This window comes from Sander vitreus, chromosome 13, assembly GCF_031162955.1.
Source record: "Sander vitreus isolate 19-12246 chromosome 13, sanVit1, whole genome shotgun sequence".
NCBI classification, from domain to species: Eukaryota; Metazoa; Chordata; class Actinopteri; order Perciformes; family Percidae; genus Sander; species Sander vitreus.
This window is the reverse complement of record NC_135867.1, coordinates 5,532,854-5,677,032: the sequence shown is the minus strand read 5'-3', so window position 1 is coordinate 5,677,032 and position 144,179 is coordinate 5,532,854. Positions and strand designations below refer to the sequence as shown.

The 144,179-nt window shown below is 40.4% G+C and overlaps 6 protein-coding genes across 12 annotated transcripts in view; 1 reads left to right on the top strand and 5 right to left on the bottom strand.

Annotated features, from left to right (window-relative positions):
• The window catches only part of tlcd3a (TLC domain containing 3A), a 31,723-nt gene extending 21,631 nt beyond the window's left edge, over positions 1-10,092 (bottom strand). Inside the window, exons 1-2 of the mRNA XM_078265352.1 lie at positions 9,774-10,092; positions 150-236 (exon numbers count right to left, since the gene is read on the bottom strand). Coding sequence (XP_078121478.1) covers positions 150-236; positions 9,774-9,895 — 209 coding nt within the window. The 5' untranslated portion in view covers positions 9,896-10,092. The remainder of the gene's footprint in view (positions 1-149; positions 237-9,773) is intronic.
• Positions 10,093-27,159: 17,067 nt separating this feature from the next.
• LOC144527815 (ubiquitin carboxyl-terminal hydrolase 2-like) lies at positions 27,160-38,953 on the bottom strand. The gene is made up of 12 exons (XM_078266086.1): positions 38,561-38,953; positions 33,648-33,695; positions 33,412-33,538; positions 31,019-31,130; positions 30,796-30,906; positions 30,369-30,433; positions 30,138-30,241; positions 29,758-29,838; positions 29,570-29,648; positions 29,037-29,144; positions 28,778-28,898; positions 27,160-28,136 (listed from the first exon to the last, which is right to left on the bottom strand). The coding sequence occupies exons 1-12, from the start codon at positions 38,714-38,716 to the stop codon at positions 28,031-28,033; spliced, it is 1,218 nt and encodes a 405-aa protein (XP_078122212.1). The 5' UTR covers positions 38,717-38,953; the 3' UTR covers positions 27,160-28,030.
• Positions 38,954-48,594: 9,641 nt separating this feature from the next.
• On the bottom strand, positions 48,595-80,072 carry tecta (tectorin alpha). Its single transcript, XM_078266679.1, has 24 exons — positions 79,870-80,072; positions 75,913-75,977; positions 75,683-75,822; positions 75,260-75,547; positions 74,075-74,212; positions 73,796-73,961; positions 73,280-73,692; positions 72,330-72,900; positions 71,622-72,232; positions 70,960-71,530; positions 68,805-69,433; positions 67,428-68,079; positions 66,148-66,347; positions 65,175-65,555; positions 62,462-62,748; positions 61,784-62,064; positions 60,477-60,587; positions 57,240-57,442; positions 56,275-56,438; positions 55,590-55,838; positions 54,476-54,638; positions 54,308-54,392; positions 53,565-53,684; positions 48,595-51,284 (listed from the first exon to the last, which is right to left on the bottom strand). Exons 1-24 carry the CDS (start codon positions 80,070-80,072, stop codon positions 51,184-51,186), a joined length of 6,792 nt encoding a protein of 2,263 aa, XP_078122805.1. The 3' UTR covers positions 48,595-51,183.
• A 4,178-nt stretch (positions 80,073-84,250) lies between these two features.
• LOC144528051 (tubulin-specific chaperone cofactor E-like protein) lies at positions 84,251-101,462 on the bottom strand. Of its 7 annotated transcripts, XM_078266459.1 has the most exons (11): positions 101,366-101,461; positions 100,209-100,322; positions 99,137-99,184; positions 97,638-97,678; positions 96,493-96,635; positions 96,177-96,316; positions 94,612-94,793; positions 92,281-92,537; positions 92,037-92,163; positions 91,783-91,899; positions 86,783-88,306 (listed from the first exon to the last, which is right to left on the bottom strand). In XM_078266459.1, exons 5-11 carry the CDS (start codon positions 96,623-96,625, stop codon positions 87,961-87,963), a joined length of 1,302 nt encoding a protein of 433 aa, XP_078122585.1. In that variant the 5' UTR covers positions 96,626-96,635; positions 97,638-97,678; positions 99,137-99,184; positions 100,209-100,322; positions 101,366-101,461; the 3' UTR covers positions 86,783-87,960. The 7 variants fall into 7 exon arrangements, with proteins under 7 accessions (XP_078122591.1, XP_078122585.1, XP_078122584.1 ...); XM_078266465.1 differs by lacking the exon at positions 99,137-99,184 and having other exon boundaries at positions 84,251-86,877; positions 101,366-101,462; XM_078266458.1 differs by lacking the exon at positions 99,137-99,184.
• A 3,851-nt stretch (positions 101,463-105,313) lies between these two features.
• Positions 105,314-111,780, top strand: plekhb1 (pleckstrin homology domain containing B1). The gene is made up of 6 exons (XM_078265923.1): positions 105,314-105,350; positions 108,226-108,378; positions 109,668-109,770; positions 109,862-109,901; positions 109,986-110,076; positions 111,647-111,780. Exons 1-6 carry the CDS (start codon positions 105,314-105,316, stop codon positions 111,778-111,780), a joined length of 558 nt encoding a protein of 185 aa, XP_078122049.1.
• Positions 111,781-113,569: 1,789 nt separating this feature from the next.
• On the bottom strand, positions 113,570-119,980 carry LOC144527981 (lathosterol oxidase-like). The gene is made up of 5 exons (XM_078266358.1): positions 119,912-119,980; positions 118,587-118,804; positions 117,550-117,682; positions 116,859-116,959; positions 113,570-114,774 (listed from the first exon to the last, which is right to left on the bottom strand). The coding sequence occupies exons 2-5, from the start codon at positions 118,794-118,796 to the stop codon at positions 114,310-114,312; spliced, it is 909 nt and encodes a 302-aa protein (XP_078122484.1). The 5' UTR covers positions 118,797-118,804; positions 119,912-119,980; the 3' UTR covers positions 113,570-114,309.
• Between the last annotated feature and the right edge of the window lie 24,199 nt (positions 119,981-144,179).

Sequence of the window (144,179 nt, the reverse complement as noted above, 5' to 3'; positions counted from 1 at the left end):
AGCACAGCAAAGTAATTCATTTTCAGTCAGGTCCCGGACTCTTGTGAAAGCTTTATCACAGAAAATTGGTAAACCACTGACCGTGACAATCAACCTTACTACTAGTAACCATATATTTCATGAAGGAGACTCATGACATGAAGTCTAACCTGCCGTTAACGACGCTGTCCCGGCATGATGCCACAACGATGGCTCCTGCCGTGGTTGCCATGACGGCATGGATGGAGGACACCAGTCTAAGAAAGAGACAAATAAAAGGATTGAGAGAGAAAGGTTACATAAAGTGAGCTAATACATTGATGAACACTCATGAATCCCACTCTGGGCAGCTATAGCATCTAATTTAACATTAGGGTATTTAGGTCTTGTGTTTTTAGCCAAGGCAATGTGGGTCTGTTGGTCCAGTGTTAGCATGCTGCTAACACACTAAACTAAGATTGTGAACATTAGAGCTGCAAAGATTAATGGATTAGTTGTCAACTTTTAAATTAATCGCCGACTATTTTGATAATCAATTAGTCGGTTTGAGTAATTTTTTAAGACAAAATAAAAATTCTTTGATTCCAACTTCTTAAATGTGAATATTTTCTAGTTTCTTCTCTCCTCAGTTGTGGACAAAACAAGATATTTGAGGACGTCGTCTTGGGCTAAGCAAAGTTTCATGTTGTGTCGAGCCTTCTTAGTGTTTTAAAAATAGCTATTTTGAGGCTAGCATAAAAGTGCCCCTATCACTCCCATTCTAAAGGCCATTTGACCGAAAAACTAAAATACGGTAAATCTTAAAAGTGGCGCTTCCGTCCTAAATGTGCTTTTAAACGAAAGTTTGACTCGGGTACATTCACAAAAAGACCCTAGGTTGCATTTTGGCGAGAGTTACGCTTTAACATGCCTGCTAAACATCAACATGTTAGCATTGTCTTTTTGAGCATGTTAGCATGCTGACATTAGCATGTAGCTCAAAGCACCGCTGTGCCTAAGTACAGCCTCACAAAACCAATGTCCAATGACGTCAAATCTGATTTGTTAGCCTATTGATAGCGCTACGGCCTGGGTAAAACCTGATAAATCTAGGTCAAGTTTGGAAAAAAAGTCTCCCTTCAGGTGAACAACTCAAGCAGTCAGACCTACAAGTTCAGTGTACCATCACGGGATTAGCAATGCTTGGCCTCGACTTTCGTTGTCTATAAACAGACCTGTGACATAGGAGAACTTGGTACATCTCCATTTGAAGTGTCACTGTGCGAGATGGCATAAGGCACACACAACATTCACTGGCATATATATATTATTACTAGTAGTAAAATATCCTAAGAGTACACTCACAAGTCATGAACCTATGAGATTTGTTAAATATTAACTTGTACATTAAAAACCTTTGTGACTGTGTTGTTCTGTGGCTGTATTGAAAACAAAACTTGATGAAAGTTCAGTTTACAGTCAGAAAAATGCTGTCCCTACCCCCCCGTAACGGTTCAACAGAGTTCATTTCTGTTCATTTTAAACAGGACGTTGGATTATATCACCAATTTGTTCAAACTATGAATGGCCGCTTTTGCTCAGACAAGCTCTCTCCCTGGCTCTTCTCCAACTTGGCAGCACTGACAGTAAGCTGCTTTAAAATCAGAAAACATGCAATTTATTCCCCAACGCTCACTGCAGCCATAATAGACAGTCACCCCTTTAACAAACTACTGTGTTGAAATGTTTCAGCTTTTCACTGCACCGTGTGGGTCTGCCACATCACCACCTTCAATGGAGACAAACGCAGGTTACCTTGTGAAATTGCATCTAGCGCGACAATTACTGTACTTAGCCCTCGATCGTTATAGATGAGAGGCTTTAGTGGGCCACAAAGAAAAATCATTTTGAATTTAAACATGTTCTTATGGTTTGTAGGCCTTGTTTAGGATTAATACTATATTACGACATTGCTAAACAGATTTGAGCTAAGGACAATCAATTTACTTTACCACCAGATATGAATTATATTAGCATAAATATTTCTACAGGACTGTACTCCTGGAGCTACATAATTAGAAAAAGGATTATGGAAGGAATCATGGAGTTTAAAGGTCTATATTGAGTCAAAAATATAATCATTTACTAAGATCCTGCCTGCTAGCAAGTGGATGTCAGCAAGCTGCTTTGGTTATCCAGCTTGTTGATTAGATATCACAAAAAAAAAAAAAGTTAGATATTAACTGTCCTCAGTGGATTGTCTAATATGACCGCTGACCTTTCTCTACATTCATCATCAGGTCATAATGTGCCCTGTCCCTGGCATGGTATCTCAAAAACAAATGACTGAATTTCCTAGAATTTTGACAGAATTTCCGTACACGAGAAGTATGTCCAGAATGGCCAGTTTATCAGAATCAGTATTTAAGCTTTAATGGCCAAGTAAGTGTGTACGTCTGTGTGCTTCTTGTTGGGCTCAAAGTACATACACGTTATCCCCATGTATGCTCCCCAGAGGATGAATAAAGTAACAAACAGATTGTGCTCATTGACTAAGCACAATCATGTTCAAAGGGATAAACCCTTTTGGACTTTACTGGCCACATGGTCTTACTTATAAGGGCCGCCCTAAGGACAAATGTTACATTTCTAGCTCCTCTACTATACGGATGTGAAAATGTTGGTCCAAAGCAGACATAGCATGAATTATTTTTCAAAAATAAAATATACCTGATCCAAAAGGGGCCGTAAGGGAGTCAGACACTATCTGAATAGACCCAGATAATTAGACCTGATCCAAAATACCCAAACAGACTAGGTAGACAGAACACCAACACCGGCAGCAGCACATGTCGTTTTCCCTGCATATCACAGTATAAACCATGTGATCAGAGCTGGTAGTAAAACCCCATGGATCCACTCGGGTATTGGATATATTGTCACAAAGCCAATTACCCAAGCCAATACAACTGGGACCCTACCCACATCTGATTAGAGTGAATATTGTGAATTTTAGCGCTAGAAAAGCTTTAGACCTTTAGTCCTGCTGTAAATAATTACCAGTTTTACAAGGCCAATAAAGGCGGCTTTCTTTCTCTTTTTTAACGAGTAAATCGTGTGTTGCAAATGGCAAGATTGAAAAACAAAGAGTGTATTTGTGTGTGTTCCTGCTGGAACCTGCTGTCACCTCGTACCAATCTCCATGGGAATGTGGCCATGACACCGGCAAGGCAACGAAGGCCACGTGACCAGCAATTACAAAACTACAGGCCTGAGCTGGAAAAGACTAACTGGCCTCTCTCTCTCTCTCTCTCTCTCTCTCCATCCCCTACGAACTCTACCCCCAGAAAAACACCCCCTCCTCCACGCCTCGCTGACTTCTAGAGCTGTATGGTCGCATACTCTATCACAAGACCCAGATTTTACACAGCCCATTCATTGTGTGACCGCCAATAACCCTCTCTCTCTCTGCTGATGAAAGGTTGAGGTTAGTGGGGTGAGTAGCGTGCGGAGGGGAAAAAGGAAAGAATGCTTTGCTGCCTTGTTCGGCAATGTTGGCTTTTCTTTCCTGCTGTGTCAGGTCGGTGAACAACCTTGGGTACCCTTTCACTGCAACCAAGTCTTCCTACTGACTGTTCCGTTATATACATGGACGACTTGCGCTTTCATGTTCTGTCACACGCACAGTGTCTGACAGTCAGGAGTGGTGTTTTTTTTTTTTTGCTCCTCCAGTAAATGGGCTACTTAATCTGTAGTTGCATTGCCACTAAAGCAGAGCGAAAGAAAAAGTGACAGCAGAGGCAAAAAAAAAAAAAAAAAAACGTAAAACGGGGTTAAGTGCATTTCACGGCAAGAAGGAATTCTCTCTCCCTGCCCTATCACGACCACACAAATCGTACAAATGGATGCAGCTACATCACTAACTGCATTGTTCCTTAACCACTTTGGTAGTAGTGAATAAACACTTAACCAATAAGACAAATCAACAGAAAATGATCTTGAAACGTTTGCTTTGTTTAAACTGACAAGCTATTTGGGCTCTAGGCATTCCCATTGGTCACCATTTACTGTACTTTTAGGGACTACAATTAATTAGTTGCAGGCCTAAATGTGGGTGAACTATGGCCTGTAGTCAGTGGTATATATACTGTATATTGGTATATTGGTTTAAAGTAAAGATTTTCAGAGCTTTTGATTCAACTGTGTTGTCATTTTAAGGATTTTAAGATTCTGGTGTCATTGTACTGGACTCCACCATATTGTCCAGTGTACCTAATACTTTATCTACTGCATTTTTTTATTCATGGGCTTCACATATATTTATTTAAAGAGATGACATCTAAATTCCTGAGATCACCTGTCAAACAAGTAATATGGTCAGTAGCATAACATCTTTTTGTCAGTTCAGACACGATGGTTTTCATTGCTGACACTCATTACCCACTTCTCTCTTTTCCAAACACACTGGCCACATATAGGGAAGTTCTCTCTGTGTGGCAGACATACAAAATACATCTTAGGTAATGATAGTCTGAAATGTCCGAAGATGGTCACGAGATGATTAGGGCTAAAACTATTAAGTCAATTACTCAAAAATTTTGATATTGGATTAATCATTTCATTTAATATCAATTGTAATGTCAAGTGTTACCGCGTTACACTTTTTAGCAATATAAAACCAGTTACAAATAAGGAGAAGAGGGTTTTTTTTTTTGCTGCCTCTCAACAACTGTTTGTGCGTAGATTAGCTTTTTTTGTGGCGACCGAGGATTATTCTTACTTCTTATTTAACAGTCTCTCGTTTTGAACTAATGGTTATACTGCAAAGCCTTTTCTCTCATTTAAAAGTTACAGCACTGGCACAGCCCACTATGACACTGCATATCAGCACAATCTTAGTCATCTTGAGGAATAGAATGACAAATAAGGTTTAAGTCAGCCATAGAAAACACCTATCACTTCACCGACACATCATGACTGTAAAAAGTAAATGCAGCCCCTTCTCTGGTAATTGCCTAAACCACACCCCATCTTCAATCCATATGTGCCTGCCTCCACCCTTAACTTCACTTCCTTTTAATACTGCTGGAAAGTGGAAACCCACATCCACTAATGGCTTTTAGTGAACGTGAAACCTGAGGAATGGCTCAGGTTTCCAAGCTTGGGACCTGTGTGGCAGACTAGGCACAGCAGACTTTAGAGACTGGTTAAGTTGTGAAAAAGCAGTGCGATATCCCCTGAGGCGTGGCTGCTTGTAGGAACATTTTCCGTTAGATGAACATTAGTAAATGAGTTGAAGCGTTATTCAGGAGTAGGGTTCAGTGTTTTCCAGTGCATAGCTAACTCAGCAGTCGACCCTGACCAGGGCTCAGAGGAGGATTAGCAAGAGTGACAGCGTACAAATGAGCGATGAACTGAGCTGTGCACATGTGAGCAAGTCATACTGACCCGCACACGCATACACAAACTATATCAATTATTACTACTTTGCAATACCCATGAGACGGTAAAGTTACTGAAGAGGCTGCAGATGTAATGACTTTGTTTGTTGACAGAATGTCTAATAATAGATGCATCAAGCTCAGGTTTGTTCACAAGTAACAAAAACGTCACTTCCTATGTGGAGTAGTTACAAGGCCTCTGGTAGATACAAGGTTTAATGATGTCCCAGACTACCTATTGCTATGTAAACCATCATGAAAACATGCATGTTAGTAGAACCATTGAATACTCATAGGTAACGTTACATGTTTTTCTAATGCCAGGATCAGAACACTGTTTTTCACAACAGTCACTATGTCAGACTAGACAGATTGTGCCATACATTCTTGCTGTGTTTTGGATGGAAGAGTGGCAACACTACAAGCATCACACCGACCAGCCCCCAGACCAATTATCGCGTGCTGTTGTCAAGATCACGGGCAAGTTCGTAGGTCGACGCTTTGGAGGAGCGGCAGCTTCTGAAAAACCACGAAAATATTTTAAACTGGCCGTTGTCGATCTGAAATAAAGACAGATTCAGCAACCGCATAGCTTATTTCTCGCATGAAATGTTTTCAGAAACATTTCGGTGAACTATTTTCGTAAAATAGACTGTTTTCCAAACAAGCCAGAAGCCCCACGTGAAACGTTCGTCCAATCAGGTGCAGCCATCGTGGTTGTAGGAGGGTGAAGCCTGTTTTCTTTGCTAGTCAGTGGCCGGAGAAGAGAAACTGATAACTTCTAGAGGCGAGCCCACTAGCGTACAATGCTGGGAAAAAGAGGGCCGATAGCTGTCGTGAAAGAAGCCTATATGGGCACTGTGTGTATCTTTCCTGTGTCTCGGAGCTCCAACCGGACAGCAGCAGCCGCGTCGCTCCTTCTTTTTGCCATGTTTACATACGGTATGTGCGCCAGAGAGCACTCTCTCTTTCTATTGGTCAACGAACACGTCATAGCATATATCGCACTAGGCGGAAAAAGACTGACATGCTAGACTTTCTGCGTCGTGGCCGTCAAGCGTCCCAGACATTAGATCGCTGATCTTCGATTATCTCATACTACAAGAGGTAAAGACGCACATTCGTCGATCCAGACCCTCATAATCGGGCACGACTCTGAACGTTTGTCTGCGAAATGTCTGTCGGGTCAACATCGGGCTGAATTTGTGTAGTCTGACCCTGGTGTAATACACAGACTAATTGTATACACGCACATATGAAATGTCTAATAGCATTTATATCAAGGCTCAGTGTGCACTTGTGCTTTAGGTATCTTTCAGTGTTCTATGGTATGACTAATGTTACAGTTATGGAGAGATACAGGCAAAAACTTTCAATTTTGAGGTCTTGTGCTTTGTTGCTTCCATAAAATGTCTTCTTTCAGATTAGGGGGGGGAACATCCAAAATATACATTTAGGTATTTATTTTTACCACACTTTGTCTATTTGTGCCTATAGATTTTCCCTAAATTCACCAAAAGTTAGCATTAGAGCATGCCTCATTTGCATATTTAAACAATATTTTTTCAGAAAACTTGTAATACAACAAATATTGTCAGGGTGCGAACTACGGGGGAGCGTGGCTCCCCTTAATAAGACATGGGCTCCCCTGAAAACGTGATTTGTAAAAAAATAAAAAATAACAATAACAATATAAATATAAAAAATATTAACAGTGTGTCATTTTGACTTGCAATTTCAGTTTCGTGTAATGTGATCTTCGTGGATTATTATGCGTAAAATTGCAAAAATATTCATTCATTCATGCATGATGGCGATTTAAGCCTAATTCACTTCAATTTTGAGCAAAGTCACACTTGGCCATTGGCTGCATCCTTTGGTGTTCTTGTTGGTTATTTTCAGGCTGGTGTCAATTCCAGGTGCAACTCCCAATACGCTTTTGTTTGCACAGTAAAGTTGAAGCTCAAACAGAACATGTTTGAGACTGTTTCCCCTGCAGGGAGACCACAAACTAAAACTTAAACGTTGCTCCTCCAAAAGGCCTCAGGCAATAATGTAACTACAGTCTGCACACACTGGACACACAGCACTTTGTTCAAATGCCAACACGCTGCTGGCAAAACGGATGGAAGCTTGGGGTGCGTCGCTTAGGCCTAATTGAACGGAGGAATTATGGTATTCTTCGGTAGCCTGAGTAACTTCAACCATGTTGTTGTTCATGTGAAATCTCAAAGACCAGGGCTCCAGACTGCGACCAAATGGTCGCATTTTGCGACCAAAATTTGAGAGTGCGCGGGTGAATTTTACATCCAGTCGTGCATGTGCGACCAGTAACTTTGCCCCCCTTTTTTCTTTTTTTTTCTTCTTTTTTACACGTTAAACGTCGAAATTTCAGTACCTGGGAGCGCGTAAGCTCAAGCTGATCTGTCCTCTCTGAAAATTGACAGAGAGCGGAGCTCTGACACAAACACACTCGCATAGCTGCGGTCGGCTCTGCCGTTTTGTTGAAGTCACAGTGAGTCACGGAAATGCTGATAAAGTGGTTTCAAGTGTGGTTACAGTTTTTCAAAAAATCACGTAGACAGCGTTTGCTGCGATATGATATTAATGGAGAGCCGAAAGCAGTCATGATGAAAATAAAACAGGCTAAAAAAAGAATATACAAATACAAGAATAAAAGTTACAGTGAGTAAGAAATGAATAATTATTCAATGCAATAGGTTGTAGGGATGGGTTTGGGAGGAGAGAGGGAGGGGTTTTATTTGTATTTTTGTTTAATTTCATATTCTAATAAAATAACATAATGTTCTAAGTACATAGGATAAATAGGTTTGCCAATCATTTTTACAACTGAAATAATTGTTTTGTAATGAGAAAGTACCAAAAAAAAGGTATCGTTGGGTAACAGAACCGAATTTCAGGTATCGGTACCGATATTGGTTCAGTAGTAGCCTAAACAGTCAGTTAACCTATGTCGCATCTTCAAAAGGGACACTGAATTTGAAACAGCACATTGTAATTTCTGCATCTACTATCAAAGTATTTATTAGTAATACAGTGGAAATTAGAAGAAATGTGAATATTTGGTTAGCATGTTGATATACGGTGTGTGCCCCTAAATTTTCTGGTTGCGCCCCTAAAATTTTCAGTTGGGGGCCACTGTGCTCCTAGTGAAAAAAAGTTAGTCTGGAGCCCTGTAGACAGCCTGATGCTTCGTTTATAGACAATTTGTGGGTGGCTGTTTGACCTATCAATTCCTGTCGATAAAGTATAATAGGGTAAATCCTGTATGGTGCCCCCCCCAGGTGGATAAAAAAAAGTGGGCTCCCCCAAAAGGCCACGGTATAGTTCTAACACTGAACATTGTGTTAATGTAGCCTAAGTAATCAAATGGGATTTCATGGTGATATCTGGTTGTTATGTTTTACCCTTTACACCTGTAGTGTCTTGCAAAATGTATGGAATTGAACAATACATACATTTAAAAGCCTTCTCATACTCTGAGCAAGAAATCTCCACTTCAGTAGCCCTTACATACACCATACGTTTCATTCCTATCTATATTCTGAAGGTTTTTACATAGGGGTTTGTTCACCATTCATTGCCTGATTCATGTTAGATCTTATACCTAAAACGTGGCAAAAATGGATTTTGTTATGGCTGTTGACAGTATTTTCTGATTTATGTAGCTAGTGATAAAAAGATATCCGAAATCCCCTCTGTAAAACCGTTGACTAATATTTCATCAAAATGAAATAATTTTGAACCTGGCTTTACCCAATGTTACGATTTCTGTTCTGGAAATGTATGTGCAAATTAGCGCATATTTAATAAGATAACGCCTTATTTGCATATTTAAACACAACATTTAAAAAAAAAAAAAAAAACTTGTAGTACAAGAAAATATTGTCTTAAGTAATCCACTGGGGAAGTTGCATGGTGATATCATAGGCATAGTTAAAATATTTTACCTATTCACCTGTAGTGTTTCCCCCTTAACGTTATATTGCTACAGGGACCCATAGTTTTGCTGTGATATTTGCAAATCATCCTTGTAAAGAATCTGGGGATTACTGTGCCCATTTTGCACCAAAGCAATAATGATAAATACAAATTAAAATAGGATAATATCAACTATACGAAATAAATATACTGGTAATTTAATATAGATAACAGAAGTAACGTTAACGTTATATACAAAATAAAATAACACATTAACGTTAGCTAGCTAACGTTAACTGAATTGGGGGAGGGGGGGGGGACGTTACTAGCTAGAAGCCACCAAACAAGGTCAAATGCTATACATTAGCTTAGTGTTAGGTGATATTTTGTCAGGGTATGGTGAATAAAAAGGGATTAATTTAGCTAGTTTACCTCTCGCTGACCAGCACCACGTCGGCATCGTTCCAGTGTTTGAAAACACAAGGCAGGATTCTCCTGAATGCGAAAAAGAGACCGGGGAAAACTACGGCGCCACAAGCTAAAACTTGCAACATCCTGCCTTTATTTTCCTCTAAACCTGCCTGGAGACCTGACTCTCTCCCCTCCGCGGAATTTCGCCCGTTTATACGCGGCGATGAGGCATTTTAATGCGGCCGGGGGTCGCTGTTTTTTCACCGGGAACAGTCCACCATCTACACTCGCACACACACTCTGCTGAAGCTCAGCAGCAGCACCACTGTCGCGCTAAAGGCAAGAAAACAAACGGAACTTTCCAGGGAGACTGTCAAAATAAAAGTCTTGACCCGGCACCGGAATAAAGGTGGTACTTCCGATGAGAGGGTTCACCAAGGCGGTATAATCATATTACCAGATACGTAACAGAGAATGTTTGATATTACACAAGTATTCGCTTTTATTTTGAAGGTCAGCTCCCATTATACTGACAGATGCACAACTGAATAATCTTTTAAACTTTTTTTGATGGTGTCTTTCGAACAGTAATGGAAGAAATATGCAGATACTTTACCTAAATAAAATAAGCAATGTCCAAACACCTGCATTCAAAACTGTATGCAAATCTGCATTAATACATGTTTTGGCAATTTGGGGACAGTGCAGCATGTAAACACAATATTAACATATAATCACGTTATAATGGCTAATGTGTCAGTTAATAGTTGACTGTTTACACATCCAGTAGACATTAGTGATTAGTTATTTAGAGCCTCCCTTTAGCTCTGGTTTGGTCCCATACAGTCCCCACCAGCACCTCCATGTTATATATCTGCCCACTACTGCTGGGAACAAATCTTATGAGAGAGGTAAAACTGAACCAAACAGTGAATGTGCTGTAAAACCAAAACAATCAGCTGAAAGATGCTAAATAGTGCCATAGCTAAAAATATCCACAATTGAATCAACACCTCTGACAGTCTCTGTATCTGCAGTCTATCCATGCTAAACTACAATCAGCCCTCAGATGCTGCAATCAGCTCAAGTAAACGCTCCCTTTAAATTCAATTGACCCAGCTTTGTTGGGGAGTGTCTGATGGATGTGTGTTAATGAGAGTGTCTGGCATCAACATTCACAATGATCCAAGTAAGCTTCCATATTGTAGCTGGGATACACTAATATGTTACCAACCAACTACTGCTCTCTGATCATTGGATTCAAATCTGTGTGAGTCAGGTCACTGATGACAGAGAAATAAAGTTTATTGTATGTTTGTTTGTCTTAGTTTTGTGAAAATAAGATATTTTGTGAACTGAAAAAAGTTGATCCATAATTTGACAGTATTATTATTATTATTAAATTTACACCCAAACTCATCCATCTCTAATATGATGGCACTCCAGAACTGAACTATTTCATGACTGGATTAACCCACGACAGGGCCCTGGGATAAGAGTGAGCTTCCTCCCACTGTGCATTGTGTGCATACACTTCAAGTACACATCAATGCACACATTGGCTTAATTATATTTTGCCTATAGAACTCAAGATACCAACTGCTACTTGGAATACTACTTGCCGCCAGGCTTTCAGTGCATAATTCACTGGGTGGTAATTTGATTCAATTTATATTTATTGAGAACACAATAATATAAGTGTAAATACAATATATGCACAATACAGATCCTTAAAGGACCAGTGTGTGGGATTTAGGGGATCTATTGGTATGCAATTGTATGTGACTCTTTCATGGGTGCATGTTTTTATGTCATTTGTGAGCCCCTAACCTAGAATTGTGTTTTCGATAGCCTGAGCCCTTCATATCTACATAGGGAGTGGGTTGTCTTCCATAGAGCCCGCCATGTTGAACCTCCATGTTTTTACACTAGCCCAGAATTGACAAACCAAACCCTGTAGAGGGCCCTTTGTGGTTTTACGTTCCCTGAAGGCCACTGTAGTTTTTACTACACCCTTGTAAAGGGAGGAGTGAGGGAAAGGGGTATTTACTTGGTTGGTTGCAATCTGCAATCTCACCGCTAGATGCCACTAAATCACACTGCTCCTTTAAAGCTTCATTTTGATGGGCCCCTCTCAAAGGTGCACTAATATTTTTTTAATACTTTTTTTCGACACACAGCCCTGACATCAGAGTGCTGTATTTGTTGCCTTACAAAGTTTTCAGTGCTTATACTGTATGTTATAAAAACAATGAATTACTTACATCCAGCAGAAACTGAGTAACATTATAATCCACTTGAGTCTTTTTTTCAAGGGCGCATCTAACGATTACTTGATTTTATTACTTGATTTTATTAATAATGAATCCATTAATTGTTGTTGTTGTCTATTGCCTATAAAATATCAGTAAATGCCTGTCACAATTTGACAATTGCTTGCTTTGTCTGACCACTAATCCTAAACTCTTAGACATAGACTTAGACTTAGAAAACTTTAATGTCCCCGAGAGGCAATTTGTTGTACAGTACAGGTCATAATCCACAACACGAACATTGAACATAACATACACACATCAATGAATAGAATACAGTAAAAAGGAGTATGTTGCACTTCCCTAAAAGGCCTAATGTCATAAATAAATGAAACTACTGCACAGTACTTCACATATATTCCTCCTCCAGTCATATCCCTCCCCACATCTTATTTAATTGGGTTATTGCTATGGGAATGAATGAGTTTTTTTGCTCGGTTGGTTCTGACGTTAGGGTATCTATATCTACGACCAGAAGGGAGCGGCTTGAACTCCACTGTTAGTGGATGGGTTGGATCCATGCCTTCTGTGCCAATCTGGTCAGATATAGTTGGTACAGGTCTACCTGTTGCTTACCAATAATTTCTCACAGGTTTTAACAATCTTCCCCAATTTATTCCTAAGGGTGATTTTTGAATGTCCATACCAGCATACAATACAATAGGAGAAAATACTCTCGATAAAGGACTTGTAAAAAGAGTCAGAATTTTGTTATCAACATTAATATAATTAAGTTTCCTAAGAAAATACAAGCGTTGTTGGCCCTTTTTAAAAACAGCATCAGCACACTGATCCCAGGATGAATTATGGTCAATGATAAGATAAGATATTTGTACTCCGTCACCATCTCTATCTCCTCTCCTCTTATCAGAGTCTAAGTGGGTGAGGGAGCCACACGTCTAAAATCAAAGACCAGCTCTTTGGTCTTGGACATATTCAAATGCAACTGGGAGGTTACACACCAGTCAGCAAATTCATGCCGGACCATGTTCAGTTTCATCTCGCTCCAGTAAATAATCACAGCAGTATTATCTGAAAATGTAATTATATGACGTCCAGGGTAACTACTGCGACTACAGTCAGTGTACAATATATATAGCAGTGGTGACAAGACACTATCTTGTAGTGTCCCAATTGAAGTGAAGCTGACTCAGGAAGTCCAAGATCCATTTAATTAGTGTAAACTCTAACGTCATACCGTTATCTAGAGTAAATTCACAATGCAAAAATATCAAGTCAAAGAAAGCTTAATGTACAACTGCCAAATCTTTACAATAGCCTGCAACACCAAGCTCTGGAATTTTCCATTGCTCAAACATAATAACTTTAAGGACTAGTGCCACCGTGGCTTCAGATAAGCAGTAATTACCTGAAGATTCCTTGTGTTTCCTTACTGCCATGTTAACCATTATTAGAGCATAGTTAAGTTTCATTTCCTCTAGAAATGCAGAGAGCATTGAATGCTGCATTAGTGAATCCAGGGTCATCAGAGTACGGAGATACTACTACATGTTATAGTTTTTTTTGTTTCAGGGTGTGGTGCAAGTTCAAGACTTCACTGACATTTTCAAAAACTTTGGCTGATTAAAAGTGTAAGGGCATGACCTTAGCTCATCAAAGATGTAAGCGTTCTTTTGTTCTTGCAGTGAGCATGTCAGCTGCTGCCACTCCACAGTGACTGGAATAAGGAACACAATCCTTTATGTAATGTGTCGTGCAGTCGTAAGCAGCCGTGTATCTGCTAGATCCCCAGTAGCTGAGAAAGAAAATCCAGAAAGCAAAGATAACAAAAAAAGAAACAAGAGTAAAGACACCTGGAATCACACAGTTTTACATCCTGTGAACCCGAGTTCAGTTTGCTTTACGTCACGGTAAATTTGATTGTTGTAGTAAACTGTTCTCTCTGGTTTATTTGGTTTTAAGGTGTGGTGAATTCTCAAATGAAACTACAACTATAACTCTCTTTCAATCCGGTATGATCGCAGATCATACCGGATTGTTATCTTAAGTCATCACGCTTTCACACTGATGTTAAACATTAAAAAATTAATAGATTCACAAAAGGACATGATAATGTAAATGTGTCATCATTTGGAATTGTTGGATCATACCAATACTAAATCAGGCCAGACACTAAAGCCATTTTAGAGGACTATTTTTAGCCATTTTACAGGCACAGTGTATTTTGTAATCCAGACCAAAGTGTAATCCCAATAAAAGAAGGTAGGGTAAACGAAAATAAAACCTAATGCCATGTCATAACCATTAATAAACCTCTAAAAATCCAGTGTGAAATCAGTTCTTAGCCATACTCACTCCCCAATGTCAAACCTTTTTCTACTTTGATTGAAGAGTCAGTCAAATACACACACTATTGATTAATAAAAAGCCATATTGCATACTGTCAAACTTAATCAAGTATTTAGGGTTAGTTAGTAAACTGCACTCTTGTTCCTGTTGGTATTGGCCAGAACAACTTTCCGTGTACAACACAATTAGACAAAAGAATTACTAAAATTCTGTTGCTACGTTACAACTTTTTACTCCCAATGGCAGTCTTTATCATCTCTGGAAGGTATGTATTGTCATTGAGAGTGTAATTCTGTTCGAAAACACACTGGCAGTATAGCACAAATAAAAAATAATTTAAAAATAAAAAGTTATTTTCATGACAGTCGAACAAGATTAGGTTGTTTATAACGCTGTTCATAACAGGTTTTCTCGAAAGAGTATGACTTTATAGCTTTAAATCTGCTAAAACTATTTGTTTCTCAGGGGCTCCCACAAGGTTCAATCCATGGATATTTGCTTTTTATTTATACCTGCTACTGCTTGACAACATAAGTTAAGATAATACAGCTTATCATTTACATTCTGATAACAGATGAGACACCTTGTATATCGTATCTTGGCTCTATTAACAAGCTCGTGAAAGAAGATTCACATGTCAAAATGATTCTGTAAAAAGAGTCAGATTTATCTTAAGGATAGATGACTGTAGTGCACTTTTGGTGGATGTTGTGCTTGAAAAAAACAGTCCCAAGGCATCAAGTCAAACATATTACTCCATACTTAAACCAATTGAGTGGCTCCCAGTGCAATACAGAAACAATTAAAACATTTTTTTTCCAGAAGCTCCAGATCTTTTGGTACTCTGGTCCTGAACTAAACTGACATCTGTCACAACTGTTCTTCATGTTGTTGTCATTTGTTTTTTTCTTGTATTTTATTTTTAGATTTGTTTCTATGTGTGTATGCATTGGCAGCTCAGGGAAGCAACAGCTCTTTACCCTCTCTCACTACAACAACCAAGCCAAATGAAAAGGTGAATTTGTGTTTTTACACTTCTTTTTTGTATAGAATAAACAAAACAAGATATAACTTTGTGAATTTTAGAGCCGCTGGTAGAGTAGTCAGATTTTTTAACCAGGCTAGCTTTTTACACCTCTGTGTTTCGTTTTCACATCGTGTGGCCAATGGTACAACCTCTGGATGGCCCCACCACATGAACTAGGCTTGTACCAGTACTGTACACTGCTGAGATGACTACATGCACACACAACTGTTTGACAAATACAGTTTAAACATGCATGTCAACAGTGTCTTTTATACAAGTTGTCAATGGGGAAAATGTTCTCTGGGCTGCAGGGGATTGTTTTTGTTGCAGGTTGGTCACTGGGAAAAATTGGCAACTATGACTCTTCCCCACCGTATCCATGTAAATGACTGCTGTGCTGTGGCGACAGCATGTTTGCAACTCACCAAGCAGAGCAAACTGAGGGACCTTCAGACAATAACCTTGTTATTGGCTGCCTGTTGGATACATTTTTATTGCTGCAGCTACAGATGCTAGCTGGCTAGTTTAGCTAGTTATGCGGACTTAAGGACAAGCTAAAGGAAACCAGTGCAAACAACTGCAAGAGGAGAGCAATTCACTCTGTAAGTGATCCTATAACTTAAGGCCTTGTATGGTGTAGACTATTATACTTTTTTTTTCTGGCAAGCACAATTGTTTTTTGGTCTGTTCCCACTATATGGTTCAGATTTGGTTTGGTTTACGCACAAAAACTATTTGGTGAAGGTTGGACAAAGATGGCAATTGTTAAATGAAATCAACGTTGATTGTTAACAGTGTCAGACTCCCAATCATTGCTGACCATAACCATTTGTCCAAACTTTATCCACAAGGGGTTTACATATAACAATGTTATACTACTGCCTCTGAGACAAAAAAGTCAGAATTCATACGACACACAAGAGGTGCCTGTCAGGTAAACACTAATCGTTTTAAAGGCAAGTGACCAATGCTGTCATTTTGAAGGTCCGTCTCAGTTTTCAATATTTCCGTGCTCTACACCGGGAATAACTGCTACCAAGACACCAAGAGCTTTGACAGACATTTCACTGTTGGTTATTTCTCTTCGTGTTAACATGCTGTTAAAGTTGAGTCCCAGTTCCACTTTCTTTTACACATCATAGGGGGATGATATGTACTTCTCCTGAATGTACAGCAGTGAATGAGCCATAAAAAAACTAAAAAAATCCCTGTGGTAAGCATTAATAAACATATTAAATCAATACATGTTTTGTCTTTATGGCTGAGCTGTGGTGATGTATTACAGCACACACACAGCCAAGCACACACACACACACACACACACACACACACACACACACACACACACACACACACACACACACACACACACACACACACACACACACACAACAATGGGAGGGCTAGAGATGATGGGGTGATAAAGGGGTCATAAAAGCATAATATCCTCTGGTCTTACGGGAAAAGAAAGAAGTCATTGTCAGCCTCTCAGGTGAGTAACACAGCTCTCATCATGAAGTTTCTTTCAATCTGTTAGAGAAAATCTGGAGTTCTACGTTTAATCTATTTTACAAAGGCAAGTAACTTTGTACCAGTTTTCCTGCGCGGTAAGATTTGGTGGGCTGTAAAGTAAGGCTAGGGTAATTACTCTCAGATATGACCACAAAATATATTAACTTGGGATTTATTTACTTTTTTCTTTTATTTGTCAGAAACAGTGATATAACGGTGAATAGTAATCAAACCGCAACTGATATGACTATAATGTGAATTTTATTTCAGAATATCACTCATTCTTCTAAAATATTATTCCCACATATCATTTATGTTAATTTGATACTTAGTCTGATGTTTGTACTCTGGGCGTATATAATGATACATTTGGGTCAGCCTAAAATGGGGTTGTCAACTCTATTCCGTAAGTCTATATGTTTGTGAGCCAGGAAGGTTTAATCAGGTTCTAATTTCGCAGATAAGAATCAGAACATATTACATGTGTACTTGCGCAGAACTTAACGTTATGCTTGTGTTTTTTGTGTTTCTAGCAGCACAGCTCACAATCAAAACAATATCTTTCAAGACGCAGATTTATTCCCTGTTTTTGTGGCACTGACACTCTGAGACCATGCAGCTGAATCGTCCCATCCTGGCTCTTTGCCTTCTTGGCACAGGTAAAAAAATAATATGCATATTTACTATACAGACTCTTTAGTATCACTTTCTAATAAGGTTCCCTTTACAAATAATGTATAGTTGTAACTAATGGCTTTATTAATGGTTAATAAATAATTTACTAATGCTTTATAGGTCAATTACAAGCCATAATTAAGACAAGATTTGTTGCCAGGTTGTCTCTATTTTTATTTGGTAATAATGTAGTTATAAATGTTGGCAATCATTAAAAAATGTTCACGGTTTCTTTTTCTGAGAAGTGTTAATAAGTCATTAATAAAGGGTTTTAATCATCAAGTCTGCATTTGTAAGTGTTAATGAGTCAAATAGATTTTGGTCAAAGGGATTTTTACAACCTGGCAACCAAAAGTTTTTTTTTATTATTAATGCTTATAACTGATTTACAAAGAATTAGGTACAGCATATAACCCCTTTTAAAATGGTGCCTTATTAAAAAGTGGCACAGAATATATGCTTTTTTTTTTTTTTTTTTTACAATGGTACCTTCAACTGTGGCAATTACATCAGTGGCTTCAGGTAACTTTGGTAATTTAAGGGAGAACAAGTAAGATTAGTGTGATTAAATATGAAGCAGTCACAAAATATCAGCAGAGGCTTCCTCATTTCAACTAACGTTGTCCTCAAATGTCATAAAAATCAGCATGCAAAACTACAGTGGATGTACTCTAATAAGGAAATAGGAAATAAAAGTGGGGAGTTTAGGTTGAGGAACAGTCGACATGTGTGGCATACCTTTGCCCTTGTCAACTCAGTTTTAATTCCTATTTTACGACAAAGAACTTTCTATGCTAATTATGAAATAGTGGCAATTTATTAAAAATTAAAACCTTATCCTTACATTTTTAGGCATAAAAAATACACAACCTGCTGTACTTCACTTAACCATTAGCTAAGTGATAGCTAAAGGTTAAGCTTTATCTATTACATTGCTCAGTCAATGTAATAGGAATGTAATAAAAAAACACAGCACATTTAACAACACTTCATTAATCTGTACTGTCGCAGTAAACTGGCTTACTTTTGTTGATTGTGAAAATAAGATGGTATTACTTTCCAACTTGGCATTATATTTTAAAGGAACTGGATAAAACAAAAGACCAATGTTGTAGAATTTTATAATGGTTGGTGACAGAAGGCGAAGGTTGCGAAAGCAAAACCATAGTTACAGGGTCATACATTTTTATAGTGTTTGTTAAAAGGGTTAGTAGTATTGGCGAGCTGTTTTAATGGTGTTGTTAGGTCAAAGATTATGTTTATTATCTTTAATATTGTCCCCATTATTAATATAAAACATGCGTTCTTACACATACAATGAAGACTACTTTACTCCTGGTTACTAAATTGCTCCATAAATACTGTATGATTAACCAAAAGACTAAAAGTCCACAAGACTTCATCTGAAACCACAGAAAACATTTACGTTTCCTAAATGTTGATAAAACTGACCTCAAGCACTACTAAAACATCTGTGGTAGGATTTTACAAACTAAAAGGTGAGGCGAAGTCAGTACTTGTGTATTGTTGCTGTCTGCATTTGTGAACTCTAGATCTAACTATTCAAAAAGTTGAATGTACATTTTAAATGCGCTATCATTTATGGAACATTTTAATGACCTTCAACCTTTTGTCTTTTTACTTTTACTGATACAGTATTAATGGGTAAATCTGTAGCATCAACTACTATTACTAAACCAACCACCACCCCTGCACCTGGCTCATCCACCACCACCACCACCCCTGCACCTGGCTCATCCACCACCACCACCACCACCACCACCCCTGTACCTGGCTCATCCACCACCACCACCACCCCCCCTGTACCTGGCTCATCCACCACCACCACCCCTGTACCTGGCTCATCCACCACCACCACCACCCTGTACCTGGCTCATCCACCACCACCACCCCTGTACCTGGCTCATCCACCACCACCACCACCACCACCACCCCTGCACCCCCTACCACTGAGCCTGTGGAAGAAGGTTCATCAGGGCTTTCATCTGGCGCTATAGCCGGTATTGCCATTGGCTCCATAGCTGGAGTGGCTGCTGTTGGTGAGTACAATACAAGCACACACTTGACGCAACATGTTATTTCTGCTTCCTCAAAACATACATCATCCTGTTATCCATTAACAACGATACACTGGATATTTGATATTGAACAACGCAGGGACAAGACATGTTTCGTTGGCACTATATTTTCCCTCTTGCTGATCCTGAGCATCTAAATTATGCTAATACAAAACTTACCATTCAAATCAGTGTTTGTAGCTGGAGCTGTGGGAGAGCCAAGCAGTTACAAAAAATAATATCATTAGTGTTTCAAAACTGCAGAAGCCCATTCTCGCCAACAAAAAAATGGAAGAAAGGTTACTAATAAAATTAAAATTATGATTCTAATTTAAAACTATTGAACCAAATCATAATTTAGCGACAGTAAATCAAGTTAAGAGATACTAATTCAAACATTTGACTTTCTAATTCAAACTTTATAAGATAAATAAATCATAAGACCGTAGGTAAAATGTTGACTTTGTACTGCATCATAGTGTTTGAGCATGTAACATGCACAAAGGAAAATAATTTCAAAAGAAACCAAGCAGGCTTAAATTTAGCATTAAAAAGTGTATTTTTTTTCCATTTTCAGGTGGTGGTATCTTTGGAGCGCTGAAGTACACTGGGAGGATCTGAGAATTATTGCCAAACAAGAATGGTTATGGATTGTAAGATTTACCATCCTCAAATCAAACAGATTAAGTCATGACCCTTTTAACTGGACAATGAATGAATGAATTAATTGTATTGTCTGAAAGGCTCATATCAGAAAAGAAAACTATATGTATATGCCAAGATGATAATGACATGAGCCAAGAGGATGACAATTTGACTACTTTGGTATTTTAATTGTAAGGAAATACTCTTTGATTGATCAATACACCTTTGAGGTAGAAAAGGTGTATTTTATAATATTTTCATGTTTCTCTTTATTGGCAGATAAAAGTACTTTTAGTTTGAAATAAAAATGTCCTTTAAATATGATAACTGTGGTATTTGTATTTCAAAATGTAGGGTACAGCTAACAATAATGAGCCAGATTTTTTTATTAACCATTTTTTCAGGATTGCAGTTTATGGTGTGCTGACTGTCATCAGACCTTAGTAGCACTTCAGTACTCCAGTAGATAAAAATAAAAGAAGTAAAAAAAGAATACATACTTTACTTCTGAGACATTTTATCACATATTTATAATATAACAATATAACAATTACTCAAGCTGTCTGGGTAAATTCCAGATGTCAATTATACTGGTAAGTACTTCCTTATAAACTTGAGTTATTTGTTCATTTTATGAGTGTGAGGTTACGGTATACTAACTGTGTCGTCTTAAATTGGTGTTTGCAGCATATGATAAAGAAACTTTTCCATCTAATTTTAGACAAACTGGACTCAGCTCAGTGCTTCAATAGACTGAGGGCAAAAGTTCTTTTTTATGATCGGAAATTAGGTGTTTTTAGAAAATAATCCTAAATCAAGGATAACACATGGAGTTTGCTCAGTTTTGGTAAAAAACCTTGTCAGTAGGGCTCTAAACGAGTTAGGAGTTAAGTGCAGCCTGAGATTGTTGTCTTCCTTATAATGTAAGCTGACAGACTAATATTAAAGGGGTGCAAGACTACATTGACCTCTACTGTATATACATCACTAAAGTTCCTGACAAGGAATAATGGCTGCATATAATGATCAAAAATCAAGGATTTTACTTAGCATTGTTTAAAATGCACTAAAATGTCCAAATGCTTGCTAATAATCAGGAAAACATCATACTGTTAATTAAAAGAATGGATTACAGTCACATTGACAAAATGTCTCAAAATGTGTTAGCAAATATCTTTATGGAATAAACATACCTAATCATGGGTGTTAGCGAATGAGTTATGCTTTACAATAATGTGATAGTAAATTACTGTGACGCGTCACAATTTGTATTGGGAAACAATTGCAGTTACTAATTCTACTTATTTCTTTGTTATAACAACATATTTGGAGGTAGACTTACTTCAATTTCATTACTTCATTGGTACCTCGTCCATGACATGTTAGCTTGGCAAAGGGAATGGAGGCGTAGGAAGGTGGTTAGCCTTCGCCAAAAGATGAGGAATATGCCTTTACGTGTTTTGTCTTTTTAACTGGCTAACTTTGCTCGCCACCAGTATATCCAGGAATTAAACCGCTAGCTTAGTAGGCTACAGCAGAAGTCAAATCAAGAACAAGAAGCCATACTTACGGTTTGTTAGCAATGGAGGGACAAATTCAAAATGTCAACCATCATTTTTTCTTGATCATCTTGAAAAGACTAAGCCAGCAATCTTGTGGTGACAGTGCAAAGAAGTCATTACAGGAAAGCATGTAACTAGCTAATACACCTAACCCCAACCCATTACTACAAATTATAAAAAATTTGATATCCATAATTAGATATACATAAAAATAAGAAGATCCATACCACTGTCACATCTGAACTGTTCATTAAATATGAAGCTACAGCTAGCAGCCAGTTAGCTTAGCTTGGGACAAAGACTGGCAAGAGGTTAACAGGCTGATTCACCTGACGAAAACAAAAATCCACCTAAAAGTACTTCTAAAACTAAAGTTAAAATGAATATGTAATATATTATTCGTCTGTACACATGTCGTATTGTCATTGCTAACACCATGTTAGCTAACAATTGCCTTTTAACACATAAGCATAAGTAATAATTTGGCGTTTCTGTCCACCTAAAGAAGGTCCATTCACTCTCCTTTCTGCACTAGCTTTAGCTAGCCTGCTAGATGCTCAATATTTTCATCAGTTAAAGAGTCACTTTGTCTTCCGTTTGAGCCGTGGGTTTATCACAGCTTGTTGATGAAAACAGCTTGTGTTGCTACCAGAGACAGGATTAATAAGCGTCGTGGTAAGACAACCTATAAAACGAATGAGATAAAGGAGGCTGAGCCACTGCATAGAGCTGAATAGGGTGGTAAGTCTCTGTTGGGCTCATCACTGCAATTCCTTTCACATTAGGCTACATGTAATAATTTGATTCATTAACAAACATTAATTAGTCCATCTTATCTACAGTAGCGTTAGTGTGAGATAACATGTAGTAGCCACCCCTAATATTGGATGGTGAGTTAATATTCAATGTGCAAAGGCTTGTTTTGGGGAATTGGTAAAATTATAACTTGTAACAACAATTAGAGACTAGGGTGTAATATAATTTGTGACAGCTGAGTGTAACATGCTGGTACAAAGCACAATGACATTGATTAGGTGCTATGGATTTTGGTAATTGTAACAATTGCAACAACAAATGCAATAGATGTGTGTACAGAATAGACCAACATAGTAAACTTACAGTATGGATAGGTTGTAAGCATATATGAAGCATTGATCCGGGAGGACATTAAGCAGCTTCCAGGTGCCAGCAAACAGATATGACCTGAGCCACAAAAGCTCCTCTCCATCATGGAGATGACTAAACAAACACACAAGGCAAAGCTCAAGCACACCATTCACACAGATAGAAGAAAGGAAACAAACCCACAGAGGGAGAGAGGAACAGACAAGGACAAGATGCACTCAAGGGAGAGGGAGAGACAAAAGGAGAGTCTGAATCTCCCTGAGAACGAAGATCCAGATCCGAGCATCTAAAATGAGGCACCAACACCCAAGAGAGAGAGAGAGAGAGAGAGAGAGAGAGAGAGAGAGAGAGAGAGAGAGGTCCCAGGACAACTGATGGTCCTGCACAGACAAGCCAAAAGGAAGGCAAGGCAAGGCAGCTTTATTTATATAGCACATTTCAGCAACAGGGCAATTCAAAGTGCTTTACATAAAACATTAAAGAGCAGTTAAAAACGAAAAAAAAAAAAAAAAAAAAAAGATTTAAAGGAAAAGAAAAGGACACGGGGGAGAAAAAAAGGGAGGGGGAGAAAGCTGCGCTTCTGGGACACAAACAGATAGAGAGAGGCAGTAGTTTTCAGAAAGTTTAAAGTATTCTCCTTGGCAAGATAAACACCGATAAGTACAAGGCTTAATAGATTAATTGCGCCTGAGGCCTACCCGCCTAACGTAACAGGTACAAGGCCTAAAGAAATCAAAGAACAAGCAACCAATCTAAACAACAAAGAAACTTGCTAATACTCCCAAAAGTCTTACCTACAATGCTAACTACCAAAGGCACTTTTACCTTGAAAACAAATGACCCTCCCATGTCAACCAGTTACTAGCTGAAGTTGGCCAGGACAGAAAGAGGTTGGGGTGTCATACAAAAAAAAACCTGTTTTCTTTCAGATAACCTTCTCAGATTTTAACCACGTGAGAGCCAGGCCAGAAACACTAAATTGATTTTCCAGTCAGTCTAGAAGAAAACAATGATCCATGTTCAAATCACATGTCAAAACATCTTAGAGACCCACTTTTAATGTTTGATTATTGTGTGTGTATTTCAAAAAAACAGTGAAAAACACTTTTTACAAACCTCAAAAGTGTTGTTTCCGCCTAAGAAGATAAAGACATGATTTTGGTGCAATTTCTTCAAGTGAGGTGCCCATTGGGCCAAACTCCTATGATGTCACAGCTGCACCATAAAGTGGACATTATCTCTCACGAGGCCTTCATGGTTTCATGGTCATTAGCTATGGAAGTGTCAACATAGGGAGCGCTTGGTTACAACACTGAATACAGCACTGTTCCCATGCAGGCAAGTCACTGTTAATACCCTGAGCTGTGTGATCAGCCCATATGGTGTGCATGGGAGCCAGGGGGCCACGTGTGAGCATGTGTGTGTGTGTGTGTGTGTGTGTGTGTGTGTGTGTGTGTGTGTGTGTGTGTGTGTCTTGGGGGAGGGGAGTGTCCTATCTGTGTGTATCTGCAAAGATGAAAATGAAATGGAAATGAAACTAATAGGAACCTCCACTAATTTATTTGTATTTCTCATAAGAGTTTATGAGTGAGTGTATATTTAGAAAATTTGTACTTCAGGCTATGTATTTGCAATTGTAATATTTGTTAAGACATTTCACTAAAGAATCTATCCAAAAATGTCAACCCTAATGATGGAGCTAGAGGAAAAGTTAGGGGATCACCAAAGTCAGTAGGCTCCCTCCTCTAGGAACCATGGATGTCTCTCCATCCTATGTATCATTATGAGATATAAAGTATCAGGTTTTTTACATCAATTGTAATCGAATGGGCCATGTCTGATTTATAATAAGTTGATTAATACCAGCCATATTTTACCCACAACCCTTGTACTGTATGCCAGGTACACATGGCATTGATCTCACTGACTGTTTGTATCCCAGCTATCAGTGTTGTGGGAGAGGCACAGTTAGTGTTACAGCTGCAACAACACTCTGATAACTCTATCTTTTCTTCACAAATTGGCCTTCTCCCTAACAGATCATCTGTCTAAGCCACAGAAACCTAATCACACAACACACACTCGGTTCTTTTCCCTCAGGCAGTAACAAGCTCAGTGGCTCAAGGATAAGAGTTTCCTCAGAGGGAAGAGAGAGAAAAGATGGGCGTGGTTTCCACAGTAAAGCTTTGGTTCTGGGTAAGACTTCATAAAAAAAAAGAAATTTTAGATATATATATATATATCAGCTAGGTAGTTGTTTTCTACCTGATATGATAAAAGGTTCCTTTCTGACCTCTTCTTTCTGAAAATCATTCTTCATGTAAAACAGAATATGTATCTGAGAGTCAGTTTGTCTGATAACCCAAGGGGCTCATGTCAAGGTACAGACTACAAAATAGCAGCTTTTGACAGCTTTTACAAATATCAGCATTGGTCTACACAAAGATACCACATTTGTCTACACACAAACCTCATGACCAGTGAACAAAGCTCCCTCTGGTAGGTATAGTATGAAATAATCACCTCTGTCAGGTGGCCTTGTTTTAAGTGGGTCAAAGGTGTTTCTGACATAGATCCAATCAAACCATAATCTGCTTATTTAGCCTGGAAGTCCACAGCATGCATCGGCCACTCACTGACCTTTGCTTGTTATTTTGGTGATATGCAATACTGGTGATTCATAAGGCAAATTACTCATGTTTTAATTTGGATGTATTGCTAATACTGCAACTTTCTCCAAACTTAAAGGTGTAGTAGGTAAGACTTATAAGACTAACTTTCTGTCATATTTGCTGAAACTGACCCTATGTTCCAGTAGAATACATGAAGCAGGTAATGGCACCACCTACAGCCTGTAGTGCGATTTGCAAAAATCCACAGCTCCCTGTTCAGATGCTCCAATCAGGGCCAGGGGGGTTGTCTAACTGCGTGTCAATCACTGCTCATGCACACACACACATTCATTCTCCCTCGTGGGAGGAGGGGTTTAGGAGACTGTTTGGGCTTTAGCAGAAAGGGGAGGGGAGGGACTGAGAAGTTGTCGATGTTCCAATTCTTTGGCTAAATCCTAAATTGAAATCCTAAATCCTGGATCTTCGCAATCCTACCTACAGCACCTTTAATGAGAGTAAGACAGAAGTCATGTTGTTTGGCTCCCCTAATTCAATTGACGAACTTATGAAAAATTTGGGGCCTTTGTCCACAAGCGTGTGCCCTTTTGCTAGAAATTTAGGCGTCATCTTTGACCCAGCATTACCATTTGACAATTAGTTCTGGTGTCAAAGGTAGCTTTTGTCATCTGAGGACTATTGCTAAACTGAAATCCTCTCTCCTAAGATCTTGGAGACTGTTATTCATGCCCTTATTTTGTCTCGTATTGACTCCTGCAATTCCTTGTATTCTGGGATTTGCCAATCATCATCACGCCTGCAGCTTGCCCAGAATGCGGCTGCTAGATTGTTGACTGGTACCAGAAGGAGAGACCATATTTCCCCAATATTGGCCTCTTTTCCTTGATTACCGGTCAAATATAAAATCGATTTTAAGGTATTGTTACTTGTTTTTAAAGGCATCACATAGATTGGCCCATTTATATATTGCTGATCTCCTTACCTTACATCACTCTTCCAGGACCCTTAGATCGTCTTTTCAGTTCCTTTTAGCTATTCCAAAGTCTCGGATGAAAACAAAGGGCGATCGTTCCTTTTCAGTTGTGGCCCCGAGACTGTGGAATAAACTTCCTATTCATATCAGGTCCTCCCTCGCTGCCGAGATTTTTAAGTCTTGTCTTAAAACCCATTTTTATTCTTTGGCATATGATTTAGTTTAGGGACATTTGTATAGAAGTGTGTTGTTTGTATGCTGTTCATTGTGTCTGTTTTTATTGTATTCCTTTGTTTTTAGAATAATACTAATAATAATATAATTTTGTACAGCACTTTGTGCAGCTTAGGTTGGTTGTAAATGTGCTTTATAAATAGATTGACTTGACTTGCACAAATAACCACTTACGTCATCTGTGTCCCTAGATTAGCAGAATATTGAACAATGTATATAACCAAGAATATTTTGACTCACTCATGAAATAATCCTTATCTTCCTTTTGGCTGGCTGGATAAATAAGGGTTAAATAAAAAATAAATAAATCACATGATGAGTGAGTAAGTTAACATTGAATTTTAATCATTCAAGACTCAGAAGTGACTTAGATGTAAAGTCAGCAACATAATCGCTGGAAGTATTGTAGATGCATTTTTATACAGCTGCTTTGGTATGTCTGGCTTTCCCACACTACAGCTACATTCACTGTGCTGTCCATAAATACTGTACAAAAATAATATGTGCTTTGACATAAAACATCTTCTCTCCATAGAGGATTTCCACTGTTTTAAGAGGAAACCATAAGGCTTTGTTCAATGACCATTCACTTACTGGCATTATGTTAAATAGAATAAATTATATCTTTCAGTTGCTGTGCGAGGCATTTTTCAAGTCTCTGTAATGTCGTCACATAATAATTTAATAACAATAATAAAAGTCCATGTTCAAAGTGCACAAAAAAAGAAAAATATTCCACTCGAGTGGGTGTAGATTCAGGTCCAGGCACAGCTTTAAAATGTCTTTTTTGGAGTGAATCGACTGTTGCATGTGCACCATGAAGAGGGTCTTCTTATACTCCAAAAGGACGTTTTAAAGTTTGACCCACAGCTGTGCCTTGAGCTGAATATCTACACCTTTTTGACAATGTAAGTAGTATTTTTTCCAGTGTCACTTCAGTTCCACGCAACTTATGAGCTCCACTTGACATCCTGAAGTTCGAATGTGCTTTCACATCCACGCTTTCCCCTCAAAAAACACATTGAGAGGACGGTCAGAGGGCGTTTTCTCCGCTCAGCAACAAGTATTTGTGCTCCATCGTCACATTCTGTAATGGCAGGACTCTCTCCATTAGGTGGAGCTCTCTTCCAGCAGGCAGAGTCTGACTCCATTTTCAGGCGCTGTTCAGTGCAGCTTCTCAACTCCTCCACAGTGTCTAAAGCCGGCACGTCTGATATTTGCCATTTGGGGAGGGGGCCAGCTCGTAGAAGAGGACGTAGGCATTGCTGCTGCGAACCTGGCTGGACGACACTGGGCTCACCCTGCACAGAACACACGGTACACATTCGTTATTACACTGAATACCAAACAGTAGACAAACTGAGGCACATACTGTACTTACATACCACTGTACACCCAGTCTGCACACTTGATTTGCCATAAATAGAGCTGTATCAATTCAAAATCTTACTGTACAACTAATCATCTCAGAAATAGCTGAGATAAACAATATAATTGTCTCTTTCAGTCAAATAAAAAAATATTTATTTATGTGTATATTCAAGCACAAAGTTTTCAATGAATCCCAGGATTCATATTTTGGTTATATATCACTGTTATATGACCCAGATAATGTAATAACACAAGTGCAAAGCCTATGAAGTAAACCACGCCTCTTTTTTTAAAATCACAAAACATTCCATTTTTTTTAAATTTAATTAACATAAAACTGACATGTACCATCAATAGTTATACCTTTTAGGACCTTAGCCAATGTTAGCAATTAGTGCGGTTAAACAAAGAAACAGCTTTTACGTAAAAACAGGCCTAGCCATAAAGTTAGGTTTTATATTTTTGTTATATTTTACAGCCACTGCATACAGCATAATTAGACAGCTTTCTGCCAATCTAATGAGACGGTATGGTAATATGATCATATGCAAGTAGATTTGAGAGTTGGTACCTGGAGTCGTTGTAGCTGTACCACTCCCCCAGCGCCGGGTTCTTGCAGTAGGATGTGTAATGGCCTCCCAGAGCATTTCCCGAGTGGTTGGATACTGCATACAGGTTATACACAGCACGCTCTGCAGGGAGACACAACACTGTCAGTCAACACTACTGCAATCCTTACTCATCAAATCCAGCTGGCCCTCGGAAAAGTGCACGCGTTCTCATCCTCTCTGTCCTCCGGTGGCGGTGCGTCACCTTCGGCAGATACTCACCGCTGCTGTCTGAGGAGAACTCCCGCAGGTCCAGCTCTTTGAGAGGGAAGTTGACATATGTGGAGAGTTTGCTGGCTCGGTTGTTAGCGTCTGAGAAACGCTTCAGGTCTGAGAGGAACACCGAGTCAAGGAGCCGACTCTGGTTCAAACTGACGTATTGTGCCTTAGTGCAACTCTGAGTACATTTTACTTCGACTCCACTGCATTTCAGAGGGAAATATTCTAATTACGTGGTAAGTTTTACATCGCAGCATCTACTTGACATCCTTGTTCCTTCACCAGTAAAGATGAAATGTGATGCATTGCTGCTACAGATTGACTAGTTCAACAGTTTATAAAAGTTAGAGCAAGTGGTCAACTTTACACATTAAAATGCTGCCTACAATTAAGAACACTCTCAACCTGAAAAGTAGTCAACCATTTATTTCTGGTATGCCATTGGCTTAGTGTATGCAAATATGTTCATTCATTTAAATGCATGTGCATGCTGTGAGCACTAAACAAATGGTGCAAACGATGTGAGGAAAGGATACGAATCACGAGGATCTGAGGGAACTTCTGAATGCTGAATCTTTTGGTGCATTTTCTTCTGGTTTTGCATCTGTTGCACGTCTGAGAGAGCGAGAGATCAAACACAGAGAGGACAGTGAGATACTGACGCTGTATAATTCATACTATATCGTCTCTTTACAAAGGAACGTGGGGTGTGGAGGCTTCTTACCGGTCTCTCATCCCCGTCCAACACATCTTCTTTTGTGAAGAGCCTCAAGCAGTCTTTGAGAGTCACTTCGCCTGAGCTCTTCTGTGGAGACACAGAGAATGTCCAGTCAGGAAACCGCAAACTATTGATATTAATATTATTATTATCATCATCATCATCATCATCATCATCATCATCAGAATATGACCATTACAAACAAAGTAATGACTTGTTTTCCACAGCAATATAAAAGTCTTTAAAGCCTAGTCAACACTATTTGAAAAAGGTTTATCCATCCAAATTCTGTCAAAGTGTATGTATGTGTGTGTGTGTGTGTGTGTGTGTGTGTGTGTGTGTGTGTGTGTGTGTGTGTGTGTGTGTGTGTGTGTGTGTGTTCTGACCTGTGCAACCGGTATGGATAGGTCCCAGAATGGATCAAACACGGTGGAGCGGAAGCCACAGACTGTGCAGGTCACAGAGCTCTTCAGCTGTCCAACGAACAGATCTAAAGACAGAAACGTGAGAAGGAGAATTTAATATGCATAAAAACCAAATTTCAATGTCACGCAGTGACACGTAAATTCAAAGATGGTTTAAGGTACTGATGCATCCCATCAAGGTAAATCCCTTACCCACTACTTTGCTGTCCTCTCTCTCCAAGTACATGTTCCACATCCACGTGCCCTTTTCATCATCTCTGTGAATGAAACAGTAGAGCTCAAGTCAAAACGGGGACAAAAAACTGAAATGTGTGTCCTGATTTTTTTTCTCAGATGCAAGCCACTAAGACATTGTAAAAAGGTTCTTACTCTGGTCTGGAATTCCAGGTATATACTGGTATGACCAATTGTCATTAAACATGTTTGGGTATTAGTTATTCTGAGGAAAGTTTAGGAATGGCCACATTACATAGTAATTATAAATAATTACACAGTTTATTTGCACCTTTTAGGCATGCAGCAGTGTTTTTGGCAGTGAGAGGTGTCAGTGACAGGGCAGGTTATGAGTGACTTATTGAGAGCAGAGGTGAGAGGAGGTGCGGGGAAGGGGCTGACTTACGAAAGGTGGTCAAAGTCTTCAACGGACATCTTAGGGCGTACTGTCACTCTGTTCACTTCATTATGGAGACCGTCCAAAAGGAAACGCAGAAACTCCTGGGCGTCCTGCTGACTGCAGAGCGACAAAAGGGGAAGTTGTTACTTTCTTCACTCTGAAAACAGTTATAGTTCTCAAACTGGATTGAATAAATAAAGGCCTACAAGCAGGAGGAGGGAACGCTTACTTGCAGCCCACAAATTTGGGAGCATATCTCTGGATCTGGCTCCTGAAATCAGAGGGACTGATGGCATCGTTGTTCACAGAAGTCCACAGGCTCTGAGTCAGCTTTGCAAACTCTGAAGCGAAGGAAAGACAAATAATGATGGAAAATGAGACCATAATCATGCAACACTATCCTTTACAAAATGTATGCTACTTGATAAAATGATGATGATGATGACGACACCGACTCTGGATCCTCTGAGGGGTAGTATTTGTTTCCCCAAAATCGGCATCTTCATTAGCTAAAGATGCAGAGTTTTGATGTTGACTAAGACATTTCTTTAAATCTGCTGTGGTGCAAACCAGCCTAAACATAAAGATTTGTACTTAGGTGCATGAAAACGCATATTATGTTTTGAACTGTGTATATTAAAAAAAAAAAAAAAAAAAAAAAAAAAAAACACACGGACAGCAAGGACTGAATCACGGAATGAATGAATGATGAAAATCTCACCCCAACCTAAAATTGTTATTTTTGGGCATCAAAGGGCAGTCTTGACTTCCGCTCACTGTCCACTTACTTTCAACTGCATCTCGAGGTCTTCATCAGTGAATGGAACTGGCTCAGGAGTCATGGTGAGACGGTGACGTAACACCCTTGAAGTGGGTCACCTGATGACACCTGAGCCAGTTCCATGCACTGAGGAAGGGCGCTTTCACACCTATAGTCCGGTGGACTCAGTGCGATCACCGAGTCCACCGCAACATTGTTGCATTTTTCATTTGGTTCGGTTAGCTTTCACACTGCACGTTGTCAAACGCACCAAACACTGTAAACACACAGTCGCTTGTTTATTGACAGAATTAATGGAGCAACACCAAATTTATGACATCTTTCTGGTTCTGCTTTAGTGTTTCTAATATTTTAGAAGAAGGTGAACAACGTGAGAGGTTACAGACGGACAGCGAGTGAAGGAGAGAGACGATGATGCGTTGTCACACAGACGACCAGCGATGTTGGGTCAGAACTAGCCTAGTCTGGGTTTGCGGTATATTCTTGGGTTTTCTCCGGCCAAATATTTGGCGGTCCAATCAGCGAACAGAGGGAGTGGCTGAGAACGATGACGTTGAGGTCGTGCGCTAGTTTGAGTTGTAGTTCCGTAATGGCGGCGGAGAAAGATGCGAGCGAAGCCATTCGGTCCGTTGTGGCAACGCTGCCGAATATCCAGAAGTTAAAGCCCGAGCAAGAACAATCTTTGCTGAGTTTTGTTGGTGGTCATGATGTTGTGGCGTTATGTTGGTTCGGGAAAAGTTAGATTTTCCAGTTCGCTCCGTTAGTGGTGAAGGAGTTGGCTAAGGTGAACGCTAGCGATGCTAAGCCGACGTCACAACCAAACGTTAGTGATTGGTTATGGCAGATCCAGAGTGGCTCTGGGCAGATCCAATAGTTTTAAACTTCAACAGAGTACCCGCCTTCAAGGAAGTTAACACTTATCAATGGAGTGTGGCCAGACTCTCTGTACAAATGAAATGTACGAGGGTCTGGTAGGACCAGGCTAGGTCAGAACAGCTTACTGATCTAAAAGTTCTCATCCTTAAAATCATATATAAGTGCGTACATTATGTGCAAGGTTGAAATTGCAGGCTAGTAAATGCATTGTTTTTGGTTCAGTTCCTGTATTTGGGTCGGCGGAGCAGAGTTCGTTTGTTTGATCCGAGCCAGAGTTCGGATGGGCTTTCACACCACCCCAAATAAACCGGACTATCCAACCAAACGCTGCAGGGTTAGTTTTAAACGGACCAAACGACGTAGGTGTGAAAGCAACCTAAGAGTCATCTCACTGATGTGGGATGCGGTTGAACGCTCTGAAACAGCTACTAAGAGGGATTCTGAAACTGATTCTAAAAAAACTAAACTGAAGACTGAAAAAAAGTAGATGAGACAACTGTTTTGTACTAATTTCAGAGACATTATACAAAGTCATGACACAAAAGATATGGCTTTTGGTAATGAGCGTTGGGAAAATACATGTTTTTATTAGAGATATGCACACTCCGTGGGAAACATGCTGTGCAAACACACCCTCTAAAAAAAGCTCTGTCAGAGTGAAATAGGCCCTTTCGTTGTCCTGCCAGCTCACATTTAATTTCGCTGAATACTATAATTGTAGTATGAATGAGCATGTAATTGTAGTTGAGTATTGTGAGATCCGATTCCAGTTAGGCATCTGATCTGTGTGTGGTCATTCTTCCCAGTGAAAGCGATCAAAGTATAGGGTTGTCAGATCTTTAGCAGTGAGTTAGCGCAGCACAACAATACCTACTGCTGAGCCTTAGAAGCGATTTAACGTTGAAGAGGCACTACACAGCTCTACGTTGTTCCTCGTTATGCTGCTGACATGTGGTCTCTCCTACCTTCCATGAGAGCAGCGTTGGTCGTGCAGTTGTTGTTGTTGAGGTCTGTTCGATGGATGTTTCTAAGGCAGTAATCTCTCAGCTCGCGAGTGTTACTCAGACATTGTAGGATGGAGTTCATGAAACACTGGAACACACGAATGAACACAAAAGTTCATTCAATGAAGATCCTGACTCAGCAGGTCAAAGTGCAGCGAGTTGTACATCCGACCACAAAGTGAAGTAAAAGCACTTACTGTGTTGCCCAGGTTCCTCAGTCCCACCAGGCCTTGAGGACTCTTGTTCTATTCAAATAGAGAGGGAGAAGGATTTTAGTATATTCATGCATTTTTTGAAGAATTATTCATTGAACTGATAACACATAACGGTATCATACACATTCAAAGAAAGACCCAGCAGAAAGATTTAGTGTTACTGCAGGTACATTTTGTGTAATGAATTTATTCAACAATTAAAGTCCTGAAGGGAATATGTAGATTCATCTTTTTCATTAACTTTTGAACCGACAAACAGTCACAAAAAGTGCGGACACTTCCTGCAAAAATAATATTGCAAAGATGGTCGCAGGGGCCCAAGATGGAATGAATCCTAAACATTTCTTGATTGGCTTCACGTAGGCCCAATATGTGCAAATGAGGGTTATTAATGGGGCCAACATTTGATTTGTTTTTGATGCTGACTTTTTGGGCTCATGATTGGGTCAACGTTGGGACCATGTAATCCCCTTTTTTGGCCCACTTACAATATAGGACTAAACTGGGTGCTAAATGGGATGTTTAGTTATCGCTGGAGTTTAATATGGGTTACCACAGCCTAAATCTAAAGCTATAATGCGTAGTTTCTGTCTCCCCCATGAGGAATTCTAAGTAATGACAACAAAAACATAAAAAAACGATTCACAGTATGTAAATGTATTCACTTGTCCTATGTGTTTGCAGTAGACATACAAAAAATAAAAATGAATCCATTTTTGGAATTCTATGAATCGATTGCGGTAGAGCTTGAATTGCACACCCCTACTAAAGATACACATGCAGAGAGTGCGTGTGTGCATATATATCTTGTTCGCACCCAACAGATCAGCTTGTGCACGCGCTCAGTATGATGTAACTAATGCATGACAGCACTGGGTTACATTCCTCAAGTGTGTTTAAGCCTCAATGGACTTACTGGCATGTTTTCAAAGCACACCATCTGATGGTCACATTGTTGGCAGCACTGTGCTGTGGATATCAGCTACTGCTCCACAAGCTTGGATGAAATACCTCAGTGTGTCCTGACCTCTCCCTGCAGCTGCCCTTCACACCGCAGTGACATCACACAAGCAGACCGAAGAGAAAGCTCTAGTGAGAATCTGCAGAACACAACGTTCAAGTTGTTTGTGTGAAGAGTTTCAAATTGCTCCCTGAGTCACGGACCAACAACATATCTGGTGCCACTGGTAGTGTAGTGTTATTCATCTAGTAGGGCAGACTGATGCAAGTCTCTGAAAGCCACAGCACATCACATCAGCTGACTGAGAAATTACAAAGCAATCACAAGCACCTGGCGTATTACCCAAAATCTTGTTTTTGTCAGTGTGGAAACTCTTTAAAACAAGTCAATTACATGTATCAAGCATGTATGGGCTGATAGGTAATGGGTTTGCAGTTGACAAGGTCAAATTTGGCCAAATAATTCCCTTTTTTATTATAGGAAACTAGATTTGCAGATACGAAGATGTGTAGACATGTAGGTTAGAATAATCTAAATGTGGCAAAACATCGTCATTGGGACTGCTTCACACTAAAAAGTATTTCAGGTCAGGTTTGTGCCAAGTATTTTCAAGAATATAATCCTGTCTTTCTCCATATTAAAAAATAAATACAAAGCAAATGTGTTGTTCAAATATTGGGTCAGGCTTGGCAGTACCAGCTTGGTTCATGCTGGCTTACGGGCCGAGGTCAATTAAAAAGATTCATAAAATGCACAAAGAAAAAAAAACATTCCACTTTTTAATGCTCCTGTTGTCCTATTCAAATATTCAGTTTCCACTGTGTGATTTTTATAGCAAAAACAACCAATATCATGCTTGTCACTTGTCTAAACCAGGTCATCCTTGAACCCAAGTTGAATAATTTTGACATTTTTTTTTCTATACCAGTGACGGTATCTAAATATATCAACAGGTGACATATTGGCTTGTGACCTGTAGCTCATACTGAATGAGGGAACATAGTAAAAGTGTAACATGATGACCCTAAGCACCGTCATGCATAGATGCCTCTGCTAACGTCTGAGAAGCTACATGTGGAAATGACAGCGTCAAGGCAGCAACACGCTGACGGAAGCACACATGAAGGCGCAACACACACACACATACTGTATGTATGCACACAAATTGTAAACTGAGCAGCAACGTCAGCTACCAGTATTTAACCGTTTATTTCCTAATTGTACTCGGAGTTCTACTGTCCGGATGTTTGTGCCTCTCCTGTGGCACTTTTGTTATCACAGCAAACGCATGATATCTGTGTTACAGTGGTCAGATGTGGAGATATGAGGTGTGATTCGGAGCCAAGCATAAAGTATTTGCTTACACTTCACATAAGGCCTTTTTTAAAGTAAATATGTGTTGTTATCAAGACTTTCAGTGGAGAGGTTTAGAGCCTCGTGATGGCCGTCATGCTGTTCCAAAAGCTGAAAATAGAACTGTGACAGTATGAACTGTCAACAGCCCACTTGGCTGAAATCTCATATATTTTCCTCCTTTGTGTCTCTCTACTTCTCTGCAGCATTTGAAGGTGACCATATGGTCCTGAGTTCCAATCTGCTGCACTGCTCTGGTGAATGCTGACCAACGGTATGCTCAGCAAGCGGCTGGTGATTTAAAAGACCCATCCAAAAACCAGAGGAAGTGATGCGTTCAGGTAATCTCTCTGCGCAGGAACGCTCTCCACTGGTTGGCATGACTTCAGAGAAAAAGAGAGAGAGAGCTAGAGAACTCAATGTCCTACCAGCTATGCATGTCTGGTCAAGGCTAAATACTGTGACGAAGGAAGCAACACTCCTACACACACATGCCACTCCCTTGGAGACAGTATAAACATGAATCTCTGTTACATTACATAACAGCAGGACTGGGAGCGGTCTAAAATACCATACCTAAGTAGAATTATTGGTACTTTTCTAAAACTGTAGTAAGAGGAGAAAATAATACAGATGAAACATACTTAAAAACATCATTTACTAACATATTCACATGCCAAGATGTAAAATGCTTGTTCACCATCCTAGTTTAGTGTGTCAGCATGCTAACATTTGATATTTAACACTGGTCATAAAACATCGATTGGACTAATTGATGGATAAAAATGAATAAGGCTGCAACAATTTGTTGATCGATCGATTAGTTGATCTACAGAAAAATAAATCGGCAACTATTTTATTAATTGATTGAGCGTTTAAACCATTTTTCAAGCTAAAAAGTCAAAATATCCTGGCTCCAGCATCTCAAATGTGAGGATTGGCTGCTTTTTTTAGTCTTATGTGATAGTAAACTGAACATATATGGTTGGAGGACTGTTGGTCAGACAAAACAAGCGATTTGACGACATCACCTTAAACTGAAAATTGTGATTTGTTAAAATTGACTTGAATAGTTTTTGACATTTTATAGACTGAAATAATAAACTAATTGATAAGCAGATTAATCGATAATGAAAACCTGATGATGATGCTAGATGAAAAGTTATGAATCATTAGGTTTAATCATCTGGGCATCATGAATGTCTTCATCAAATATCATGGCAATCCATCCAATAGTTGTGGAGATGTTAAAGTCCAGACTAAAGTGGTGTACCAACCGACCAATCGCCTTCACTTAACCTGCTAGAAGTACTAGAAAATTACAATAAACTACTCAATTACACTAAGAAAAGTTAGCGCAATAAGACATTGTAGGTCCAGTGTAAACACAAGCCTGCATACCATTGAGATGCCAATAACATCCCCTTCAGTATTATCAAGGACACAAGACTTGAAGTGTATCCTGTGACCTAAGCAAACTCATTCACACTGCTGCAAACACACCAGACCCACATGGACACTACTATGCAGATTATAGGGGTCAGTCTAGACATATTACTTATCAGCAGCACACCTTTCTATCACGCAATAAACGCCACACTCAAATTGTTACTTGGATGCAGGCAGCCAATGTACTTAACTCCCTGCATTGTGTTAATGTGTGCTCACAGCCCCTTCCTTCGCCACTTAAAGCCACATAGGGGACTAAAGGTAAGTGTTGGACCTCCACAACGCTCTCTATGGCTTTCCATATGGTTTTAAAGTTGAATAAGATGAGAAGGGATTTAAAGATTGTTGTGATTTTACAATTTCTTCTTCTAAAATCTGCACACAAAAAGTCAGTCATCTGCCTCAACTAGTTTTAATTCAACTGACTTACAGTGAAGATACTGTATTTCAGTGTCTATTCTTCCATTTCTCTGCTAAAATATCGCAATTATATTTTTTGCTTGATGTGAGTAATTGTTTATAGTTGCATAGAAATACTGTAAAATATTTTTGTCAGCATACTGTACTTTATGATCTACAGGCCTAAAACAAAACTGACAAAACATGGAACAAACTTTCACTCCCCCCTTCTTAAGAAACAAATATGAACGGGCTTCACACAGGTTTAACATAATATATTTAAGTGAAGTATAGTTTTTCTATCACATTTGAAACAAATGGAAGAAAACAAGTCATTTCCCCCTTTCTGAAAGTAAAACATCCAAATAGCATGCTAATGTTAAGACTGCAGCCTACCTACTGTCCATACTTATAACAAATCAGCAAGGGGGGCATGGCCTATACACCCTTCTCAAGGCTGAGCCCCCAGGTTATAGCCTATATAGCCTATGTTTTATATAACTGGTAAAACACAGTACTTAGCCTAACAGGCCTACATATGAACTTTAAAAAGTCAGGTACAGAGTCTGTACAAGATTACAATTTTTCCTGTATGTACTATAGACGGTAAAAATGGTAGTCTTGTTTTTAACAAGTTACCCAAATAAAAAGGTATCAGGAAGAGGAGGGTACTGCTGTCAGAAAGGTGCAAGAGTGTATGGCAGAAGCAGGGGTGTAGTGATGAAGGACTCACCTTGGCCTGGTTGATGATTAGACCCATGAATGTGGACACCAGCTTGGACCGGGACAACGAAGGACTCTTTCGCCGCAGCTCTGGTTTGTCTAAGGGGAAAGCGGCCGGTGTTTCCTCCGGTAAAGTCACCGTGTACGAGTGTCGCAGAGACGGCATGGTTGCGCTGTTGAATGTGTGACCGACCCCGGTATGGTATAACGTTAGTGCAGTCCAATGCAGCTGGACATCGTTAAATTCCACTGACAGGCTTAAGTCAGTGATAATCAGTTAATAATCGATCGATAGACAGTCAGGTCGCTTGTCGTCCTGCTGTATCTGCGTGTTGTGGGTCTCTTCTGTCCCGCACCTGCACACTGCCTGCCTGTGTTGGAGAATATTACACAGAGGTGGCGCGTGCGTTGGAGTTTTAACTGCGTGCTGTAAACATCCCCTCCCACCTAGTGAAGATCGGCGATGCCTTCAAGTGCTGTAGGAAACATTAACACTATTCTTGGTGCATTGAAAAAAAGCTATAGGTAGGGCGCAGATGTAGGCTATTATAAGTAGCCTACAAATCGCACAATGTAAAAAATATCCCATTAGAAGTAAAAGTCCTGCCTTCACAATCGTATAGAGTATAGCAGTATTATCAGCAAAATGTATTTAAAGTATCAAAAGCAAAATAACTCATGACAGTGACATACTATTATAAAAGACAATAGGAACCTAAATGGTCACGGGGGGGGGGGGGGGATTTCATCTTTTTGGAACTCTTAACAGTAATTTAAATGAAACCATCCAACAAGTTTAGAGGGGAAATATCTCTCTGATGGAACTTCTAACAACTGACTGACAGACAGACAGACATATATTATTTATATTATATATACTACTATATTATTATATTATATATACAGACAGATATTTCACAATTACTCAGACAGACAACTATAGACTTAATCGGAATAGCTCTATAATTTAGTGCCAAGGGCACAAGTGTAAGGTTTGAGTTTACTTACCTCCAGTCAGCATTACAGTAAGTGTTGATAAGCGAGAAACAGAATAAGAAGCAACAAAAGTGGCAGAAATAAATGTATCACAGTTCACAGGTTTCTATGATTCCACTCAACATTCACCAATCTTCACATTTTATTGACATGGTGGTGTTAAGAAAAAGGTATAATAAGCCAGCCTTTGCAGTGTATGCTATTATTGGGGAAGACATTTTGTCATTTTTGCCTGTTAGTTTCTGAAATGAAACCTATTGTGTAACTAACTAAAACACATATGTGGGTGGTTTAAAAACAAGGTAGAACAAATATAATGTGTTAGCAGAAAATTAAAGCCCCCGTCAGCTTTATTCCACCGCCCAAAAACCTCAGCCCCGAGCACAGAGACTTGCTGACCTTGCCTTTGCTCTTTAGACTGTGGTTCCGACTTAAACAGCTCTGAGTCTGATAAGACGCTTGATAGCTGGCCTTGTAAACCTTTACATGTCCTTACAAATCACTGAGTCCAGTGCTTTCAGAATCACATAACACAGCATAGTTAGCTGATGAATCAGGTTTTATATCTATGTATATTATTTTATATAGGGAGGCGTGAAACCACACAATATGTCTCTTAATTGAACAAAACTAAGGTTCTTGAGCCTGTTGGATGGAGTGAATAACATAAAGGTGTACTCCCTTGGTAGCAAGAATGTGCGCAGGAAAAAATAAGTTGATTTATTGATTACATTTTAATATTTATTGTGTAAAATGGGTCATTTTGGTTTGATGCGATGGCTTGTGATCAATAACATTAGGATCTATCCTCTGGAGATCGTGAATGTAAACATGAAGTAACTGACTACTACATGCAATCTCATTCACACTCCACTGCCACACCATGGAAACAAATACAGTGTTCACAGTGCGTCAGTGAGGGAACACCTCAAACAGTACTTATGTACATGCCCAACGAACCCAACAGGAACACTGAGTGAGGGAATTCCTTTCCACAAACCTTATAATTAACCACCCAAACACATTAAAGAAGACACATTCCACGCATGACAGATTCATCACATCAGGAAGAACTCGTCTAAGAGCATACAGTTATCGCATTGAGGTGGGGAGCTGCTGACGAATCTTGACTTTTAATCTGTTCAACCATACATGCTATGATTAGCAGCGAGGCTAACAATGATCAGTCAGGAGTTGGTTATTCGTCCCTAGTTTCGCATCACCAGACCTTCCTCCACAGCATTGCGGAAAATTACAACAGGTAAAGGACATCCAGCCGAAAAGAGTGACATCGGGTAGAATTTCAATCAACACCACAAATGTCAACCTCATAATGGCGCTAGAGGAAACGTCAAGGGATCGCCAAAGCTATTTAAATTCAACCTGATGGGAACATGCATGTCTGAACCAAGTTTTATGGCAATCCATACAATAGTTGTTGAGCTATTTCCCTGAAAACCAAAAATGACAACTTTATAGTGGCACTAGGGGAAGTCAGTGGATCACCAAAGTGATTGGATTTTATCCTCTGGGGACCATGACTGTCCACAGTGCAGAATTTCTAACATGTCCAATGTTAGCGCCTGCCAGTGGTAAAATAAAAAGACACTGTGGCAGACAGCAATGCAGACTGCTGCTCTCTATTTAGAATGAAAGGCACAACACAAAACAGCAAAACAAAAACTTAAATCATCATAATAATTTCAATGATGCTATAATTACATACAAATTCTGCACATGGCGCTTTAATTTGTAATGAGGGATATTTGTATAAAATGTACTAAACCCATTCATGCTCCCAGAGGTTGAACCCCTTACAGTTTGGACACCCAAAATGCCAACACTGTCCACATGATACCTCAAAATTGTCATGAAAGTTGCTGAGTAAATTTATATTTCAAGGGTGACAAACCCAATTGATTTTTTAAACAACCTCTGTGGCCTTTTGTTTTAACACCTTTTTGAAAACAATCTTTTTTAAATCATTAATCGTTAATAAGTGATATCGTTAAACACTAGGGGGTAATACACTCGCACCTGGGGGTACCAGAAGCTCAAAACAAGTGTCAATAGCAACAGAAAAATAAGCTGTTTGGCATTGGCAGAGAAGATTTGGCAAATTTTTCATGGGCGCAACCCACCTACTCAGCGCTGCTGCTCATCCCACAAATGCATGTTCCTTACAAATGGGGCACCACTTGAAAGGGAACTAAACAGGCTTTCCAACGGTATAAGATTTATTGCCAAAAAGCATTGTTACCACAGAGAAATAATCTACCAAACACAAATTTCCTTAAAAATTTAAGTTTAATTACGATAATTACAACTTGAAATGACAAAGCCGCTCCCTTCATTCAGCAAGCATGCACTTCCACTTTTCTCCTCCACCCCCAGGCTTGGCCTGTATCCTGCACACATGCACGTCAGTGAGGGAATACCTTTAGCAGTACTCATGTTTGAGCAAACCCAGGAAACCGTTTCTATAAACTTCACCTTATCTAAGCTTTACAGTGAGTAGTGACCCAAAATGCCAACACTGTCCACACGATACCTCAAAATTGTCATGAAAGTTGCTGAGCAAATTTATATTTCAAGGGTGACAAACCCAATTGATTTTTTAAATGACCTCTGTGGCCTTTCGTTTTAACATCTTTTTGAAAACAATCTTTATTAAATCATGAATTGTTAATAAGTGATATCGTTAAACACTAGGGAGTAATAAACTCGATGCGAGAGATATGATCAAGATAACAGCCATGTGTACACACTATCATAAGAACTATTGTTAATATTCACCTCTGAAAGCCATGTTATATAACAAGACAAAAGTACATGAATGCAATACATTGTAATTATCTCACCGAAATACAGGCCTGAAGTTGCTTCTGTTTTCACTGAGAGAAAATCATTGTGAAAGTACTCTGCCAAATAATTACAACTTCAAATAACAAAGCCGCTCCCTTCATTCAGCAAGCATGCACTTCCACTTTTCTCCTCCACCCCCAGGCTTGGCCTGTATCCTGCACACATGCACGTCAGTGAGGGAATACCTTTAGCAGTACTCATGTTTGAGCAAACCCAGGAAACCTTTTCTATAAACTTCACCTTACCTAAGCTTTACAGTGTCTTCTGCTTCCCTAAAGGATAAAGTTACTAGGACAGCACTCCAAATTTTTGAATTTTTATTGCTACTCAACGGACATTTTGGGCAGCGCCCTTCCTCAGCGTGTGCATACAGTAGGCAATTACAAGCAAAACTCCACAAAAGGTGGGTTTAATTATATACAGCACAGGTGGAGTTAATAATCCACAGCCTCTCTAAAGGAGCAATGTTACATAAAAACCTGCTGCTGACTACAACTTATCTGCAACTACTATTCATCTACTATGGAGTCTTATCAGTAAGGTTTACTTTCAGTGTTTGCTAGGTCAACCTGCCCTCTGCCTATATGTCATCATACAACGATTCGTATGATATCCTATGAAGAGTTATGCTAATTGTTTTCATGCGTTAACCTACAAATGTCCAACAACACGAGCGATCAGTGCGCCTGCCAAGCCTTCTGCAGTGCAGAACTTGTTTAAGCAACACAACTATAGGTTAGGTTTAGGAAAAGATCGTGGTTTGGTTTCAAATGATTATGTTTGTTAGTTATGTATGTGACGTTAGTTAAGTAGCCTATTCAAGGTACGTAACAAAGTAAGTTAAAACGTCGACTTTTGGTTTCACATAGGTAGGATTGGGCATCCACAACTTGGAATAGTTTCAAAAATTACGATTCAAATGGAATTGTTTTTTTTATTGGAATCGTTAAATAATCGGTTTGAAATTTAACAAGTGCAAGTTTCGGTTTCTGTAGCGGCCGCCGTACTTCCAGGCATTTGTTGTGTTGCAGCCATGGAGCATAGTAAGCAGTGCTCTAAATTGTGGCTTTATTTTACTTTGAAAAAGCCCGAAAACTAAAATAAAATAAAATGTGACCCGTTTCAACTCCACCGCTTGTACCCTGGATCTTGTTCTTTCGGTCATGACCCAGCCTTCATGACCATAGGTGAGGGTAGGAACAAAAACTGACTGGTAGATTGAGAGCTTTGCCTTCTGGCTCAGCTCTCTTTTCGTCACAACGGTGCGATAAATTGAATGTAATACCGCACCCACTGCGCCAATTCTCCAACCAATCTCCTGCTCCATTGTCCCCTCACTCGCGAACAAGACCCCAAGGTACTTGAACTCCTTCACTTGGGGTAAGGACTCATTCCCTACCTGGAGAAGGCACTCCATCGGTTTCCTGCTGAGAACCATGGCCTCCGATTTAGAGGTGCTGATCCTCATCCCAGCCGCTTCACACTCGGCTGCGAACCGATCCAGTGAGTGCTGAAGGTCACAGGCCGATGATGCCATCAGGACCACATCATCTCTAAAAAGCAGCGAGATACCCAGCCCACCGAACTGCAACCCCTCTCCACCCTGACTACGCCTCGATATCTTGTCCATAAATACTACAAACAGGATTGGTGACAAAGCGCAGCCCTGGCGGTGGCCAACTCTCACCTGAAACGAGTCCGACTTACTGCCGAGAACCCGGACACAGCTCTCGCTTTGGTCGTACAGAGATTGGATGTTCCTGAGAAGGTACCCCCTCACCCCGTACTCCCGCAGCACCTCCCACAGTATCTCCCGGGGCACCTGGTCATACGCCTTCTCCAGATCCACAAAACACATGTAGACCGGTTGGGCATACTCCCAGGCTCCCTCCAGGATCCTTGCGAGAGTAAAGATCTGGTCCGTTGTTCCACGACCAGGACGGAATCCGCATTGTTCCTCTTCAACCTGAGGTTCGACTATCGACCGAAACCTCCTTTCCAGCACCTTGGAGTAGACTTTACCGGGGAGGCTGAGAAGTGTGATACCCCTGTAATTGGCACACAGCCTCTGGTCCCCCTTTTTAAAAAGGGGAACCACCACCCCGGTCTGCCACTCCTTAGGCACTGTCCCAGACTTCCACGCAATGTTGAAGAGGCGTGTCAACCAAGACAACCCCTCCACACCCAGAGCTTTAAGCATTTCTGGACGGATCTCATCAATCCCTGGGGCTTTGCCACTGTGGAGTTGTTTAACTACCTCAGCAACTTCCACCAGGGAAAGTGGCGACAATCCCCATCATCCTCCAGGGAGGCTGAGAGTGTGATACCCCTGTAATTGGCACACAGCCTCTGGTCCCCCTTTTTAAAAAGGGGAACCACCACCCCGGTCTGCCACTCCTTAGGCACTGTCCCAGACTTCCACGCAATGTTGAAGAGGCGTGTCAACCAAGACAACCCCTCCACACCCAGAGCTTTAAGCATTTCTGGACGGATCTCATCAATCCCTGGGGCTTTGCCACTGTGGAGTTGTTTAACTACCTCAGCAACTTCCACCAGGGAAATTGACGACAATCCCCCATCATCCTCCAGCTCTGCCTCTACCATAGAGGGCATATTAGTTGGATTTAGGAGTTCAAATGGATGGTTCCCCGCTTCCCCCTCCTGAGGTGGCGAACGGTTTTCCAGAAGCACCTTGGTGCCGACCGAAAGTCCTTCTCCATGTCTTCTCCGACCTTCTCCCACACTCGCTGCTTTGTCTCTTTCACGGCAGAGGCTGCAGCCCTTCGGGCCCTTCGGTACCTTGCAACTGCCTCCGGAGTCCTCTGGGATAACATATCCCAGAAAGACTCCTTCTTCAGTCGGACGGCTTCCCTGAACACCGGTGTCCACCACGGTGTTCGTGGGTTACCGCCCCTTGAGGCACCTAAGACCCTAAGACCACAGCTCCTCGCCGCAGCTTCAGCAATGGAAACTTTAAACATTGTCCACTCGGGTTCAATGCCCCAAGCCTCCACAGGGATGCACGAAAAGCTCCGCCGGAGGTGTGAGTTGAAAGTCTGTCGGACAGGGGCCTCCTCCAGACGTTCCCAATTTACCCGCACTACCCGTTTGGGCTTACCAGGTCTGTCCAGAGTCTTCCCCCACCCCCTGACCCAACTCACCACCAGATGGTGATCGGTTGACTGCTCTGCCCCTCTCTTCAGCCGAGTGTCCAAAACATACGGCCTCAGATCAGATGAAACGATTATAAAATCGATCATTGATCTTTGGCCTAGGGTGCTCTGGTACCAAGTACACTTATGAGCATCCCTATGTTCGAACATGGTGTTCGTTATAGACAATCCATGACTAGCACAGAAGTCCAACAACAAACAACCACTCTGGTTTAGATCAGGGAGGCCGCTCCTCCCAATCACACCTCTCCATGTGTCTCCATCATTACCCACGTGCGCGTTGAAGTCCCCCAGCAGAACTATGGAGTCCCCCACTGGAGCCCTATGCAGGACTCCACTCAAGGTCTCCAAGAAGGCCGAATACTCCGAACTCTTGCTTGGTGCATATGCACAAAGAACAGTCAGAATTCCCCCCCCCCCCCACAACCCGCAGGCGTAGGGAGGCGACCCTCTGGTCCACCGGGTTAAACTCCAACGTAGCGGCGCTCAGCTGGGGGCTTGTGAGTATCCCCACACCCACCCGGCGTCTCACACCCTGGGCAACTCCGAAGAAGAAAAGAGTCCAACCCCTATCCAGGAGTATGGTTCCAGAACCAAGACTGTGCGTAGAGGTAAGCCCCACCAGATCTAACCGGTAGCGCTCCACCTCCCACACAAGTTCATGTATCGTGGAATGTCAAGGTGACATTCCACGTCCCCAGAGCCAACGTCTGCTGCCCGGGTCTGGTCCGTCGAGGCCCCTGACCTTCACTGCCACCCGTGTGGCAGCGCACCCAACCCCAGCGGATCCTCCCACAGGTGGTGGGCCCATGGGATGGAGAGATGTATGCCACGTAGCTTTTTTGGGCTGTGCCTGGCCGGGCTCCGTGGCAAACCCGGCTACCAGACGCTCGCTGACGAGCCTTCCATCTGGGCCTGGCTCCAGACAGGGGCCCCGGGCTTCCTCCAGGCAGGGTCACTCCATCTCTTCCTCGGTCACTCATAGGGTTTTTGAACCATTCTTTGTCTGGCCCCTCACCAGGGACCACTTTGACTTGGGAGACCCTACCAGGAGCACAAAGTTCCAGACAACACAGCCCTCAGGTTCATAGGGACACACAAACCTCTCCACCATGATAAGGTGATGGTTCCCGGAGATGTCTGATGTTCATTCCACATTCAGCTATTAAATGTCAGAGATAGTTGATGGATGACTACAGTGTACATAAATGCCTCAAAGGAATGTTTCAGCACAGAAAGAATTTACTTGAATAGATTTTGCAACTTTTAAGTAACTGAACACAATCAAAAGGTGTGGACTGAATGAGACAGATCTTTTGATTGGAATTATTTTTGCTAGGAGGCATTGTTCTAAGTTTACCTGTTAGCTTCTGAATCACTGCATGAGGACACACGTTTGGGCCCATTTGGAATGTTCATACAAAGAAGAGCTCTTTTTGGTGTAATGTAACCCAACTGATCATGTAGTCTTATCATTTGTGGTAAATATGTTTTCCAAGTGAAATAAAGAAACTGATAAGATTGTAAAAGTTTTTCTGCTGGCTTGTGTAACTATTAACACTGTCTTCAGTGGCAGAATATATATATTAGTATAAGTATAGTATATTTACTTAAGTACTGTACTTAAGGACAATTTTAAAGTACTTGTAATGTACTGTACTTTACTTGAGTAATTCCACATTTTCAAAGACAAATATTGTAACTTCTTACTCCACATTTATTTTTAAAGCTTTAGTTACTTTGCAGATTTAGATTAATAAATATAATCAAATAATAAATTATGATGTAATATAGATAAACTACCCAGCAGTATATAAAGGTATTATAATTTTCTCCACCTTTGCCAGCTGCAACATTAAAGTAATGCACACATTAACCCTCTGAGGACAAAAGACGCACCTGCAAGTCCAAGCGATGTTTGACAACACTCCTACTCAAAAAGCAAATTGCAAAATTTCATTTTAGACATTTATTTACTATTTTGTTCATATATTATGCCACTTTTGTGAACCCGAGACTTTTGTTAAAGTGCCCATATTATGAAAAAATCACTTCTTCTGGGATTTGGGGTGTTATTTTGTGTCTCTGGTACTTCCACACGCATACAAACTTGGAAAAAAAACCCATCCATGCTGTTTTGAGTGAGATATGGGTTTCTGAATGTATCCTGCCTTCAGTCTTCAGGTGAGCTGGTCAAAATCGGCAGGGCTGTCTATGTCATCGGCCATCTACGTCATCGGCCGAAACATTTGGTGTGTGCTAACCACTTTAGCTAATACCACATCAGCTAGCTGTTTCTCCAACATCGGTCAGTACAAGGCAGGATTAGCCAGTAGACTTCTTCTAAACGAGGGCACACTTCCAACTTTGCGTGGAATACCTGCAGACGAGGGACATGTAAGTAGTTCTATAGTGTTGTAGCAGTGTTTTGCCATTGGGAACGAGGTGGCTAATCACTAGCAGCGCTAGCTTCTAGCTAGTAGTCCTTACCTAGCTACTGCGCATGTGCGCAAAACCAATTCAAAACAATTGAGTGTAAGTATGCTTTCACAAGAAATTAGAGAAATATTTCCGCTTTAGGGCCACATTATCTATTTACACATTGCTCTGGAACAATTTTTGGGTGTCACTATGCAGAACGCTGAGTTTGTTCTGAACATTTGATGATATGAAAACACATGGGGATCAGTTATGTGGAAATACCCTTAAAAGTAGAATTCAAAAATATATCTAAAATGCTCTTAGACCTCAGAGGATTAAGGCATCAATAATTATAATCCAATGATATAATGTATATTATTAAAAGATGGGCCATTCTGCATGAGTACCTTTGGTACTTACTTTTTACTAAGTAACATCTTTCCTTGTATTTCTACACTGTCTTGGTATTTTTACTTAAGTAAAAGATCTAAGGTTCTTCTTCCCCCACTGTCTGTCATGTCTGCATGCTACACATCAAATAAACTTGACTCACACTGACTTTGAGAACTTAATTTATTAAAAGTTGGGTGGCTCTGCTCTCAAAGACTAAAACATATTTTGGTAATGGTTTTGAACATAAAAAAGATACTGATTATTAAAACAAAGAAGGCATGACATAAACCACCAAACTGACAGACAAGGACTGTACATTTGTACATAGAAGGTAGCAAAACAGGCCTACCTATGAAAAACTGATACTTACTGTATAACTAATCCAAAACTGAGAATTTGAGTTGGCTTCAGTGAAGAACACTGAAGGGTTGTGTGGTGACATATACTGACATTAAAAAGACATAAGGTGCCAAATAGAAAACATTGACCAGGGATCCTACTTAGAGAACCTTACTCTATTGACAGTTTTACAATGTCCACACATGTCCACCCTAAAAGGCAAAATGTTGTTCAGAATCAATACGTCAGAGCCAAAAGTCAATATTTGTGGCAGGAGTGTGAGAGAACACTATAACTGATTAAGATAGAAATTATAAAAAATTAAATATTTTAATGGCACAACTAATTGCATTTCTTACAGCCGCAACACAACCTGGGCACTAATCTACTGTATGACATTATTTAACATTTGAGTTAGAAATATGAGTATTCCTATTAAGGTGCTCTCCTCACACACTTCATTCAAAAAACTCCACTTTGACATCTGTGTAGTCTCATTACCTGATCCGTTACCTCTTTAGTGCCACAAGCTGATGTAGATTTCGTTGATTTAGAATGTTAAACACTGTAATTTAGTTGGTCTGGAGGTCAAACAGGACTACTACTACTACTACTACTACTACTACTAGCCAGTAGATCCACTGTCCAGCAGACTTTGATTCCACTATCAGAGCCCATGTACACCTGGTATTAATTTGTATTTGGGTATCTTATCTGGACAAAAAAAACATATACTTGCAGAGTGAATCTTTACAGATACATATTCTATCATGTCTGTTAGGGAGCTGGGCCATGAGCAGATCAAATGTGCTGTGAGAGGGAACTTAACGCCTGACTGTTCTTAATGCTATTGACAATGATAATTTATGCAGGATATGTGCAGTCCTGCTGCTTTTAGGGCTGGGTGTGATCATTGTTTCTTTATCGATTTATCTGATGATTGTTTTCTCGAGGCAAAGCCCGACCACACATCTTCAAATTATAAAGTACTTGTTTTGTCTGACTAACAGTCTAAAGTCCAAAGATATTCAGTTTACTATCACATAAAATGTGATAAAGCAGAAAATCCTCAAAACGGTGAAGCTGGAACTAGACAATGTTTGGCCTTCTTGCTTAAAGAACTACATAAATTGATTAATCGGTTACCGAAATAGTTGCTGGTTCATTTTCGGTTAATCTACTAATCATTTAAACGACTAATTGTTTCATATCTAGCTGCTCTAACTGGAAGTCTCCAGATATTCCACTTGAGGCCTCTTGTGGACTTGATTCATTGTGGATATGGAGAGCTAGACCCTCACAGTCACAGATGTTTGCTGACAAGTCCACCAACCTTATTTTAGCATATTGGCATCCGATCACAGTGCGGGCAGAACCAAAATGACGAGAATGTTTATTAATATCAGGTGTAATTGCAAATGCCAGTATCCAGATAATGCTACTCTGACTCCTAGACATTATGTCCATTACGCAACTATTTATTAGCTGTAACTATTCGTGATTTACTTTCATTTCCAATGCAGAATGTGTTCATAGCATTGTAAAGTAAAGGTGTGGAGGTCAGGACATTGGATGATGTTTGCCTTCAACACCACTGTCTTTGGTTCACTACCATGTTCACCACCACCATGGAGGTTAGGCTATGTTTTCAGTTCGGTGTGTCCGTTTTTTTTTGTTTGTTTGTTTATCTGTCCGCAGGATTTCAGAAAAACTACCGACCAGATTTTCGTGAAACTTGGTGGAAGGGTGTAGAATTGGCGAAGGAAGAACCCATTACATTTTGGAGGGGACCCGAGTCACGGGGCGGATACACAAATTACTGTGCAATGTCACTTACTTTCGTTAACATTGCGAGATAGGAGGTTTGTGCTGCATTCATGTGGTGTCGGAATAATCAGAAAAATGTGTTTCTGACTGGGAAAATTCCCACTGCATTAATATTGTGAGATATGGCACGCCTTGGCGGAGATCTGCTCTCTCTGAGTGCAATGTATAGAATTACAACATTTCTAACTTTGGCGCCATCTGGTGGTAGCATAAAAAAGACACTGTGGCAGACAGTAATGCATTCATTTTTCTTCAAACAAAAGCCATTAGAATAATTTGAAATATGTTATAATCACATAAAAAAAAAAAATCTACACATAGTGGCTTTAAGTACATGATAATACACAATGAGGTGTCCTGATATATAATGGAGGAGGTGGAGAATAACACAATTAGGGAAGTTAGGGGTGAAACTTTCTTTGTGTAGTTACCTTCAGTTGCATCAAGAATATGTGGCCTCAGACATTTGTGAATGCACAGTGTATTCTGTCTTGATTTTCTGACTGGAACACACAGCTGATCTACTGGCTAATCAACGCTGATAAACTGTGTGCATCTTCAAGTCTTTTCTGTGTTTTGTTCTTTTTCATTTGTTGCCTCCCTTTGTTCGCAGAGAGTGTTAGGAGAGGAGCGTGTGAATACGAGCCGGGAACATGGAGATCACAGTGCTGACGCTCAGCAGAGACACCGCAGGTGTGAGGTTACAGCTCGAGCTCGCAGCTGGGAAAAGAAGAAAAGCATTAATTATATTGGATGCTAGGTGGCACTTTTTATTGTGTTTTTTTAAAAATAATTTATATATATATAAATTATTGTTTTGTTTGTTTATTGTTTTTATATTTAAGTTTATGTATTGTGTATGAATTTATTTGTTGATTATATGTTTGCTTTATAATTGTTTTAGATGCTAATGTGCTTTGTTTGATAAGATGCTAAATATTTGTAGCTATTTGTGTTTCTCATTCTATTATAGACACATTTATATATATTTTTTTCCTTTTATATATATTGAACCTGGGAAGACAGAAATAATACACTCCAAACTACATTTAATTTGTATGTTTGGTGTATAATCTCAGCAAAGCAAAAAACTGCAGAATTACTGTATACATTTACGTCAGAATCACATTTGGATAGGAAGACAGAAAGTTTTTTTTTATTATTATCATTATTATGATTATTATTACACATTTTATTTTTAAATACATTATTTAGTTTGGGCTTCAGACACTATTGGTACATCTATACAACTTAAGTTGAGGTGCAAACAATTATTTTAATACAAATTGCAATGTAAATAGTACCACATTAAAACATGTCAAAACAAATAATATTAGTAATTCATCAAGCCTTGATATCAGACACAATATAGATAATGTAATAAAAACAGTATATAAAACCGTAAGTGGTGACAATTCTTATATTTTCATATTTCTCAATTTCATTTTGCATGTCATTTTATTTGTATTGATTGATTTTTGAATGTGTTTGGTGTATGTATTTGGTCTATATTTATATGTAGAAGTGTTCTTTTTCCTTCTTTGTATGTCTTTTTTTTATTCATATTTTTTTGTGTGTATGTCAGTGCAGCTTTGATATTTAGTCACAATAATAAACCGCAGACCACATACTGCAGGCAGTTAATGCTACTTGGTCTCCAGACAAGCTAAACCTATAACACTAGGATTCATTCATTTAGACCGATGTGTTGTTATGTTTATTGTATAAAGAATGTAAGCAGTAAATGGCAAAAATAATTCTATTTACATACATAAGCATGACAATGACATCTGTAAAGAGGATTACTACCACCACTATTTGGCTCTTTCCTACCTGAGTTAAACTGTATGTAAATTAACTCTCCCTAATGTAACCAAACCCAAACTGAACAGTACTGTATCTGACAAATAGCCAGCACAAGAGGCCAGGCACACAATGGCTAGCGCTGAGGTAAATGAGATAAACCAGAAAGGCTAATTGCTTTATCATATCTTTATCAAAGTAGTGTTACTTCAGCTATCCAGGTTGTGTGTAGTGACGCAGGTAGCAGGTTCTTAATGCCTCATTTCTGCATCAAATGTCCAGCTTGTGTTACTTATTAACCAACAGACGTCAGGGAAAGTTGTACAACCTGCCCCGTGTGAAATATCTAGAGCTATCTAGGCTGAGACAAGCGAGGCTTATTGTGAAATTGGGGAAGATGAAAATGTAAAGAACGGTTAGTACAGACTCTAGCACAAGTAGAGATGAATTATCATTTCTGAACAGCCCTTCTAACGCAGTTTCATGGGCGATTTTAGACCCTTTTTAGGGGGGCTCAAGCCACCCTAAATTTAATCTCAGCCCCCTAAAAAAGAGAGTTTGTGAACTTGTCTGTTAGGGACAGAGGACAAACAATTACCATCAACAGAAAGGTAGTTTTGGCCAATCGGAGGTGGTTGTGCCAGACTCCCGCCTTTGGCTGAGTCTCTATCTAATCTTTTAGAGGGAGAGCAGGAGTGTGGTTGTGAACTTCAACGTTGGTATTCCCCAGAGAAGAAGTTGGTCATTTCATGGTGCAGATTAGAACCCAAATTGAAACTTAAGCAACTAAAATTGCTGAATGTTAGAACATTGTGTCAAATTGGGCGTTATTACTGTGACTTCTAAAGTGTCGGGTTTAGTTCCATCATAGTGTTAACAGTGTCAAAAAACATCAGCTGATGTTGTTGTTCAGTAGCAGAGATTATCAGATAATTAAATTACTGAATTAGCAGGTGGGGGGGTTTAACACTTTTGCAACGCACTGTATCCATGTCACATTCTCATTAGGGGCTGAGCCCCCCTAAAGGTCTGATCCTAGAATCGCCCCTGCACAGTTTGTTGCAGCGTTCTGCTTTTTAATCACGTCATCGTAGGTTTAATGTGTATTTGACCTCTGTATCATGTGTGCCAACATGACATTGAACACCTTCGAAGTACTATGTGTGTTTTGTGAGTACATGTGCGTCTGGTGCTTACTCCGGCAGCTTTTCCCATCTCTTTGCAGCATCCCAGTCACACAGCTGCAGACCGGTCCAGCCATCTTACTGGTGCAGATCTGCTCACAGCCTCCGTTTCCCTCCTCACACCAGTCTAATGCTAAAGGGAGACTTTACAGGTTAGTCATGCAAATCCTGGAAAAGCTTTGGAATTTGACTTAATAGCTGTGGAAAGATTTTGGATTTTGGAAACTTCTGTAAAGTTTAGTACAGCATTGTTCCTGTCTTTAAAATCTTACTTAAAGGTGCAGTAGGTAAGACTTATAAAACTAACTTTCTGTCACATTTGCTGAAACTGACCCTATGTTCCAGTAGAACTACATGAAGCAGGTCATTTAAAAAAAAGCTGGCTCCTCTGGCACCACCTACAGCCTGTGGTGAGATTTGCAAAAATCCACCGCTCCCTGTTCAGATGCACCAATCAGGGCCTGGGGGGGGGGGTAACACTGCTCATGCACACGCATTCATTCTCCCTTGTGGGGGGAGGGGCTTAGGAGACCGTTTTGGGCTTTAGCGGAAAGGGGGGAGGGACTGAGAAGTTGTCAATGTTCAAATTTTTTGGCTCAGTCCTGGATTTTCACAATCCTACCTACAGCACCTTTAAAGATATCAGAAATGTAATTATGAGCTGTTTTGCTTTGAATTTCCACCCATTCTAGAGGTAAAATCAAGCAAAGTGTAGTTGGTCGGCGCTTAACAACACCTGGACCGGACCTTACTTACCTCTCCTTCTAATGGGTCCCACAGTCAATATGTGCTCTTTATGGTCACTGTCCTCCGAGTACATTCTTCTCTTGTGTGGACAGTTCTGGATGCACAGTACACATACATTAATACAGCAGGCATTGTTTCACCAGCATTTTTACTGTTAAGATTTTAAGATGTTCTCACCACTTTGCAGGCGTTTGTTTCCGAGTCGCACAGGGTGACGTCACAGTGGAGGTGGACCTCCTCGTAATCCCCAATGAACTTGAAGACGGTGACGTGGAAGCGACAGGTGAGCGACACGCCGTTCTCTGCCATGCCGATGGTGTTGTCTTTAATGTTTGGACACCTAGAGAGGGACGGATGTTAATGGAATAGACTGTGTTTATGCCATTTACCAAGCAAAGGTTCTTGCTTATCAGGTGTTTAATTCGCTGCTTCATATCATCGGAAATCAAATACCTCTGGACTGTTTTTTGGACAAAAAAAAATAAAAAATGGGCTCTGGGAAATTTTCGAAAGGCAGTTTTCACTACTTTCTGAGATTTTAAAGGCTAACCAATTAAAAGAATTAGGGCTGCACAATGTGCTGCAAATGTATGGAAATTACAGTTTCCAAATCGCAGGTGGGCGCAATATTTGATAAAATAAAAATATGTGTCAAACCATTCTGAATGAAGTATTGTGGTGCTGCAGAAACGTCCCAGGCCTACAATTCCTACCCTACAGACTAAAGAAAACATATTTGTTTGGTACAGATCCTTTCAGAAGTCACACTTTAATCATTCTAATTTGAATATTTGTTAATGAAAATGAGAAAAAGGATACAGAAATGATCATTGCCTCCAATATCGTGAATCACATCGCAAATCACATCAGTCAAAATAATAGCAATTAGATATTTTCCTTTATATCGTGCAGCCCTAAAAAAAAAAATCAACAGATTAAAAGGTGCAGTAAGTGATTCTGCGCAAAGATTGTTGATATTTGAACTCAACTGCTAAACAAATACAAACCCCCCACCCCCCCCCCCCCCCCTTCATAAGCTCCGCCCCACAGATTCATAGACAGATAACTAGCTGGGTGACCATGATTCACTGAATTTGACAAAAAGTGTATTGGATTAACATCACTTACTATACCTTTAATAAATAACAAGAATAATCATAAGTTGCAGCAGGAAAAAAAAAAACTGTGCTTGTGATGCTAAGCCCAACATTGTGTATGTGTGTCTGTGTGTGTGTGTGTGTGTGTGTGTGTGTGTGTGTGTGTGTGTGTGTGTGTGTGTGTCCAAGCCTACCCTCTCTCTATGATGATATAGCGGAGTCGGTCACTGCTGTAGCGGGACGGCGTGGCCCAGCACATGTTTACTATGAGGATGAGCTGGTTTTCATCTGCCCCTTCCACAAAGACACCCACGAAGAGGATGTCTCGCGTGCTGAGCACCACCTCCCCCTCCCTGTACGGGTTTCGGTACGAGGAGTTCTTATATAGAGCCATCTTGGTGATGAAGTTTCCTTCCTGGGTCGGTAAGGTGAGGTTTATCACACTGGAGGGTGGAGGAGGAATGTAATCAGTTGTTATGTCTAGACTTAGCGTTTTGATTTTTAATTGAAGTAAACGTATTATTGTACAGCTAATGTCTACGTGTGCTCTATCTCAGTGTTTCTCAAATGGGGGTATGCGTACCCCTAGGGGTACATTGGAGTACTGCAGGGGGTACATGAGATTTTTGCAAAATGCCATACATTATTCTGAAAATAATTATACTATAATAATGAATGACCTTAGTGATGGATTCTAAACATTTGAAATGTAGCATTTAAATGTTTTTCAGTTACAAGGTTGTTGTTTAGAAAATCTATCACTGCCAGCGCTGTATTGTACCTGTATTGTTTGCGCTGGTCAGGGGGCATTTGGCTTAAAAAACAACTCAAAGGGGGTACATTATTGAATAAACTTTGAGAACCACTGCTCTATCTGACCTGAGCATGGGCTTGAGGACAGTCTCCAGGGAGATCTTCAGGTCCAGTTCGTAGGCGCAGGAAAACTCCACGTTGATGGTCTTGTCTCTGGTGATGATGTTCCCGGTGTTGTTCACACTCTCTATCCACACGGTGTTCTTATACATGATGTGTGTGCTGTTCGACTGGCAGAGAGATATTTAGAAGAGTCACCAAAGATGCTTGACAACAGTTGATACATGAGATACGCTACAAAATGATTGCGTGGGATTTCCCCCTTTCTGGTCTACATATCCCTGCCTCTGCTGAATTATTTTTTATCCCCGCATTGGGACTAAATGTATCCCCCCCCTCAAAGTGATCAATGCAACTTCACCAATAGATCATTATACACCTAAAAAAAAAGTAATTTAAACTAAGTAAATTGCTGTAACAGTGCCATATAACGATAAAATCCAAGCGGCAGTTGCTGGTTGTATTTAGCCGCTACAGAGCCCGGGGACGCCGGATAATAGCCGCCAACGGGTGGCGTCATCTGGCGGGCCGGCTACAAGGCACCGCCAGATGATGGTCCTTTGAGGGGCCATGGATGGTAGTTGAGTTTAGCCAGAAAAAGTGAGCGTCATGCGGAGAGGACAGTTAAGTTTAGGCACCAAAACAACTAGTTAAGTTTGGGAAAAAGGTTGTGGTTTGGATTAAAACACTCCTGAGGAAAGAACAAGCTTTTTCTTGGGTGAAGTATTTTGTTTTCGCCGAGTTGAAAGCGGTTTATTTTATGTTGACACCACGTTGTGCTATTTCATTCTGAGATTATTTTCCATTAAATATTAATTTAAGTTCATAAATAAGTATTTTGGCATGGCTGGCCCGAGTGTCATTAATTCTTGCACGTTTTGTTTTGTTGTGCATGATCAAAAAACCCCCCCTTTTTTCACAAATCAAACCCTGCCAAACTGCTGTAAGAATAGGAATGAATGGAAACGGACCTGTACGATGGAGCCACAGTGTCCCTTAGTGTTGTTGATGCGAAAGGAGATGCGGTCCTCTCCCTCGATGCCGGCGCAGTGCTCGTCGTTGACCCTGACGTCCTCTCGTTCAAAGCCCAGCTGGAAGAGCTTACACTTGGAAATGGAGACCTCCATCTGAGCATGCTTACAGTTCACCTCTGCCTGGATGATGTCATCATCACCTGCCAAACACACACACAGACAGACATCAGGTACTGTACATGGCAGTGGGAGACCAATATTATTACTCCTGGAAAGTGTGGCCCATCACGCTGTAAATATGTTGCCTGAGGCCGGGTACACACTGGCTGCGTGGCGTGAGCGTGTTAGCTGCGTGGTGTGTCCGTTTTTATTTTGGTTCCCATGTTAACAGGTTAGAGCTTACACACTGCCTGCGTGACAGCTCTAGCCGCGCCAAAAACGTGTGCATGCTAGAAATAGGACCGACGCCTATTTTTCACGCGACACGCAAGCGTGTTGGAAGCGTTTCCAGGCAAAATAGAATACAAAAAATGTTTATATGTAATTTTGACACGAATACATATTAATAAATGACATTTTGATGTTTGAAAGTCTCTATGTTTTGACATAAATGCAGATATAAATGTAATAATTATCCATTTTCAAATATTGCACCTGTCAATACAGAACAAACTATTCTGTAGCCTATTTTGCCGTCGATACTGCCGACGTTGTCTTTGCTGTAATCAAATCAGTCTATATTTATGTTTAACATGAAGTATACTGCTTGAGTGCAGTTTATCAATGGGAAACATACATGTATACAGACAAGGCTAGCAGCAGCAGCGCCGCGTCAGACATGTTTCTGGTGTGCAAAGACATACAGTGCAGATCCACTTTGGCAACACGACTGAAGCGAGATTCATCTTGGAGATGAAAAAACATAATAAGACATCACAGATCTTCTCACAGAAAAGAGAAGGCATGGAGTGTAATTACAGGAGTGCTTGGAGTGGAAGGTAGATACTAGCTTAATAAACATGTGATTGTTCTGTAAAGTACTTGTAGAGACAATAAAATCTGGGCAGGCAAGACGCTCCGCTTCCGAGATGCTCCCGGCATGGTATGGCAACACGGTCTCACGGCAGTTTGTGAAATGGTAACGTTATTTTTAATCTATTGATTCCTGTACACGGACACGATTATGTCGGTTTTTTTTTTGTGTGGTGCTCAGCACAAAATGGGAATGGGAAGCATAATGGGAAGCATCTATACGGAGGTTGGGTTTAGAAGAACGGGGAAAGGACACGTCACACGCCGGTACACGACCCGCGGTCTCTGGGGGACACGCAACAACAACGGGACGGTTGTGTTTAGGAAAAGAACGGGGAAAGGAACCGTCAACCGTCAACAACGGGGAAATAAAAAGCCACACGCTGGACACGATCCCCAGTCTCCGGGGTGAAAGTCCTGTGTTGTTTGACCCATCCACCCCGACCAACCTCCCTACGCGGATTTTCGGCTTTTCATACTACTCCCTACCGTAGTCGTGCTGTGATCACGAAATATGCTTCCCATTTGAATACATTACATTAAAATTCATGCTCACCACCACGACAAAAAAAAGAGATAATCGTGTCCGTGTACACAAATCAATAGATTAAATAACGTGACCGTTTCACGAACTGCCGTGAGCACAGACAAGCCCAGTGGAAAATCTGAGTTAAGGTTTATTTTTCTTTTACATGACTAACATTCTGAAGGAAAGGATTTATTAGTACACACATATATATTTAGCTACTACAAAAGTTACTACTACAGTTTAATGCTGAATTATTTAGTAAAGGATGACTACAGTATTTCCAGAAGTGTGGTGAGAAATTTTAAATGTTTTAAATGAGGAGACATTTTTTACATGGACATGCATATGCAAAATAAATACACCAGTATGATTTTCATAATAGAGACCGACTGCAACGTTGACATGGCATATATTATCGGCCGATTTGATCTTATCACAGATTGATATTGGTGCATATCTGACAAGGAATTTTAGTTCAGATTAATGTGTTTTGCAACCGTAAAATGTCCGATTTAGTAAATAACTTTAATAACCAAATTGAAGCGCTCCTCATCAAAAATGTTATAATTGTATATTAAAAAAATAATATTGATCGATGTATCGTTATCAGATATTTTAGCTCTAAAGAATAAATATCAGAAATGGCTCTATTTGACAGTTTAGAATATTATACTGTAAGACAGCTTGATGTTTTAACATCTTGTACTTGCTCACAGGCATGCAGCATGAAAAACAGTAAACAACTAAATCCTCTTAATGCTTGAGTGCTTAATTTTAAAACACGAACACCGATCAATTACTTAAAACACAGTCAAACCATATTAAACATAATCTTCTAAGATCATACTTACAAAACAGTTTACATATTTGGAACATTATAAACCAAGAAGATTCACATTGATGCTTTGTTTGCTTCTTTTGGCTGCAATGTAAGTTGTTTGATACCATGGTCTGGGTGAATACTCGATTCTGATTGGCTGCAGGGTGTCCATAAAAAAGTAATGTAGGACACCTACTAAAGGAGTTCCAGTGAAACTGACTGTTTACTGTATGAAATGAATGCGCTACATTAAATCAAATAGGAAATGTGGATCTGTTATTTCCAACTCGTATTCTGAACAGGGTTAGGGTCTCCCGTTATCTCCCGTTGCTAAGGGATTCAAGTCGTTTCTAAGGTCTTTCTTATTTCCTGGAGGAGTGAATAACGTTTGCATTGCATAAGAACCTTAGGATGGGAATGATTGTTCCAGGTATAAGTCAAACCGTCAGGCGTAACCAGGGAAACAGAGTTATTGTTTGGATGAACTTTAGATTTCAATTGTAAAACAAATTAAAATATAAACGAATGTAAAATATGTTATTTGGCAAGTGACCATGGTATAAGTGGGTTAATGCCCTTCGAGGTGTCCATTGTCAGGTAATAATGGACTTTGACGCGTCGGACGGTTCACACCTCGACGTCGTCCATTAATACCTGACAATGGACACCTCGTCGGGCATTAACCCTTACATATTTGGACTAGCGAACGAAAGAACTACAACACCACAGAATCAGAAAATGATTTAAGACCTAGAACACACGTTTTATCCCCCCGCGGAAACCCTGATACTGGGACAGGATAAAAAGCGGCGATGGATGATATGAAGGCCTTGCTGCTCTATGAAGCGCTCACCTCCAGTGCTGGTGGGCAACTCTGGACAGCCACACAGGTCACCTCCGTTCTCCAGCTCACAGGTGAAGTTTGTGCAGATCTCTCCTGCACAGGGGTCGTAGATCCATTCTGCTAAAGACAGGTCCACACACAATGTTAGCTGTCACACACACGGTTGGCTTAAAGCTATAGTGGGTAGTTTCTTCCCCCATGAGGAATTCTAAGTATTGACAACAAGACTGTCATTGCATCCACATGACGCAAGCCTCCGGTGATTGAGCACCACCCCCACCCCTTCTCCACACAGTTACTTGTAGCCAAGGAGGACACGGAGGATTAAAAAAACATAATGGACTCTTCAGAAGAAGTAATTATTTTCACGTTTTTGCGCGAACGTCGCCGGACGACACCATTTTCTAAACACTACTGAGAAATACAGAGAGTTGTGTGAAGCTGGATGTCTTAATTAGCTTCGTATCAACTCATTTGGCAATGGCTTGAATGTAACAGACGTTCATTAATATAAAAATGTTATGCACTAAAGCTTTAGTTAAACATGCATATTCAGTATGGTGACTCAACCAGCAAAACTATGGCTGATGAAAAGCACTGGGTGGAATTTCTGCCAAGGGCTTAATTTCAACTGGGGATGGGGAGGACACATCCCTCTCAGTGTGCCCCCCAACCTTTACAGTTTCAGTTTGATTTACTCACTAAAATCTCTCTAAACAGTGTCCTCTTACGGTCCAGCCACTGAAATCCAACAGGAGAGCACAGAGGATTGATCAAAACATTTACCCATCTGATCTAGGGGTGCAACGATACATCGATCTAGATCGATATATCAATTCAATGATCCACGATCCAATATTAGTGAAAATATTGATACATGTCATCAGTAAGATGCCCCATTATTTTAGATTCACACTTTATATTTATTCTTTTTATAAAAAGAATAGTTTGTTTTTAATTTAAATGTACGTAAGGGCTCAGTAATAAAATAGTCAAATCTAATTTTTGTTGCTATTAATGTAATGTAACTGTTGAATGGGCATATGATAAAGTCTTATATTGATTGCAGGCCCCTGAATTGAATCAAAATTGTATCGTGACAGACTTTAAGATATTAGCAAATACCGTATCTTTGTCCAAAAAATCAATATAATATCATATCGTGATAAAACTTGTGATTTACACCTTCAAAAAACTTTACGGGCAGCAGAAAGAGAAACATGCAGTGCCATGTCTGTGTGTGTGTGTGTGTGTACGTGCATATGTCTGTGTGTGTGTGTATGCTGGGAGAGGCTGGTGCCTCGCGTTGCCCTTACAGCAGTTCTCTTGGGTGATCCACTTGGTGGTGAGGGTGCCCATGGAGCGGCAGGCCTCTGCGTAGGCTGCCAGCGAGCCGCAGACCTGAGCCTTGCGGTGATTGTAGCAGCCGTCCAAGTAGCAGGACTGGTAGAAGGGCCGGGGATCCAGCAGGCCGTGGCACGGCTGGAAGAAGCCTTTCAGCTGGGTGAGCTTCTGACACGCATCTTCACTTTGCAGCGCCAGCACCGCCGTGTTGTCACAGGACTGAGCCAGAGCCACAAACTGGGTTTCATCACAACTGGAAGAGAAAGATAAACATCCAACTGTCAAAGTTATTGTTTTATTATTATTTTAATGTGTATGTTTTTTTCTACTTGCAAATACTGTACGTACTGCTATGCACCTACAGTGAGCATGGACTCAACTGATTCAAAGACACCCAAAGGCAGAAACAATGGCGGACTGTAAAGCCAAAACAATGAGCTAAAAGAGGCTAAAAGAACTGCAGAGTTTGGTGATGAATCTCTGTTAGTTTGTGACTATGACAGATCCCTATCACAATAAATATAGCCATTTATTAGTGGAGCTTTCATGTTACGCTTCGAGCATGATCGCCAAAAGGCTTCACAACAATTGTACGATTAATGTACATTTAGTGTGCAATATATTCCACCGTGTCTGTAAGCCTCACCCACCTGTTCTGCATACCGTTGGTCTTCCAGCTCTGGGCCAGCTCCAGGGCGCTGACAGCCGGCTTGCCCCTGGAAGTGATGTAGTCGTCACTGGGGTCTCCGTTGAAATTCCCACAGAGACCACACACCTTGTTCTGAAGCCGCTGGCCCATTGTGATGCTAAGGGTGTTAAAGCGGTTGTATCGAATCTGGATGTCCTGAGGTGTGTCGATGACAATGAAACCTTCGGACGTGGACAGACGTGTCATCAGCCCAGTTAGAAACGGTACCGACACTGGTGTACCATTAACCTGTGAAGACACAGGAGACGAAAATCTTTACATCTCTGAGACAAGACACACAGTCACTTTTATTTAATTTACTTTCAGTGACCATAACATGTCCTCACATGCTAAATTCAGACTTTTCTCTGCTCTCAACTAAGTTTTGACCACTGTGGGATTTTGAGTCCTCTTTTGATTGCAGGTGATGATAATGAACGTATTGTGATGATTTTAAATATTATATTACCATTTTTCTTGAATATTTATAATTTTACTGACCTATAAAACCTATATGTAGAAAAGATTTGAAGTCATTACCCTTTTATTTTGACCCAAACCGGACTTGCAGATTTGACAAAGGTGACATTGTGTTCATTTTGATCATTAGACCCCAGACCACTCTCCTTGCTACATCACTTATGAACTAACTGTTAGACAACTGCAATAACAGAAATCCAAATAGACCTATTCGGGATTTGTGAGGAGTAGTGCTGAGTAAAAAGTACTGTCAACACCAATCACAGATATTGAGCATCTGGAAATCCATTGTATTTAACTATGTTTTAGAACAGGAGTCTCTCTGAGACCCCAAAGAGTAGCAGACTTCTGAGACATGTCATTTGGTAAAAATTATGTAAACCAGCAACTACAGTGCCCCATAGAGTCTTTGTGCTTTCTTGCCTCGCAGATTTACTTGGATCGTTGTTGCACCTTCTCCCGTGGTCCTGTTTGAGGCCCACTGCTACTTTTATTGTTATTATTAGTCATATTCCTATTGTCATTACTGCTACTATTGCTATATGTTTGTTATTACTGTTCATATCACTGTATTTACCCACTACTATAATACTAATTAGTTCTATGTCTATTATTGTTGTAGTTGTTAATGTTATTATTGTGGTAGCTGTGCATCTCTGTCTGTGTGTGTGTGTGTGTGTGTGTGTGTGTGTGTGTGTGTGTGTCTCTCTCTCTCTCTCTCTCTCTCTAGAGTGTGGTCTTAACTTGCTCTATATGGAAAGTCTGTTATGATTTGACACTATAAATACAATTGAATTGAATTCATATAATTAGGAAAAGTCATCATTTTAGTGATGTCCTTAATTGTTGAAAGTGAGGAGGGGATCCAAGATAAACCATAACCATGGGTTTTTGTGAGCTTTGGCAATGAATGTACCCAGGTGAAAGTTGTTATTTGACAATTTCATAGACAACTAAGATTGCCATTTTTTTCTCCTGGCTGAGAGATTTGAAAACAGAGAAGTGGTGTTTGAGCTTAAACATGTAAGCTTGATCACCTGGGGCAGGAATGTAGATTTGTGTGTCATCTGCATAAACTGATTTCATTTTCACAATGGATCACTGAGGGGTAGCATATACCAAAAAATAAAAGAGACAGCCCAAAGCATAGATTGTAACAATCTGAGATGGTGCTGTAATTGCTGTTCTGGTGAATATGACCTGAGCCCATAATCACTAATACCAACACAGTTCTTAAGGCAGTTCAGAACATTTGTGCGGCCAATAGCTTACTCAGGTCAAGCAGGATTAAGACTCATTAAGAGCCAAAGTTAAAAGCAATCAGCAAGTCATTATCTACCTCAGTGGGTGCACTTTCAGTGGAATGATATGGAAAAAAAGCTTGAACTGGAGGAGCTCTACCAAGCTATTAGTGATAATTGGTAAATTGGACTGCAAGTACTGAGGCAAGAAAAGGGAGATTTGAATTGGATCTGTTTGTTTAGTTTCTCAAGGAGAGGTTTGATACAAGCATCTTTGATGCCAGACGGCACATAACCAGAAAAAAAGTAAGTTGATAATGTCAACAAATAATCTCCTAATAGAGATAATTGTTCTATTAAAGCATTTGACAGAAGCAATAACACAAACCTCCCCTTACAAAGGAAATGTAAAATTCATAAGCAATAAAACGCACCCCTCAACTCTACAGTTTATACACTTAGGGGTTTTGCAGTTTCTTGGTCTATTATGACCAAATTATGATGTTTGATAAACCATTATCAGGTGTTATTACACACTGATGTTATTCTTAGCAACAGTCTGTTATAAAGAATTAGCAGACCGCAGAAAGCCATCGGATTCAACCAAGCCGTGTAAAAAGTAAGGGATAATGTAGAGCGAGGCGGTTGTTAGAGTGAATACAACCCTTCACGTCGGGGTCCTGATCACCCTGTCGGGGTTCGCTATAACAACCACCTCGCTCTACATTATCCCTTACATAGACAGTTGATAGTGTTGTTAATGTGGGTTAACATTTGTTGTTTGTAAAGTCAGGTTAGGGGGTTTAACATGACATCCACTGTAGAACTGATCCAGTTCAGAGTCCATGTAATGTAACCAAACTACAGAGTAGAAATCATGACAAGATGAATTAGTAATTTCCAATATTTAGCGGACGTACTGACAATCCAACGACGGTCCAACGCTTCTCTCACCTTGATAGTGCTGCCAGAGATGAGTATGTTCTCCTCATTGATGTAAAGGTAGACATGGGAGATGGTGGTGAGGTTGGGTGTGCTCCATTTATCAAAGTTAGCGATGAGCTGGAAGGAGAGGTCAGGCAGCTTGTGACAGTTTGTGGACAGGACGAAGGAGCAGGAGGCCGGGAGCCGCAGCGACGCCCCGTCGAAGGTCCTGAAAACCCCACCGCCAGACGCCACGCAGTGCTGGGAGCGCCGCGCAAAGCAGCCCCGCACTCCGTACCGCAGGGTGCACTCTTCCTCTGCTATACAGCGCCTTGGGTCGCACTGGATCAGGTTTCGTCCAATGCACTGGCAGCGTTTGGTACAGTCACTGTTCCAAAACAGCTGTTTGGGCTGAAATAAAGAAAGACATCGGTTAAAACCAAAGCTGAAACAATTACAGATTAAGTATTTAAAAAATGTTGATAATGGACTTTTTAAAGCAAAAATTCTGTTCTGTTCAAAAATCCAGTTTTCACTTGTGAGAATTTGCTGCTTTTCTTTGTCTTTTTTAAATAGTAAAATATATTAGAATATTTTGAGTTTTTATTATTGAGTATTGGACGAGAAAAAAAAGCAATTAATTGTGATGGATATTGTTTTATATTTTCTGACATTCTATGCTATATACCAAATGGCACTAAAAGAGCCAGAGAGGTTTGTTAAAATGGATTTACATATTTTGTCAGTCATGACAATGTCAATCATTGAATTAAACTGAAAGACAATCATCCCTACTTAACCTCTGATCTATCTATTTATCATCTATCAATGTATGTATGTATGTATGTATGTATGTATGTGTTCCATGATCCATCCATCACCAGCCTGATTTATACTGATTTATATCTAATACCAGCCTGATTTAGTGTTTAGGCCTTAAAAGCCAGCTTTTGCTGCATATGTCATTGAGTTTATTCCATGTAGTGCTGGATGTGGGACTGACCTCATAGTACTTGCCATCAGTGTAGCAGCCACAGTTCTGAGGCAGGATGCAGCTCTTGCCGTTGAGCACGTAGCCCTGGTCACACTGACAGCCCTCCACACAGTCCTGGCTGCAGTCCCTCTGGCCGCGGGCTGGGGCGCACTGGGGCGGGCAAACCGACACACAACTGGAGTAATGGCTGTTAGGTGGACAGCTCTGGACTGGGAAGTAGGCAGGTTGGCAACGGTACAGTATTAGCTAACGATTGCACTGACTACATTGTGCACATACTGTAGGACATTTTTCCAGGATAACTAGGTGTTGATTTTTCAGGGATAAATATTTGTTGAGAAGTGTTGATTGAAAAGTCCATTGGTGGGCTTATGTGGCTCTATGGCAGCTGTTTAAAGGAACAGTTTGACATTTTGATGATGAGAAGCCCAATCTAATACTTGCCTGTAAGTACGGAGCTGGAGTCAGGGCGTGGTTAGCCTAGCTTAGCATAAAGACTGGAAGTAGAAGCAACAGCCAGGCTCCATCCAAAGTTCAAGAATACCCCTATCACCTCTGAAGCTCACTAATTAACACATCGTATCTCATTTGTTTAACTCATGCATACATCAATGTAAAAAAGAAAATGTATGGTTTTAGGAGGAGTAATGGTATGCAACTATTTCTTGACTTACAGCAGCCGGGTGCAGTGACTGTGCGTAGTGTATGTTCTTTATATTACTGTTTCACCCAGTTTACCCAAATTAAAAATAACAAGTCCTCTCACTTACTTCTAGTGGTATCTAGCCATTCTGATACTTTTGGCTTTATGTGCCCAGGGTTTGAGATATGCACCTCTCTGCCTGAAACCCAATACAACAGAGTTGAATGGAATTAGGTTTGTGGTACTCATTGCACTGACAATTACTGTAATTTTCAACAGTAAACATTTAAAATGCCAACAGTAAAAACATCCTTGTTACTGTGAATAATCCACAGATCTCACTGTTTTCACTGGAACTACTTCCCACCAAAGAAATAGGGCTTTGTTTCTGGAAAGACATTTTGCTGATGATTTTTCAGAAATTTTTCAACACTGTGAAGCACAAATGAAAGTTATTTCACCTCAGTTGTATTGGGCTGGAAGCAGCAATCTCAGAGATAGATATTTAAAAATCTGGACAAATAAAACTATCTGCATGAGTAGATACCACAAGAGGTAAGAACATATGTGTTTGGAGACATTTGTAGCCCTGCACACATAATCAAAGTACATGGTGAAATTCAGGTGAGCCCAGACTTGCACTCACCACATGGTGTGTCGCTCCTCCAGCCGGTAACAGGCACACCTTGGGTCTGACAGGTTCCGGCATATATCTGCAGCCAGTTACAGATTGTATCCTGAGCTCCCTGGTCCAAACAGGTGTCCTGCAGGCAGCTTTGATAAAAGAACGCTGGCGCCACCTTGCTATGACAACGTGCAAATAAACCACCTCGATCCACAATTAGCCCACATAGCCTTACTGCCTCAGGCTCCACAAACACATACAGTCCATCTCCAACGTGAAAACGTATGCCTGTGTCAACTTCATTCGCCCCATTGTCCGTGTTCATGTTGGCATCAGTCACCATGAGAGGGCCGTCATTTAGGTCGCTCGTCTCTCCCAGGCCACAGCGTGGGCAGGAGTCTCCACAGCCCACCTGGCAGAAGGTGTCCCTCTCTGCCCAGGCCATGCCCCAGTCAGTGGTGGTAAGGGTGGGTGGGGATAAGGGCATGCCGTGGCAGAGGCCGCAAGAGCTATTGTAGAGATCGCGAGGCAACGTCAACAGGAGGAGAGTGTTCCAGTCAAAGGCCACCTTCAGGCCAAAATCTGTCTCCAGAATGAGCTGCATGCCCCAGGTGAAGATGTTGACCTTCCCTGGGCCCAGCTTCAGTGGAGGGTACAAACGCTCCTTATTCACCTGAGTGAAGAGAGATTTAATAAAACTGGTTCTAGTTTGAACAGGTTTAACTCTTATTCTAGGATCTGCATCAGATGACACATACACATTCCTACAGAAGCCTTTTTTAGCACCAAGTCATAGTTTCCAATCCAACTGACCTGCCTGTTTTCAAAGTATGTGGGGAAACCCAGGTGATGAATGGATAACATTAAGACTCACTGAAAGAGCCTCTATGTGTTTTTCATATAATCTAATTGTATAAGAGAATGAGACAGAAACAGAGAGAATGAGAAAAACGTGTGTGTGTGTGTGTGTGTGTGTGTGTGTGTGTGTGTGTGTGTGTGCGTGCGTGCTCGTGCGTGTAAGCGTTGGGTTATGTGTGTCATTTCTATTCCTCCTCAGATCTTTTAGTTGGTTTGTGAACCCAGTCCAAATGTCGCTCAGGGTTGGGGATTTGTCTGAGCCAAATCCAGCCTGATAAAAGATGCCCATTGAAATTAGATCCACCTTAAGCCAATCAAAGAGGAATTCACCCTCTGCCTGGTTATTCAATCGGCTTGATTAGAAATAACGTGTCCTCACAAATACACAAAACAACTATGACCTTCAGCGGTCATGCATAAAAGTGGTGTTACAATCAATATTCATACTGTATTATTAGCCTGGTCACAGCTTATTCCTTATTCCAGGCATTCCCTTATATGAAACACAATATATAATCATGGCTTGTTTCATTTACTCACTGTGACAGTGTTTTTGTAGCTTCGAGACACTTCAATCTCATACTCGTAGACCTCCAGAACAAAGCCCCTCACCCAAATTGCTTGGCCTGTGTCCCTTTCCTCGTTACGAGCTGCCAATTTAAATTGAGGGAAAGTTCCACTGATGGTTGCGGGGTCCCTGTTCCCTCTGCCACAGCTGGTGGTGGCCATCCTAAGAGAACAAGAGCTCTGCAGCTCAAACGGTACGCCACCAAATGGCAGAAAATGTCCATAACCAGCAGCCACACACAGGGCCTCAGTGCGCGGCTGGCAGAAATAGAGGCCGTCAATCTCCTGGCAGTACTCCTCAGTGTGACAAGGTGCGAGCTGACAGTATACACTGTTGTCAGAGCCATTGCAGTAGCAGCGCTCCTGGCACTCCCAGTCTGTCCAGAAAGTCTGATTAGTGGCCAGCTGGCGTCCGTGGCTCATGCAGCCACAATCACTGCGTGCCACACACAGGCCATCGCGAAGTGCAAAGCCTTCCTCACACTGACACCCCTCCTGGCATGGCAGAGGGCATGGCTCTTCAGGTTCATCTAAGTTGGCGCAGGTCAGAGGACAGGCACTGGTGCACTCATCAAAATGACTGTTCTGAGGACAGGGAAGAGCTGAGACAGAAGAACAAGTTATGAGATAGCAAGCGAGACGCAAAGGCAACAGGCAAAATCCATATTACAGGAATACTCCACCACAAACCTTTGTTTTGAGTCACTCACTGTAGGATTGAATGGTGGTTTTCAGCTCTCCCTTGGACTCACCATGGTTACGATGAATCCCACTGGTGACCAGGTTTATGGCAAAAGAAAATGTCTGAGTTCTCAAAACACTCCTGAAGTATAATCCACCGCTTGAGTGTCAGTTGATATGCTCAGTAGGTGTTTTTATACCATCTTATTTTTGTCAAATAAATACAAAGCTTTTCTTTGTCGCTAGCACGTTTAGCTGTGCACTTTTGTTAGACAAAAAGTTTTCTAATGTTGGACGCTGACAAAAATAAGCATCTAAGTGCACTAGCGACAAATGGAAGCAGTGAATGAAACCATTTTGGCAATAATATCATTGTTGGGAGCATAGGGAGCATATGAATGGTCAGCTGAGAGGTCAATTATCCTGAAGGAGTGATTAGAGAAGTTTCAATGGACATTTTGAAACAGGGTTGCTATTTAAATCTGAATCTGAGTAAGACTACAGATGCGGTCTGTGAAGGAGGAAGCCTTAAGAGCCACCTTTCAAGCCTACACGGCATGAGTGATAAAGCAGGTTTTTGGTGGAGTATACCCTCTAAATAATAGATAAATATTAGAGCAACACTGACTATAGAGAACTGGTGGAGTGAAACTTAAGAGGAATACTAACTAGTAGATCTTTTTTTCATTCACTTATCAAACACAGGTGTGACAAATAAATAGCTACACTGCATTTCAATAATTGCTGGAACAGAGCCATCGTCATTAGTATTAGTTCCACCTGTGCTTTTCCTGCTCTGACAAATGAAAATGATTGCTGTGAAACAGGTCTATGAGTCTGATTTATTTGGGAACAATAAAGAAACAAGCTCTGCTCTGACGCTAGCAAGGCTATCAAAATTCATGATATTCAGTAAGCAAAATGACATGTAAAGTGTCAATTTGGTGTTTTTACAGGGGAAATATATATATATATATATATATATATATATATATATATATATATATATATATATATATATATATATATATATATAAGTATATACATGTAGGCTTCTTAAAGGGGGGAATGACATAGTAGGTAGCTGTAGAGGAAATTAAATATGAAAATACTGGTATATTTGTGCATCTAACATAGCGACAGGAAGTAGAAGCAAACTGCTAGCAAGAAAAAAAAAATATGCCTCCCACCAAATTTAAAGTCTTGTTACATGTTGTAACAAATATTGTACTTGTTTATATGTTAATAAGAAAACATTTTCAGTTTTTGACGTGTTGTATGTAAGCTTTGTCAATAAGACAATAAGAGTTACAACATAGTAAAATAGGTTTAAAAGTGTTTGAAGGCATATTTATTCGTTATTGGCGGAGCCACACAGTTGATCTTTTAATCTCATTATGGGTTAGATGCCAGCCTGTTCCTTTAACGTAAAGATATTTCAACTCACGGCAGTTGGTGACACTCCTCCAGGAAGCGAGGCCTACTTGGGCATCCTGACAGGCAGTGGCATAGGCCTGCAGTGAAGAACACAGGGCTGAACGATTCCCTTCCTTTACACACATGTTATATAAGCAGTTCCTGAAGAACGGTGAGGGGTTCACCACTGCATGACATGCCAGAAATGAACTATTCCCCGGATCATTAATGGTGCCACACATCCAAGGACTTTGGTAGAGACGCAAGTCTGTGCACATTCGATACAGGTCATCGCAGTCACCGTTGCAGGTGAGGTCATCAGCAATAGACCGCCAGCCATCTGTGAACTGTTCAGTGGACTCCGCCAGGCGTCCGTTTGGAAGGCGAAGGTCATCAGTGGTATTGCTATTGAAGACGCCACATAGACCACAAGTAACATTGTAGAAGAGGGTGGAGAGGGAGATGTTGACGAATCCCTGGTGAGTGTACTGGACACGAAGCAGACCGCGGGACTCCACTACTGTAGCATTGCCTGGTGCTCTGTAGATCATCATTGTCTCCATTGGATGGACATATGGGAGCGACACTGGTTCACCATTCACCTGGAACACAAAAAGGTGTCATAGCCATAGGTTTGCAGGAGCTGAACATAGACAACAAAAAAGGTTTTTGGTTCATAGAGAAAATTCTAACCTTAACTGTATCAAAATCTATCCCTCCTATTTGAGCTTCCATGTTAGCTACTGTAACCACCACTGGTCTTTTCCAAGTGGGGCCTTTGTTCACCAGCCGCCTGCCCATCTTCACCTCCACCATTGAGCCATTAGCTGGCACTGCGCCACACAGCTTCAGCAGGTAGTAGGAGCTGTCATCTGGGAACACCAGGAAGGTGCCATCAAAGGAGGTCGTCACCGAGTTTTGGGTGACTGCGCACACTCCCTCCCTCCGAGGGTAACAACCCAGCAAGCCCACCTCAGCCACACACACCTCCCCCTCCTTGCAGGACTCGTTGAAGCAGGAGACTTCCCCAGCAGGCCCGCAGGTGCAGCGGAGGGTACATTCACCTTCTTCACCGCTGGGGCCTGCCCAGAAAGTGTTATTACGGGGGTAATAGAGGCCGTTATGCTCACAGCCACAGTCTTCGCGCTTTACACAACGGCTGCCGCTGAGAACATAGCCTTGGTCACACTGGCAGCCCTCAGTGCAAGGGTGAGCACAATACAGGGGAGAGGTGAGGTCCGAGCAGGAGGCTGGGCAGGCACTTGTGCACACTTGGTAATTGCTGAACTCCGGACATGAAAAAGCTGAGAGCCGGTAAAAGAGAAGAAATGATGTCAGTTGACACAAGTAAATACATGTAAGATAAAGAATCTGCGTAAACTGAATCAAACTGAATCTCACCACAGAAGGTGCGAGATCTCCAGGATCGTATCGTGACGCCGAGGGCCTGACAGGCCAGAGCATAGGCCTGGATGGCCTGGCAGAGTGTGGTGATATTATCCCTGTTGCTGCACATGTCATATACACAGCTATACACAAAGGCTGTGGGGTCCACTACCGCTCTGCAGTCCCTAAAAGGTCCATCGGTTTTGTTGATGAGCCCACAGTAGTCTGAGCGAAAGTAGAAGGCTTCTACAAGAGGGTCACAGATGCTGCAGTTCTGGGCGCAGCCATCTGTACACCTCCAGTCTGTGTCTTCGGCTCGCCAGCTGCCCCCTAGCTCCACTACGCTTTCGGCCAGAGAGCCGTCAGGAAGCACAGGATCATCAGCGGGGTCGTCGTTATAGTTACCACAAAGGCCACAAGTGTTGTTGAAGTAGGAGCTGGGTAGGGAGATGGATGCGTAGTGTTGGCCGTCATAGGTTACCATTAGTCCAAAGTCTGTTTCTAAAGCAATGGCAACCCCAGACTGGTAAACCTTGACAGCACCAAGCTGGAGTTGGACTGGTAAAGTCTTCATCAAGCCATCCACCTAGACAGAGAAACAGAGGAAAAATTTGAAAACGAACAAATGATGATGACAGAAAACTTTCAATCACAGTTTGAGAAAGTCAACTGTCAATATATGCCGATTTAGAATACTGTCACTTTCTTCTTCTACCGTTATCATGACAAAATGTGTATCCTGTATTGTCAGCTTGTACTTAGATATTATGAAAAATATAGGTAGATGCCAAGAGGTAATTAGTGATCTGTTCATGCTAAAAAACAACTCTTTCAAGGTGGTCAAAGATGGACTTCAAAAGCAAAGTGTAAATGCAGCCACATAACTCAAATCAACCAACCAAGAAGCACACACAAAAGCAAATATTGTGATAGTTCCCGATATAAAGGCCTCCACAGATTCTTACCTGGACCGTTCCAAAACTGCCTTTGGGTAACATGACTCTGTGACCGTACACCTCCACTGTGACATCTCTAAGCCAGGAAACAGAGGCGACCCCACGGTTCTCATTTTTGGCCTCCACGCTGAAAAAAGGCAGCCCTGCCACCTCCCAGCAGGGCCGCGCCAGCAGGTAGGAGCAGGTTCCCTGGAAGTGATAGAGGAAGCCATCGAAGGTGTGGTAATGAGGGTCGCCAAATACCACACAAGTGCTGGTGCGGGTCGGCTGGCAGTAAAAGGCCCCTTCCTGCTGCTCGCAGGTCTCCAGCTGCCCGCACGGAGCCTCTTGGCACTCCACCTTGTTGTCAATGTCAAGGCAGCGGCATCGCTGTGAACACTGGTCAGACAGCCAGAAGATTTCCCCTCGTCTGTAAAAACGACCTGGATAGGATGTAGGAAAGACAGAAGAGATATTTACAAGTACAGTTATGCATAAGAGAAACCTGTGTGGACAGTATTATCAGTGTTTGACGTTTGAACTTGCCATTGTAGCTGCAACCATTGGCAGGATCTATCAGTTCAGTGTCTACGCGGAACAACCAGCGCCCAGGGGTATTTACATTGGTTGTCTGTTCAATGTTCACTACATCATTTGACCGTGATCCTGGCAGATTGAAGAAGTGACCAATGTCTCCACCGTTAAAACCTGACTGAAAAGGGGAGAGGTGTGAGGGACGTGAGGTGAAATGTTTATCATATGATTTATGTGCTGGAAAAATAATAGCATACGTATGAAATGATCTTGGGGACATTGTGAGAATACCTGAGCTGTCGTCCCACCCAGTCCTGTTAAAGGATCTCCACCACTGGCTGTTCCTGTGCTCCATGTGATTTCTCCGTAGTTGAACATACTGAAGGATGCCACGCCGTCTGAGATTAGTACAGTTTGGAATGTGTTCACCTTTTAATCAAACAAGAGGATTAAAATAGTTTTACAAAGAGAAAAACAGACATAACATACAAAAAAGAATAATCCTTTCAACATTCAACTAGTGTCTTACTTGCAGACAAAACAGCAGCAAACTGCATTTGAGAACCCAGTTTAGAAATGTACATTGAACACTACAAAAAAAATGAATATGTGGAATTTCAAAATGGCACTAGGCAAATGTCTGACTAAATTATATTCTGTAGATCTGGTCACTTAAGAACAATATCCACAATGTGGCAAATTGAAACAAAACAAAACATTTTTGAGAAATATGATCATCAGCATTTGATGGCAATCATATTGCTATCAAATCAAAGTGGTGTCGGTTTAATCATGGTTTTGGTGATTTGCAGATCAAAACATGTCTAGGTGTCTACATACAGTAGGTCAAAACAAGGCTACTTGTGGTTGTAAAAGTTTCTTTTTAATTTCTGGCTAAGATATATTATAACAGTGTAGTTGTAGAACGTGCCTCACATGGAATAGTCATTGGAATGCTATGAAAACCAAAGTTATATGTAAATAGATGTCTAAAAACATCCACAAATGTGTCCCAAATGTATAAATGTTTTTGGACAAGCAAATCACCAACTAAATGGTTACTGGGACAGATGAGAGGTACAGTATGCCTGTGATGTTATTAGCCTAGCTTAGCAAAATTACTGTACACAGGGGGAAACTGCTAGCATCCAGCTAAAGTGAAACAAACACAGCTTCCAACAACACCAACGAACTTGATTCAATCATATATAGCAAATATTAAATAGATAACAATTATAGTTTGCAGTTGTGGTGTAAAAAAAAGTTAGATAGTGAGCAAAAGACATGGCGTATTTTCGTGTTTTATAGGTTTCATTTCAACAATCTGGACAAGACAGAAACAAGACGTCTTTGAAAATGTTGGAAGACATATTTGTATTGTTTGATCGACCTAGGCTAGAAGTTGCTAAGCTAGGCTCAACACTGTTACTGTGGAAATGTATGACCAAGATATTTCATGCAGGATTTGGACTTTACCGGGGTTGTCTGGCTTCCTCCATAAAAGGTGACTTGGTGCCATGTTGTAATAAAGGCCCAGGTGGCTGTGAAGGTGGGCATGTTTTTGAAGTACTTCCGGACATCTTGTGTTGCCCTTTCCAGTATTTCCGGTTCGGTGGACTCTCGGTAGAACACATCTCCGCGGATGCCGTTGTGCACATCTGCCCAAAGTGGAGCAATGAACGATCTGCTGTCACTCAGGGGGAAAGCCTCTGGTGTGAACTGGCTAACCTGCACGTTGAAGGAGATCACACCATTGTTGTTCACCTGTGGACAGAACAGATAGGGTTGTAATTCACCATCATAAGCTATAATAAATACTTTATACATTCAATAAATGATTTGAAGAATAATGGCTTTCTGTGTAATAATAAGAGTTTGAGAGTTTTGATCAAAGCTTACATAGATGGAACGGTAGGGGACATTGAAGAAAATGAATTGAATGAGCAAAATATTTTCAGTAGAACTCCCATCATCCATCTTTGGAGTCTCTAGATCCCTATGGCTGGGCCCATATGGATACAGGATGTCCTGAGTACTATCTATAAGGAGAATAATGCATAAGAGCTTATTAAAATTGACTTTCCTCCACCTTAAAAGATGAATGAATCGATGTGGAGGATGACTCATACCTCCCGTCTGCACAAAGATGCTGAAGAGGTGGAGCAGAATGACTGGACAGCCTGGCCTGACCATTCTGAAAAACAGAGAATGAGATGAGAGACCATATCAACAGTGTCTGAGCAACTGTTACATTATCTGCCTTGCATTTTCCTTAAAGCTAATTAGAAATGCCGGCAGACATGAGTCATAGGACAACTTCTCATAAACAGGGCCCTTAGACAAAGTGGAGAGGAGGGAGAACCATCAAACCAACGTCACATTACTTCTTTAAGATCAGGCTCCCAGGTCTCCCCTGAGAAGCCCTGAAAAGGCCCTATTATGCATGCCAGAACAATGTGTCAGGATCACATTTGCCTTACGGTCCCATGTGAGCCGGCAACAGTGGACTACGGGCCTCTCTGTGCCTCGGTCTCCTGCAACTGACCAAACTGGCCCGCTCTGCTCCAGTGTCTCAGTGTCTGAAGCCGTGAGGCTGCTTAGGACCTCATTACCACTTCTGTTTGGGATCCATCCATGCCTTGTTGGCTGAAGGGAGAGGAGTGTAAACACTGGGGCACTAATGGCTTTAAGTGAGTAGGTTTGAATTGCTGAGGTCCTTGCAGTGGCCCTTTGTAGCTGTTCAGTGCTTGGCTTGGCAAACGTGCCATTGGCAAAGTAGAGTGTACAGCCAAGTTGGCAGGTTTTCCAATTACCATATAGCATTTAAGATTAATTGTTAATATATTTGAATGCAAATGTAAAGGTTTTGTCTGTACATTCAGTGAATTAAACATGAATGAGCCTATACATCACAACAAACTTTACCAATAAGTTAAAACTGGTCCATTTGGATATGAACTTGTGAAATATTCTGCCATTCTCAGTATGCATTCTCGTCTGTTACTGTGTTATTTCGGACTCGTAACTTTTTGTTACCAGATCTTTAGGCGAGAAATGTAAGGTTTTTAATAATTGGTTGATTTATCAAAAATAATAATAAAGACATTTTGGAGATGTGACCGGCTAGGTGGCCTGCTAACTACCAGCCAGTCAGCGTTATCTCAGCAAAGTAATACCAGTAATTGACCGGTAAAGGAGCACTGATGTCTCCGTAGTGTTTCAAACATAATTCCTTTTGGAAGAAACATTTTAGTTTCAGGGTCAAATTCTAACATTTGTTGCTGGTCAGACAGGTTTCACTGAAGGTAAAGGTATGGGTTCATATTTTTTTAAGATAAGATAAGAAGCCTTTATTGACATTATATTACAATGAATACAACGAAATTACGAGTGCCCCTCCCAGCGGTGCATAAAATAAGTATTGGTCATTTTACATGCAATAATGCAATAGGGCCGTCTCTGTGTAGTTTTGGCTTCTTAAATGTACATGAAGCCACACACATATATCATTTTGATTGAAAATCAACATGTTTTTATGTTTTATTATTCATACACATTACAGTGAGGACAACCTGTTGGTCTCAGGTTATTGTCAATGCCATTGAAAGCTCAGAAAAAGCTGGTAAGTGGACCTTTGAGTTGAGATTATTTTGTCACACAACAGATGTGAAGTGTAATCACCAAAGCCTGGCTGAGCTGGTGATGCCTGGGTGTCTTGTTTAAAATACTGACCAATGTCATTCAGGAATCTTTTTAAATATATGTAGAATTTGGAAACTGGACGTACGATTTATGTGAGGTCAATTTGATGCTTCTCTCAACTTATCTCTCTAATGTGTGAATTCTATTCAGCTTGATGGTAAATTGAGTTCAGGTGGGCCGAGGTGAGCGAGTACTGCTGAGAGAGGTCTGCTCTATTGTCATCGCCCACTCATCATACATTGTCAACAGAAAGATTACCACAATTGCTCTTTTGAATATTGTAGCTCACCATCTTATCTGACTGGCATTAACTTGGTGCCTTTTAGCGAGGCAATTAAGACAAAGACCCTGGGACTTAAAAAGATGAACAAGCCACTTCAACATGTTTATCTCTGGGGTCAGGCTCAAAGAGAGACAACTCTTACTGTATCAGTAAGCCACATGCTTTATCAAAAGATAATTCACTCTCTGAAGCACATTTATTTTATTTTATTTTCTTTTTTGCTGAGGCTTGAAAATGAGGTTAAGTCAGAATTGTGAATTCAAATTGGCCGTGTTAAAAGTTAAGCGATTACATTCATTTAAATTGTCTATGTTTTAGTCTTAATACTATCATTAGTAGAAATGTACCTGCAAGAGTAGACCAGTGGTACCCAACCTGGGGTTTGGGAGCCAAGAGGGGGTCCCAAGATAAATCTGTAGGGCCACAAGATGATTCAAGGTAAAATAAACAATAAATGCATGTAACACAAAGTTAGGTTTCATTTTTATGACTTTTCTAAATCTTTTTCTAAATTTTCTTTTTGTGTAACATACTAGGTACCTTTACCTTTTCAGGTTTCTAAAAATCCATAAAATTAAATAACGTGAGAATGAACAATGGTTATTGTGATGAGCTGCTCAAAGCTCATATCCACTTTGACCATAACCTGCGATGAGGGGTCAGAGGTAGAAGTTCGTTTTAAGGGGTTTGGGACCCCTAAAATGAAGCAAAAAAAAGGTTGGGAACACCTGTGTTAGATATCAACATTACACCATCAGACCATGAAGCAATAGTGACATCACCAACAGCAAACTATATTGCAGATGTTTCCTAAACAGATCATAAATTACCCCAAATAACTGAAATAAAGGCAAAAGTTCAGGCTTTTTTGTTTTTGTCACACAATCAGGTCATGAATAAAGAAACTACTGATGAGTAGAGGAGGAAATGATGCACTCACCTACCTTCAGAAGATGGACATCTAGCACCTCAATAGTCTAACCTGGCAACCTCCTTACAGCAGTGTCCCATCCAGCAGAGGACCATCCACAGAGCAGTGGTGGTGATGGAGGGAGTAAAACGAGGCAGGTGATAGTGATGAAAAGGGAAGAGGGTAGAGGAACTGGATGTCCAGACAGAAGAGCAACGCTTGTCCAATTCCAGCTCCACGGGATTACCAGCAGAACCAACAACAATCCAAAAGGTTTTGTATTTTGGGTGTTTAAATGGTGACGTCCTTACAGGAGAAAGGTGGAGATTGAAAAACTACCCGTTTAAGCTGTGGAGGGAGCTTTGCCTAAAGAAGCAGGTGCAAACTTTCACCTGGGATACTGTTCAACTTAATCTGAGATCAGTGTTTGGGGAAAGGGGTTGGTGGGGAGGAGAGGGAAGTTGAGGGGAGGGACAGCATAGGAACCCGAGGAAGAGAGGGAGTGGAAACAGAGCAATGTGTAAGAAGTGTAGAGGGGAGGTCAGAAATGTGGAAATGATGGAGGGAAGTGGAAAACCAAAAGAGAATTACTGCTCACAGACATGTTTTAAATGCAGGAGTAGAGGAATGTTTTGTACAAAGAGAGGCTCTCATACAGGATGAATGTCGAGGCTTTTGAGCAGGATCTGTCATTAACACCTGCAAAGTGCCAAATGATGATAAAATATGTCTTTGGTGGAAAATTTGGAGGTAACACTGCAGCCTTTATCTTTGTGGAACAATGATGTTTGAATACCAAGGTCTTATTAATTTTTCACTCAGCACATGAAGCAGGATTTAAAAATATTTGGTGATGATTTCTATAAAAATGTACAGTGTTATTGAATTATTTTTTTTTATAAAATAGAGACTGCCGTTGGATTGGGACCTTAAGAACTTGAGTTGTAACTGCACTGAGTGAACTCAGTGCAGTGCAGGCACACAAACTCACCAAAGCAGTATAGTCTCACTCCTGGGCATTTATGGACAAAAACCAGAAACACACACACACACACACACACACACACACACACACACCCTCTAAAACCTTGCTTTTTAAGCTCAGTGGTAGGTAGAGTTACATAATTAACATAAGTCACTTTGGATTCTCTGTGTACCCCATTTTTTTTAATTAGGGACAGCCTCATTTACAAGGTTACACAAGACACTTTATTTCCACAGATGCTGGAGTGATAACGAGTGGAAATCTCAGGTGGATCCACACTGATAGGGTCTGGGAAGGAGAAGTCAGTCAGTTGGGTCTTTGTTGCAGGAGGACAGTGGAAGTAATTGGAGAGGCAGGGAGCAAGATGTGTGAAAGGCTCCAGGACTGAGGGCAGGCCCCGGGCTCCCATTAAGCAGCACCGCAGCTCTCTGTGGAGGATTCTTTTATACCTCCCACGTCTTGTTGTGTAAATGGACACATACCCTTAACCAAACTTTGAAAGAGAACGTCGCACAAAGAGGGACTTAAAAAAAAAAAAATCAACAGATGACCTACTGGGCTGGGGGAGCTTCCTGATGTAGGGTTTGTGTTTTGGGAAATGTCGAGGATGGAGAAGTGGGAAGGATCGAGATGGGCTGATAGACCAGGGGCACGTTCAACCTCTAAACGGCCTGCACTGTTTTGCTGCGGTTTCCAGGTTGAACGACCTGAACGGTGTGAAACGGTGCGATAGACTGTGCAACGAGCTCTGAGCTACGTTTTGATCGTTTGATGGGCGTGTCAGAGATGTTACCCAATCAGCAGCGACACGTATGTAAACTAAACTGGTAATAAATTTTTTTTAAAAGCAGTGCGCTTGCTCACCACCATTTCAGTTCAAGTAAATGTTTTGTCGAGGCTGAACGTGCCCCTTATTTCTCGCAACAACTCACTCGGAACAATGTTTCTTCTCTATGTGGGGGTGGTCAACTTACAGCTGCACTAATCAATATTTGGATGTTAACAATGCATTGAATCATTATGTGTGATGTAACATGGGTTGCTAGTAAGGACGAACACCTCAGAGAACTGTCACCCGACTCTTCAGTGAAACGGAGCATTTAGTGTCTTTCAGCTCATTGTTTTGGTTTTACGGCCTGTCAACTCTAGGCTAGGACAACAGACTTCTCACCCAACCTTTGCCTGCGACCGTTCTGAATAGGTACAAACACCTTTGCCTTTTGAAGTGGTCGGGCATTCTGAGGCACCGACTCATTCAGTCACATCCATCCTTTCTGCATTACTGCTGAACTGTAAAATCTTCTTCACCTGGTTGTTGGATTGGACAAGTCAAACAGCTCTTGAAAAGATCAATTTATGTCATCGTTGATGCTGAAAGGCTGACCAAAGCAGAGATAAGAGCATTTGCTCTTTTAAGTTAACACAGTAAGCGGGAAGGTCCTGGGGCCTTGCACTCAGCTTACTGTAGCCTATTAAGAGTTCAACATCCGAAACTCCCCACAATGAAGATGCAAAGGGATGTCAATGATGCTGCAGTGCTCAAGAACTCCGCTCCAAATAGAGTTGACCCAAGGGCTTGGACCAGAGGCAGCAGCAGGAACAGTTAAAACAACATGGTAAAATTTGTGTCTTTGTGGATAAAAAAAAAAAAAATGCAGTACTGATTTTTAATAGCACTATCCTCCTTAGAAATGGGAGTGGCTGAGAGTATCAGTGTGGCTTGAAATGCCAGCAGGTGGTGCAGCTCATACCACTTTTAAAATTGCAAGAGACAAACACACAAATTACATCAAAGGTTTCTATGCAGCAGGAGGGCACCGTGTGGGAACACGGTCAAAGTATCCAGCATCACACGTTCTGGAGAATCCATCAAGCCTAACCTTCACAAAGAAGGTCCTGGACTGGATACCCGCTGAGGTCTGTTCGGCAGTCACCTAATCTGTGGAGAAGGCCACTCTAATTCAACCATTAGGCCCAGCGGTTGGCTCTGCCCTGCCCTCCTCTCCTTCCTTTCCATTCACAATGCTGAACCTCCCTCCAGTAACCCAAAGCTTCTTACCCCAATGACTCCTTCACCTGGGCACACAAAAGGCCCTGTTCAGCCCTCCTGACCTCAATTCCACTTCATAATGCATTGGGGCAGATCAAGGGCAGATCAGTATACCAACTGTGCAGCAAGGTCCTGGTTCCGCAGAAAGGTACTAGGTGCGATCTATACAATACAACCGCATCCATCTTCCAACCTCAGTCTCACCTCGACCTCGTGAACATCTTCAAGCTAAATTCAACAGTTACAGCTATGTTCTTGGGAGAGCTTATGGGTCTACATAAACACTGCAGTGACTTTTGAGAAATATATCTGTTAGCAATACGCTGCATTAGTTAAACCCATCGAGAAACTCAGTATCCACTGTGGTTGATTTCCACGTGGAACGCCACATGCCAATACACACTAACCAAAGCATCCGACAAATTACATTTTTGATTCGATGATGGCGCTAAATTAAAGTCAGAGGATTACCTTAACCCTTGTGTTGTCCTTCGGGTCACCAGGACCCGTCCAGTTTATTTGACGTTTTGTATTGGCCTGGCGTTGAGCTTCGGGGTCCACCCCTCCCCGGTGACCCGAAGCTCAACACCAGGCCAATACAAAACGTCAAATAAACGTATAGTTAACCCTTGTGTTGTCCTTCGGGTCCCGGTGACCCGAAGGACAATCCTCTGGGAATTATGAAAATTTGTATTAAAATGTCATGTCAGTTCATTTAATAGTTGTCAAGACATTTCACTAACTTAAACAAAATGTCAACCCTACGGTCGCACTAAATGCTAGGGAATCAGAGGAGGCATTTAAAAATATGGAGGAAGTAAATGTTCCTTAAAAAAACTAGAAGACTGAAACTGAAAGACTTCAGCAGTTAATTGAAGGGGAATTTGGGATTTTCATTATTCCAAAGCTTGAAAGTCACCAAGTTAAGAAAGCTCATACTGTAAGTATGTAATTCATCTATGTCCAGGAGCTGGTCCTTGATACCATCTCATACAATGTGAAGAAACACCTCTGTGCCTCCTTAACTCCTAAACCCTGTGAAGGGGGTCCTGCTGGTGATGGTGTGTTGTGGGCTGGTGGTGGGTGGGTGGCATAGATATCCCACACAGGATTAGAGCCATGCTGCTTGGTGAGGAGGAAGGGGAAAATAGAGGGAATGCCCCAGAAACACAACACCGCCTGACACGTATGGAATGGACTCTTTGCAGCTCGACTAAAACACGCCTGCCAGAAAGAGAGAAGATCTGCGGAATCACATCTTCTCCACGGCCAAGCATTCAACCTGTGAAACAGAGCTGTGCATGTCGAGCACGTGTACATTCAGCCTGTAACATGAGCGATGCCACTCCATACCTTGTCTTTCAATCAGGACTTTAAAATGGTCTACAGTTGTGAACATTTACGCTTTTAAACAAGGTGCTTTATTGTTGTACTAATTAAATAGGAATACTTATATAGCGTTTGCAATTATACAGCAGAGATGGGGACTCGAGTCGTACACAGTGACTTCAGAGCTGACTTGAGACTCGTACTCAAAAGACTTAAGACTTCGACTCAGACTTGAGATGTGGCCGTGAACAATCTTTATTTTTAGGAAACGTATGATCAGCTGAATGTTACTCCCCTCCCTGCGTAACCTATAAACTACCTACGTAACAAGCCATTCATCATAAGCTTTGGCTTTAAAAACGTCATACAACAAGGCCCAAACAAAAGAAGCGCTGAATGCAAATATGTGGACTATAGCTCTAAGACTTAAGACTTGACTTGGACCCTAGCTCAGAGACTTGTCAGCATCTCTGTTATACAGTGATGTGTTTAAAGTTTTTATTTTCCTGTAAAACCTATAGATAAAGATGTCGGTTGGGTCATTAGTCTCTCTGACACTTTGATCCAGAGCAAGATACCAATCTTGACAACTACTGGCAACACTGCCATTAACTCTGGCATGGATATCTGTGATCCCCCTATCTGTATTCCCCAGAGGATTAATAAAATAATGACTTCAGTGAATCTGGTCTCTTATCTAGCACTGACATCTGTTAAATACTTCCCCCTGGCCCAAAGTACATTAACTATAAAAAGTGTTGGCACCCTCTTTGAACCTTTTCATGTATTTTTTGTATTTCTTTTTAACCACGATGAATCACAGTGGATGTGAGTTTGTTGATATTAACGGAAACACTCTTAATATCTACAAATTGATTAAAGGTACTTATGAATTCAGTTTATACTCCATGTGTTATTAGAAAATCACTGATTCTTCTTAACAAAAAGCACATGGTGTGAAAAGTGACAGTAGTAGTTGTGTGAGGAATGAAAATACTATTAAAATACAAAAGCCAGCTGTAGAAGAGGGGACGGCTGAGCAAAAGAGTAAGCAGAATACATCTGGGCTTCAGAAGACCCCAAAAATGGCAAAAGGTGCGTTTGATGTGTTACAGTAGAGCACATCATGCGAGTGTAGCTGACTCAAGTTGTTTGCCTGTACTAGCTCACAGGTTTCACTTTTCCAAAATAAAAATGTAACACTGGAAAAAGATGAAATAATTTGAATTTATTTGTTAAAGAGAAGAGAAAGCTCCATTGCACAGTGCAGGTGTAGAAATGGCAATATGACCTCAAGAAAGAAAACAAGAATTTACCATTAAATATCAAGATGACATTTGAGAAACGACAGAGAGCAAATGTGATATAAATTAAAACACCATATACTAAACAGCGCAAGGCAAACTTTATTACAGATTAGCAACTATCTTTTAGATTTTTAAATCTGTACATAATCTTTGTATTTTGTATTACTTAAATGATAAAAGTGAAGATGAAAGGAGCACAGATTATATTTTAAAAGTGTCAAAATTACAAATGCCCATAAACAACACTGTTTCCCTGAAATGACACATCTCACACATTTTCAATCAAATATATCAACAGATACCAGAATATGCAAACCTCTAACTTACCACAACATCCCTTCAGAAACAAAATGCTTTACGCTCTTCCCATTACTTCCCATGTAACTCAATCATAATATAGTATAATGCATGAGTCAAGACAGAAAAACCCAGAAGAGATCTCCAGTTATCTACTACACAGAGAGGAGCGATCCAGACGGCACTGTAAAGTGTGAATTATACTGGCCGCAGCCCAGCTGGCGCGTGCAAATGTGACGTCATGTAATCGCCATAACTATTTATACCCGCGCTAGTGGTCGCGACACTCGTTGCAGTCTTCTCCTGAACAGAGGTGGCGCTAATGAGGAAATGCTACCGACTTTGCTATTTCTACGGACTAGAAGAAGAAGAAAAAGGTAAACAATGGCAGAATTGGGGGGTGTGTGTGTGTGTGTGTGTGTGTGTGGGGGGGGGGTGGCCTTGACCAACTTTGCTCGTCTGAAAGCCATGATGTCTCTCTCTCATGGGTGGGCTAAATTCTCTGGGCGGGCAAAGCAGAGAAAGGGGAGGTAACCTTCCTCCTTATGACCTCATAAGGAGCAAGATTCCAGATCGGCCCATCTGAGCTTTCATTTTCTCAAAGGCAGAGCAGGATACCCAGGGCTCGGTTTACACTTATCGCCATTTCTAGCCACTGGGGGACCATAGGCAGGCTGGGGGAACGCATATTATTGTTAAAAAACCTCATAAAGTGACATTTCCATGCCATGGGACCTTTAACCCAGTAAGTTTACAAGAGAGACTTGCGGTCACTCTGAGAGTCCTGGCATCCGATTGTCGGCGAACTCGTTCAGGCCTCCCGTTTCCGCTTAGTCGCGCGCCGCTGAAAAAAATAAATAAAGAGTGGTGCGCGACCTCTGCTCGCGCGCTATAAATCCGGGCGCGCCGGCAAGATCGACATCATTTTGACGTCACGATGCCGTGCGCCAGCTTGGCTGTGGCTACTGTAAAACACCTATAAGGCTGCCATACAATGACAGCGCCTCAAACACATTTTCTAAAACTTACGGTAACGCACGTCTAAACCACTTATAATAAATCGGTATAAATGTGTTCAAGAGAAAATATTTATCTTGGCAGCTCACTTCACCTAACAAAATTTCAAACAACTGCTTTGCACTCCAACATAAATGGCCTGTGTGTGTGTAGGACCTTTCTGATTTTTAGTTATACGTTCTCATCACCTTTTCATCAACAAATGCACTTGACACTGGGCCCAATTTACACAGCATACATGCAATAAACACGGTGAAATGTCAGAGCTATTCAGAGACAGGTAGGCAAGAAACGTATCCCAGCATTCATTGAGCAAAAGAAAGGGAAACATTGACAACACAATTCATTTTAGAGTCTTTGGACTACGAGAGGAAACCCAAGTGACTCTTTTTATGAAGCTATACAAACCTCTTAAAAAGTCTATGCGTTAGTATTTACAATTTCTTGGCCACCACACACTGTTTATGTACATGACCACACAGCGAGCAATATGATCTGGTGATCACAACAATCTGCACACAGGGAGCCCATGTTTAAGCAACCCAGCAGGTTGGTGGTGCTTTATATGAGAAGTGAATACAGGCAAGTTCGTGTCCCTAGCTTTCTATATCAATGCAGCACTCAGCAAAGAGATCCTGGGTTCTCATCCACTGGCTAGTGGGGCTGGCAACGTGCAGTGGGAATGTGTTGTTCTATCTATTCTTTGATTTTGAAAACAATCTATGCCAATGTGAACCAATGAGAAGTACACGACCCCGCGCCCTGTGAAACAGCAGACACTAGAAGCGTCAGGTTTGTAAAACGGATGTAAAGGAGAGATTGAGGTGAATGGGTGAAGGGCAAGAGCCTGTCAGTTGAACCCATTTTAACCTAAATGCAGCGGAAGTGTCCGTGACACAGCGGCTGGTGTGTGGTTACCATACAGACTGGGCCTCAACATTTCTCAGCTGCCTCTGCAGGGAGAGAGAGAGCTGCTCCATTCATGGGCAGGACAGCCAGAAGACCTGCAGTAACTTGAGCATCAACGCTCCCTCTTTTCTGTCCCGGACCCAAGCTCACCTCAGACTTGTCTCGTCTTTCTGCCAGGGCGTCTTGACTGAGCAGCAGCCATGTGCTGCGTGTTATTCCCAACACACTGCATTTGTGATTTCAGCTCAGGGGTTATCCCAGGGCATTTTTCACTGCTATCAAGAGTCACGTGGAAAGACAGTGATCTGAGTGACAGGAAGAAACAGGTAAAGATTTGAGTTACTTAAGCACAACCTCATGTTCTCATGAGCGACTCTAGTATGCTTAGATAAAGGTTAGAAGGAAATTAAGCCTCTTTGAGGCATGGTCATGCAAATAAAATGTAAATCTTTCTCTTTTTTTTGCACACAGTCATTTGTATGTGAAGCAAATGTAGACTGTTCCCAGGTTACAAACCCTTGGCGATACCAACATGCAGAAATTGAAACGCATGTTACTTTGTGCAAGTCAGCTTGGCTGCAATCATTGCTGCATGCTTAAGGTTCATTGTTTGCCATTGTTGGCTTTTAAGGAGTAATTGGTTTAGAATTATTTTCACCGTTTACTCCCAGGCATAAAAAGTTGCAGTGCTCCCTGCTGCCAGAGGACACTGTTCCAGTATACAGGCCTCAAAGTAATCTTACTTGCTGAAAAACACCAAAGAGCTGTTGATGATGGTGCAGAAAAGCCAGCCAAGGAAGAATGTATGAACACAGCAGTTGGTGTTTTTAAAATCCAATTTCCATCTGAACTTGTGTCTATTATATATTTGTTGTCACCCAATTTCAACAATTCTTTTTACTCGCATAAATACTAATAAGTCCCATGCATGGTCCAAGCAAGGCTAAACGTTTTCATCCTAACATCTCAAATCTAAATCAGACAAACAATTATAAAATAGTTTTAGCTCCTAAATGTGCAATGTATGCATTCAATTGCTGTTTTTTCTTTCAGAGAACCATTTGCAGCCCGTCTTGGATTTGCAAAACATTTTTTATAAATGTTATGTGAACTGCAGTCTTACCTTAAGCAACTAAAGCACAGACGTGCGACTTAGGATATACGCTTTGTGAATGTGGAACTCCTATGTGCAAATATACTATTGAATAGATTTGTTCAATATGGTGGACAGCAAACACCTTTACATTCAAGGCTGAAATATATCACCTTTTCTTTTAATCTAAAAAAATAAAAATAAAATAAAGGCTCAAGTCAAAGCTTATTATCAAGTAAGTGTTCATCTAGCATTCCTAAAGTCCCATTCATCCAAAATCAGAGAGCCTCTGAACTTAAAGATCTGAGGAGCTGTAGCGACTTTTAACTTTGGGCACAACTTCAATCTCATCCCCATCTCGGATTCGGTAGGAATGGAGGGCGCGGCTGTTGCACTTCAACTCCTCAGGTCCCAGGACCGAACACATCTCCCTGTCGATGTAGAAGAGCCTGATCCCATTGGTGGGCAGCTGCAGCAGAGCTCGAAGGTGTTTCTTCAGGTCGCCCACTGTCTGCTCCAGACGGAGGCTGACGGCCTCCACCCTGTCACCCCAGCGAATATCCACCATGGTGCTGTGGGGACTCAGGTCCACCTCTACCAGCGGGGCCAACTGACCATACTTGGATACAAGGATGTGGTACCTGGGAGGAAGCATGTCAGATCACTGAATGGCTTTGCTTTTGTTGTTTGTATATATAGAAATGTTAAGAGTAACTACACCCTGTGAGCTGATTGTCAGAGCTACCGAACCACGAGAGGCTACGGTCAGACTCTCGCTGGAAAGACAGAGTGTGTGGTGGAGCTCTGACGGTCCCTACAGTAGAAGCACATTTATGTCCCCAAGAGTCATTGTGTGGGTTTCTGTGTTAAAGCTGGGCTAGAATATGGTCATGCACTCTTATTCTTTCTGGTCTTTCTGGTGGAGTGGAGTAACGGGCCGGCTACATTGCAGGCGCAACGTATGTGGAGCGGATGTTCAAAATCAATGAAACTGGCTACACCGGACACGACAGCAGCGCGTGGTGGTGTGTATGCTACGCGGAGATCCGCTCTACAAGCGTAAAAATAGGACAGCCATCTATTTATTTATTTTTTTTACACGGAGGTGTGTGTGGCCCTTTTACACAGAAATGGATCATAAAGTGTCTATATTTCTTTTAAATTAAACTACTGATACACAGGAAACAACTTAATGAGCGCATTGGCAGTTTGGCTTTGAGAGTTTCAGGTTTTATTTCTTGTTTCCTGTCACCGGCGTCCAGCAGATAGTAGATTGACTTTTCACAGCGCTGTGGCGGCAAAAGCTCATGTCTCGCTCACACAATTATAGGCCGTGTGTGTGTGTGTGCAGCAGGTGTAGCCAGTTAAAAAGATGCATTCAGCGGCACGTCCCCTTCGCAAACGGTCCACATACCTTACGCTTTCAATGTAGTCAAAGCGTTAACGGTGAGTGGAAGAACAACACGTTTTATCTACCATAGAAGAAGCAGAGGCAACGTTAAGCTCTCTTCCCATCAGCCATTATTGCATCTCCTCTTTTTCGATGTGCCAATTTCTCCACCTCCGCCAATAATGTTTTGTGCTGTATTTCAGATTTTTCCTTAAATTTCTGGTGTCTCCACTTAGGTTGTTTTATGAGCAAATTAAAAACGAGCATAAAAACACGTAAATGGAAACGCACCTAGTGTGCGTTTAAGTGGCAGAGAAACACCGAGTTCTCTGCCTCTTGCTTGCCGTGAGAAAGCTCGCAGCCACCTCAGGGGAATGCGTGTTCGAGATAAGGACCCAGGAACGATTAAATAAAATCCAGGAGAAAAGGCCTGTGCTTTCAAAGCTACTGTAACAGCTGGGCCAATCAAAGCAATTTCCCTTCCCTCCCCAAAACTCCCCTACAAAGCCAATCCCCTGGCCTGGGGTTCCTGGCCAAAACTTGTGGTCCACCCTGGGAATTCTCCTCTAAGGCCACAGTGCACAAAGTGCCATTCTAAGAGAAGCCATTTAGCTAAAAGGCTTCATTTAAGATCGTTAGCATGCATTATGGAGCAAATAATGCTGCAGGTGATAACAAGTCAGTATTCCACTGTCTTTCAAGCATTCTTCGATAATGGACCGTAAAGTAGTAGGTTTTGGAGCTGATACAGACACTATGCAGCCCAAATCTTAGCCAACTTCTCTTTTGGCATTTCATCCGCTCTCATTTCTACAGTCCTCTAGTTGAAAGATGACCTCCATAAAAAGTTAAAATGTTGATTTCCTCTCTTCCCTCCCAGACAGGCCCTGAATATCAAACGTGTTCCAGGTCCAGTCCCCTTTCAGTCTCTCTCTACTTATTCTACTGGATACTCAGACTCTCAGATTTCTTTTTCAACCCAGTCCTCTCTTTCATTCTTTCCCTGCAACTAATCCTTCCTGCCAAGCCAACACATTTCTTTCTTTATATTTCTGTTTCCTAGTCCCACAACCCCTTACTCTTTTCCCAGATTACTATTTCCACAATTCTCTGTACATCCTTTCGAGATTGAGGTATATCAGGCTCTACCAGTCTGATTTATGGTTTGAGCTGCGTTTACAGTTACTCAAAGCCAGGCTGTGTCAGATGTGTTCACCTGAGAGGCTGTGACCCACCCTGCAGCGCTCTGATCTCTCAGGGTAGCAAGGCCACAGACCCATCCGAAAGGAAATGGGATAGCGGTGTGTTCACTGCTTACCGAGCGTGTCCGACACCCCGATAACACCCCCATGCAGTCATGGTGATCCCTAACCTTGGACCTACACCGAGAACCTGGCTCCAAACCAAGACCACAAATACGTGGGAGACGTTTACATAGAAGTTGGTAAAATGAACATTTCCAAAGGCTTTTGGATGGTTGCAGCGAAGTATGATGGAGATTATTGTATGTGTGACATGGCTTAAAATATGCACAGCATAATTCCCAAATACATCTTACACTTTCTCTTTGCCATAATTGGTAGGACAATTCATAGCCAGGATATCTATTCCAGTTCCAGTGACATCAGAAAACAAGTCAATCTCTCAACTTAAGGTTTGAGGTTGACAGAGTAGGTGTATACATAATCAACCTGCTACCTTGTGTATCACTTTTCCAATCAGAGAATTTCCAGCACAAAGGACTCATTGAGCAGGGAGAGACTGGTGGCATTGTCTCCCAAAGGTTAGTTTCCCCCAGTCAGAGACTACACCTTCCTTCACAAATCCCTCTCCAACATTCTGCTGAGGTTAAGTGGAATGTAGTCAGTGAAGAGCGCGCACAATTATTTGACCGCTGTCAGCCCGAGGAGGGCTTTCCAAATATGATATCACGTAATGTAAATGTATTGAGGACAAAGAGTGATTGTTACAACTTTATAAGGTGTTCACAGAGGTATGAGTCATCTAAGTGGAAGCAAGTGTCAATACGTTGTGGGTGGGACTAATGGGCCTTGTACAACTGGCCCATCCTAAATGACTGGACAAACATATATTTTCTTACCTTTTACTTTTAATTATTAAAATTTACATTTAAAAACACACAAACAAAACGGTTTCCCTTTCTAAAAAAAAGTAAAGACAACATTTATTACGCTACTATCATGTGTGAAATCCAGACCAATCACAACAGGCATTTTACCCAGGCATGTTAAGCCTGTGTGTCTGTGTGTGGGAAGGGAGCGAGTGGTTGGGTGTGTAGAGCGTGTGAGTGTGGTTCACGGTTTGTTAGCCTATACTGAGCCGAGTTTTCTCGTGTTGTTTATGAATTACTTTATTAAGAATACCAAAATTCTATGAAAGAAATAAGCCCATGTGTCTGTGAGAATAGTAAATAAATACGTCAACAAACAAAGATTTGCTATGTAAAGATATAGTGGAGTAATAAAATTATTATTAGAAATGATTTGATATTATTTTATATCATGAAGCATAGCCACACCTTAATGTTCAGCATGTATAACTAACTGGTGAACATGGAAGTTAACTTTTTTTGTGAACAAGTAACATCCAAGAGTGTACAACACCTGAAAAACAAATCAGCCATCACTAAAAGGTGCCCTCCTTTAAAACTACGAGTAAAGTAATAAATATGTGTGTGTAATACAAGCATACTGTATGGCTGAGTACCTCTCAGGAAGTTCCTGGTCTGGGCAGTCCTGGTAGTACCGGATGAAAAGCCTCTCAGCATCCTCTCTCTCTCCATCCGACACTGCACTTCCATTCAGCAACACTACAGATGGCAGCCTGCAGGCAGGGACATTTGTATTAAGATTAGATAGTAAATAAGCAAATATGCTATCCTGCATGTTTAGGGCAATAAGGATTTGCTGTGTCTGTGTGTGTGTGTGTGTGTGTGTGTGTGTGTATAGGTTCAGACTCACTGTGCTAAAAGGAGGCAACGTCTCTCGTGGGTGGTGTAAGGCTGCAGTAAAGGAATCCCCTTTGCTTTTACGTCCTCCAGCTTAGGGAAGAAAGCCAACCTTTCGATGTCCTCCCATTTACTAAGCCCTGAATAACACAATATCAGAGTTTTAGGGTCACAGAAAGTTTTTAGTTCACACCACGCACTGAATATTGAACATGGATAGATGAAAATGTGTGCAGTCTTCATCACCCCTCTCAGACCTGAGTTGTTGAGGTTGATGGTGCGCAGGTTGGGGAAGAGCTGCTCCAGTGTTTCCCGAGTGTCACTCACAGAGTCCACACTATTATTGGCCAGAATCAGTGTTTTCAGACTCGGGTACATCTGCCCCAACTTCCTCACTTCTGCCCATTCCTTCAGCTGGTTGTCTGTAATCTGCAGGAGGCGTAGTGACGGACAGGACGTCTGGGATTCTGACACGGTGTTGTAGCCATTCAGGCACAGGAAAAGCTCCTCCAGCCTGGATGATGAGGTGAATTGGTTACGTTTGAGAAATATTAAAGTAGGTCCAATAAAAAAAAGATTTCAGGTCAAATCTGCATCTGATAAATTTGTTGTGCTCATTTTGAGCGTATATGTTGTGATTGAATCCCTACATTAAGGGTTTGTGTTAAGGATGTTGACATTCTATAGACAAAAACCAACAATGTGTAAGTCCATCTTTTGATACTTTCTCAATGTCCTACCCCGTCTATGGCACTCAGCCCCAAGACCTTTGTTTCCTTTCGAAAATGTAAATCTTTAAAAAGTAATTTCCTACATCTGGGCTCAGCAGGTATCAGCAAACATTACTCAGGGGAGGTTCACACCTAAAGGTCTGTTTCCTGAATCGGACCAATGCTAGGATGATACATGGTTTAAATTTTCCAATTGGTCGGTTTGCGTTCACAAAAGTCCAAATGGTCCAAAAATATTTATTGAAAAGCCATGGTGGTCAGAATTTGATTTTTGGTCATACAGTTGGAGTGTAAAAAGAAAACAAAACCCTCACAATTTCTACCTGGAACGGTGGTCTTGATCAGGAGCGCGAATCAGCAGATTTAAGAGGACCCAGAGACGTTGGAAGCAAGGGGGGTGCAACAGCTTCCCTTTAGGCCTACTGTTCCAAACTTTTTGAAAGTGTTGGTGCTTAAATGTGTCTGACTTTTATTTCTGTTATTTATATTTCTGTAAACTATAAAGAACAGGCTATATGCTTTCATAGTCTAGTCATGCGATTGTCTCCTAGCCGGAGTCAGGTGCTCTCCGTGAGTGGCGCGGCGAGCTCAGAGGGTTGCTTGCCGAATCCTGCGGGGATGACAATGTCCCTGAGAGGATTGTGCATATGCATGTCTCGTAACACTGCGGGTATTAGATACTTTAATAATTCAGGCATTTCAAGGAAGACACTCTGCCGACCTTATCACAGAAGACGGCTGGCTCTAATAAGATAATAAGCTACCAGTTAACCAGTCACCAAAACAAGAAAAACATTTAAACCCACAAAATGACACATAAAACAGTATGCTTCCTGTGATTAATTCAAATGGTGTCACGCCAGAAATGAACCACTCCAGAGTTCACTTGACAGCGGCCCAAGACCACCGCTTCAAGACGGACCAGAGAGCAGTTGTTTGGTCTGCACCAGAGTTCGATTTCAGCGTTCAAACCAACTCAAACGAACCGCACCAAGAGGGTAAACGCTCCTGGGTTAAGTACAACCAGTGTCACTACCCGATGTGAGTCGAGTGCAGATGTGAGTTGTGCACGCTCAGATTTAAACGGTTTACAGCATAACGCCAAGGGATCCGGCAAACGTTTTAGCTATCTATGATTGTTTGATTGCTAACGTTAGCTCAAAACGCCATTCAAGTGACAGCCTTTTTTTTGTGTTTGATTGCTAACTTGTAGCCAGCAAACGAACTTCGTTATGCAGGTCCATTTTTATTGTATTGACATTACAGAAGTCTCTCGTTAGCAGGTTCTTGTAGGCTACTTCAGCTTCTAATCTAGAACTGACATCAGGGATCGTGCAGTGAAAATGTGACGCCTTATGCTAAATAATAAATGACCGCTATGTAATGTACCTATGTCATTATTCTGTGGCTAACAGCAAAACAGATCTGTGTGAAGTCGCAAAGTGTAGCATGCGCAACTCACATCTGAACTCGACTCACATCGGGTAGTGACACCAGACTAAACAAGGCTGGTGTGAACGTGAAACAGCAGTACATTGTGTAATTGTTTGCGACTATTTTCAGCTGCGGATTAACACACATTGGTTGCTCTAGTGAGTGTTAGCTCACTAGCTAGTGAGTGTTAGCTCACTAGCTAGTGAGAGCAGAGCGGTGTTATGTAGGTTTGACTCAAAAACTTGATGTCTTTCGAATTTCTTTGTAACTTTCAGCTACTGTGTATTACTATCTTTGGCATGATCACCATGGTACTTTTAATAAACAAGGAAAAACATCTGCTGTGTATACTGGTCTTTCCTTACTTTTACCATTCCATTAAAAAAGCAACCACAGGCCACATTAAGATGTTTCAACACTTACTCTTGTGCCTGTTGTGTGAGTGCGTGCACGGTGTCCCAGCTGACTTGGGTGTTAATGAGGACTAGTTGTCGGACCCTGGAGAACACCTCGGCCATGCTGGGCTCCAGCTGTACGCCGCTCAGAGGGTTCATGCTCAGATTGAGGAATTCCAAGTGGGGGATGTTGGAAACAATGGTGGAGATCTGGCAACCCACAAGCATTAACAGAAAAAAAATAAACCTTAGAGAGAACATTAGGTATATACAATACATATAACTCTGATTTTGTTAAACATTTCTGTGGTGTACAACTCTGGCAATATGACCTGATACAATTCGGATTACCTGCCTAAACCTTTTAACTGCATTTTAAATTGTTTTCTTCAGGTGGTAACATCCAACATGATAGGCGTCTCGCACTCAAGTCAAATAGTCTGGATCGACGGCGGTACATTTACGGGATAGTTCTGCCGGATGTCCCTCACTTTGCGCTCTTTGTTTTTACGTTCTAAACTCCGGTCGCTTGGAGGAACAGCAACCGGAACCTCCGAGCTAGCAAGCTAACGTTACACGCTGAAATTGGCATATTTTAAGAAATTTTTGACTAGATTTTTTTAGGTTCTCTCGGGAAATGATTGTGAAGATTTACAAAGAATATGTTTAAGGCATCTCTAACAGATCCACCTTTTTTGTGACTGGAGATTAGCGCCGCCAAAGACGATTGTGATTGGTTTAAAGAAATGCAAAACAACCCAGACCGTTTTTTCTCCTACCCAGGAGTCTGTGTGGAGGGGCCGGACCCTCCTCCGCAGCGCTGTGGAGATAGGTCTGGTCATATAATGTCATACTGTAGATATATATTAACATTAAACTAACATAGCCCCTCCCACTGCAGGTTTTATGACTTATCAGCAGGAAAACCACAAGAGTAACTAATAACATGGATAATGTTAATGCCACAAACATGTCCGATACAAATAAGGGTGTCTTAAATTAGAGCTGGGCCAGTTGTGGACAGTGTGAAAACAAATACATGAGATAACTTCTGTCTCTGGAGTAGCTCTGCTTTTGAGAAATATTACTATAAATATAGTCTGGCTTTGCCAGACCATCCTCCACAGTGCGGAGGAAGGTCTGGCTAGTCCACGTAGCATTCCGGGATGGGAGAAAACTGTGCTCCGGTTTATTGGCATTTCTTTAAACCAATCGCAATTGTCATGGGCGGTGCGAAGCTCCGCACAGAGCCGCAGCAAAATAGCCTCGGGAAGGAACTTGTTTTGGTGGAACATGTGTACGTTCAAAGGTTGTTTTAGTCGTGCAACAGAAAACTCTGATTGGACAGATAGTCAGCTAGCTGTCTGGATTCACCCTGCAGAGATCTGAGGAGCAGCTAACAATAGTCCTGTTTAAAATTCCAATACAAAGAAAACGGAAACGGACATTGGTGAAAATACATGCATCCGGTGGAATTTCCTGCAGCACCGGAGCAATCCTGGAAGTGGAACGTTGAGGATATAGACTACAAGAAATACAACTCTATGTAGGATTTCTAAGCAAGTAAGCACCAAGTCTTTAAAGGACACCTACCTCCGTCCAGTCGTTAAGTTGATTGTGGGACAGATCCAGCTCTAGCACATGGGAACAGAAAGCTGCAATGTCTGACCTGTCCCCGGCTTTTCTGATTCCAGCGTCACTCAGAACCAGCATATTGGGCAAGAACAGGCGACCTGCAAGCAAAGAAAAACTTAGTTCAGCAAACTTAACTCAGTTTTTAAAAACACAGGGGCTTTACACTTTAATCTGTGCTTTTGACATGAAAAGGTAAAGACTGAGGTGAAGTCAGTGCACACTTAGCACAGTCAATTTACTGGTGATCATAACTCTGACATAATTCATCTCTCACCTTTGACAGGGGACCCTGGTGGGCTTGGCATTACCACCACTCCTTGGCCGTAGGGGAAATTCTCCGGGTTGTATTTCTCACTCAGGACTTGGATGAAGGTGCACCCCTCTTCTTCATCAGAGGACGACTCCATGGTCGCAGCACTAAGCAGGTATCCAAGGGAGAGAGAAAACCAAGGATGCAAACGACACAGTCAGTTAATTTCTTTTTTTGTTTATTTTCAAACTTTGGAGCCTTTGTTTTACTAACTTGCAGTACACCAGGCCCTGGTCAGATCAGTGGTGCTCTATTGTTACTGTTTAAAGGATAAGGCCGGTGATACAGTATTTTGTTGTTATTGTCGACAAATCCCACGAAAAGACCAAAACCGACTTCCTACCCTGCCTGTGGGACTCATGCCTGAACCCCTAAAGTATGTTCCTATTCAAGTTGTACCTCTTTAAAAACAAGTCACAAATGTATAGTATGATTTTTTTTAAGGATCAGTAATTACATACAAAACTGCTGGGGACTGTAGTTTTATTTTTAGCAAACATTACTCAAACAGGAAATACTTTATTATGGTTTGGGTTTGTTGGGGAATGGGCTGACACTAGCTATAGAGCAAGTCACCATGACATTGCACTCACACAAAAATCAGTCCCAGGTAGACAAATTACAGTTGATTTTAATTGTGGAAATATGTAAAATCTGCAAACTTTTTTCATGTCTGTTGTCATTTTCAGCCATAACTGTAACGTGTACTGTGTTAATATGATAAACTAAACTGTCATGTCACCGCCAGTCGGACTGGCTGCTAGTTTGGGTGGTGTCATTTTCTTTAGTCTATGGCCCAACAGGTAAATTAGGTCTCCAACCTAACGTTAGTGAAGGTGTTGACATATGAAAGCATCAAGCATGCACTTTAGATGAATGAGATGAGTATATTCAGTTGTTCCACTTTCCTGTTTGCTCAGCGTCGTTAAATTGTACGTACGGGATGCAGGAGTTATTGTAAACAAACCTTATGATTGGTTCTATAGATCTATTTCTGCAATAAGTAACTTTGCATGTTGCCAGGCCACCGTTGAGAAACTTCAATAATCTAAACTGTGCAAGATATCGGTCAAACATAGGAACAACTTTCAAAAATAGATGCAGCTTACATTTTTTGAGTTTTCTCCCTCAGGACACGTTCAGTCTTTGCCTATAACATAATAGGGTCACACACAGACAAACACCCTGTAGAAAATGTTTGGACCTACACATTTGTTGTTTAAAAGGTCCAAACATGAAAAACCACTTGTATGGTCATTTAAAGTCACACAGTGACTGTGGAAGCAGTGTGACCAGCTCAACCAGCTTAACTCTGCAAGCCATTAGCCAGCTTCACTGAAGCCTTTATGCTGTAGGTAAAAAGGAAGTCATTTTCCTGAACAATCCTCAATTTCACTTTCTTAGGTGCCCAAACAAATTTGATATACGGACATTGTTAACTAAATTCGATTAGGAAGTAAAAACATATTTTGTCAAACCAGTCGAGGAATATATATATATTTTAGTGACCTTGTGTTCCCAATTGCAAAGGATTTTTTTATTCGGTAGTATTAGTATGAAAACTCCTTGAAAATAGTAGCAATAATATTAGTAATTTTTGTTTAATGACTAATGACTTATGATAAGCTGCCTAGCTAACCCAAAAACATTTACAGTAATGCGGTGTTAAATGTCGGTGTTGATACAGGAACAAAGGCAGGGATACTTTGCAAGTTTGGTGTCATCTCGGTGTCATCTTTGTGTGGGCAGTGTGTTTAGAAGAACGGCGTGTTCCTTCCCTACTGCACACACTGTAATGACACAGAGCTGGATTCAAATTTGCCAAATATCTCTTTTAGCAGTAGAAACAGAAGTAGTAGTGGTTAAAGCAAGAGCAGTCACTTCGTATTTTATGTATTTAAAAAAGGGGAAAAAAACAGACAAACATTGTAACACAAGAAAAAAGCGCAACAGATATATACAGCACGTCAAGCTCAAGCTAATTTGCAGCCCCATCCCTGGTTAGGTAAAGTAAAAAAACAACTGAGCAGACAAAACCGTTTAAATGCATCCACATGTCTATGTATGTACTGTACAGGACTTGACAACCGGATTCGCGCCATCGTCAATCAATTTTACTTGGTCTTACTGCTCCTGCTGGCAGACATTTTTCTTCTGTGCAGGTGTTGGATAGAAAGATCTAAAAATAACCCTTAAACAACCTACAAGACACAGAAGCAGAAATGTGAGAGGCAAAGCAGCACTGACAAGAGCAGGTGCACAGTTGACACCAACGCACTTCTTCTCAGTGAAGCACTTGTTCCTGCGGAGTCATTTTTTTTGTAGTGCTGAAAAAATAAGCTGACTAACCGATTAGTCGAGTAAAAGAAAACTGAATAATTTAGGATAATCGATGTGATTGATGTTGATCAAAAATGCCTAAATGTAGCTTTTCAATGTAGCCTTTAATGTGTGGATTTGCTGCTTTTCTCCATTTCATGTCATTGTGGCATGCATATCTTTGGGTTTTGTATCGTTAGTTGGATAAAAGCAGCAATCTAAACACATCACATTGGGGTCAAGGAACATTTTTCAGAATCTTTGGACATTTTATAAACTGTTAACTTACAATTACGGACCGATTAGTTGATGTAGAATAGACAGCTGCAGCCCAAACCTTGTTTAAAATGCACAAATAAGAAAATCTGACTATATTTTAAATGTACAATGTCATGTGTTTACCTGTTGTTGCTATAATTTTCCATTAAGGTATGGGACATAGAAAACACAGGACTATAATAACTCTATAAAAACAGGTAAATTACAGAAACCTTCCTAAAAAGGTACTGCTGCCCTGCAGTAGTGCTTTTTTAGACCATTTTGAATGACGTTTAAGACCTTTATCACAACATCAAAAACAAAGTCCGATGTCAGAGTCCGGAAACATTGTCTGAAACAATTCCCCGATTTCCTCATTGGCATTATAATACTGGTGTCTAGATTGGCTGCAATATAAGTTGCATTTTGGTCTGATTTGTAGTCGTAATACAGCAAATAGTATTTGGACTAGCGACAGAAAAGAACTACATCAACACAGAATAAAAACATTCTAAAGCGCTGCGGAACATTTCAATGAGCATTAAATAGCGCTACATTGACGTAGGAAAATTAAGACCCGTTTAAAATTATTTAAGAGCTAACACAATACTTCAGTGAATTTAAGACTTTTTTTAAAAAGGCCTAAAATTTTGATTTTGAAATTTTAAACTTCTTTAGACTTTTTAAGACCATGCGGTCAGGGTTCCTGAGTATTACTAATAGATAGTAGTAGTGTCAGTAGTACCGTCACAATTAAAGCGGTTTAATCACAGTAATTCTTCCTGATTTAGTGCATGTGCATTAAACAATTAGTATGCAAAGATGATTTTTAGATTTGCAGTAGTACGATTTTGTGATGACGTCATTCATAACTGCATACAACCTCAACTTTGTGTCGACACACAGCACCCAGGTGCCAAGGTCTTGCCCTCTCTCTTTAACCCTGATCAGCCCTATCAGTTTCAGACACATGGGGTCTGATCATCTTAGACTCAGCCCACCTGAGGTGGTGTTTTTGCAAAACGGCTGAGCATTGCGTCCGGACTCTGTCTGATGTTTCTGTCATAGATAGTTTCTTGTTTCACAGATGCCCCAATTCATACCTCTGATGTAGCAGAGACCAAAGGAAAGCCTGTTTTCAACTGCACATCAGGTCACATCTCCTCTGCCACGGAGAGAAAATGTTGATGAGAACTTTGATGAAACAAGAAGACCATCTATAAAAAAAAAAATAATTTAAAAAAAATAAAATTAAAAAAGAGCTACCCTGGGAATCAGAGAAAACTAATTTACATTCATGTATCATGGATCAAATTTCTTTGACAGCTTTATAGGGAAAAAAAACAGGAAAACAGCCTAGGCTCTACATCAAAAAGGAGTAAAACATTTGCTTTATAAAGCTGACAAAAGACAAGTAGAGTGACAGCTGGCTTCCTGGCAGGGCCAAAAAGGTTTCAGAAACATATGCCAGACGGACATTCTCCATTATAAAAAGAAAAGCATCTATTTAAAACGTGTCCATATAATGTTACATTTCTCGGGTCACCGGGGTATTTTCACATATAATTGTCGTTTGAAAAGTTTCTTCTTTAGCCTTTCTTTAAGTCGGCACACCTAACAAGCAGCAAGTTATTTTTCACAATAAAAGTTGAACTTTAGACTCTACTCACTACTGCCCTCCGCGGTGTAGTTTAGTGGTAACAATGCTAAACCAATTTCAAGAGTAACAGTCTGTTTTACATAAAGTAAAAGTAGCGTTTTATTGATGTGTTAATGCCGAATTAAATGGCAACCCACAACGCCTCAATACGGATAGAACGTATTTCTGTACCCGTTGTATCCACTTGCTAGCAAGCGAGGCCACATTTAACTACCAGGTTTATCGACAGGGTTCAGCGAAACATTCTTCAAGCAAGATAAGCACGGAACGTCTGGGAGGGGGGTGGGGGGGGCTGGTTATATGACCGAGGCCTGGTTGCCTAATGTCGCTTGTGCAAAAAAACAAATGGACAAAATTACGAATTTAACGGCGACATTTTGAAGGTAGCGGCATGCATTCATTTCACAGCTACGCAGTTACGACAGTAAGTTACTGTCAACCTAGAAAACATGTTTGAAGTAACGTTACCAGGTTGTTCAGCTACCTTCACCTTTATAACGGGAAAGGTATTGAGATTTCAGTGGCTGCTAAAATCGAGTCATTACCATAACACCCTTTCACATTGTATTATGTAACGGATTGTGACACCGTTGCACTCACCGTCCACAGAACCCCCTCGGTGTGGCGTTTGTTTTTGTTGTTCTTCAGTTAGTTGACAGTTTAAGACACGCCTACTTTTCCGGAAGTGACGTTGCTTAAATGTCTTGTTTTTTTCCTTAATTTTACTGTCTGTTTTTTTTCCCCCGTCTTCTTTACTGTAGCTACGTACTTATTTTCAAAACAAATAACCCAGGCATTAACGAGCCCAATAAAGCCCAATGATTCGATGAAAAAGTAAATATTTTTTTTTTTCCTGAAGTTGAAAAGGCAGTTGTACATCTCATCAACAAGTTTACACAATAAAGAGATGCATATAATAATAAACGCCAAAATAAAGGTTGTTTACATTTGAAGTTCAGTGCAGTAATGGAAGGAAATCAGTTATTTAGGTCATGTTAAAACATCACAAGGGAAAAATAAGTCCTGCATTAAGTATTGTTTAGCGAAACTGTTTTACATATGCATTCAATAGAATCCTTAGAGTGTAAACAAACCTAAAACATTAGTTACACTTCATAATGTGTTATTAGTATTTACATGTTGCACAACACAAACAAGTCATGTAGGTCAAAGACAACATGAAGTTCATCCTCTTGATAATGTAATTTCAATAAAACATACAGCTTGGCTTGTTTTTGCAAAATTGTCCCCAATATTATAAAAATAGTTAATAAAAAAAAACTTAAGTTTGTATTAGTAATTTTTACAATTTAAAATACAGTATAGGTATAGTATAAATTATTGTATTTTATTGTTTTCACCAAATACAGAAATATATCCAATGTCTGAGTTACATCCCTTATCTGTATTCATCCATTTGACTTAATTTAGAATGACTTGCAGCAAGCTATTTGAAAGTAGCTTTAGTTGAATGGAATAGGTCTACCACATAATGCCACCAGATGGCAGTGGTGTTGTGTGCAGTAAAAAAGTTCAGTTGATCCTCTTTTCCATACTTTTAAAAAAAGGTACACAAAGTAAGAGACTACCATGTATGTGGAGACCCTACTACCAAAAAGTACCAACAACAATCAAACAATGCAAAAGTCCTGCATTTAAAAACCTACCTCAGTGAAAGTACAGGAGTATCATCAGCTGAATGCACTTAAAAGTATTAAAAGAAAAACTGGCTCTTTGACAGATATATTTTACATCCTGTTATTACATTTAGATTGTTAATGCATCATTGCATAAGTAGCATTTTACTGTTGTAGCTGCTCGAGGTGGATCTCTGTTTTAACCACTTACTTTAGTCTGCAATACACATCTGTATTAATCTTGCGCTACTTTCTAAGGTTTTTTTGTTACATTTTTAAATATTTTTTTTTTTACCTTTTTGGACATGACCATTTATTTAAATCAAACCACCTGAGAAGCTAACAGGGGAAAGGTATTACTTTTGAAGGTATTACTGTTGAAAACTGCTAACGAATCAAACTGAAATGTGAGAATGGGCCAAAATAAAAACATTTTGCACAAGCCAAAAAAGGTTGGAAACCACTAGTTGGATTTTATTTCATTTTTTTCCTCCTTATCTGAAAAGTCACAAGTACCTACATTCGTCAAAAAAATATAGTAAAAACTATACATGCAGTGGAGTAGAAATATTAGGGATCATAATATGAAAAGTAACTCAAATTGTACTAATTAGTACTTGAGTAAATGTACTTGGTAACGTTCGACCCCTGTGATCAACTCATCGATTAGTAGTATTCATACATTTTTAAAGTATTCTTTAAAAAAAATACATAATTAAATAATAACTAAGAAGGCCAGCTCTGTTCTTCTTGGTTGCCCCCTTGACGCTGTGGAGGTGGTGGGTGACAGGAGGATAGCGGCGAAAGTATCCTCCATGATGGACGACTCCTCCCACCCCATGCAGGACACTGTCAGGAGGACTGAACAGCTCCTTCAGTGACAGGCTGCTGCACCCGCGCTGCGTCACGGAGAGATAGTGCAGGTCTTCCCTGCCTGCTGCTGTCAGACGCTACAATCAGCACTGCTCCCAGTAGACAACACACACACACACACACACACACACACACACACACACACACACACACACACACACCTCAACTGATAAAACATGTGACTGTGCAATACTGTAAATACATTTTACTATTTTAATATGTATTCTCTTTAATTATATTTATTATTGAGTGTTAATCTGTGTCTTCCACTTTTCCTCGTATCCCTTGACGCTGCAACAGTGTCAACGTCCCCATTGTGGGATTAATAAAGGATTTTGAATCTTTGAATTCCTTGATGTCAATACTGTAGGGTTGACTATTGGTGCATTCACAAAATATTAACACAATCAGAGTTTTGATCAATAATGGCGGCTACAATGACTACTGTAAGTGGGTAAAGGCAAATCATATAAGAGCTAGAACAGTCTGGTAAGTTCAGAAAAATACATCACTTTATCGCTTTTAAAACCAGGAAAAGCACTGGTCATATCACAATATAACGATATCAAAAATTTAAGAGGATATCTAGCCTCACATATCAATGTCGATATGATAGACATATTGCCCAGCACTACATACCTGTGTGATATACTGTATTTCACACTCCCAACGCATGCAGTTTAAAGTCCTCCTCCTCACCCACAAAGCCCTCCATAACCAGGCTCCTTCCTACCTCACAGAGCTGCTCCGCCGACCACAACCCCCCCTCGTAACCTCCTCTCCCCACCACTCAGGACCACGCACCGTACCTGGGGTGACCGAGCTATCACCATTGCAGCCCCCTCCCTCTGGAACTCCCTACCCATTCACATCCGTGACTGTACCGACCTGGACACATTCAAAACACTAATCAGAACACACCTCTTCAGATTAGCTTTCCACATACAATAGTCTTACATTTCTCACCTGACAGTTACTGGTTTTATTGTTTTGAATAGTTTTATATATAATTTTGCTTTTAATAGTTTTATGTATAAATGTTTGTGTTGGTTTTACTGCGTATCTGTTTTTAATGTGCTATATGTGCTGGTTTTACTGTAAAGTGTCTTTGAGTACCATGTAAAGTGCTATATAAAGAAAATGTTTTATTATTATTATTATTAAACTACGGGGGATGGGTCAAAGTGGCCGGTTTCATTGGAAAACTGAAACTGTGGGAGAGGAGAGCTACAGTAAGTGTGGTGGGTGCCTTTGACAGGTTTCATAGTTTGTCACAGTAGCTGGAAGAAAGTGAGAGTTTAAAACATGTCACAGCTGGTGCGCGATCACCTAACGGGCCGCTTACACAAGTTAGGCCGCTACTTCACTGCCGACAATGTAAGAAAACACAGCTTCTAAATAAAGAAAATCCTGTAAATACGTAAGCAGGTGCTTTGACACGGAGAAGACCAGTGTTTACTCTAAACTATAAAAGGAAGTTATGTCACCAGTGAATCATCGGCCGCTCTGCAGACATCTCGTGAAGACTCTCATAACTGACATGGTGACAATTAGGCTAATCCTCATGTTGTTATTTAAGTGCAAGGATTAACTTGTAAAGTTAATATATATATATATATATATATTTGCATTGCAAATTAATGTGAAAGGGCTCACACGAGTTTACTGTACAAGCATGTTACAAACGTATTATAATACTGCTTTCATAACAATATAAACTAGGTATGGCACACGGTGTGATAGTTCATAAGAGAAATCAGTCCAGAAAGAGAGAGGAAGATGAGACAGGACGAGAAGGAGTGGCCAAACCCTCTCCTAATCCACAATGATCCCGTGAGTCAGCCTTAGTCCAGATTATTCTACCAGTACCTCACTCTCTGTGGGACGGAGGGAATATAAACCGAGGCAGAGGAATTCAAAACCAGCGGCTGGATCTTTTAGTCTTGTAAACGCCAAAACTGAAATTTCTCCTTTTGTTTTTACTTGATTATTATTATTATTATTACTACTACAACAACTGGGACAACAGCTAAAACACATGGCACTTCTGAGGTCAGGCTGGCTGTGGAGACAGAGTGAGTACATACAGGAAGTAACTTTTTTTTTTTTTTTATATTTATTTTGATTGATAACTTTGGCTGTGATGATAAGGAGCACAATTTTTTGTTTTTTTTTGCCAACCGTTCAGTATGTTGTTTAGAAAACAAATAAGCAACTGGAAGACAACACCACTGGCTCTGGGCATGCGTCCGTTTAGTATATTTTTGGGGTATTTTATGCTTTAACACAAAGTTGACAGCAGAGAGACAGAAAATGAGGAGAAAAGGGTAGAGATGGCGAATAACCTGCAACAAACGTCCCTGGCCAGACTTGAATTGTGGGTATTGCGGTTCGTGGTTGGTGCCTGTACCCCGAGGCCACAGAGGTGACCCATTTTCTGATATTTTGAAGGCACATCTCTGTTAAGACAACACACGGAATCAAACATTTCATCTTCTAGTTACAGAATGACTTCGCTAACCACGGAGCTAGAAGCTTGTTGTGTAGTATAGATCAATAATTGATGTTTTAGACAGATAGATGTTTGAGAGTTTCAAAAATCTGCTAATGATATATCTACCAATAGTCATTATTTAAAGAAAATAAATTAAACATTTTGAAAAGGGTCCCTTAAATGTTCCATAAATATTAAAGAACTGTTACCGAGACACGCACTGTACACATTTTACAGATGAACAAATACAAGTTGTCGGTGCTCTCTGATGGACAAACATGTAATAAAGCCTCAAATATATTCTAAGCATTTCTGTACTGCAATTCCCCAGAACAGTGTTGGACATGGTTACCACTTATAAATACCTGGGCACCATGATTAATAACCGCCTGATTTTTCATTCAAATATTGAAATGTTTAGTAAGAAAAGGCAAGCAACGCCTTTTTTGCTCAAGGAAACTTGTTAAATTCATCGAAAAGGCTCACATGACACTGTTCTATAGAGCATTTATTGAGTCAGTCATCTCACTTTTATTATCCAATATGGCAACATCACATCATGACTTTGCGTATACATACACACCACTTTCCGTGGTATCTGTACGCATTTTGAGCTATCTGCGTGTATGGTTACGCTGTATACAGCAGACGGCAGTCTGCAACGTCCGCTTTCTAAAGCCATGTAGCGTGTTATCGCGAGGCTACGGTTAGGAAAACTCACACGCGGGTTGGCTTGGGTTTAGGAAAAGAAGAACGGGACGGTTGGATTTAGGAAACGTCACACGCAGGTTGGGTTTAGGAAAACAAGAAACGGTTGGGTTTAGGAAAAGAAGAACGGGGTTGGGTTTAGGAAAACAACAAACGTTGAAAGGACACAAAGTAAACGCCACACGCGGGACGCGATGCCCGCTCTCCTGGGTGAAAGTCCTGTGTTTTACTCATCCTCCACCCCAGCCAACCTCATAAGCGGATTTTCGCCCTTTCGAATACTACTCGCTACGGCGTCAATTCAAACGCAATTGCAAGGTAATGTAACTCAATGGAGGCCAAACGGCGTTGATAAATACGCTAAAAAGAGAGTATGCGTTTTGATAACACGTCAATAATGGCATACGAATTGGCGTGTCATACATACGCCACTTCATGAGATCAGTCTGGATGTGGCAACCTTGAAGTTGATACTAAGGAGAGAAATGCCGTAGATGGAAGTACAGTTCAGTAGTTTAAAACACATATTCAACAGGCAGGTGCTGTAGCACTGTAGGCGCCCCTATTGCCACGAAAAACGAAAGACAGAAATCCTTCATCCCGGTCTCCATTCTCGCCCTAATTGCTGATGGATGAGGAGGCAACTGCTGCTGTTGAAGTCCATTACCTTAATAAAGATGATGATGGCACAGTAATAATGGAGGTATAGAATATAATATTTGTAGAGATGATCTTGCATGGTGATGCCAATGGCCAGAGTTATAGAGATGAGTCATGTTCTGTTGATGGTGGTGATGTATGTTACATTGGTAATGGGGGATGTTTCTAGGTGACAATATTCAATGTTCATTATGTTATTTATAGCCCATGTGGGGTTATGGCGGACACGTAAGCCTGCTCCAGAGGAGCTTAAACGACTCGAGACAATTCTCCACTGTGCACAGGTGTAAGCCACCCATGTGGCATGTGTTTATATCAAATGCAGTATGTTTCGATGTTATATTGTATGTTTTGCTGTGTTTGTATGCTTGCTGCACAAGTTTCCCACTCTTTCCCATACATTGACCTGACTTGACATATGTGCCGATACAGATATATCTTTATATCCTTGATGCTGTTTTTTGTGTGGCTTTAGGATTTTTTTTCCACATCTTATTTTAGAAAAGAAAAGAAAAAAAAAACTCACCTTAAGTTCATCATTCATTATACATTCAGAGATATTTTTTGTCTAAGGTGGACTAACATGACTGGACTTCAGATAAACTGAGCATTTTCTAGGAAGTGAAACCTGTACCTGTTGTGAAATTCCAACTTTTGTAACTAATGCCATTAATTGTCCCTGGCCATGTCCTTAAGTGGCTTACCCAGGATAGTCAATGGGGATTTATCTGCTGGGAAACAATTACAAAACAAGCACGCAAGATTTGTTTTTTGAGATACAAGGCTTACAGTAGGAGGGTGTTTTACAAATGAACACCCCTTGAACTTGTTGTTAGCTTTGCATAGCCCATTTAAAAAGTCTGACACAATGCAACTTAACTTGTTCCTTTTTCCCATAGCTTGATTTAAAAAAAAGGGAATAAATCATAGTAAAAGGTTGCTTACATACCTACTAACGTTACTGATCGAAGCACTGACTCGACAATTATTTTATCAACCCTTAATTTGAGCTAAATTTGATATTTTTACTAATTGCCCCTTAAAAGACAAACTCTAATGGTACACTGGGACATGTGTCTTTTCTCTAGCTTCTGTCCTAAAACGCTGGAAGTTAAACTGGTGTGACCTTTGGATAGATGGGAGTCTTTGCTTCTATAAGACCGACCGCAGGCGAGACCTGGAGCATCGCGTCAGCCTCAAGACAGCATGCATAGATGTCAGATCTGGCCTGGAATGTGAAGGTAAGGCATGCTGACATTTAGACTTTTCGGCAGGTCCATCATAAATACATTCTTTTGAGCAAACAAGCATTACTCAAACCCACAAACTTTCATCTTAAAGCTGCACCGAGCGATACTTTTTTTTTCTTTTTTTTTTTAACAATTTCACAATATATTAAAATTACTTTCATGTAAAAGCGGTTATTAAGTAGTTATTTAGTGACAAACCAAATGAATGATGAAATGAAAAACAACTTATAAACCTGCTAGGGCTGCAACTAACAATTAATTTCATTTGATTAATCGATTAGTTGTTTAGTCTATAAAATGTCAAAAAATGGTGAAAAATGTTGATCAGTGTTTACCCAATAATAGTTAGTATGTAGTGTATTCTGCATTTAATTATTAATTATGGAACTGGAACACTGCTTCTGTTTGATGATTGCTCTGCAGAGGCATTTAGCAGCCAAGGAGTGTGCTACTATTTTACGGAAAAAGATGCGCCCTGCAGCGCAAACACAGTGCCTTCGCCACACGTCTTTATTGCAAGGATAACAATCAGCACAACTTAAGAAAAATGAAAAGCAGTTTCCACAAAAATACCCTTTTGTGGCCTCCCAATTCTCAGATCCATACATCCCTAAAGCTTTTTATGGACTTCCAGGACAAGTGTTAAAACATGGCAACATGACTGAAGCTCTTCTGAAGGCTAACAATGGCCTACCAGAGATGCTCACAAGTCTCTGAGCTAGAATCCAAGTCAAGTCTCAAGTCTCAGAGCTAGAGTCTAGGGGCCCTATCTCGCAACTGGCGCAGCGCAAAGCCCGACGCAAGTGTAAACGTCGTTTAAATAGCAAATGCACGTGCGCCCATCTTTGCGCCCATCTTTGCGCCCATGGGCGTGCTGGTCTAACAGGGAGGTGTGTTCAGGTGAATTCTTGGCGTATTGCTATCTTGAGACAGCGAGAAGTGAAAACCTCAAGTCTCAAACTCTACTACTACTTATTGTTTGGTCCGTCTGTTCATTAAGTAATGATGATAAACACCAAAATCCGTTTGATTGACAGGAGACTACTATATTCCCCACTTAGAAAATATTAATGGTTCATTTTTGTAAATCTTATAAAAAAAAGAGAGCATTTTTCACTGTCTAAGTGATTTATTTTGAGTTGGATTGGATTTAATAATAATTAGGTGTGTTTAGTTGTACACACGTACACTTAATGTATGATCTTCCATCTTTGTCTGGGGTTTTGACTGACAGAAGACTAACATGCTCATGAATGAGTTGTCTTTGTGCTGTACTGTAGGTGTGACTCCACCAGAAAGTAATCCCAGGGAGAATCTCATTGTGGTTCAGCTCACAAGCGGCTCGTCAGTCAACCTGTGTGCCAACAGCGAGGATGAATCCATGTAGGTACCCTCACTTCACTCCTGTCTTGTCTGCTCTGCCTCCCTCTACAACTATCCATCAGATCCTCATTCCTGTTCATGTCTTTTTCAGAGCGTGGAAACTGACTCTGCTTGACACCAGGAGAAACCCGGTAAGTGATCCACTGTTCTCTGTAAGAGCCGAGACATGATGTGTTCACTCTCAGTCGTGTTTGCTAAACGTTTTCTTTCTGTAGGTGTTCACGTACGACCCATATGATGACTCCTACCAAGCTGTCCCCATCAACAGCCACCATACAGTCTACATCACACCTGGAGCAGGACCAGGTGTGTTACCATAGTGATGCAGGATGCAAAAAAGCTAACCCTAAAATACAGGGTTTTTACTGCATGGAGGATTTTTTTTATTCAAATCCTCTCTAACTGTGTTTAAGAGCAATTTACCAAACAACCATTGGACGAGCAGAACATACATGTGAATATGAGAGCTATAGCTCTCATTCACAGATTTACAATCAGGATGTAGGCTACCAGACTCAATTAAATATGCATATTATTTTGTTATCCAGTTTTGTCAATTGGGGCTTTATTTACTCAAGCATAATACACTTTTGTTTATCAAATTGCCCCCCCACCCCACCAAAGGTCCATTCTGAGCCAGGAAAAACCCTGAACTACCAGGAATCTTCCAATTAGCAGCCGTATAGCCTCAACATATATTCAATTTAGACTGCTTTTAGACGACGACCACAATAAAATGATTCAGTATTTCCCCCATCAGATTTTTTTTTTCAAGGAGTGTTGGAAGTTAACTGCACAAATATTAAAAAATACAAAAGATTTAAAAACATTGTTTCTAGTAAACTGAATGCAACAAGTTAAGTTTCTCAGTCAGTTGCAGGATTAGGATACTGCATTAATCATACACACTCAACAAAGAAAGAGTTATAACCCAGACAGCATGTTGGATTATAAGCAATGTAAACCCAACCGCGGGTGCATTTACCAAACGCAGCGTACGTACAGTAGGCTCTAAACATGTACTAAACTGACCTCTCAGCCTGCGGATCCTTGGCTGCCGCTGCCTCGTCCTCCTCCTCCTAAGTAGGCTACCTTCCCGACGATTAGCCTATGACAACGCAACATAATCCGAATTTCACTTTCTGTTATATCTTTTCAACCGCCACGTTTAAACTTTCCAATCCTTTCCACTACCCGCCACGTCTCCTCCCTTTCCACGTAGTTTTACCTCCACACACAGCTGCTGGGCGCGCAGCCTAATTAAACTGCGAAGCGTTCGATTTGAGTCACTTCGCCGCTCGCCGGGCGGTGCGTTGAATCAGTAATTGATAAAGTACCTAGTATAAAGCAACCTTTTAATAATTAATTCATGTATTTCACCTATGTCAAGCTGCAATACTAACAGCAATATTAGAGATCCAAAATCCAAATGAGTCCTTTGAAAACAGATGAGATTTTATTAAGTGTGATATTAAGCATTAGGCAATGCCTCTTCCTGCGTGTACGTCTTTGATTTCAACCTGCTAACTGACCTTCTAAGGTTTGTTGAGTGTAAGTTTATGGTAATCTTTTAACACAGCTTTATTAAGGAATATGTATCATACTGTAGCCTACTGTAAGCGTAATATCAACTGAAATAATAAAGGTATATAAGACACTGTCACAAGATGAAGTAACAATGCCAGAGCCACCTTATATGTATAATCAGTGTACAATTACATTTCATTAATGTAGGATTGTTAATGGTAAACGCAGAGGTTTTCTGCTGTTCTGAATCAGAGTTAAACTCCTCCTTTACTCTGATTTGCCAAACAAGGATCAGCCAACAAGTTGACCGTAAACATTAACTGTGTCTTCCCTCTGTCTTTTCTCTAAGGAACCCACCAGGTGGTGGTTCAAAGAGACCCATTTGATGGTGTGGCGGAGCATCTAGCACTGGGATTACTGGCAGGCATGGCAGCAGGAACAGCCATGCGAACCTTCCTTTGGATGCCCATCTTTTTCTGCTGATGATCTCCATTACTGACATGACAACGCTGTGCACTGCATGTTAGTCACCACGGACTGGGAGCCTGATATGAGCATGTGTAGAAAGCCCCCGCAAAACCCTCATCTTTTGTAGCATCTCTTTTCAAATAAACGTCTGCTGGAACAAACTGCTGCTCTATTGGTTGTTCTGTTTTTATTCAAATGTGCACGTTTGCGTATAAGACTTAAGAAGCTGAAAAGCATGCTATGTATTTATGTTATTCCTGCTTGTACAGCACACAGAATCTACTCATGAGCAACGCCAGGAAGTCCATTTTTTTATCTGAATGTTCTTTAATCTGTTGCCTGAATTTTACACCTAATAGATTGATAAAAGTGTAGCATGTACTTGGAAATAAATTGATGTATTAAAATAGAATTAGGGATTCAAGATTCAAGTTTAAAAAAGCTTTATTGTGTAATATGTTGCCATGTTAGAACATTTTCTTTTGATTGAAGGCAGAGTGTGTGATGTGTCAGTGGCATGAGTTTTGTATATGTATTGCATTGGGAATGAAGGATTTGTTGTATAATGACTTTTTAGCCAGAGGCACTCTGAACCTTCTTCCTGATGGTAATAGCTCAAAGCTATGGTGGAGGGGGTGAGAGGCATCCTGGATGATGAAGTTGGATTTTCTTTCCACTGCTTGTATATAAAGATCAGATGGCTGTTTTTGTGGAATGCCTATGATCTTAACGGCTTGCCTGGCTATCCTAGCCAGCTTTCTTCTTCTTTCTCTTGCATTTGTTTGGTAGAAAGCTGTACCAAGATGTGATGCTGAAAGCGATGACAGACTCTATCAGTGACTGGTATACTCTGGATAGAATGTCCTGTCTATTTCACTGGAAATATCGTTGTGTCAGTGGAGGCGCCGTTTATTTGTGTGACGGAGGAGGGTGCGCCCAGCATCATGTAAACAAACCGAAAGAAAATGACTTATAATAGGTCACTGAAACAAACCGAGCACTCAGGAGAATAGTAAAAAGTTGTATATATGTTGCAGGTTACATTTTCAATGTTTAGAAACGTAAGCCCGCTCCATTTTTCCTTTTCAGTTTTCCTGGGTGCTTCTGCTTCTTCTTCTCCGGCGGTAAAACATGACAGCGTTGCATTGTGGTATACGGGAGTTAAATGTAGGGTTCATCGTATGTACACTTAAATTAGCAGTGCATTGTGGGTATTTTATAGTGAACTATATAGTGAATTATATTAACCAGGAAGAATTCGATACTACAAAATGGCAAACACACTGTATAGTGCTCTATTTCCGTTTCAGGGAAAGGTTTCGAACACAGCTCTTGTCTGTGCTGGCTAAAAAGTTAAGGATTCAAAGCAGGCTACATGCGCAGAAGAAGACTGTGTGATATGGTTGAAAGCTCAGGAAAGAGGTTATAACAACTGGACACTGCATTGGGATCGTTTGTCAAGGTCAAGAATTAACTTCAATGTTTAACTTTTCAGCCATCACAAAGAGAAGTGAGAAGTCGCAAAAATGCTGTAGATGAAAACAGCTTCACAAAAATGGGGCTTGAAAGCTCCAGACTAAGCGTGTAAGTGGACCTTGAGTTAAGATTATCTTTACTTTTTTCCAAGGTCAAGAGTGAACTTTCAAAATTCAATACATTGTCATAGTTTTCATTGTATGATTATAGAACCAAACCACAGACAACCGCTATTTCAAAGTGCAACTTTTGGGATTATTATTTATCATTATCGTTCATATCCAAAAAGTATTTCTACTCTGTTTGTACCAACGCATTAATACAGCAGTGGGAGTAAAGGTCTTTTATTCTCATACGGATGATGCAATCACCTCAACAAACACAGAGAAGACATGAACTGTGCAATTGATATGTATGTGACATTTTTTATCTTATACAGTATGTCCACAATTAAGAACATTGTTGTTATTGCAATATTTCTGTTGAAGCAGTTGCTGGTTTGCCACGTTTTAACGATTCAGTCTGAACTTACAACAATGAACTACTTGTTAACTCTATTTTATCTGTGAAAAACAATCATTGTGACACCAGTCCCAGGTCTCAATCATGAAGTGAAACTTCCACTCACAGTTAGTGTCATTCTGTGATACTGTAGCAGCTCCAGCCTTTTGATGCTCCTCAAGTGTTTTGGCTCTGGTGTTTCTTGGTTTGCAAACAGCAAAAACTCTTCTGTGGCGTATACAAAAAAGAGTCACTTTATCACCCCATTTCAATTACTAGCACTGTAAGACGGTAACGCCAACTCTGGGTGTCAGTCTGCTCCTTGTCTATTGATTGCTACGTCAAAAAATGTAGCAATCCCAAAGCTTGCTCCTCATGAAATCAATCCAAGGGAAACCATCTTACATGAATCTTATTCACTAGAATTAAAATCTCACAACAGCTTATTTGGCAATACAGAAACTCAAATTATTCTTCAAATATGATTTCCAGCTGAGAATGGGTGCAGCACATTGTCTTAAAAAAATAGAGATCACTTTCAGCAATTAATCGTAACTTCCCCTACTGTTACTCCTCCTTACACGTGGCTCTTCTCTGAGCATGTCCATTCACTTGCCCTTTAGCCTTCACTCTATCATCTCCCAACTTTCCCTCTGCTTGAAGCTTCCGGATCAGATCATGGGGACCCTTCCCCATCAGAGCCGACGGATGCCTGTAGGAGCCTCCCAGGCGGTCCCAGAGAGTGAAGTACTGGCCGTAGTTGTAGTCGAAGAAGAGGTGGTGGTCAGTGTGGTGAGCTGAGCCGTTGATGGCACCCGTCAGAGCTCTGGGCACGCGATAGTCCCCGTCATGGATAGAGATGGTCCAGATGTTGACGAAAATGTACAGGGCCAAGTAGAGAACCTTGTGGAGGGGGAAGAGGAAGGGGTAGATGTGATATGGGAGTCCCTGCATGAAGCCGTCTACTGGATGAAAGGCATGGCTGGCAAAGGGAGAGGGGATCTTCCATATGTGGTGCGGTTTGTGAAACAGCTGTTGGGGAGAAGAGAGCAAAGAGGTCAGACGGAGAAAGTTATTGCTTTGTGATTTTGTCTGGCCCTTTTTTTATAATTTCCAATTATTTATGGTTATTATACAAACGTGTCAAATGAGTCACCATGGTGAAGACACTACAGAAAGATGCTTTCACTTGTGTTGTTTACGTTTATTTTCCTATTAGAACTTAATGACAATATACTAATTCATTACTCCATAATTCATACCTCAACCTAACCTAGTTCTTGGTTATTTTTAGTTTTATAACAGTTTGTTCATTTAAGGTCTAACAGGGAGTTCTCTAGGGTCTAATTGACCCCAAACATAAGTAACGTCACAGTGTAAAATTTGATTAGATAAAATAAGATTAGATAAAATAAATCTGTATTAATCCCCAGAGGGAAATACAGGTGTCATAGCAGCAACAGCAATGATAATGAAACCCAGTAGAGATACAGGTAAGAATATAAAATATAGAATATAGAACCAAACCAAGATAAAAATTCATACAAATATGAATAAAAATAAAGATTAAAGTAAAACACTGAGCAGCTGGCTCTAGATATCTGCACTTGATATTAACATAGTCTATATCTTTGACGTTCCGCTTCCAGGATAGCTCTGGTGCCGCAGGAAATTCCGCTGGATGCGTGTCTTTTCCGTTTCCTTCTGCTGTTTTTGTGTTGGAATTTTAAATTTGGTGGATTAATGAGGACTATGGTTAACTGCTCCTCAGATCTCTGCAGGGTAAATTGAGACAGCTAGCTAGACTATCTGACCAATCTGAGGTTGCTCTCGCACAACTATTTTGTAGTGGCTCTCTGCGGAGTTTAGCGCCGCCCATTATGATTCTGATTGGTTTAAAGAAATCCCCGATTGCTATGTGAAGTAGTCAGACCCTCCATCAGCGCGCTTTGGAGGAGGGTCTGGCAAAGTGAGACTAATAATAACAATGCATTATGGTCATTTCTGTTTGTCACCTACTGTGTAAGCCCAGTGTGGTAACAGAAAGGGCTACCACCTCAATATATGTATTTACATATACCTCAATATTGGGGAAAAATATTAGCTTGGAAATCCAGACCCAAATCCAAAAGATTAAGGGTATGGCAATGAGTAATGAAATGGCCCATTTCAAAATCTCACTGCACGCAACTGGATAACACTACGACCAATCACAACAACCACCAGTGGGTTTTCGCTAAGCCCCCGTACGCTTAGCTACCAGCGCAGCTAACTGGTAGATTAAACTCTTGCCGTATCCGTTCGGCAAAACAGCAAAAACGTCCTTCTTGCAAAGGAAGGATTCGAGCACCGTCTTCTGTTCCTCTTTTAGATAAAAAGCCAAGTCTAACTCGTTCATTGTAGCAGCCAAAGCCGTTTCAAACAACTGGTGTTCACCAGTAGCCATCTTGCAATGTTTACTAATGACTTGGATGTCGCAGCACTGTTGTCATCTGTTTAGCTCGCCTCTTGCCCCGCCTATATCAGATACACCGATGTGATTGGAGCAGCTTGGCTACAAGGGCATAGTTAATGAGCATCATTACTGAATGCTAGAGTAACTCGCTGAGCAAATTCAAATTGTGCTCTCGCGAGAACTCTGGATTTCCAGGGTAGAAAAAATGGTTATTTGGCAATTACTATTGTTATTTTTACACATACAACAGAGCTTTGGGACTCCAAACAATAAGCAGGTAAAGTTAATGTCATTAAACAGTGGCGAGTAGAGTTGATACATTGGCATTATCTGCTGTTATTTAGTGAATATGTCGGCCGATAAAAGAAATTGCAGAACAGGAATGAAACCTGGACAAATAAAACCAGAACATTTTGGGGGGGGGGGAATTTGGTGAATATTAAGATATTAAAAATGGGGAAACATTCCGATTGACTCTATCATAGTGGTGAATAGGCAACGTTGTGGTATCATAACAGAAACAAAAATAAAAGCAGTTTGGGCCGATATCTACAGTACCTTTCAGTAATTATATTGTCAAAACAATGAAGTGCTGATGTTAAAATGCACCCAACAAGTGCCTACCTAATACGTTTAAAGGGAAACCCCCAGTTGTACTGACCTTGTAAATAAGCTTATGATGCAGGAACCGATGAATCCAGTAGATACACATGTCAGTGAAAAACAGGAAGGAGATCATACTCAGGAAGAGCCCAGGCCAACCTGAAAGCACACAGACCATGTCACCACCAAGAACATGGTACGTTCAGGGTTTTCAAACGCATGAAATATAATAAAACAACTGTAAGCTGGTGAGGTCATTCTTTAACACTTGTATACTGTTTTCCTCGGGTCAGATTTGACCCGTTTTTAAAGTTTTTTATATCAGAAATATGGGTTGCGTTCAACTAAATTGCCCATAATAACATGGATGCATGCATGTACGTTATATGGATACAAGGTTCTTCACAAGTTAAATTAATTATTACTTCCATTGAATTGTGGGTGTTTTATTCAACTTTATAAGCATTTGAAAAAAATTGTTTCAAAACGTCATCCTGGCTAAACTTTGACAGAAATTGTGATCCACTCAACATCTTCTGATCTGAACTCAAAATAATTCATAATTTCTGCTTTTTTCAACTCATAAATTAGGTATAATGTCATATAAATTAGGTTTATTGACCGTGAAAAAAAAAAAAAAACAGCATAGAAAAAAGTGACAAAAAGTTTTAAAAAGCATTACAAAAAAAAAAAATTCAATTTTGACCCGGAAGGACAACATGTTGAAGACAACACGAGGGTTAACTTACCCAGCGGAGAGTCATTGACATTGTCGTACAGTTTGCTGTATCCTCTAACTTCAGCAAAAAACAAGGCCACCGTGGGTATGCTGATCCAGGGAAGAGAGGTCATAGCATATTTGATCTCCCTCTGAACCTGATTCTAAGTAGGAAAAAAATTAAAATAAAACAAAATAATGAATAAAAAAGAGGAAATATATAAACATAATAAAAAAAATACAGAGGTTATATGGAAGCATTTCTAGTAACACCCCTGGTATCCCGGGTGGTATGAATTTGTTGTCAATAAGGAAAAAATCCAAAATAACACCAGGCTTAGCCTTCTCCAACTCTTCTCGTGCTCCTAAGTCATTATATTCTGCGGTACTGACTTTAGTTAAATGTAAGACACTTTACTGAGTCAAAGCAACACACATTTTTAAACAATAAGATCATCAACTACTATCCATTAAGACTTAAGGCCTCAGAATGCTCCAAACAAAGTGCTTTTTAGATTGTCTGACAGCACCCACACTTTCCAACAGGATTTGAAACTGTGGCCAGGTGTGCAAAGGTGTGCCAGTAAGCAGGGTTCTTTCTCAAGCTTTCCATTTACATTATTCGCACAACTACTTCTGTCACTTTCCTGTGTTCAGCCAAGACCAACATCATGAACACATCAACTACAAAGTAATGCAAAAGACACAGAGGGGTTATTTGAAATCATACTAAAGCCTTTATAACACTAACTAAAGGCTTCACACCAACACAAAAATCATGCAATTGATTTGAGTCTTTGATGCCATAGTATGTACACTATAATTCACTCCAAAAACACAAAACACTACAATGTTGAGTCGATTTCTCTGTGACACAGTCTCACCAAAACTGAGCATCATTACGCTTCAAAAAGGCGGTATTTATTAACTATATTGCATTTTATTCTGCAGGTGTTCCAAGAAATTAGTCCCCTCCTTGTAGATGTAAAGTTAGCTTGATTGCTTAGCGTTTAGCATTGACAACACACAGTTTATAACAACACATACAATGAGATACAGGCTTCATACCTCTAAGAACTGTGGGTGTTTCATCAGATTGTGGTCGAAAATGAAGAAGTAGCTGACGGCTCCCAGGCCCAGGTACAGGACTGCAGCCCCGAGGTTGGTCAGCACCAACAGGCTGATGATCTGCCGCAAGGCCCCGTCTTCAGGCCACGATGCAGGGAACACATATGGGGTGAGGACATAATAGTCTGCAACATTCAGCACAAGATCCATGGTCGAATCTGTAAAGTATGGACAGAGAGTACACATAATAAAAAGATGCTAAGAACACTGCATTTCCCAGAAGCCCTGTTGTATGAATCCTTTGAGACATGTTTTTGGTAACAAATTAATTAACAATTAATAAATGGTTTAAAACACACTATAATGTATACTGTGTTAATTAATATTATTTGTCAACAACAACCTGTAAAAATCGATAACAGGTGTACAACTGTTATTGAACGATTGACAGTATAACATAACAGTTTAAATCTTATAAAATATGTCTTCATACATCTTCAACTGAGCAAACTCAATCTGCAATGATGTGAGGCTGAAAGCTCTAAAGGAACTCTAGTAAGTGGACCTTGAGTCAAGACAGGTTTTTTTTAAACTATATGTCTTAATTAGATATTAACACATTTATAAATAGTTTCAGCCCTGCCTGTAAATGATTTATCTGGCAATTTATTAATAATAAAATGAGATATTTTTTTGTAAGTTATACATGTCATGAATATAATAAATCATTAACACTGTGAATAGATTTATTTTCCTTTTAAGTAAAAGTATATTTTAAACCTGAATAAACTACTGACCACACGCGTCCAATAATGCTAGAAATATCACTGCTTTTTGCTGATAGTCAGTGGTGTAGTCTACGTGATACGCAGGTATACGCAGTATACCCACTAAGAAAGCTCCAGGATTTCCATATACCCTCTTAAAAATGCCCAATGACACGCAACAACATACTTTCCATTATATTTTTGATATATTTTGAATTGTCATCTGTGTTTTCCTTCTTCACATAGGCTGTAAATTGCATAAAAGTGTATCCGAATACAGGAAATGAAGTCGTTGATGCTCAAAACTTCCCTGGGGGAGGACACCCAGACCCCCACTATGATGATATTAAATTCATTAATCCTGTGATCGAGATGTCACAATAAACGTTATATGTAACTTCCTGACTGTTACGTATCACCACGAAAAAGTAAATATAGGCTATATATTACTATATGCATTGCCAAACAGGCTGCATCGCATGTTAAAAGCGAATAAGTGCGCGTCACTGTCACATTGTTAATATAAAGTTAAATGTACAATTTTAAACAGAACTGTACCTTTCGAAGGTTGCGTGTATTCCGGTACAACCGTGAAGGGATGAGTACTAAACTAAAGGTGAGCGAGCGACCAATCAGTACTGAGTTGCATTTTACGTCATTCAAAAGGCATCCAATGAGCGCGTAGTTTCTCATCACGGCAGGCTTGTTTTGATTTCCGATTGGCCAATTGGAGGATCTGATCATGGCGCTACAGAAACAGGTCTTCCCCGCTCATAGGTCCTCTCACAGCTGGAGCAGGGGTCGAAACGCCCCTTATGATTGATATACAAAGCATATTTAAGCATCAAGCTCTTCTCCACTGCTCCACTTGTGGTGCTGTAAGGACAGCACATGGCCACATTTTGTGTTTATCGATACAAAGCTGTAGGCTGTCTTGTATAATAAATATGACTACCTCTGTTATGCATATGCCCAACGTTTCAATCCTTGTGTACAACTTTGAAGTGATTTAATGATCATAAATGTAAAGATGAAATGGCTGCATTTCTACTGCGTCTGATATGCTTCTCATTATCCCAATCACACACACTCACACAGACGGCAGCAAGCAACCATGCAAGGTGCTGGCCTGACCATCAGGAGCAATTTATGGTTCAGTCTCGTACCCAAAGGCACTTTGGCATGTTGGCAGGAGGAATGGGGATCCAACTGCCAACCCTGTGATAAGTGGACGATTTGGGTTACCTCCTGAGCCACAGCCACCCTGTACTCTGAATTTTCTTCTGTGCAAATACAATGATAAAACAAGAAAAGTAACCTCAAGTGTAAAAAGTAACCGTTTCATTATGCTTCCAAACTGAACACAATCCAACATCATGAATACAAAAATGTATATTAGAGGAAATGTATACAGCAAAAATAGTCAGTGTTTGAAACACATGGAATAAGATGAATTCATTTTACAGTAGGCATCATTCCCACACTGAATGCGACAGTTTCTAAATATTTCCTTAATATAGCAAATCAGTTTGTATCTGCATATTTTACGGCGGTACCAGCTACAACCAGGCACAGCTGCACTCCATTCTCTCTTGTAACCAAACATCCTTCACAAACGTACAAATTAAAGGTTGTCTCATTTGTACCCAAACATATAGGCTACAACCTCGAGGAAAAGAAACTCCAAAGGTCACATTAAGCTTCAGGCTATATAACGTAGGGCCCTATATGCATAAGCAGAGTGAAGCCATTTCTTATTTTAACGTCATATTCAAAGACTGAAATGCCGAATTTTCCAGAACATGCTTCTTAATAGTAAAAGAAGAAGCATTAAATAAAGTGTTCTGAGTTGTGTACTGGTGCAGGTAGATCACTAGACTTTGACGCAGCACAGTTATTCGTTATTTGCACCTTCAAAATGGAGCTGTTTGGTTTCCTGACTCCCAACCAGCCACAAGGTGTCGCCAGTGCTCTAAGGCTTGTATGTCTGTTTATTTATTTAGGATCCTCATCAGCTCCTGCATTGCATTGATGGGACAATGCAATAATTAACACGCACATTACAATACATAGTAGACAATACAGGAATAGGAAATTACAGAAACTAAACATACACAATATAATTGGATTTGAACACAACTCATATGATAATGACAAAATACACACAAAAGACAAAGGCACACACATAGACGGGACAGCTCCGCCAGTGCAGTCATAGGGCATTCCATACATTCATGTTTAACAATTTCTAAGACAGTTACACACCACAACGCTGTCATCACATAACGTCCGTTTCATCCTTTCAGGACCCGTCTCCAGGTATGAGAGGGAGCAGCCTTTGACACACTGTACTTTATTATATTTGACTAAAGACGCTGTGTCATACATGGGTATTATAGTGATACCATTGGAGATTAGCTAATTATAAATAAATAATAATACATTTGATATTATTAGACAGACTATAAGTTCTTATCTTATGGCTAAAGGAATATAATTATTTTTACTACAGCAGTGGGAAGGTATACTCTTCCATAAACTGCACACTTGTATTTCTACAAGTTTTAAATTGATTTGATATTAATATGTGAGCTCAATTCCAATGTAAGGATAATCATTGTTTATAGCCAGAATGTATACTGTGGGGCAGTTATGTCAACAAGCCACCATCAGAAGCTTTTGAATGATTTGGCCCTTCTGCAGGGTGTGATTGTTGTTTATGTTTAAAGAATGGCTCTTGTTTTCTTGCTCTCGTCCTTTTCCTTTTTTTTGCCAGTTGTTTTTGTTCCCTCTTTTTTCTTTCTTTACTGTTAAATAGAAGCCATTGCGGATTTTCCTTCTGATTAATATTCATTATGATGTTTATATTACCACCAGGGACTGCCAAACATTTTAAATACACATCTTCTCCATCCACAGCCCTTAAATTACCACGAGGGGCCCTCATTGAACCTAAAACCCTGCAATTAAAAATATTTTGATCTTTAATTGCCGATACATTAAGTTAATGTGCTGAAGTTTCACCTTCGAAAATTGTGCTTTCACCTCAATAACATGAAAGTGAATGGAAAGTAGTTAGTGCTGTTCCAAGCATTACACGGACATCATTAGTTTGTCGTGAGTGCACCCAAAAAAAATCAAACCTCCACCACTGATGCTGCAAATATCGGCACTGATTTGAATATTTTTAACTTTATTATTATTATTATTATTCAGTGGGTTTTATTTCCATCTTATGCATTCTAGCTATAGGTATTCTATTTTTATCTTATTCTTATCTTATTACTATTATCAAATGAGTCTAATTTCCCATCTTATTTGACTTATTTTATTAATCTCAATCTTATTTTTTATTAACGATGGCATTCAATTGGTTTTTTTTGCACATTCTATGTCTACTTATGTCATGTCATTGCCTTATTTTAAATCACTTTGTGCTGCATTTCTTGTATGAAAGGTGCTGTACAAATAAAGTTTTTTATTATAATACCATTTTTTTTATAATTAAATTATTATCGAGCTACACTCTGCCAGCTAGAGTGTGTTTTTTTTGCACAGAGATTAATACAATATAGCCTACACAATTTGCAGTAGTGTTTACAGTGTTATGTGGTTATCTGTTGCAAACCCTCATTCTCCCACCTACACCAGTTCTAGTGATTTCCTGCCATTAGCATGACATTCAGCACGGCTGCTGCCCTTTAAGCATCAAGCTCTTCTCCACTGCTCCACTTGTGGTGCTGTAAGGACAGCAGATGGCCACACTTTGTGTTTATCGATACAAAGCTGTAGGCTGTCTTGTATAATAAATACGACTACCTCTGTTATGCATATGCCCAACGTTTCAATCCTTGTGTACAACTTTGAAGTGATTTAAATGTAATAATAATAAATGTAAAGATGAAATGGCTGCATTTCTACTGCGTCTGATATGCTTCTCATTATCCCAATCACACACACTCACACAGACGGCAGCAAGCAACCATGCAAGGTGCTGGCCTGACCATCAGGAGCAATTTATGGTTCAGTCTCGTACCCAAAGGCACTTTGGCATGTTGGCAGGAGGAATGGGGATCCAACTGCCAACCCTGTGATAAGTGGACGATTTGGGTTACCTCCTGAGCCACAGCCACCCTGTACTTTGAATTTTCTTCTGTGCAAATACAATGATAAAACAAGAAAAGTAACCTCAAGTGTAAAAAGTAACCGTTTCATTATGCTTCCAAACTGAACACAATCCAACATCATGAATACAAAAATGTATATTAGAGGAAATGTATACAGCAAAAACAGTCAGTGTTTGAAACACATGGAATAAGATGAATTCATTGAACAGTAGGCATGACTTGCTTTAGCTGATTATAGTCATTCCCACACTGAATGCGACCGTTTCTAAATATCTTGTATGCATGAGTAAAATAAATCTCAGGGCATTTGTTTGTGGAAGCCTGACTGGAACCGTCTCTACTTAATAAGGAGAAAGTTGGAAAGTAGAGCTGGAACTGTCTAACAGACTGTGAAGGCATCTCCCTCTGTGTGCAGACACACATCAACCAATCAGGATATCTGCAGAGAGGCAACCCTCATGCTGAGCCCCAGATTACCTGCTGCTCATCATCTCCTTAGTAGGCAACAACAGTGTCACTTTGGGAAATGTAATCAAAAACTGGAGAAACTTGTCACCACTGGAGACACAGTGACTGTTCAACTTTTGATGCCATAATTTATATTATCACTGGGTTGATGGGACTAAGATGAATGTGATGACCTTTCTGACAAATATATACTGTGTGGATATAAATATATATATATATATATATATATATATATATATCCATAAAAATAATCAGTAATGATAACAATGTACTCACCAACTTCATTGTTGAGATTTGGTAACACGGCCATGCTAAAAAGAAAAACGATTATTATGACATTTCTGGGGACTCACGTTTACCTCCAAATAAAGTGATTTGACTAAACGGCTGTTGTGTTTACAAACCACTCTGATCATCTTACTGTTTATCTTGCCCCATGTTGCAGTGATGTCGCCGTGTTCCCAGATGTTAGCAATTACATTACCATGGCTATCATAAATGACAGCCATTTAAAAAAAAATAAAAATACGACCAACCCACAGAAATGACCTTAATTTTACAAAGAAAGATTGATGCAGGATACTTTTTCAGCAGCTCCTCATGAACTTTCTTCCTATGCTGAAACCTGCTGCTATCTTATACATTGTGTGCGGGAGGGTGTGTGTTGTCTGGGAGGGATGGGAGGGTGTCACTCAATTGCCTGTATCCCAAAATACATGTGCTGTATACGTGGGTGGGTGAGTGTGTGTGGGAGAGAGAAAAGAGAGAGTCAAATGTATGTAGGGGATGGGGGGTGTTTGTTTGTTACACATTTTACATATTTTATTAATTATTTATCTTCTTGAAAGCACTGATCTGGAGCGGCACCTTGAATTTTGTGGTTTTAATACACTGCATTCATGCAATGACAAATAAAGCTTGATTTGATTTGATAGTGTCTCATGTTCACATTGACATCCACATATTTCATATTGACACCGAGTACTTTCTCAGCAGCACCACTTAGCATGAGATCAAGGTGAACACACACATCACACCGTTCACAATTCAGACCTGCCACCAACACATTTCCTTCTCATCCTCGTCAAAAGATCATTGGGATCAGAGTATCCTGCATATAAAGCCAGCCAGCAATGAGAAGCACTTCACCTCCTCTTTGGATTTGGATGATGCAGGCCACAGCTGCTGCTGTTTAGTGAGTTTTGGGCTGAGGCTGCATCTGCTCATAAATAACACAGTCTTATAAAATTTCATGGAATGAGATTATGTTCTATGAATACTGCGAACATAATTTCCCTCCACCGTGAGGCCCATTTTCTGTTGACACATGACATGTGCAGGTAACAGTTAATAATACAGGTGGTGGTCATATAATTAGAATATCATGAAAAAGTTGATTTAGTTCAGTAATTCCATTCAAAAAGTGAAATTTGTATATTATATTCATTCATCACACACAGAGTGATATCTTTCAAATGTTCATTTCTTTTAATTGTGATGATTATAACTGACAACTAATGAAAATCCCAAATTCAGTATCTCCAAAAATTAGAATATTACTTAAGACCGATACAAAAAAGGATTTTTAGAAATGTTGGCCAACTTAAAAGTATGAACATGAAAAGTATGAGCATGTACAGCACTCAATACTTAGTTATGGCTCCTTTTGCCTGAACTACTGCAGCAACGCGGCGTGGCATGGAGTCATCAGTCTGTGGCACTGCTCAGGTGTTATGAGAGCCCAGGTTGCTCTGATAGTGGCCTTCAGCTCTTCTGCATTGTTGGGTCTGGCACATCGCATCTTCCTCTTCACAATACCCCATAGATTTTCTATAGGGTTAAGGTCAGGCGAGTTTGCTGGCCAATTAAGAACAGGGATACCATGGTCCTTAAACCAGGTACTGGTAGCTTTGGCACTGTGTGCAGGTGCCAAGTCCTGTTGGAAAATGAAATCTGCATCTCCATAAAGTTGGTCAGCAGCAGGAAGCATGAACTGCTCTAAAACTTCCTGGTAGACGGCTGCGTTGACCCAGGACCTCAGAAAACACAGTGAACCAACACCAGCAGATGACATGGCACCCCAAACCATCACTGACTGTGGAAACTTTACACTGGACTTCAAGCAACGTGGATTCTGTGCCTCTCCTCTCTTCCTCCAGACTCTGGGACCTTGATTTCCAAAGGAAATGCAAAATGTACTTTCATCAGAGAACATAACTTTGGACCACTCAGCAGCAGTCCAGTCCTTTTTGTCTTTAGCCCAGGCGAGACGCTTCTGACGCTGTGTCTTGTTCAGGAGTGGCTTGACACAAGGAATGGGACAGCTGAAACCCATGTCTTGCATACGTCAGTGCGTGGTGGTTCTTGAAGCACTGACTCCAGCTGCAGTCCACTCTTTGTGAATCTCCCCAACATTTTTGAATGGTTTTTGTTTCACAATCCTCTCCAGGGTGCGGTTATCCCTATTGCTTGTACACTTTTTTTCTACCACATCTTTTTCTTCCCTTCGTCTCTCTATTAATGTGCTTGGACACAGAGCTCTGTGAACAGACAGCCTCTTCAGCAATGACCTTTTGTGTCTTGCCCTCCTTGTGCAAGGTGTCAATGGTCGTCTTTTGGACAGCTGTCAAGTCAGCAGTCTTCCCCATGATTGTGTAGCCTACAGAACTAGACTGAGAGACCATTTAAAAGCCTTTGCAGGTGTTTTGAGTTAATCAGCTGATTAGAGTGTGGCACCAGGTGTCTTCAATATTGAACCTTTTCACAATATTTTAATTTTCTGAGATACTGAATCATAATCATCAAAATTAAAAGAAATAAACACTTGAAATATATCAGTCTGTGTGGAATGAATGTATACATTATACAAGTTTCACTTTTTGAATGGAATTACTGAAATAAATCAACTTTTCTAATTATATGACCAGCACCTGTAGTACATATTAGAACTTTGGTTGAAAGCTAAATTAACAGCAATTTCTGACAACTAGAGGACACAAAGACTACCAGAGCAAGACTAACAAACCTAGCCGAGTATTTTGACAAGGCTGTGCTCAGCATCATGCACTTCAGAAGCAACATATATCAGGCTCTTTGGCTTGCTATGTGCTCCTTGGTCAGAAAAAACATTTCCTTCACACTTTACAATGTTCAGCAGTGGGCACATATTTGTATATTTTGCGGTGACTGAGGACTCTAAAGCAGAGTAAACTCGAGTCCCATGACTTGGACTTAAAGGTGCAATATGTAATATATTTATTTACATAATTTTAAGCCAAGAAAGTGTGTTTGTCAGTTGGGTAGAGAGGATGGTGAGGTCATGATGTTTTAGCGGTTGTTGCAGTAATTGTAAGCCGAGATAGGGTGGTTGTCAGAGTAAAACAACTCCAGAACACCTCAGAAAACTAAAATAACTATCAAACATTTTACTGTCTCTTTGTTTAATTGGCAGTGACTTTTTAAAGTCGCAGTTTGACTGATGTCCACTGGCACACTACGTACAGTATACTACTACCTGCAAAAAAAAGTATACTATAAAGATTAGTATTTAGTATACACTATGCACAATTAATATTTACTGATGTATTTTTATAATGCACTTGATGTTACCACCATGGTAGTCTCGCTTTGACAGACCTTCCTCCACAGCGCTGCGGAGGAGGGTCTGGCTAGTCCACACAGCATTCTGGGATGGCAGAAAAATGTGCTCTGGTTTATTGGCATTTCTTTAAACCAATAACAATCGTCATGGGTGGCGCTAAGCACTGGGCAGAGCCAGGGTGCCTCTGCAAAATAGCCTTGGGAAGGTACTTGTTTTAGCGGAACGTGTGTACGTTCAAAAGTTGCAACAGAAAACTCAGATTGGACAGATAGTCTAGCTAGCTGCCTGGATTTACCCTGCAGAGATCTGAGGAGCAGTTAACCATAGTCCTCAGAAATCCACCAGAGTTTAAAATTCCAACACAAAGAAAGCGGAAGGTGACGGACATCCGGCCGAAAAGAGTGACATCCGACGAAATTTCCGTAGGGGACGGAGCAATCCCGGAAGTGAAACGTCATGGACACCATGGCAACTGGTGTACTTTCTCAGTATGTATTTTCAGTTAAGAGGTAGTCTCTGTGTTCTCTACGCACCATTTAAAAGTTTTAATTTCCTTTTTCAAAATAAAGAAACAATGAATAAGAATCCATTAAGCCCGACAGCAACGTCTCATCTGCTGATTTAGTTTTATTTAAGCAAATGTTGTCTTTTCGTATAGTTGCCTTACGCATCCCCCCATTTTCACAAAAGACCTTCACTTAAGAGGAACAAGAGTCACACAAAGAAAGAAAAATAATCCAAACAAAGACAATCCTCAGTGCTACCACATTGAACACCTCCTCTCTTTGTGGCTTGAACGGGTCAGCGTACAACAAAGGTCTTAAGATGAAATAGACTAATTTCGCTGTCATTGTCGCCTTTCCCCCAGTCTTACAGAGTGAAAGTTAGAGCCTTCTTTTGGTTAGATCTGTAATCACTATCCAATCCCCCCTTGAGGAGAAAAAGAATTTAATTTGACAAGGAGGTAATGAACCTGTGCAGCCATTATCTTAGATAACCCATTTGAGAGACTGGTTGAGCACTGATGAAAATTCTATTAAACATAGCTGGCTGATTTCTCTATTTCGTTCAATGGCAAGAAAGCCTTTTTTTACCCTTGCCAATTTACTTTGAACCTTCAGAGTTGCCAAGGATCATTATATCAAGGCGCTTCAAACACTCATCCTTTACTTAATGATTCAAAGGCAACAACCCCAGACTGTGGGCTAATAACCTCTGTGATGCATACACAAGAAACCTAGGCAAGTGCAGGAAACACTTTAACTTTTAGTTTCTCTCTGGAGTTTGAATCAGAGCAGGATTCTGATCTTAGATGCAACTTTTCTGGTGTCTTAGAACTTTCTTGTTTTCAAATCAGCTTTGGTTCAGACTTGTCTTGGCCTCAATTACAGGCTGACTTGACTTTGCTTTACTTTTCAGTAAACTAGTCTATATCCATGACCTTCCACTTCTGGGATTGCCCTGTTGCCGCTGGAAATTCCGCCGTATGTTCTTTTTTGACTGAATTTCCGTTACCTAACGCTTCCTTTGTGTTGGAATTGTAAACTCCGGTGGATTTATGAGGACTATGGTTAACTGCTCCTCAGATCTCTGCAGGGTAAATCCAGACAGCTAGCTAGACTATCTGTCCAATCTGAGTTTTCTATCGCACGACTAAAACAACTTTTGAACGTACACATGTTCCACCAATACAAGTTTCTTCCCGAGGCTATTTTCCAGTGGCACCACGGCTCCGTGCAGCGCTTAGCGCCGCCCATGACGATTGTGATTGGTTTAAAGAAATGCCAGAGCATGTTTTTCCCCCATCCCGGAATGCTATGTGGACTAGCCAGACCCTCCTCCGCTGCTCCGCAGCGTTGTGGAGAAAGGTCTGGCAAAGCGAGACTACCAGTAAACTTAATGGTCCAATGTGTAATGTGTTTAGTTGTTCATTATCAAAATCTGTGTTGCCCGTTCACAAACTTTTTCATGAATATTTACCGCCACCATCAATTCCAAGTATTCCTTTTTGGCTTGAAATTTTACATTTCCATTCGCATGAACTGGGGTAGATGCTCCATATTCATGCGCCATCTTGAAATACGTTAGCCGGTAAGGGACATACAGGACATACTGCTCCGCCTTTCGCGTTTTCGCTGTCAACATGATAAACTCACAGGTGCTGCTAATGCTGCTAATGGGTATCGTAGCTTCCCGGCCCCGGCAAGTTTGAAGAAGGAAACATGGAGAACCACACTTATTCAAAATCCAAATTTCCGGAACAGGAGTCTTCTTCGCCCAGAAAAAGAAAAAGGATATTGAAAAGAGCAAGAGACCGGCTTTTTGAAGCGTGAAGGCTACCATAGCTGTAATACGTACTTTGAACTGCGTGATGCGAGAAAGTTGATTGCGATATATGATCTCAACGCTAGATAGGAGAAAAGCCTTCACAAGCTTTTGTCCACCCAAGCCGTCATCACGTCGAGTCTGCGAGGGTGCTCGGTGCCGTTTGCCCGCACACTGACTGTGACTGCACCTAACAGACTTCAGATAGACTTATAATGAGTGTTGCAATGTAGCAAAGTACAAATACTGCATTACTGTACTTAAGTAGAATTTTCACGTATCTGTACTTTACTTCGTTATTCATATTTCTGGAAACTTTCACTTTTACTCCGATACATTTCCTAAATAAAATGTATACTTTTACTCCGATACAATTCCCCTAAGCATCTTCGTTACTTGCAAGCAATGTTTTTTCGTACATTGGAGTGAAAGATTCGGATTTCTGTTTTTCTCTTTGTTGATGTCAGACTTTGACGTTCAAGAAGGTGTGGAAACCCCGAATGCTATGCTTTACTTTAAGTAAGCAACAATAAAGTTCATAATCAAAGTTTTTTTACTTTTACTTCTAACAATTAAGTACATTTAATATCAGAAAATTACTTTTGATACTTAGTACTTTATACAAGACTGTTTATAACCACATCGTAATTTAGAATTCCATGCGTCCTTTGATCAAACTAATTTGACATTTGAGATCTCGGTAATTGAAGACCCGTTTCAAACTGTAACACATTGGTGCCATTTCATTCATCTTTATACCCCCCTTACTTGTGTCTTACGTGGGAGGACAATAAAAGAAATGGAAGAAAAAAAAAGATATGCGGCAGGAGGATTTAAAGAAACCCATTTAACGAATGAGACATCACTAGCTGAATCAGTGTCAGAGGCACAGCTGGAGTGGGCTCCCAACTGCTCTGTGGCGTGTTTGTGTCCAGTGTGCGTTTGCACGGATCATTTGATGTCCAAACAGTGAGAGCACACAGCTACCTCTGTTTGTGCCATTAGTTTTTATTCAAATCCTCCTACGTGGCAAAACAAAACAGAATGTGAAACATTAAACATTAGCCTATACATGTTGTCCCTTAAAGGACAATTCCGGCACAAAACGAACCTATGGGTTAATAACATATGTGTACCCACTCGATTGTTCTCTGGGACATGTTTTCATGCTAATCGAATGTGTTTGTAGCTTGAAACAAGCTAGCGCGGACAGCTGATTAGCTTACAACGCTAGTATTCAGGGCACAGGGAAAGTAAAAACGAATCGCTTATTATACCACTAAAAAAGCTCAAAATTTATTTAAAAGATAGTTTAGAAAGACAGTAGCTCCCAAGACGGCGGCCGCTTGTATATGAGAACTCAACTGTCTTTATAATCTATCTTTTTAATAAACTGTCTGTACACTTACAAAGTTCTCAATGCTTCGGTTAACATTTAGGGACCCTCATTATGCTACCGTTGAAGTGTGGTGATATTTTGAGTCTTTTTAGTGGTATAAAATAGTGATTTGTTTTTACTTTCCCTGTGCTCAGAATACTAGCATTGTAAGCTAATCAGCGGTCCGCGCTAGCTTGTTTCAAGCTACAAACACATTCGATTAGCATGAACAGTGCTGGGAAGGATACTTTCAAAACTTATTCCGTTACAGAGTACAGAATACATGCCCAAAAATGTCATTTGTAATGTATTCCGTTACGTTACTCAATCTGAGTAACGTATTCTGAATACTTGGATTACTTCCACATTGAATTGCATTTTATAAGTAGGAATGCGGCCATCACATAGAGCTTACTAAACAGGCCTATTCTAGTGTGTTCTTCTGTTCCAACTGGCTGAATGTGTACCTAAACAAGCAGATAGATTTTTGTATTTGTAGTCCCGACCTGCATACTACAAAAATCTAACCGCAGTCTAAGCTACCATGAGCTAATTTTAGCTAACGTTAGCTAACATGTCAAACTGGGCTAGTCTTTCAACAGCTCTGGGGCTAGTAAATCAGCATGTAGGAGAATGTAAAGTCGCACGTCAACTATAAAATAGCAAGGTGACCAGTAAAACTACAGCACACGACTACCCTTGGCTAAAAATAACTTACTTTAAGATGCTTCTTCAGGTTGGAGGTGGATTATTTTGGACGCTGAAAGGAAGTTGGTTGCTGGCAAGCAGAAGTTGCCCTGCAGTGCACATTTCGTTCTCCCTTCTCTTTCTTTAATGTGAAATGCTGTTTGAATTTCCAAGATAAGAAACACATTCCTGCCCTGGCTCTGTTGTGCCGGTTCCGGCTCCATCTTTACCTCTATCAGTGATCACGCAAATAGCTAATTTTTTTGTTTTTATATTGGGGCTTCTGGGAAATGCATGGAGTTGCGAGAGTGAATAAACCCGTGAAACAGAGAAGTATCGTCATGTAATCCATTGATTTCAACAATGTAACTGTATTCTAAATACCAACTATTTAAATTGTAACTGTAACGGAATACAGTTACTCATAATTTGTATTCTGAATACGTAAGTCCGGTACATGTTTTCCGTTACTCCCCAACACTGAGCATGAAAACATGTCCCAGAGAACGATCGAGTCTGTTATCTGTTATTAACCCCTAGGTTCATTTTGCGCCGGAACTGTCCTTTAAAATAAACTATTTTACAATCATCAATGAATCTTTTCAATACAGGGAGTTCTACATTTGTGCAGAAAGTTTGTCATGTTTTGGTTATTTTATGTTATTAAAAGACAAGGTGAGGTTATCCCCAGAAGATGAATGCTACTTTGACTTTGGTGATCCTCTGACTTTTCCCCTTTTCTTCATTACAATTTCTGTATGAAACGTCAAGAAAAGTCACAGTAACACATACCGTACTGGTACTTTATGAAGTGTCTGAAACACTGCAAACTTCTAGAGTATTCCAGTATTCATGACACCAAACTGAAGCACAAATATGATGTTTGTGAAGAACTTTTCGTCTCCTCATGGCTGCTCAACCTGTTTAAACTGAAGATTATACCTTGGCGAGAGGCCTCACAGCATGAATGTTCAAATTATGAAATGGTAAAATCTGAAGCCATGTGTGCTCCATTTAATATTTATCAGCGTCTGGATGCATGTCAGTATTTATTTGTTCCTTGCCTCTTTGTATATTCATGACATGAATAATGCTGTGTATGATAATCAGATGGCAGACTAAGAGCAGAGTCTCAAAGCATCCTTCTGGAAAATCAATCATCTGCACGGCCTCGTTAGCATCAAACAACTCCGCCGCTCCCCAGACAAGTTCACAGATGAGGAGTGTACCATCTCCTTTCTGCATATTGCTGGACTCACCACAGGCACTGATTAGCAGCACCCCTCCCCCCTGATAGATGCTTTGTGCCTGATTTTAATGAACTGCTTTGCATTAGTAAGCCCTTCTCTCCTCCCTGTACACTTGCCTCTACTTGCTCTCTCGCAGTCTGGCAAACCAGGGCAGAGCTCCTGTGGAACAGAAAAAGAAGGAAAAAAATGAGTCTATCAGTAAGCAGCCGGCCAGGCGCACTCTGAGCCAAGAAAGAAATATTGACAAAATGTCTGCTAGCCATCTTATTATCTTGCCCAGGGATGCAGTTGGCAAAATAGCACATGCTGGAGGCAGCGGCAGTGCTGGTGGAGGGGTGTGTGTGTGTGTTTCCATGTGTGTGTTCTGCGGGTAGAAAGAAGCCAATGTTTGTAGAGCTTGCAACCCCAACACCCTGTTGTTGTACGACTGAACTTTGAGTGCTGCGCCATCATCTGTGGTATTCGGGTTTCTGGCTGTGATAGTGAGCTTGAAGCAAATACCAAATGAGAATACATCTGATAATGGGTGATTCACTCACTACATTTCTGCTCTTGGTATGAGTTGATGGTATATTGCTGTGGCAACATAAGCCAGACACCAGTTGCTCGCCACCAGTTGCTCAGCTGAGAATATGTCCAAGAAATTTAATGAAATGCGCACCGTGTCATCGTTAAAGGATTACAGAAACGGGAATCAGTTTTTACACAGAGGATACAGTGCAGTGGAAATTAATCTCATCTTAAAGGATACTTTGGTTTATCACAACTTGAGTCTCTGAAGGAATAAGTGAAGACAATAACTTCCCATACATTTTTTTAACGATGTAGATCCGTAGGTAAGAAGGAAGCTGTTCAAAAACAGACTTATAAATAAGAATACGCCAATAGTTAAGTCTACAGGTGGACAAGGCAGACTATTCAACCCGCACATTCAAAATTTGACTAAATCTCAGTGCTCCAGACAGTATCCTGTGTGTGTAGGCATTGTGAGGATGTATGGCAAGGCAAGGCAATTTATTTATACAGCAAAATTCAGACACAAACGCCATGCAAAGTGCTTTACATAAGCATAAACATACAAGGCAAATAAAACTGAAAATTCAACAATCAAAAAAAGTAGGTTTAAAAGACTCATAGAAAAGTAGGAATGACCATCTCTAAATGATCTCAGGGAAAGCAATGGCAAACATAAAAGTGTTAAGCCTTCATTTAAAAAGAACATAGGTTTGGGGAAGATCTCATGTGATCTGGAAGTTTATTCAAGTTTTGCGAATAGTGAATAGAAACTAAAAGCTGCTTTTGCATTTGGTTCTGAGCCTGGGGACGGTGAGCAAGCATGTCCCAGATGATCTTAGAATATTTTGAAATCAATTCTCTTCATGCATGTGTACAACATGGCCATCGTCCAGCACAGACATAAAGGTGGGCAATAGTCTATCTCCTTGACGTTCCACTGTCGGGATTGCGCCGCTACGTTAGAAAATCTGCTGGATATCTGTTGCCTTGGGCTTCCTTTGTGTTGGCATTTTGAGACTCCGGTCGATATATGAGGACTATGGTTAACCTTTTCTCAGATCTCTGCAGGGTAAATCCAGACAGCTAGCTAGACTATCTGTCCAATCGGAGTTTTCTGTTGCACGACTAAAACAACTTTTAAACGTACACATGTTCCACCAAAACAAGTTCCTTCCGAGCCTATTTTGCAGCGGCATCGCAGCTTTTCTCCGGTTCTTAGCAACGCCCAAGACGATTGTGATTGGTTTAAAGAAATGCCAATAAACCAAGAATGTTTTTCTCCCATCCCCGAATACTATGTGGAGTAGCCAGACCCTCCTCTGGACTCCCCACACTTTGGAGGAGGGTCTGGCAAAGCGAGACTAAGGTGGCAGCAACGAGTCTCCTGTTGGCCTCGAAGGAAAAACAAGAAAAACTATTTCAGCTTTACATTTTATACCAGTGGCTGAATGTGAGGCTTAAATGAGAATAAATCATCTATTATAATTCTAAAATACTTGTAGGTGTATTGAGAATCAGAATTAACCTTAATGTGTTATATTGGATTTATAATTAGTATCATTAGGTTAGCATTAATAGCATTGACCCTGTCCTCTCAATAGTCTATGCTATGCTTTGATTTTATAGTTATATTTTGATTTTTAATCTCAGGTTAAACACATTTTTGGGGTATATTTGATACCTCTTAGCAGAAGACTTTGTTGTCCTTCACAAATGTTAGAAAAGTTATGCTTGCTATAGTCTTTGCTTCATTTTACTGTTAAACTATTTGCATAACAAACTGTGCATCCATTTCTGTTTCTCATGTGATAATCATGATTATCACTGACCTTGTAGAAAGCACAAAAAAACCCTGAGGGCAGGGCATGCGGAGACGTCCAGCCTGACCAGAGATAAGAACATTTTTCTTTGTGTGATATTACTCCCTTTTTCCCTATAAAAAGCTGCTGTTAAAGACTATCAACAGTCATTTTCTGTACTTCTGCTGAAGTAAACTGTAAACTGACTCTACTTGCTGCAAGTAAACAAACTTTTAAGAGAACTCCAGTGATTTTGTCCATTCTTTGATAAATAATTAGCCTGACAACAAAGGAGACAAGATGGAGGTGAAAGTTCAGCTTGATTTGTTCAACTGACACACCCAAGGTGTACACACACACACACACACACACACACACACACACACACACACACACACACACACACACACACACACACACACACACACACACACACACACACACACTTTTCAACAAGGCTCTTTGAGTCTGTTTGCTACTGATTTAATATTTTTCACATCCCTGCATATCTTAATTACTGCATATTTCTTATAGAGATCAATGAATCGGGGAACGTCTGTGGATTACGAACCTCACCGACCATCTAATGCCCATTCCCACTGCTGCCCTGGCAGAGGTGCTCATTTTCAAACTGTCAATTCCTCCGTGTAACTCCTCATCTTTTGATCCAAGATGAGGCTATAGTCACTTTGAAGGCAGTGGCAGGTAAAAAGAAATGAAAGTGTCACAGAAAAAAAAAAGAGTGACGGAAACTACAGTTGATTTTAAAGCAGCAGAGGAAGGCAGCATTAATTAGGGAGATATTACCTGAGAGCTTCACAGAGCTCCCATCTATTTCCTGCGGACGCCAGTCACTTGAGTTGTCTTATGCTCTTTGGGAAGCTGCCACACGCTTTGAGGAGACATGAAACATTTAGGGCCTGATTGAGTCCCTGAACAATGTACAAATACTGTCCACACACTGCAGGGGTCCCTCTGAGAGAGGAGCAGTCAGTACGTCCAACAAATGCAATAAAATAGAAAAGTTATTGATTCCTAATGTAGGGAAATTGTTTGTTGCAACAGATACAGTAATATGATACAACAGGGGATAAGACATATAAAGCTGTCGGGAAGCATTACTACTGAAAGAAATGGCAACAAAAACAGAATATAAACAGATTCATACAGTATGCTGTACATTCATATCTATACAGCTGACACTCGGAACATGCTACAGAAATGACGTTATTATGGATCACTTTGTTAGCAAATGTAAACTAAGATAGCATCAATGGTAGGCTTATCGTTTCCTGCTAAACATCAGCATTAGCATTGTCATTTTGACCATGTTTGCATGCTCACTTTAGCATTTAGCTGAAAGCATCCTCATGCACATGGACAGCTTCACATATATTTTTAAAGTCTGTTCCGTCATGTATAAGGACGCATGTTCTTCTGGTCAGTGGTGAAATGTAACTAAGTACATTTACTCAAGTACTGTGCTTAAGTACAAATGTGAGCTACTTGTACTTTACTTGAGTCTTTTCTTTTCATGCCACTTTCTACTTCTACTCCGCTACATTTCAGAGAGAAATATTGTACTTTTTACTACACTACATTCATCTGACAGCTTTAGTTACTAGTTACTTTACAAATTAAGATTTCTGCACACAAAACATATGTAGTTTATAAATTACGATGTTTTATTAAAAATGTAACTACCCAACAATATAACGGCCTACAAGTCCATCAGAAATGATTAGACCATTAAACACTTAGTTGATGACAGAACTGTTTGATCGTTTCCAGTTTCTAAAATGTGAGGATTTTTCTGCATTGAGTAATTTTACTTTTAATACTTTAAGTACATTTTCTTTCATTACTTACATACTTTTACTTAAGTGACATGTTCAAAGCAGGACTTTTACTTGTAACATAGTATTTTAACAGTGTGGTATTAGTACTTTTACTTAAGTAAAGGATCTGAATACCTCTTCCACCACTGCTTCTGGTACACACACTTTAGAGCTTTAAACAGCACCATAACACACCACATCATTGTGTACGATAGAGTTCCATATCAGACTCCATACATGCAGTACATTATCATACCGAATTTCCCTGCTGGGGATCAGGAAAGGGGTATCTTATCTTATATACATCACTAACTTATCACTAACCTACCCAATCTAGAGTCTCCTATGTCCTTACAGTACATTACCTTAAATACATTTCTCTAGACTGAGAGGACACCAAAACACTCGCAGGGAGAACATGGAGACTGTTCACATAGAGGCAGCCGCGCTAAGCCGTAGCTGTGGCTGATGAACAACTGCAATCCGAAACAGTTGTCAAAGCAGTGAAGTAATGGCCATGGTTGTATCCTGAAGGCTTGAAAAATGAGCGTGCACCTGGAAAGTTGCCAGTTGAAATCCCCAGACTGATGGTCTGGGAGGAGAAAGCGAATGACTAGCGCTTTTGGTGTTTGTATAGCAGACAATACAAATAAAGCTTAGGATGAATTGGACCTACTGTGAAATTTGATTGGGATGAATGGACCTTGATGTTCTTTCTCTCTGTCCCCAATCTCTTTTAATTTACTGCTGTTGCGGAGGATATGGTTCTCATCATTAATCAGCAAGACAAATGAATCCCCAGCTGCCTCGGTGTGAGAGAGCGCAGGAAATGGAGAGAGAGAGAGAGAGAGAGAGAGAGAGAGAGAGAGAGAGAGAGAGAGAGGTGGAAGAAGAAAGGAAAGGGCGGGGTATATAAATCAAGTCCGCTTTGATTAATTCACCTTGGTCTAGAGGACATGGCTAATAAGATCCATTAGCTTGATATTCAGGATGCTCATGTATTGTGCTAAGTGTCAATAAAAAAAAGAGGCTAGATCATTCAAAATGGTTAATTATACCGGGCTACTGTAAGTCTTACATTGAGTAACACCAATTAGTAATGTTCAACTCAAATTACAATAATTTGCAGAGCGGGTAATTATCTTATACTGTAGAGGTTTTGCTTTTGAAGGGGTGCTGGTAAAAACAGAAACATTCAGTGCTTAATTAGAACACATGGCAATCAATGCATTACTTTCTGGTTGCAGGTTTTGTTGAAGTCAGAGTATGCATGCATTCTAATGGGAAAACTGAGGACAGTCATACAGTATTATACTGCTTTTATTCGTCACAGACATCATATAATTCAATATTTCTGTCACCATGTTCCTTTAAATACTGTATTTGTGCCTCTGATACTGTAGGCCATCATTGTGCACGTCCTTAGGTGGCCACCAGACGGCACTCTAGCACCTGTTTCAGAGCTCATCTGCAGTGTGTCACACAGAAGGAGACACACTTTGGATGGGCGTCTAACAGGCAGAATTAGGGGTTGCAACATTTGAACATAATTTGCTTTTCTCAAAGCTAATACTGCAGTACAAAACAAAATGTCCATTTCTATACACAATTTCTCAAACCCTTTTTGTTTTTCGTTTGAAGAAAGAGTTATAAATAGTTCAATTTCTCCTGAGGTTTGTTACTTGAAATGTCAAACCCTATTGATAAAAAGGTCAACGTGATGAATATAAACTTTTTTACTGATGTAGACTCATTAGAAACAGCTATGATTTCAAGAGAAAATTATTTCTGCGTCATCATCATTTCCCTTTGTATTAGAAGAACACACATGTAAGTTGGCCATTAGCAGAAATCAAGACAAGACAGGAATGATCTGGAGCAGTGACACTCAACTTACATCCCGCGGGCAGATAGGGTGCTGGGTGGCCCACTTTCTAATTCAGAATAAAAAATAAAGTGGGATTAATAACTGGGAATAACTGGGATTTTTTTTTACTTTGAAATTTGAATGTAAATAAAGTGCCAGACTGCATTAAAATGCTTTTCATATTGTCCCTGGTAGGAGAAGTATATGTTTATGAATCATTTCATTTGAGTGATTGCATGATGGAAGATGTTGCAGCTATGTTGAATAAACTCTTTCAAATGTAACCAAAGCATTTACAACTAAAATGCAATTGAAGCTATTTAATGCAGTAAAATATCTGATTTATCTGTCGTATAGGCCTAATCTCAAGCCTTGTGCCAAATTAATATAGTTAAGTTAATACATTTCAAAGAAAGACTAGTTATGGGCCTGTAATGTTTATTAATAAGAGCTAATAAATATTAAATTTGTTTATCAACCGGCCCCTGGCCTCCTGTCAATTAGCAAAAGTGGCCCCCGGGCAAAGCACTTTGAGTATCCCTGATCTAGCGTGTGCATACAAAAAACAACAATGATGTTGAAAATGAAAAATGAAAAATGAGAGCCACCATTAATAATGACATGCATTATTTAGAAGATAAAAAGCTCAACATTTGCTTTCAATTAAAATTGTGTATAGTATATATTTTATCTTCAAAGCATATTATTACTTAAACTAGGTATCTGTTTCGCTGTTTGGAATGATGCCAATATTTCTGGAGGGCAAAAAGCAAAACAAAACTGAATAAACAAAACTGAAAAGTTGGTTAAAAATGAACAACATTAAATAACTTAACTCAGGAACAACAGCAATTAAGAGGTAAAGGGGAGATCCCAATTAATAGGAAATAGAATAATAATTAATCTTTGGCTGGCTTTAAAGCTTATATGTGCTCTTTTTTGGGGGGGATAATCAAGTGGCTGAGAGTTCAAGTTATTGACCATGTTGTCATGGTGTTGCTGTCCAGAACCCATTTGGCTAATCATGCTAATGTGTGGAATTCCATCTGCTAAAATACAATTGACGTGGACAACAGATTAGCTGAGATACAGCAATCAATTTTATCTTCACCAAGCTATCAACCTCCCGGGACAACTTGACAACTACCTTGCTCTTAGAGTCAGGGTTTGACCTGAGGTTAAGATACTACAGGTATCTTGGCCCAACATCACAAGTGTGGCCTTGGGGCTCTCTCTCTCCGTACCCTACAGCAACAAAACCCTCTTAACATGACTAGCTGGGTTGGTCGTACCATCTACCGCCCAATTCGGTAAAGGTCTTTATGGAGTAAAAACAGACAGACCTCCTGTGAGGAGGCACAGGTTCTTCACAGCCTCTGAGATCACACGATTTCTAGCCCCATAGATAGGCACAAAGATATATTTTAAACCTGCAGGCAAAAGAAACCCATGGATTAAATGTGGTGAAGCCTTGAATGCCATGACGGCAGCTCAAACACACAGAAGGTTAAAATGAACTACAGTGACCAAGACCCTTTTACCTTTATTTAGACCTTCAGAGGGTGAGCACATGTACTATCTAACACAACACACAAAGTAACTGCATTCAATTGTGAGGTGTAAATAAATGTTTTGTCTCTGCTGCTGCACCCACACTCATTTTCAAGAAAGTCATCAATGAGGTCTTGTTTCTAAATCTAGATTTTACAGGAAACCCTGATTTAATTGGATCATATTTTCGTAGAGTGGCCACCAATGCTATCAGTTATGACAAGACTGTATTTACTAGGATAACTGCTGAGATGTCACATTATGGCAACATCGCTAAAAAACATGTCCAACAGTGGCAAGACTGAGACAATTAGGTTTTAAACAACCCCCCAGGTTAGCCAAACGTATCTGGCAGAAAAAAACAAAGGCCAACTAAAATGAACACCCAAACTGTCCGTTGTAAACATCCATCAGAGTTTACAGATTGACCTTCCAACCAGTTTTTATGTGCAATGAGGGAGTATTGCCGAAATGTATGGGTGAAATCAATTTTGGTTTTAACTTCTAATAAAGTGGTTTAGATAATCTGGCTAAGCTGTTGGGTTGTTTATAACCCGTCAGATCATCTGACTGCTTTTGCTTCTAGCTGTGTGGGGTTTTATTGTAGGAATTTGTTTTCTAAACACTTGCTACAGCTCAAGTGATTTTAAAGCTTTCACTAAGCTGGGTGGTTTAAGCATGCCATCTCAAGCTCTCACTGCCCAAATAGCAATGGGCTGCCCAAGAGAACAGTTAAAACAACAGCTACATCAGTGTTGGAAAATGCCATAGCTGAAGAAAGAAGCCTTACCAAACACAAAGCAAACGTCTGTCAGCACTAACATCAGGAGATGCTGTCCCCTTCTACATCTTCATTAGTCTTCTTAAACCTGCTTAAACCTAGTACACACAGTCTTACCTGATCAAGACCGATGAGGACACTTCACTGCACCTCATGGAGACACCTCATGGAAGCAATGAACCTGCAGTGAACCACAACAGCCAACAGGAGTAGAAAGACACTGCAAACAGTGAGGAAGTGACATCATATCAGACCAAATCACCAGATAAGGGTGTCAAACCAAGCAAAGGCCTGTAAATATTATTACAGGCCTTCACTTTTTAGTGAAAGTTACCTGTTTTAGATGGTAATGTCGGTTGACCACTTTGGTCCGGACTGAAATATCTCAACCACTGTTGGATGGATTGCCATGAGATTTTGTACATGGGCTCCAGAGGATGGATCCTACCAACTTTGGTGATCCCTTGACTTTTCATCTAGTGCCACTAGCATGTCGAAGTTTTCATCTATCCTGTGAAATATCTCAACTTCTGCCAGATGGATTGACACAAACATTTTGTACAGACATTTATGGTTTTTGGATGCTGAAAAAGACTTTGGTGACTCCCTGACTTTTTCTTTAGTGCCAGCAGCAGGTTGACATTTGTGGTTTTCAGTGAAATGTCTCATAAAACATAAGATTGCCATTAAATTTGGTACACCCATTCATGTCCCCCTTAAGGCTGACTTGTAAAAACATTGGTGACCCCTTCACTTTTTATCTTGCATCATTATCAGGTCAAAATCTAAATTTGAACAATACTTTGTGAGTAACCAAATACCATCAAAACTAATTTATTTAGGAAAAGTGTGTAATGTGTTTATGACGTAATAAAACCAAACCAAACCATGCCACCGTTGACTCACATACATAAACTAGGTGACTAAAATGTTTACATCCAATATGATAAGTCAATTGAAGTGAATAAGGTCAAGATAGCCATTAGTTCCCTTCAATCTGATTAATCAGACTGATTTAGTACCTTTTATATAAGAAAACCAGACCAAACACCCCCCACACACTCTTTTGTTGCAAAGTATAACAATAGTCAAAATGACCCACTGAGCACAAATTGCAGTTGAAAACAAAACAATCATAGCAAATGCTGAATGGCACAGAGCAATTTTCTGCTGGAGTCAAACAAATAAAGGTGATGATTTAACCGGTAAGTGGCTGCGCTCTGATTTCACAAATAACAATGACAACAACTCAAAGAGAAGAGAGTCGTGGCTGAATGGAAGATACTTTGGAACAAAAAACAAGCACTTTTGTGACAGAAACGTACTGCATTGAGGGTTTTTGTTTCAGTAATTGTGACAACTGGAAACGTTCAGGCCAACTGAACAAAAAAAAAGCAAGAACCAGCCAGAGCAACAGTTCATAAACATGGCTTAGGTAGGAATGTAGTAAGTGTCCCATGGACAGTATTATGGAAATGATCTCATATAATTTCTCTTAAAGGAGTAGTTCAGCATTTTTTTGCATGTCTTTGCATTAACCACCAGACTGTTAACCCTTACAGTCTGATATAAATAGCTGGACAGCATATAAGTGCTGAAGCCACTTCTTTGTAAAAGCTGTATTGTATTGTAAAGTTGCTCATTATATTTTGGTCTCAATTGGTTACTAAGTTACAATATTAAGAGGAGCTGGAAGATGTGATGGAGAGAAAAGGTAGAACTGGTGAAATTGATGACGGTAGAAGGAGAGAAGTAAGGGTTGCTCTGAAAGAAATGAGAAGCATGAGTTGAGGATCACTTTTTGGTGGTTATATTTAGGAACCCAGGTCTTGGTTCAATTTTGCAAAGTGTAAAAGTGACTTGTAGCATGAGAGAGGATGTAGTTACTTTGTTAACATTGAACCAAAATTATGATGTGTCCCCGCGAAGTCCTGCCAACTTACGATTCCTCACCAAACATAATTGTAAAAAAAAAAAATGTATCTTTCAAGGAGATAGGGATGAATGCAGATACATATATAATTCCTAAGTAGTTAATTTGTATTTTGATTATATGAAAAAATAATGCAAGTAATACTCTCTGCATAATGGGGACCTGGTCTGATTGCAGAGCAAGGACAAGTAGCTTAATTGTTGTGAGCCCTTACAGGTGGCGGTGGCCTAATTTCCTGAGTTTCCTTAAAGGGCCGCCAGTGCCCCGAGAGTTTATGGGTCTGCTCTTTCCTGCCCTTTATAATCTCACAATCAATAAATCATTCATAATTACTTCTGGTCCACCTGTTGACATCAGGCTGTAGAGCTTTGCTTTACAAAGCCTCTTAATGGCACTCTAATCTTAATGGCCTCTGGGTGGGTGCTAAACAGCCAATCCGATAAAAAATATTTGATTGGTAACAAGGACAGTTTTCTTTTAACAGAGTTCATTAGATCAGGATTAAAAGACTCACTGACTTGCACTGAGACAAATACTAACGTGGTTGCTGCGCATATGTAATGGATAAATACTATATTATTCATTTCAGGATACTGCAGCTTTAACCTTTTGGGCTTGCAAGGTTACCACATAACTTTGCAAGCATCACTGACCTTCTTCATTATTGTAGGACACACTACAAAAATGATTATGCTCAGGCTTTAT

Coding starts and splice junctions, on each gene's coding strand:
- tecta (XM_078266679.1), bottom strand. CDS start 80,072: ATGGGAGCCCGGGGCCTGCCCTCAGTCCTGGAGCCTTTCACACATCTT. Junction 71,531..71,621: donor TAGATTTTGATACAGTTAAG/GTTAGAATTTTC, acceptor TTTGTGTTCCAG/GTGAATGGTGAACCAGTGTC. Junction 56,439..57,239: donor ACTGTGGCTCCATCGTACAG/GTCCGTTTCCAT, acceptor TCTCTCTGCCAG/TCGAACAGCACACACATCAT.
- LOC144527815 (XM_078266086.1), bottom strand. CDS start 38,716: ATGCCGTCTCTGCGACACTCGTACACGGTGACTTTACCGGAGGAAACA. Junction 31,131..33,411: donor CAACGCTGCTCTCATGGAAG/GTAGGAGAGACC, acceptor CCTTCGCTTCAG/AGTTTGCAAAGCTGACTCAG. Junction 28,899..29,036: donor GTTCTCCTCAGACAGCAGCG/GTGAGTATCTGC, acceptor GTCTCCCTGCAG/AGCGTGCTGTGTATAACCTG.
- LOC144528051 (XM_078266459.1), bottom strand. CDS start 96,625: ATGGAGTCGTCCTCTGATGAAGAAGAGGGGTGCACCTTCATCCAAGTC. Junction 92,164..92,280: donor CATCAACCTCAACAACTCAG/GTCTGAGAGGGG, acceptor TGTGTTATTCAG/GGCTTAGTAAATGGGAGGAC. Junction 91,900..92,036: donor CGTTGCCTCCTTTTAGCACA/GTGAGTCTGAAC, acceptor CCCTGCCTGCAG/GCTGCCATCTGTAGTGTTGC.
- plekhb1 (XM_078265923.1), top strand. CDS start 105,314: ATGGCACTTCTGAGGTCAGGCTGGCTGTGGAGACAGA. Junction 108,379..109,667: donor ATCTGGCCTGGAATGTGAAG/GTAAGGCATGCT, acceptor GCTGTACTGTAG/GTGTGACTCCACCAGAAAGT. Junction 110,077..111,646: donor CACACCTGGAGCAGGACCAG/GTGTGTTACCAT, acceptor CTTTTCTCTAAG/GAACCCACCAGGTGGTGGTT.
- LOC144527981 (XM_078266358.1), bottom strand. CDS start 118,796: ATGGATCTTGTGCTGAATGTTGCAGACTATTATGTCCTCACCCCATAT. Junction 117,683..118,586: donor AACACCCACAGTTCTTAGAG/GTATGAAGCCTG, acceptor TTTCCTACTTAG/AATCAGGTTCAGAGGGAGAT. Junction 114,775..116,858: donor ATCATAAGCTTATTTACAAG/GTCAGTACAACT, acceptor TCTCCCCAACAG/CTGTTTCACAAACCGCACCA.